The sequence below is a fragment of the Melanotaenia boesemani genome, chromosome 2 (assembly GCF_017639745.1).
Source record: "Melanotaenia boesemani isolate fMelBoe1 chromosome 2, fMelBoe1.pri, whole genome shotgun sequence".
NCBI lineage: Eukaryota > Metazoa > Chordata > Actinopteri > Atheriniformes > Melanotaeniidae > Melanotaenia > Melanotaenia boesemani.
Genome location: NC_055683.1, coordinates 21,980,002 through 22,102,431, shown reverse-complemented (window position 1 = coordinate 22,102,431; position 122,430 = coordinate 21,980,002). Strand labels below are relative to the sequence as shown.

Here is a 122,430-nt window from a genome sequence, read left to right as displayed (position 1 = left end):
AATGGATGTTTTCTCTTGCTCCAAAGAGAAAAAGAAAAATCTCCTTGAGTCCTGGTGAAAAATCTAAAGCTCCTCTTGAGGTTTGAAAGGATATTTCAAGGTGACATTTTTTTAATAATTTGTGCAACATTTAACGACACTTGAGATGATTTAGTTTTCATTTTCTCCCAACCCTGTGAATCTGTGATGTAAATAAAACTACATTAAATATTAAGGAGAAAAATGTATCCATTCTTTAGAACATACCGTTATCAGTATGCGTTACATTTATTTTAATTATCTTTTTTGTATCATTGAACATAAGAATAACTGTAGGAATAAGTTAAAAAAAAAAACTAATACACTACGGTAAACCTTAAGGGATTTGTGTCAAAAGAAGCAGAAGAAGATGTACTTGGTGAATCCTGGCCCTTTTCTTGTTTCTTTATCATTGCGTCCCCCCTGCAGAACACATGTGTGAATCAGTATTGTATCAATGTGCACAAACTTTGTTATTTACTTAATTTGGGGTGTGTTATTTTTAATGCTTGTCCCCTTAGTAATCCAAGGTGTGTATTCCTGTGATGTACTTAAATAAGATACATTACTAAAGAAAAACTCTGATCCAACTAAGCAACCAAAAATAGAAAAACAAGAAAGAGAATAAGCCTTCTGAATTCATGCTCCATGATTGATCTCAGTGTCTCAATGCCAATCATTTAATAAATTCATCTCCCTAAAAGCAGCTCTGCATCAGATCTTTTCTTTTTTGTCCCTATGTCCATTAGAAACTACCCTCACCTCATCTTCTTTCCCTCAACATCAATATCAAAGACAGACATCAAAAGTAGGCGTTCATTTTAATGCATTTTCTGCTTCGTTCGTGCTTGTGAGACTACATAAAACACAAGCATGCATAGTACGTCTTATAATGACCACATCGTACTCTACTGTGTCATCATACTTTGAAACTCATGCAAAACTGCCAAGGTTTCATATGATCAGTGGCCAGAAATGTAATCTTCAAAAATATGTCCATATGATGACTCAAAGTATGTCAAAGATTTTGCTAAAGTGTGTTAGAGATGTAAAGAAAACTGTCCCTATCAATTTATGTTATCAATTAACCGGATTAAAAACCATAACTAGAGTGTTTTGTGTTTGAGTAAAAGTAATCTGGAACTGTTTTAGAATAAAAACTTTATGATCTGCTAAAGGTCTTAAATTTTCATGAGGGAAAATTGGAGCATTCTAAAACTCTAACAAACCAATTTAACATGAAAAGAAAGGTTCACTAATTATCCGAGTCTGTCTTGAACCAGTTCTCAGTTTCCCATAGCTGCTGTAACCACTTCTCTACTGCTCATTCCTGCCATTAAAATATTCTTTTTTTTTTTTTTTTTTTGCAGTCAATTTTAGATAGAGGACAAAATCCCTTGTCCCCTCATTTTTGATAGTAGATAACTATTTTTTCCCCATGAAATCACATTTTTCATTGTTGCTGTTAGTCAGTTATTAGTGCACAATTAAGTTGAACCATAAGCCTACAAAACCACCTGGTTAACCAACAAGCATTGGAATCTGTTTATTGACCAAAGCTCATCCGTTTCCTCTAAAACAAGTGTGGATGTGCCTCCTTTTAGCTGGTTGGTATCAAGCTTTTCCACTTGTACATCACGGACTAAAGCAGCTCACAAACAAATTAGCTGGCAGGAAGTTTTCATGTTGAGCTTTGAGTTGAAACGTTTTACGGCTCCATACGTTTAATAAATTCTGCAAGATTTTCTTCCTTTACAAATGAGAAGACATCTCATCTGATTTTGTTACCAATTTCTTATTCTGTGTAATTGCTTTTGTTGTCATCTGGTTAAACTCAGAGGAAGAACCGTGGAGAGCACTGTGTGTATATAAATGCAGGTTTTTACTCTCAACTGCATTATCTGGGTGTTAGTTCAACTGAGAGACTTTTAATTTAGTTCAGTCAGACTAAAATATTCTGAGATATATTTGAAAAGACTGATTTTAGTGAGACTAACTCAATAATTACATTTTTCTCTGATGCCATCTAGTGTTTTCATACAAAGTTGTGAATGTGAATGTGAATTCATACTAACATAATCTTAGCTTAAAAAAAAAAGAAAAGAAAAATCCATCCTAAATAATGTATTTTAAGAAGAACAATATCTGTTTTTATTTTGTCCTTCATCAAGTAAGGGAATAATTTTATTCAGCATGACAGTTGTTCAGTGTTTATATCCTTAATGGGTTATATTCACAACCCATAGCTCAGCTTTCTTACCTCTTTTTGACAATTTTACCCTTAACTCTTAACCCGCTTTTGTGAATGCAGACGTAATTCCAATGTGGATACATCCTGTGCATGAAGTGTTGGCTAGAGTTTCCCTTCCTGAGCTCCTGTGGCTCTACAGCATATGTTCAGAAGCTAAAATTGGCTTTTTCTTTTCATCTGCCAGCAAAGTTTGCAGCTTAGCAATGTGACACGCTCCGCTTTACTTTGTCTCGCTGGTGCTTTCTTAAATGTTTTTGGCACCTTTCTTCATTGCTTTCTCCAGTTTGGTTCAACCTCATTCATCTTTCCAACTGTTCTCTGAGCGCTCCTGTTGGCAACGCTTTCTACCTGCCTCTGTCTGTCTCTCTCTTGTTCTGTAAACTAGCTGTCTGTACTTGATGCTGTTACTGTATATGAGCACAGACCAAAATGCAGCAAGGACAAATGACAACATTTGCAGCAAAAGAAGCCGTGTTGCGTTCTCGATCCAAGCTTCAATAAACGAAAGAAACAGTCAACGGATGCACAGAATTCCATTTGCAGCAAAGATAGCTTTGAGTCTCTTACACACACCTGCACACATCCACAGGAGACTATTAGACAGGGAAGCAGGTTCTCCAGAGGAGATGAAATACTTGCTCAGTGAGGGCCTACATGCTCAGCAGACCAACTAATTGCAGTGATATATGAGATGGTGAACTGGGGGGGGGGGGGGGGCTCTTAAGAATAAAATTGAGAGGAAGCTGGCTGGCTATGTACACTCATCTATAAGGAAAGTGCTCATCATTAGGAGCACTGAAGCACATGTTCAGCAAAACAGCTAATAAACCGAGCCACGAATTTATGTTAACACGGGAGATTAAAATGATTTTATGTCTGACTGTACTACACACTCCACAGGGTCACTTTAGAAACACCATATTTTTGGACTGTGGGAGGATACTGGAGTACCTAGAAAGCACCGCATGCAAAGGAAGAGCAGATAAACTCCACAAAGAAAGGCTCCAACAGAGATTTGAACCAGGAACCTTCCAGCCATCACATCCCACCTCCCCATATCCACGAAGATTAGAAATTCAGACAGGTTTAAGAGCGTAAATCTGTTGGGCTTCCATGAACATAGAATGATATTAGTATAGATAAACGGAAAGAAAAGTTTTCACAAACTCATTCATCTATCATTCATTCACATTGATTCATTACAGAAAAAAAGATATTACAGACATTTTTTCTTACTCTTGGTATGAAAGTGACTGAATGCATGATAAGTTAAAACTAATACTCTAATGTATTACTCTTCAAATAAAGTAAATACTCCGTTACTTGCTAAATGAATACACTTCGGCCAGCAGCTGTGTGCTTCTTCTTGTTTACAGTGGTAATGCAGCACAACATGGCTAGTGTCGCAGAGTCTGCTTGTTGCGCTTGTTTGCGTTTGTTTGCACAAAAACCCCTGGATGCAGAACAGAAACACGAACGCAACAACAGTCCTCTTTTCTGGAACTAGTGTCCAACCCCATAACCTTGGTTACCATGGGTCTCCGAAACTTTTTTTTTCAGAAACTAGCTCAACACTGATTGTAGCAGAATAGGACATGCTTTAGTTGAAAAAAATTGATTCCCATCCCTTGCTGAAGGACAAAAGCGCAGTTAAATATCCAGGTCAAGCTATAGCAGTAGCTCCACTGTGCATGTAAAGTATAGTGATTATATCTGTCTAGACTTCCACTGGAGGAGTTGCACACCATTCTTTCAAGAGTTATATCTTCATTCTTCACTTCTGTTATGATGATGATGGCAAAGTGAATGTCTACCACATTGTGCCCCACAGCCATTAAACTGGGTAAGATCTCGTGACTGTGTCTGCCTCAGTGATGAAGGCTCTGCATCAGTGGGTCATGTTTAAAAGGAGCTGAACCAAAAGATGAAGCTCTCGATATACTAGTCTACCCTCACCTAAGGCCATGAGGGGTGGGTAGTGACTGAAAGAAGAAGATTGTGGATACAAGCAATCAAAATGAGTTTCCTCTGAAGGGTGTCTGGGCTCTTTCTGAGAGATAAGGTCTCAGAGTAGAGCCACTGTCCCTTCCCATCAAGAGCAGCCAGATGAGGTGGCGCTGGCATCTAGTTAGAATACCGCCTGGACCCCTCCCTGGTGAGGTGTTCTGCGAAAAAAAAAAAAAAAAAAAAGACACACACACACACACACACATATATATATATATATATGTGTGTGTGTGTGTGTGTGTGTGTGTGTGTGTGTGTGTATGTATGTATTTATTGCACATTTCATATATTTGAATTCTTCTGATTCTGATTAAATTTTAAACACCACACTACAGTTTTAGATGTATTCAGGCAAACTCAGTCTTTGAAATTCATGAGTTCCTTCATAGTTTGCCCTTCACTACAACCTTGTGTCACGCATTATGCAAATTTTAGTGTGTCTGACTTCAAGCTCTGCCTCTTATTGTCACTCTTGATGGGCTCATGGCACAGCATGCATGAGAGTCTGCAGTCAATAGCCCTTAACAGTGATATTCATCTAAGAGGGGAAGCTTTTTAAGATGCAACAACTATTAAAGCCAAGTGATTTTAAAATAAATCCACTAAGTACCTGTTAAAGAGTGCGTTCATACATGGTGTTTGTTTTACTTTCAATCTCACTTGTCACCACTCATACATGTGTCCAATAAATGCTACAGTAAACACAATATCTACATTGTTAAAACTATGGTTTTCTTGTTTTTATGGTGCCTGACTCTAAAATCACTTTTATGCACAATAGTGTTGAAGTCCATGAAGAGAAAACCAAGGCTGCCATCATTAATGCTCCTACTTAGTAGGAAAAACATAAACTGGGTGAATAAAAAGCTGCAACTGTTTTTCCTCTGGGTGCTTCATGATTAGGAAGACAAAAGATGGATTTTATTCCCTTACACTATTTCAGAGTTAAGTTAACTGTATTAGGCTTCTCATTCAACAAAGTTTCTGTTCTTATAGAAAAACATGGAGAGCTAAATGTATTCATCTTCCTGATAGTTAATGTTTCATTAACAGCTGAAGTGGAATACTTAGCTGCCACAAGTGTCTGCACCCATTTGCCTGCTGCAGGTGCTGCTTCTGATCGCTGAGAGTTTGGCAATTTCTTGACTCTCAGTTAAACATCAAAAGCATCAAAAAAGGAGCATTACTGCATAAGTTTCTGACCTTAAAACTCTGCTTGTTTTGATGACTTGCTGACTTTCATTATTTAAACTCCTGAGGTTGTTGTTGTCCTGCACTGTCCCAGGGCTGAAAAACCATTTTTTTTCTAGCCCAGAGTATCAAATGACTGCTGTGTTTTCCTTTACAGTAGGGTGTCACACACCAGGAACTGGATATAAACACACTGGCCATTTTAAACATGCACCATAGTTGATTCAGCAAAGAAACCCTAAATGATATTATTGGAGGAAACAAGGAAAAGAAAGAGAGAAAGTAGAAAAGCAAGAGATAAGACAAGAGTTAGCATTGGACTTACTTTTACTGGCTTTAGAGAGCTCAGAGAAGAAAAGGGATGCAATATGGATGCCAAATTAGCTGTTGTTAGGGGGTGTCGAAGAGCCAAAATCCGCCATAGTTCAATAGTACTGCTTTAACAAAATGTCTGTTATCACTAGCCTCTGTTCACTTTGGACTCCAGAAATCAGAATGTGATTAATGTTATAATCAATTATTGCAGTTTTTAAATCATATTTTGTGCTTAGTTATCAGACATTTAAATGATTATCAATCAACTCTTTATCATCAGAATGGGACAGTTTTTTTTTTCTAGTTTTGTGTTTCTAAGTGTAAACCCTCCAATTTTTTAACCCCCCAAACACCCTGCTCTCAATCTGTTGTCCACTTAACACATTATCACAAACATGATGATTTTAGCTGCTGTGAACCTTGTCAGATTCATCTGTGTTACAGCAGGTGAAGTAGAGGTCAGCAACTTTCTAATGCTCTCAGTCAGTCAACAGTAAATATTAAAAGAGTATTTCCTTCAGAAAACTGAGGTTTTGCCATCTTTCAAGTTGGTTTCCATGTTAAGGGAAACGGCAGAGTTTTAAATTTAACCGAGATGTGGCAGCAGGGATTTCATATCTAGCTGCTGCAAACACAACTTCACCATTCTGAGTGACTGAACTGCTGGAACTCAGCACTGTCACTGTGTTATTTTTCACTATTATCCAACGGTGCAGCAGGCCAGGTGTTTAGAGCACCAGTCAATCATCCATCATGATGAAAGTGTAACGAGGCTGAAAGTAGCAGTATCAGCACTGCTCCCAATCCCACAGTTTCAGCTGTCACAGCTTCTATTTCTCAGCTAATGGCTTTAAGCTGTAGAGACAAAGCAGAAGAAACAGGGAAAGAGAGTGAGAGGGGGGAATCGCAGCCTGTTAAGGGACAAGCTTCAGCCATTAGCAATGACAGGCATGCTTCCTTGGAGAGTTATGTTGAGTGCAACAAGGGAGTGGATCTCAAACAGTAGTTAGTGTGTGAAGGAGAATATGGAAAAAAATAAAAATAAAAAAATAAAACAAACCTCAAGCACTGATACAAATTATGCAACAGTTAATAAGAGACGAAGAGCTGCTTATTTGAATTTAATGCTGACAGGAAAGCGTGCAGGTATAGTACCTGCTTAAATCATCTGAAGTCATGGAGATGTAGGAGGACATTCAAGAATAGATGACAATGGAAAAGAGAAAGCAGACTGAGAGGGAGCAAAAATAAAGAGACATTAAAAGGAAAAAAAAAACAAAAACAAAAACTAGTCAGTTTACATTTGAAAAAGTTTAAATATTGTCTGGAGATTGAAATCCATTATCTGTAATCTTATACAGTCAGCTTCTTTCACTGGCACTTTATTCATCCTTTTGTGTGCCACCTTCACAACCTGCCTTATCTGGCTCTTTCCCTTGAGCCTGAGATACAATCAATGGGCCTGGACAACTCCCTGAGCAGTTAGCCTTGACAGCTGACAGGAGCTGGTTTCTACACGGCCTTGATGTATGCGTGTGTCTCTGTTAGGAAGGACTCAGGTGTGGTCTGTGAGTAAAGGTTTGCTGACTGACAAAAGTAAATGAATTAAAAAGATAATGTGAAGAAAGTCTAAAAAAATATTAGGGAATAAAATGTTATTCATTTACCTTCATTTTTAAATGATTTAAAAGGAAGCAAATCTCTCAAGTTTTATTTTTCATGCTGTATGCTTAAGATGATGGTCATGTTATTTCTTAACATATCAAAGTTACTCTGCTGGCTTATGCGACTCATTAAGTGGCAGCTCAAAAGCTATTAACTTACTCACAAAAGGCATCCCCCTGGGCAAAGCAATAAATAAATAAATAAATAAATAAATAAATAAATAAAATAAGCAACACATCTGTGTTTTTCTTTTCCAGGTATTCTCTGAACAGACATCTTTGGCACACAAATCAGGTGGAGTTTATTTTCTTCCTTGAGAAAATCAAAGCCCTAAACCTTTATTTGGTCCCTCCTATTTAAACCAACTACCCTTGACTGATCCATTTAGAACATTTCTTTATTACATAATGCAAGACTGAGCTGTGAAACCCTAAGAACTCCCTCTGCAGCTCTAAGATTTCAATATTTCCATAGTATATAGAAAGGTCATGGCTGATGTATAACCAATAGGTTTCCAGGTGAGATTAAATTCTTGCAGTCTATGTACACTTGTGTGAGCCTGTGTTGCATGCATCAGATAGAAGTGTGACTATTCTGGATGAAAGCATCGAAAAAGTCACACTTTCACTCTCAATCACTTTGGGGAAAATTAGAAATGTAGCAATAATGTGATACCAATGTTAGCTAAAACTAATTTTTTTCTCAGAGATGTTCTGGTTTTCATAAACCAAACAGTTAATAATGATCAGATTTGCTGAATAATGCATGCTGAGCATGAGATTTAAAGGTTTTTCACATGAGAGAGTGCTGCACACTGACAGTGAGTACTGGCGCTGCTGGCAGCTGGGGCCCAAGAGATCCAGGGAATACTTGCAGCATCACCTGAAGAAATAGTTGGAAGCGCGTCAGTCTTTATAATTAGTTGAGAGGTAAAATCCAGTTGTTTTTGGGTTCAACTTATAAAACCAAGACTTTTCATGGAAAACTGTAGTGTCTGCAATAAACTGATTGAACCCCTTTAAGATTAACATCTCTGAGTTAGCCATGAAGTCTAATTTTATGCTATCACAACTTTAAACAGAACATACCAGGTCTGTCATCTTCTCCACAACACAAACTAAATACGTGACTTTTTTCTCCTCACCTAAGCAAACTTTTCCTTATAGCTGATGCTAGATTTCCTTTCATTGCTAATCAGCTGTAAAGCATCCCAGCATGGAATCAATATTAGGTCCTCAAATCTTCTATTGGAACCTGGTCTTTTTGAACCTTGAGGTGGAGCTCTGCAGATTCAAAGCAGAAAGACCAAGTCAAGCTCTAGAGTGGTTCAGGTCGTATCTGTCTGAAAGGAGCTTTGCTGTAAGCCTTGGAGAATCTGTTTCCTTTTCAGCCCCTCTTATATGTGGAGTTCCCCAAGATTCTACTCTTATCTATTTTCATGCTCCTCATTGACTTTGTATTTAGAAAGTATGCATTAATTTTCTTTTTGCTACTTTGAAAGGGTGATTCATGCTACATCCCAACTGGATTATTGTCGCTCCTTATAGGTTGGCTTTAGGCATCTCCTGTACTTCCTTCCCTTTATTGGCTCCCTGTAGGTTTTAGGATATATTTAGTAGTTTTTTTGTTGACAAGGCTCTTAATGGTCAGCTGCTCCTGCAGCTTTATGTGTCCTCCAGATCACTCAGATTTGTTGATCAGTGCTTAGTTTTCCCAAGGTTAAGTCTGATAAACAGAGGTGATCGGACCTTTTCAGTGGGGGCTCCTAAACTGTGGAACACGCTGCCTCTCCACATTAGACAGACTCCAACTCTTGCTGTTTTTAAATCTCATCTTAAAAAACATTTATATTCACTGGCTTTCAATTAAGTGTGAGAATTTTAACTTTTTGTTTTAATACACTTTTTTAAATTCTCTGTTGTTTTACTGGTTTTATTAATGTTACTATTAGTTTTACTTTTGATGTACAGCTCTTTAGTGAATGGCAGTTGTTTTATATGTGTTCTTTAAAATAAACGTAAACTCAAATCTCAAATATCTTGTAAAATATTAAAAAACCCTCCATATTAACATGTTGAGAATATCCAAAGGGGACTCTAAATACCCCTTTGATAACTAATATATCCAAAAATGCACTCATAGCCTTGAAGATGCATACACACCTCCCACTCACCACACACACTTCACCCTCCTGCAGTGACATTTGAAGTACAGGGGCCTGGAGGGAGAACTCATTTTGAGAGGTTAGATGAGGTGGGGGGCTGGCTGGTTGAGGGTGTGAGGTAAACAACACCTCTGAGTTCAGCGTGCATGCCTAATGCGCTCTCTCGCACTGACGGCTCCGCTGGGCAATACTCCCAATGACAAGCTGTCTTGAGAAGTTGCCTGCTCCTTCAGCATCTCACCACCTAAGCCCCTCACACTGTCTGTTAGCTTTACTCCATCCAGCTGTCCATGTCATTTCCGTTCACTTTGTGCTTGTGTACCCATCCTGGTTCCAGCTTTCTCTTCTTTTCTTTAAACTGTTCTAAGCCTCTTTTCCCTTGCTGTCATATCCAGTACTCTTTAATGTAAACAACAGGTAGAAAGATAAAGAGATGATGTATGTAATATTACACAGGATGTAATATTTTATAATTTTATAATCAAGTGCTGGAAGAAAACATTTTTTGAAATTCAGGCTGATCTTTAGTGGTTTCATAGCAGGCGTCAAAAACACTGGGGCATTCCCTTTACTTTTGTACATTTGTTTTTAAAATGCATACTAATTATATATCCATGGTCATTTGCAGCAATGCACACATGCAGATCAAACACACACATATGTACAAATGTGAATTATACACTCTGCAGGTGTATTCAGACTAAAGGCGAAGCAAATTTTAGTGGCGGCTTGACTATGTACAATATAGTTTGAAGAGGGGTCGCATGTTTGATCATAAAAGCGTGACCACAAAAGTTCGAAATGAGTCTTTACTAAAAACGTGTACTCGTGTAGCAGCCCTATTACCAGAATGAAGTGTTTCCATTTTACATTTCTTGAAAGTATTTAATCTGAATGCCTTCCAGCTAAGAGACTCCCATACGACTGATGCTGTGAGGAAGGACCACAGCCCCAAACGGTTGCATTTTACACCAAAACAAAATCATGCATTTTTGCTGCTTAATGGGAATTTAAGGGGAAAAACAAACTTTTTGTAGAAGGTGGAAGATAAATGGTGTTACAATGGAAATGAGTTGGCATCTAATAGAAAAATGGTCAACTTTGTCTGGTAGCTTAATCATCTGCTACCCCTCCAACCTCCAAATGCAGGCTCAATAACTAACTGATAAGGCACATTCTCATGCAGGATAATGCACATGCTTGAACTGTAAAAGTAGCAACATGAAAAATGCAGCAAAGTCCCTGTAGGGAAAACTTAATAACTTTTAAAGCATACTCATAACAACTGTAGACCACAGCTTAAACAGTCTGAGGCAAAACAATAACAAATACATTTAAAGAAAATTATATTTACTGCGAAAAGCACCCAGTGATTAAAAGTTCTTGAATACTAACAAAAAAAATTTAAAAAGTGGCAAGTCTCTCCTGTATTAGGTCTACACTTCACTGACTCACATCTAAGTTCTCTAGAAATGTAAAATGGCAGCTTTCTCCTCTGGAGGGTGGGTAGCCTTATTGAGCTATTGTACAATAAGTTAATATACAGTAGACCAATAGAAAAAATGGTATAAACAAGTTGAGTTGAGTCTCAATGAGAGCTGTAGCACTCACTTACTCTACAAAGGCACGCTTTGCTTACACACACAGTTGGTGCAGTGTTATTTTACAGCTCATGTCTAGTGCATTGACAAAAAAACGAAAACCAAAACTCTGCAGCAGTCAAATTTACATGAATGAAGCAAGGCAAAAAATTTGCTTCGCATTGTGTCTGAGCACAGCTTTACAGCTATTTTAAAAATATTACTAGTGGTTTTTACCCCCCGACCTGAGTTCAATAACTTCAGTTGTTCAAGTTGTCCAATTGGAGCCCATCTCTTTTCTGACTGGTCTCTGAGAGGGCAGAGGTGCAATCTGAATGGGTGTGAGCTCAGACAAGTCAAAGCAAAAAACCAGACAGTAATGAATACTATTGTATTCTGAGGAGATAAAAATCACATTGACATCATTTACTCAGGGCATACACATATAACATTTATTGCTGTGTTGTCAGGCTTTAATCTTTGATGCCATATTCACTGACACAAGGATTTGTCAGAATGATAGGAGGATATATCTTTGAAGCTAAAACAGCCCTTGGTTGCTGTGTTTTTCCCCTCTTCGACCTCACTTCTCAAGTATCCTCACTGACAAACATGACACTTCAGGGAAAGGCAATTTCTTCACCTGAACTCATTAACACACACACACACACACACACACACACACACACACACACACACACACACACACACACACACACACACACACACACACACACACACACACACCCACACACACACACACACACACACAACTTTCTGACTTATTGATATCCAACACCACATGATAAAACATAGTCATCAAAGTGATTTTGCATGATAAAAGGAGGTCAAACCCTCAGATTTTTCTCACATCACCTTATCTGTCTTTTTAAAAACTAAAAGTAAGGTAATGATCAAAATACTAAGGATACAACAGTCTATCACTAGAAATCAGGCTTAAAGATGAGTTATCTCCTTTTTGAATGAAGTAATTCATCCAGTGGCAGAAGCCAAAATAAGTTCCCATTAAAAGATACAATGTTTTGATCTTTGTTACAGTGGTTGCTTCTGATATCAAATGATAATGTGTGAAAAGGTTTGCTACAACATACTGTATGTGTGTGAAGAGATGGGGAAGAGAAGATGAGTGCATCAAGCCGTCATTTCAAGAATAAGCGTACTGTATTGCATTCCCCATACCATGCTTAAAGAACACAAATGTGCCCATAATCGATATGTTGTGATTTAACTCTCAAATTAAAGCTTTCATAGAGATGATTTATGCTGTTCATGTTTTTTTTTTTTTTTTTTTTTTTTTTTTGTTATAGCCAGGAGGCTACAAGCAAACAAAGTTTCCTGTGTGCAGGTCTGTTTGTCCTCTCTGTGAACTAGACAGTCCACATGTGGTGAGTGAATATGGCTGTTCCCACCACTGGTTGTCCTCGGATTCCAACATCTGGAAAAAAAAATAAAAAGTCCACAAGGAACAAGTATTCCCGTCGAGAAATGTGCTGCAGGGAACAATCACTTCAGCGCACAAAGTTGGTTTGAAATTTTTTGCTTTTTTGTTTTATACACTGTTCATACCTTAAAAAATGTTATAAAACTGGAAGCCAATGGCAGACAAAAAAGTCTTAGACAACAAGTCTTAGACACTGCATGGGTTAAATTAAATCAGAACAAACTAACGGTAACACTTGCACGTGCCTATTCTCTTTTCTACAAAAATAGTGGAATAGAAATCACATGGTTATCACCCAACAATGACATCTTGATACACCTCTGTATATAGATAAAAATCTTGGTTAAATGCAATCCCATCATGCAGTCAAGGTCTTTTGCAGCACTTACGGATTTGTCCTTTTATTGTAAATCCTTAAAGATGGTGAGAAAGAGCCGAGTCCAAAAGGAGTGTGCTTTAGTGTCACTAGCTGTGAGCCATATTTCGGTGCAGCATAACTTACCTCATTCCCACTTTTGCTGTGACTTCTGACAAGGTTTATTTATCACCATATAACCTACTTCTCTTTCACACTCATTTTTTCATGTTCATGAGTGGGAGATACTGAAGATAGAATGGAAAAAAAAAAAAAAAAAAAAAAATTTCACGAATCACTCCACGCACAGTTAGACCTCCACCATCTCAATTTCTTTTCATTTTCCGCTGCCATTGAAGACCAAGTTGACAGACACATATAGTCAATACCTATTTCCTGTTTCAGAAAACACTGAGGTATGGTGCAGTGATGAGAATGATTTAATTCATGCCTTGGGTACCTGAGGCAGTGCTCTCAAACACAAACTATGAGGACTCATTCCTGAACTCTCCTCCACCTCACATTTTACTCTGATCTCAGCAGAAGGTCCTTTGCCAGAGTGAGTAGGACCTGTTGTTTCCGTCTGCCAGAACAGATGGACATTAGATCCGCTTTCTGCTTTTCCAGCCAAAAAAACCTGCCTTTTCCTTTCCCAGTCTTCCTTCCGCCTTGATTTATTCCAAAATCACAGGTCCTCCACCCACTTTCTACCATGCCTCTGAGACATAAACAAATCAAAACAGTCTTTATTGGCATGGATAGCTATGTCAAGTTTGCGTACTTCTAACTTTGCATTTCGAACCTCACTGAACCCGAGTTGTCACAGAGAAAAGGAAATTACAGTAGAGCAAAATCAAGACTCTTGGTAGGATCTTTGAATTTACGCTCCTTTGTATCCGCACCTATTGATTCCCAGAAATGAACGAAACTCCTAGTTTTCCAGCGTTATCTGAAGTTTCCATAGCATCCTCCACAACTACAGCCCCTAAAAGGGTAGATATGCCTCTCTTCAGCCCTTGGACCTTATATCCGCGGGCCACTTCCTCACCATCAAACCATTACCTTTACCACTCCCCTTAGATAGCATAAACAGGACATGAGCTTGTCATAAATGTATATAAAGAGTTTGAATTGGGAAAATGAGGGTTTGGCTTTGGAGTATAGGGCATCATGTGTCATCAAACCTCTGTCTCACTGATGAAGCAGAGAGAGTGAGAGGGACAGCGAAGGGTTTAGTTCCAAGAAATTGAAAGACAAAAAAAGAATAAACAGTAGGTTTCATCTGTTTTCTCGACAAGGCCCTACTGTTGTTTGGCTTGAGCTCTTCCCTTTCAAACCCAGTTCCCCACCTTCTACTTCCCCTCCTCTCTCTCCTCTTCTTGGATCAACTATTACCCCTGTCCAGGGGTTTGCCAGAAAGCCCTGGGGGTCTATAAGCTCCAGGCCCATAATCTCCCTGCGGCCCTCCCTGCCCCGTGAAGACAGCAGCATCCCCCCTTTGTCCAGACTGCCTGTGCTGTTGCACTTCTTCACTGCTCCTCCTGGGTACATGAGGGAGCTGGGTGTCAGAAGAGATGTCAGTGACAAGCTGCTTAGTGCCTCTGATAAATGTTCACTGTTGCCCGCTTGGCTAGAGCCACAGCCTCCAATAGACGATCCAATGCCAATGCCCAGATCCTCATCTGAGGGGTCAATAGAGTCCTCACGGGTGTAGCCCGGACTAGTGCTGCCACGCCCGCTGCTCTGGCTCCGTTGGTGACCCCTAGTGGCCAAAAGGGTTAACGCGCATGAGGGATTGGGCCTCGGTCTCAGGGTTTGAACTGGAGAGGAAATAGTAATTTTGTCTTCGGTTAGCGGAAGAGGGCACATGGGTGCTAAGGGAGCTGTTGGCAACTCCAGGTTCTGTGGTGGAGAGACACTGAAGCTCAGTCCTTCTTCTAGGGTGGTCTGAAGGCTGCCTTCAGAGCTTCCTGTAGCAAGAGATGAGTCACTGTGGGATGGATACTTAAGACAAAAGAGAGATAGGGAAAGCACATCAGTCCAACTCATTTACATTCATGAAAAGTGTACCAGCTTCTAGTATACAGTATGTACTCCATGTATTAGCTTTTTTGAGCTTGTAATAAATTACATCTCAATAAAACATCTCGCTGATGTTAACTTCCATCTTTAATATAAAATATAAATATAAAATGTGTTCTTTCTTCCTTACCTGTGCACAGAGCATCTTTCTATGGGCTCCAGGGGAACGAAATGAGGCCCAGGAGGATGGGGAGGTCAGCCTAATACCCCTTGACAAACGTAGGCTTCTACTGTGGGGAGGCACCGGGATTGCTGCACCTGCAGAGTGAAAGAACTCTGCTGGTAGATGGAAAAGAGTAGAAATACCACTGGCTTCCCCTCCTTCTCCTTCTCTGTGTCTTTCCTTTTGCCCACAGTTGGAAACGCCATCTTCTGGAGAGAACACATGTTTCATGTATATCCTGTCATTGAATTATACATAGTCTATCTTCTGTTATTGACGGATTAGCTTTAATGGCAGTGTGTATTAATCTGTGTTTATTTGTGGCAACAATGATTTAGTAGCTATTAAAAACCAAGACAAGCATATGATTTACAGCTGGATGCTGTGAGTGAACTGCTGGTGAAGACTGTGCAGATGCTCAGAAATCTCTCTTGAGGGGAGTTTGTCCTTGATCTTGTCCTTTTTTTATTTCCTGTCCTTGTTTTTTCATGTTTGTCTTTGTTTTACTGCATCCACCAGTAAAACTGTCTCAGAGTTCCCACCTGTGGCAGCATTTATGCCTGTGTGCATTTATTACTTGTTTTATATAATTTCTTGAATGAAATGAAATGATGATGATGATGATGTTGATGATGATAAAATTAAATGGCCTTTCTCTGGGAAATATTGTGGTTTTAATACTTCTGTTAGTCATTTCTGTAAATTTTCTGGTCATGTTATATTATATGTTCTACTTTATAATCTACTTTGTAGACTCAAACATAACATACACATACAGAGTAGCAAGCAAGCCACTATCATAACTAAAACCCAACTTCAATCTGTATGCTAATGCAATTAAATGTATACACATTTGTACAGGGTTTTTAAAATGAGCCTTGTGTGGATTTACTAACCAGGACTGCAGTGGGGTGAGCACATATGTGGCTGGTGTGTTTGCAGTTTCATGTCCTCCATTGTGGTCTCCATCTCAGTGCCAGCACTGAGGGCTCTGCATGGCTGGCATGACCCCTGCACCTGGCTGTGCACTACGGTCTGAGTCTGGTGACCTCCTTCCTGACCTCCTCCACCACTGGTCTCCTCAGAACTGTGGATGTCACTGCTGCACCTTCCCTGCAAAAGAAAAGATCTCACCTTGAAGGGAAAGTATTTTATGTAATTTACAAAATAGATTAATACACTTGATGTTTGCATTTTCATAAATGTCTAAAGGGAAATATATTAGATATGGACACAGGTTTTAACTTAGATAACTGAGCTCTAGGACCTGTATTCAAGAGCTTAAATCATTAAAATGATTATTTTTATACCTTAGAATTAGTCTTAAACTTTCATATCTTTTCCAAGGGGGTGATAAAGGTTTATAACTCCCAATATAAATTGTAAGGCGACGGTTCCTGATGGAGACCAAGCCCAAAAGAATATGAGAACAAAACAATATAGCATCCATGGCTCTGGCCTCTGATTCACATCACCCTTTTGACTTTTAATTTTAGTGATGGTTTCTAGATATTACTGTCATGTTAATGTTACACATTTCATTATTAAATGTTTGGTTGTAAATTTGAGAGTGTGTAAGATAGCTGGAAAAGCGGAGAGTAAATTAAGTCAAGTGGGGGTATGTAGGAATGCTTATGGACATCTATTAGTAGAGTGTAAGTGTGTCATTCAGTCCAGGGAACAGAGGAGGAACCTGCACCTACTGTATCAGTGTGGCAGGTTTTGTACCAACTACATCAATGATTTGTGTATACAGTCACACAGCTGTGTTCTCATCCCCATATGTCATAGTACAATCCCAACTTAAAAAAGTTGTGACGATGTGTAAAATGGAAATAAAAATCAGAATGTAATGATAGAACATTAACAACATCTCAGATGGTGAAACTGACACATTTTATCAAATGCAAAATCCCCCAAACAACTGTGTACTGGAACAGGGTTGTGTTTACCATTTTGTAGCATCTCCTCTTCTTTTAACAACTGTCTGTAAAGTAAGAGTGTAGAGACTAGTTGTTGGAGTTTTAGGAGAGGATTGTTATTCCATTCTGGTCTGATGCAGGATTTTAGCTGTTAAAGAGTCCTGGGCATTCATTGTGCCAGATATTTCATTTCATGATGGTAAAATATTTTCTATTGGTGAAACTCAGCACCTGGACTCTTCTCCTGTGAAGCTATGCTGTTGTGATGATTGCAGTATGGGGTTTAGTATTGCCTTGCTGAAATACTGTATGTAATACTTTCCCTGAAAGAGACATATGTTGATCTAAAACTTAAATATAGATGTCAGTATTGATGGTACCTTCACAGACGTGTACAGTGCATGAATGAAGCACCATCAGAGATGCAGGCTTTTAAACAGTGTTATAATAACAAGCTGGATGGTCTCTTTGCTTTTTAAGCTGGGTACACACGTAAGGATGTTCTGAATCTGAAGAGATTTTTTATCTGTTAGAAGAAGATAAAAATCAGGCATTTAACATTTTTGATTGCACATAACAATTCTGTCCCACAGCCGATCTAGGATCTATTCCTCTCAGCCAGAAATCTTGCGTGATCAAAAATGATCTAACAAAAACCAAGAAGAAGAACCATAGACACAACCAGAAAACAACCCAGCATGGAGGAGGGCATATATAATGAAGTAATGATGGTAGTCTTGTGACTACTGTTAACAGAAAAATCCTGAACCAAAAAAAACATAACAGACTGGAGACAGCATGAGCACGGACTTCTTTCTACCCAGTCGGCTCGGTCTCATAGAGTCACAACTCGGAAGTCGTCGGCTTTCCCCACACACGTGAATTTTGGTTGTAAATACCAAACAAGTTTAACATTTGTGATTGTTGGCCACGACCTGTTTTGGAGCTGATTATCAGAACAAATTCACTTTTAATACACCTCAGACTACAGGATAATCTGACAGGATAATCTTATAAAGCTTAAGACCTGGTACACGCATAAGGATTTTTGGGCTGTTTTTGTTCTGGTTTTGCTTCTTCCTGACCAAGCATGGCAAACGCCTGATTTTCCTGACTCTTATAAGAGTTTTCTGTACAATTATCATTTGGTCTGAGGTATGTTACGAGTGGATTTGTGCCAATAACTGTCTCCAAAACCGGTCGTAGCCGACAATTGTAAATATTGAACATGTTCAATAAATATTGAACATGTTCAATATTTACGACCCAATTTCTGAGGAAAGCCAAAATGTAGCCAATAAGAGAGCGAGCTGGCTGGGGAACAAGAAAGTATATAAAGTCCGTGTTCACGCTACTTCCAGTCTGTTACTTTTTCAGTTCTGGCTTTTTCTGTTGACAATAGTCCCAAGACCACCATCATTCCCTCATCCTGTATATCCCTTTCCATTCTCTGTGTTGTGTTTTCCGGTTGTTGCTATGTTTCTTCTTCGTTTTTTGCCAGTTGCTGCTATGGTTCTTCTTCTGTGTTTTTGTTAGATCATGTTTGGTCATGTGAGATGTCTCTACTAGACTGTAGATCAGTTGTGGGACAGCATTGTTGTGTGTGTTGTTCTGTGATTTGATTATCAGAGCACACCACACACATTATGATCAAAACTGTTTAGTGCCTGATTTTTTATCTTCATGTGTGAGGTCTCGACCAGATAAAAAAATCTCATAAGATTAAAAAAAATCCTTATGTGTCTACCAGGCCTAAAATAATTGGGCACAGAGAAGTTTTCTATTTTGTCATTAGTCAAGAGAAGGCAGCTGTGTTTCTTGATATTTGGTACTGTGTTCACAGACATAGATGTCTTGAGGTGTTCCTGAGCTCATGGTGATTTCTAGTAAAGAATCATGATTAATGCCTAAAGGCCTGAAGATCACGAATGTCCAGTATTGACCTTTGCCCTTGTTTGTAGTGCACAGAGATTCCTCCTGTTTCTGTAACTCTTTCAATGATCTTATACACTGTAGAATTTTCAGTCTTTGTTGCAGATTAGTGAACCTTTGCCCATCTTAAAACCTGAAAGTCTCTGCCTCTCTGAACTCTACTGACCTTTGCCAATTAACCAAATTAGTTGTTAAAATCATGCAGTTGTTTTTTAATTCATGCCGACTATTTTTCCAGCCTTTTGTTGCCCTTATTTGAACTTTTTTGAGATGAGTTGCTACCATCAAATTCAAAATGAGCTATTATTTTCATTGAAATGGTAAAATGGGGAATGGTGTCCTAGTTGTTTGAAAGGTGGACTGTGAGAGGAAGGACTAAAGTTCAAGTCCCCATACTGGCAATGAATGTGAACCACAGTGGGCCCCTGAGCAAGGCTGTTAACCCCCAACTGCTCCCTGGGCACTAGAATCTGGCCTGGATGTGTTAAAGGATGTGTTAAATGTAGAGAAGAAATGAGAAAAAGAAAGAGAAATAATATATATATATATATATATATATATATATACTAGCTTTCTGTTTTCCAGTGGAGGACAGAGTCCGCTCAATGTGACTGTGTAAGGTTCTTCCAGCATGTTGTACTATTATGCAATGGCATATTACGCAATGCTAATTTTGGTGTTAATTTAATTCTTCACCAATATAGAAAGCAGCTATAACAGGTGCAGAAATTCTTGTTTACATCTGTGGCAAGATCCAAGCCAGGATATAGTGTCTGTACATGTTATTTTGGGCCAAATGACAGTAAGATGCCAGAGCAAGTAAAAAGTAGAAAAGCTAGAAGTTTGTTCAGTATTTTTAACATATCAGGAATAAACCTTAAGTATATATATGAAAACCATGCATTCACAAACACCCTGTGTAAACTGGATGATGTTTGTCTGGCATTGGATGAAATGTTTTATTTGAAAGTATGAGATGATTCTCCAGTCCAAGCACTTGAATAAAGCTTCATTCAAAGCTTTAATGGTGTTTCATTGTATCCTTCGCAGACTGAAAAACCATTCTACTTGACGAACAAAATCATTAACCTTATTTTTTTCCTCATATTTTGTCTCACTCCAATTCTCTCTCTTGCCCTAGCCTTTCTCTAATAAGCAAGGTCTTGCATCCATAATGTGTTATTGCAAGCTAGAGCTAAGGAGCATTACGCTGATACAGAGGAGAATATCTAAGAAGGATCGATGACAAGAGATGGAGATAGAAGGGCTCGAGAGAGGTGCAGAGCAGGTGTGAAATCACCCGAGGGGAAACACAGAGAAAGGTGAAGCATAATAGATAAAGTCTAAAGCGGAAGAGCCGGTTCAGGAAAGGGAGATGTGAGTGCCACCCAGGCTGGTAACTGGGGAAAAGATGCTGGAGAGATTTATTCATGAGATGGTCTGTGGTGGCTAGACTGTGGTTTCTTAAAAGAAAAAATGGTTAGCCTCGTAATTGGAGAGAAAACCATAAAGTTTGAAACGAGAGGTTCATATCTGTGAGTGGAAGAGAGCCTAGAGCACAACCATGAAAGTTATGTGGTAATTTGATACTTGTATGAGAGTAGAATAAACTCTTAATGTCAAGTATAAAAAGGACCTACTAGAAGTTAAGCAGGTGAATGCTCCTAACATTTAAACAGATCATTTTCATTAGAACTCTCTCTCAGAAAGTCATGCTAGTATTTAGCCAATTACTGAGCTAGCTATAACATGATTACATCAATAAAAGCTTATCTGTTTAAGCTGCACATTATTGCCTCTAAATTATATTTACTAATTTCTAAATCATAGTTGGTGAATGCAACTTGAGTATTCCTTGAATACATGATTGTTGAACCTACTATTGCAAAGACATTTAAAACGTATGCACAGTGTTTCAGAAAATGAATCTTCCTAAGAATAGAACATATGCCTGTGTATAAGTCTTGTACATTCATACTCTAGGTTTGTTAAGGCTTAAAAGTGATCTTTCATCTTTTATTGAGAGGGTGAGACCCTAATCTTCCCCTGTTCAACTTCTGCTCACACCCACCTTGCCCTCTTGTGCCAGCAGGTGATAGGCAGTGTGTTCGTCCAGGCTGAGGTCATCTGGCAGAGCAGGGGATGAGGACTTGTCGGAGAGTTGCTCTGACTTCAATGACGCCTGTTCAATCTCTGCCATTCTGATCTGCTGCAAAGAATCAACTTCAGTTATTAATGCCTTGAAAGCACATTGAGAGAAGGCACAGCAACTGCGTTAACCTCCTGGAATTACTTAATCTCTTTTAGAGCTCAACATAAGGATTTGTGATACAGAAGACCTCGGTAGCTTACATTTTGAGCATGTTAATTAAGGATTATATCTTAAACTCTTTTGACAGAGTCTTGCATAACTTCTTTGTTAACACAGCATCACATTATGCTCAATATATGCCACACAGACAAGATAAAATAAACCTCCACCAAGCTGCGATATGGTTCACCAGTTGTTGACAATTCAAAGTGGCCATAATGCTGTGGAGCTGTCTGTAAAGAGAGCAGGGTGAGAGATTTCAAGAAGTAGTATCAATGCTTTGTCATCATCATCTGAACAAATGTTTTCCAGTGGCATTAACAGAGAAGACAGGAGCAGATATCCAAGCGGTGTGTGAACGTTTTTGTCGGAATGTATGAACTGCAGTATTTGCATTTATATGCAAGAGAGAGAACAGATGTTTTTCGCTCTGTTCTCTGACGAGGATGATGTAGTGGTACCAGAACCGCATAATTCTACACCAATCCTCTGGGTGTATTTTAAAATGTACATACATTAAAATGCACTCAAACTACATACAGGATATTTTTGTGTCAACAGTATTTCTCTCAAATTTGTACCACAATTGGCTCCAACTAGTTTGAATTCTTTAGCACTGCAGATAGCTTGGCTCATGAGGCTGCTGATTTGGTCATTGACAGTTTTTTGTGCATAATAAAATAATAAAAGTAAGTTGGAGTGGAATTTCAGGGTTCTGTAAGCACTGTGATGTGTTCCAGCAATGTTTCTTTGAAGAGGCACAGCAATAAATAGCCAGAGAAAGGGGAATTAAAAAAGGGGACTTTAACAGGGCCGAGTGAAATTCAATGAATTGAGGCCGGTTAGCGATGTGTTAACAAGTGCCGATAGGTGAAAAAGACAAAGAGCTTCATAGAGAAAGATTCATTGCTGATATGAGGCAGTAAATCACCACTGCCATAGGCACCAAAAGGAGAGATAGAGCAAGAATGAAAGAGATGAAATGAAGCAAAGCAAAGAAGCAAGGCAGAAGCACAGCAAAGCAACTCATTAATTCAAGGAAACACTTTACAGTTTTTCTGTTTTGTGTCATATACTGGCTCATATGCCACTATGTGACAGCAGCATATTTGTGACTTGCTGTGTCTCAGAGGTGGGTTGTAAATAGCTTCAGCAGAGGTCTCTGCAGGTCACCAGCTGGTGCATTTATTGACAAGTAATGGAAACTATAGCCTCTCTCTTCCTGTATTCTTGGCTGTGTCTCCAGGGACAACACAAAGCACAATGGCTACAGGAATGCTTGCTACAACGTTGCCTCCAAGGTAACCACAGAAATATTGATAGCTTCACTAACAAGAAAGGAGACTTGGGCAAGAACCAACTGAAAGTGTTTGCTGCAGCATGAAAGCAGAGAGGAAATATGTTCTATTCAGCATCGACATAAGGGAACTGAAGAGAAAACATGCATGGCTAATATTTTAGGACCGGAGTGCGTGGGTCATGCTAGTCAGAACACAGTTTTGCAATATTATATATGCTATAATTCAGGTGTACCAGTAGTGAGGGATTATTTTCTGCAACACACACACACACAGAGTCACGCCTCATTTTAGTTTTTCTGCCCGCCACAATTTTCCAGATTTTGTCACATTTAAATTCAGTAAATGTTTTCCTCATCAGTCTACAAACAATTCTTCTTAACGGCAAAAACAGTTTTTAAATAGGAGTCTAAAACATCCAGCATATGTAGTGTTCAACCTGTCACTTAACTCTCGTATAAAGAATCTTTTCGCAGCAGGGACAGTCAAAGTCTTTTAGGACAATGAGCTACTAGTTTGGAAATTTCTCCAATTTTTCTAGGTTGTAACATTCAAGCCAGTCTGTATGGGGAATATCAGTGCACAGCCATCAAATCTCTCCAGGGATGTAGTTCCAAGTCATTCCAAGACTTTCACAAACCTACTCTTGAGCTTTCTTGGTTGCTTGCTTCGGGTCATCGACTTGTTCCAATGTAAACCTTCAACCTATTCAGGTAGGCAAAGGTAGACACTTGTCAAGAAGTAGAGGCCTCTCAAAGGCTCCTGAGAGAACTTAGACACACTACAGCTCAGCTGTGTGTGACACAGTAAAGTGTCTGGAGAGCTTGACAACTCTTCTCTGGGTTTGAGCCGTCTCATGTGCTGCTGTCTCCACATGTAATCCCAGACTGACTGATGTCGGGATCAGGGCTCTGATAGCCCACTGCTATCACATCATCTATTTATTGCTGTTTTTATTTATTCATTATTACATGTGGTCAATATTTTGAGCTTCCAATGTATGACCAATGTATTATATTCTATTTGAATCATTCTAGTAACTATTGATAAACCTTTCTTAAAATATTGTAAAATAAGTGAAGGGAACTCGTACTCTTGAGGCTAAGTTAATGGCAAAGGTCCTCACTGCTCCACTGAACCGTTTCCTGCACACTTGAATGTCACTCTCAAGCTGTGGCTCATCTCAAGAGCTTATTAGGCAGTTACTTGAATATCTCTGCTATTACACATACTGCACCCAAGTTTCCCACAGTGGCTGGCTTTCCTCTTAAAAAACATAAAATCTGCACAGGACTCAGCAGGGAAAGACCCATGTATCCAAAGAGCGCACACACACTAGCTCTGCCACCCACAAACACACCTCATATGCAATTTTTAAGATCAAAGAACATGGAAATTTACAGCAGAACACCACAGGATCAGATACAGTAAATCAGAGACAGACACAGAGAGAGGAGTGGAAGTACACACGAAGAGAGGAAGCATGTAAAAGAGGGAGGGAAGATTGATGGTTTGACAGCATCTGCAGACAGGCAGAAAGTGGAGCTGACAGGTGAGGAGGTGTAGATCCCAGTTACGGCTTCCTCTGAGCTGACCCACTGCACTTTGTCATTGTGATGGACAACACTTGAACAGGACAATATGTGTGTATTAAATGCAGGAGCTCCTGTTTACAAGGCACCTTAACGTATATGCACAAGTAAAGGAGATTGTTGGTGTGTGCGTGCACGCATGCATGCATACATCATCAATAGTGGTTGCATTTGTGTATGCATGCAGAGGGCCTCATTAATCCACATTCATGCACATATGGAAAGCTGCGTCTATCTTAAGCTGATGAGTTTAATTAAGGGCTGCTACTCTGAAACATAATAGTATATAGATGAGTTGGAAAAGTTATAAAGCACAAACTTTGCCAACATATTCCATTAAAACTGCTTTGTATAATGAATGAAGCCCCATGTATTTTCATGAACGTACATGAAAATGCATGTTCCTTTGTATATTTCTACATGCATACAGTCTTGTCTAAAACATGGTTAGAGCGTGTATCTGTGGTTCTTTGCACATGAATATGTACACTATGTCTGGTATGGGTGTTTGAGTATTCAGGATTGAAATTTAATGCTGAAATGAGATTTTCACTGCTACACTACCCAAAGTTGATGGCTTCTTTTTTCTCTTTTCATTAAACAAAATAACTGCAGAGCTGCACAAATCTGGCATGCCCTGATGATCTTCAAAAATAGGGGAAATGTGCATCCACAAATTAATTTTACATAAAAAATGCAGGTGAAAGGGCTAGAAATATATAGGTCCTTCATTATTGTAATGCAATGATGCATTTCTGAGGCTTCTTCTTCTTCTTCTTCTTTTTCTTTTTATTCACACCAACCAAGCAAGTTGACATTTTCTTTAATACTACTGACACTCTGGAGTTGTTTTAGATTTCAGTCTGGGTGCTATGTGCTGCTTTCTGACTATCAATCCAGAGAACCAGAGCAGCAGTGGATGCAGAGGACTGCAGATTCATTTATGTTGTTGGCCCATAAAGTCTCTGGATTTCTTGCTGGGTTCATTGTGCTAAAATAAAATTACTTCTACTTCCTCATCTGATTTTCAGGTGTTGAATTATATAAAAATGGGCTTCCAGGTTGAACCTGTTAACCTTAGAGACAAACCACCCAACAAACTGTAAACTGCTGTAAAGAGTTGTGTCTAACCATTGCTTACAACCGTTGTTTGCCTGGAGGATATTTACCCCGAAGAATGGCTTAAATATATGCCCTCCACAGGGGCTTGTGTGTGTACTGCAGACATTTCTGTATTCATGTGTGTTCAGGGTGGTACCTCTTGTGGGTGGCCCTTGCAGTCTTTGCAGACAGGTGGAGGAGAGGAGTAGTGGTGGAAGACAGAACCGGAGAGGTTGTCGATCATCAGCATCTCCCCCTCAAACGTATCCTTGATTAGGAGAGATACGCTGTCCAACCACTGGCTCTCCTGGAACACATACACGCACACACACGTACACACAGACGCACACACACACATACATACAAGCACACGGGACGCAGGCCGGCAGACCAGAATGCACGCAGGCGCAAACATGTGCACATGCCGACATGCGAGGACAAAGAACACGCAGGGAAATGCATACACCATCGTAAGGGTTACAAAGGTGCCTGTGTGCACACGCAGGTATGCTTTTGCACTCTTCTATATGCTCACATACAAATGCACATGGTCATTCATGTGCATTTTCACCCTAACAAAAGTAGATCTTACAACATTTATTATATTTCTACAACTCCTGCCCAAAAAACATGATGTCAAACATTGTGTAACAATCAACCAGAGCAAATTCTCCAGTCATACTTTGTTGGCCTTTGGGGCTCAACACATTTGGAAAAAAGAAAGTCCTCAATAATAAACCCTGAACCCTCATTAGCCCATAAATTTACTATCAAAGCCTGGAGCCTTGAGAGCAGAGCAATTACATTTGATGTATCACCTCAATTAGGCTGTTCAATACCTTGTTGAAACAATTTAAGATTTAAGCTTGTGCTTTCTGCTTTGGGTATTATTAGGTTTAAAGTAATTTAGACTGAATCACTGAGGGCTTGTTTCAGTGACTTCAATGATCCTTCCTTGATGGAATTTCATCTGCCAGATTGGTTTCTGGAAAACCAATCTAATAGAAAAAAGGAAACTACCTACAGAAAAATTAAAACTGCTTTACAAATATGTTTTCTGCATTCCTTGGCAGGACCCTATATTTCCTAATGAAATGGATGCATTGCGCCTGTAGCACCTTCCTGCCAGCCAAAATAACTGTATTACATCAGCAGATATTTCCCAAACAATACTCTGAAAGCAGGTCACTCCTCTTCAGTCCCCACGTAAACCTGTTTTCATAACACAATTCTACAACGCTGCTTGTAGGACTATACTTAGATCTGTTATGCAAAGACACATTTCTTATGACTCATCTGGCTATATTACATTTACTTATGACTTATGTTTTCAAAAACGAGGGAGTTATGAATTCAAGAGCCAAGTTACAGTACTCCCAGCAGTATAAATATGCATAAATCATGCTGGCTTATGAAACAGGGCTTCAGAGCCACAGTTTGGCATGAAGACAAGCTGACTCTGGCATAGCCAGCGCAACACATGCATGTATAAAGAATACACACTCTTTTTTTGTATCCCTCTCACAGACAGGCCCAAGATAGTCTGTTCTGTGTAGGTGGAAAGCTTAATATAAAAATAATGTTTGATTGACTGTGGTGGCCTATGTGCTGGCCCCATTAATAACTGTATTAGTGGACAACAATAGGGCTCGTCTATAGGGAATGGAAGTTGAGAGCGAGAGAGGAGAGAGCTGAAATTAATTACTGCCTCTATCTGACTGTCACTGGCTTGGCCATTATCTCTCCTCTCTTGGTTCTTTGCTCTATTCCTGTGAGTGTATGTGTGTGTGTGTGAACTTCCTACAGTCTCTTCTTTAGTAACTAATGCATCACAATGCAGTTAAAAAGGCTCAGTAGCTTTAACTAGGATAAATTGGTTGTACTTGGGATCTGTGTTTGACTAGTAAAATCTGCATACAGTGACAAGCAAAACTTGGAAAAGTAAAAAAAAAAGTGAAGATAAAACAAGTTCAAAATTGTCATTGTCCCATTTACTTTTAGAGGAAAGAGAAGGAAAGTAAAGAGAAACCATACAAACATTTTCTAACCCAACGAGGCCTAAGATAAAGGTCCTTTAGATATTTATTGTTGTTTGTGTGATTGTGCACTGACTGATTGATTTTACTGCTTGCTGTACAACAAATTAACCTCATGGGATAATAAAGATTCCTTGATCCTTGATCCTTACTTGATCAGACATTATTTAGCCCATTGTTCCCAGAGATTGTCTGGAGAGGGCAAATGATTCAAATTTCACAGCTTTAAAAACTTTGTTCCAATAATCACAAGCTGCCAGGCATTTTGAAAATAAATAATTGATGTCCACAAAGCAGGAAAAGCTCTTTACAAGAATGCTGGATGTCAAGTTGAGTTCTGGAAAGGCAAGAAAACTTTCCAGGACAAATGCTTACAGCATTATTAGAAACAAATAACCTCTATGTGACTGCAAAACATCCTAAAGTCAGACTGAGTGGTAATAAAATGTTGCAGCATATTGCAATGATGGGGAGTCCGACTCTTTTTCAAAGATTCAGCTCTTTTAGTTCATTCCTTTAGAAGAACCGTCTCTTTTGGCTCTTAAACGGCTCATCATTTTGCATCACTCTGAGCTTTGTTTTTTGCCCAGTTTACCAATTATGAATGAAGTGTGTGTTAGTAAGGACTTATTTAATTTTTTGTATGCATTATTTGCTAAAAAATATTCTAATATATTCTGTTCTAAAATATTCTAATGAAACCGTTAACACTTGAACACAGAAGCACTAGAAAACAAATCAAATAAATCAAGTCCAAAGGCTTAACATTAAGACATATTAGATTCTGCAATTTCATTAGAGAATCTATTGCACATTATGCACATTATAAAAATCCTGCTTCCTGTCTGGCTCTCTGTGACTATGTGTATTTCTTTTGAAAACCGGTCAATCATTTCATCATGTTTGCCCAATGTTTTGCATGCCACTGTATATTATCAGACCTCATCTGAGACATAGCTCTTTCTGAATTAATTGTACACACACATCACATTTATGGGTGACAACTCATCAGCTACTTGTTATATTTGAAACCCTAATTTTCATTTTGGAATGTTTTGTGCTCAGTAAAAACATTTTTCTTTTACTAGAGGAGCTCCTGAGGAGATTATGAAAATTTATGTTGTTTGATTGCACATAGACACTTAAACTAGCACTCACGTATATACACACACACAGCTAAGGACCTGTGCTCTGAATAAATTACATCGTTCTGCTTGATTCCCTCCCGCATTACGAGTGAGACAGAGAACTAAAGAGAGAACAATTGAGGTGGAAAAAAGTGGGGGAGGATGCAGCCTGTGTGTTTTCTCTGGTCTGCATTAAGTTCCTTCGTCAGCCAACACTGAACTAAAAATGGCTCCATGCTGCCAAGATTAGCTCCACAAAGGTGAGACTCCTCGTGGCAGCTGGTGAGTCATCTTTATGCGAGTATCCGTGTGGATATCTCAGACTATCATTAGCGATTTTATAATGAAAGTGTACGTCTCTGCTGACTGTCTCACACACACAGGTGTGAGTAGTGAAATAATAATTAACCTGTGCACATAAATCTGCAAACTAACAGTCTCATGTGAGTGCTGAGAGGTCAATAAAGCTTAAATGGAAAAAAATATATCTAATTGAATAAGCGATTTTGATTTTTCACCTCACCTTGCTGACAGCATGGGTCGCTATGATGACTGTTCAGGAAAATGTAAACTGAAAATTTATTGCCTTTCATCAGCATAATATTCATTTGGCTGTTTAGTTTAATTAGTAAAATATATTAAATTACTGCCATATACTTTAATTGACTTTTTAAATTAGTTGTTATTGTGCAGTTGTTATTATTTTAAACTGTTTTTTCTTATTCTCCCCACTCTTCATGAAAATGTTTAACCCTTCATGCCCTCCTTTCCTTCTCACAAAAAAGAATAAAAGTTCAAATTTAACAAAAAAAAAAAAAAAAAAAAAAAAAAAAAATGGATGACAGAGTGCAGCCAAGCACTGAGGCTTTTAGCACATTTTGCAAAAAGAAAAGCACCAAGTCTCTACTCTACTCTGATATCAGCACCATTCAAACACTAAAACAGTCATTACTGCCATATTATTAATCTTTTTTGTGTTCTTCCGGCTTGTGCATCAAATATGTCATTTTCTCTGGAAGATCTGATATTTTGCTGTGGTGTAAAGAGAAGCAATCTGACAGTCTGACGCAGCAGATATTTACAATCATGTGAAAAGGGAATAAACCCTCTTTCAATTCCAAGGTTTTATGTATCAAGAGATAATAAAAAAACAATCCTCTGGGTATTCTAGGTCTTACAATCAGGGAGATAAAACCTGAGTTGAACAATAATATAAGAAATATATTGTGTTATTATTTACTGAACAAAAACTAAGCTAAAGTGCAGAAGCAGCAGGTGAAAAACAAAGTAAATTCCCCCCAATTCCACCATTTGTAGAACCACTTTTAGTGGTATTAACTTTAAGTAATTGTTCTCTGAATGATGCTATGAATCACTTACATCATTATGGAGGAATTTTGGCCCATCCTCTTTATGACTTTCCTTTTAAGGTTTGGAGAAATTTTTTGTACATGACTCTCTTACGGTTAACATTTCAGTCAGGTTGAGGCCTGGACAACTGGCAACCCCCCCAAACCAGCCACGCTTGGCCATCCTTTTCTAACTGTACTGCCATTAGCTTTAACATGGTAAGTGAGGCCTGACAAGTCTAAGGCTAAGAATAAACTTGCTTTTAAACTTCACGCTTGCGCAGGCAACCAGCTCCATTGTGGGTGTAATTGTTTACATACTTGCTTCTATGCTATGCTTGTTACACTTGGTCCACTAGAAGGAACATTAAAGATGTCAGACCAGACAAAGTTATAAAATTTGTAGATGTTAACAAAATGGTAAACATAGAGGAGGTAAGTATTTGGTTAATTTTGAGATCATAGCAGAAAAAAAACAACAACAACAACAAAAAAAAAAAAACATTGATAGCAAGAGTATTGTAGATGGTATGTAAGGCTCTCAAACCAAGGACGCTAAGTGTTGTCTTCAAAACTTTCCATCATTTTTACCCCTGTCAATCCTCAGATCTTACATCTGGTCATATTGGTCCTAGTGGTGACTTGCACATTGTAGCTTTTGAATGTGTGGCATTAATTTTTGAGGATGTGCACAAATGCAAAATACACAAGGCAGCCACAATAATCCTGCAAACATAAAGTTAAAAGCTCCTGTGTTGCACTTTCTCAAATGCCTTGAATGTTTTGTACTTGTGATTATTTTTTCTCAACATGTAATGATGGACTCTAAATAGTTTGGAAACAGTCTACAGTAGTAACCTTTCACAGATTATTGGCTGCAACAATTGCTTCTATAAGTTCATTGCTGATGTCTTTCCTCCTTGGTTATGTGTTAACACACCTGAATTCCCCAGACCGGCAAACTTCTTTTTTCATATAGCTGCTCACATCTGTTGATTTTGATTAACGCCTGGCTGCCATTTTGTTTTTCAAATGCTGCTTCTGCGTTTACAGATTTTCCTGCACACCCAAAACCCAAAGCAGTAGCCAACGTTATTTAACTTATTACCAAATACAGAAACTTATATTATGACACTATTTAGCTGTAATCATGCTATGTATGGTTTCATACTGCATATTGTATGCTGTGCGTTGTTGTAAAATTGTATTTCTAGTCATCTTCTTAGAGTTGACATTACAGAAACGTGTTGATATATTAGACTCCATTTATTCATCTCAGGTAAGCTGTAGAAATACTACAGCAACACAGCAGATTCTAACAAGTTGCAACTGTTTTGAACCACACAGCCGAGCTCTGAAACACTGACATTGTTTACCTCTTTTGACCGACTAATTCTCAGATGATTTAGTTTTAAGAGAAACTACAAGTTGTTTAATTGCTTAAAAAGACTGATTGGTCTGACCTTCTGGCTTGAGATTATTCCTACTTACACACACAGACTCCCTCACCTGCACACCTCAAACAAAACTCTAAGTCTAAAAAACTAGCACTTGCAGAAATACGTACTTGTGATGGTGAGTACAAGGTCCGGTTGGAGTCGCTGGTGTTGTAGGGTCCTTGGTGTGCAGTGGTTACTGCATGTCGCATTCTCCTCACCCCCTCTCCCTTCTCTCCTCTTGCACTTCCTCTCTCTTTTCTCCCTGCCGTTCCTCCAGGCCCTGATCCAGCAGTGAGCATTCCTTTGTCCACCCCCCCACCCCCACAACTGGGGGCACCCATGCAACAGAGGGTGCCCTGGGCCAGCTCCAGCTCAATTTCTGCATCCATCTCCGCCTCCTCTTGGGCCTCCTTGTTGGAGTCGTCCAGGTGCTTCATCAGCACGGCCACCACCACATTGATGAGCACAAACTGGGCGGTGAGCACAAAGGAGACAAAGTACATGGGCGAGATAAACTGAAGGCTTGGATTGCAGGCATAGTCCACATCAGTTTTGTGGTCAGGTGGGCATTCCCGCAAAGTGTCCTGGGGTGGAGGGACAAATGTTGGAAGAAAAAAAAAAAAAAAAGGTTAGAAAGAGTTTCACAAGTAAGAACAAAACAGAAAATGCACCAGGAGTATTACTTTTTTTTCTTATTTTTTGGTTAGCTATAAGTAGAGGAAGTGGAAGAAAAACATAGTGGAACACAGAGACAAACAGTTTATGTATTTGTTTGTAAGTAAATTTATCATTCATTTAATTAATTTTCTTAATAAGATAAAAGGGTGTTTTTCTTTCTTTCTTTTTTTTTTCTTTGGGTTTGTTTTCCAGAAAAGGGCTCTACAGGTTTTCCACTCTGGTGAACATGTGCACTGTGGGCTTTCGTCATGCCAAAACTAAAGTGACAAGTATTTTCTGGAGGAAGTACGAATACCTTACCCAGACTGTGACCACACATAACAATTTTAGCCCTCTGAGCCAAAGCTGATCTTTTCTATCTAATCTGGCTTGACATTTAAACACTGTGTTCCATCACAAAACCTTTTCCATTTCAGTGTACATCCTCTTTCCATCGTATTTCTTTACATATCTGTCTTTTCCTCACCAAAATCACTCATTTTCTTACACATGCTTTCTCTGTCCTGCTGTTTTCCCATCATGTTTTTCACTTTTGCTTTCATTTCCATCTAAATAAGAGGAAGCAGAATAACTGGTTGTTTTAGCCCCTCTTCTCTTCATTCACTTTCCCACTTGTTACAGCTCACTTGTCCATCCTTTTCTCCAGAGTCCTTTCTTTCATTATTTTTACTGTCATAACAGCATCATCAATTCTGAGGGAGCTTTAGCTGCTTCTCGCTAAACCAAAGCTGGCCTACCTATCTTGCAGCCCAGGTGGTAAGTTTATGTCTAAAATGGCAGAGATTTACTGTGAGAGGGTAGCATGTGTGGCCTGCTGGTTTGCTGTATGATTGCTACTATCTGCACTGCAAGCATCCAGTGTGTGCAAGCTCACCCCAGAGTTATTGCTGCTCCTTTTGCAGCTTAGTTGCATGAAGGAGAGGGGATAGTGGTAGTGGATGTGAGTTCTGGGGTAATTGATGTTTTTGCACGTGAGCATTTAAGCGATCGCTTCCTTTCAGTTACAGATACCTGTGCTGAGCTAGCACAATTTCTTTTTATTACTTTGAATCACCAGAGAGGGAAAAGATGGTTGTGAGGCAGAGATTTTGTCCCTTGTCACTCTGATGCTGTCAGCTTGGACTTTTCTTTCATTAAGAGTTTTTGTTTGTCTTTCCGCTAGACAAATTCAGACATAATTCACTTGAACTAATATCTTGTAAAACTGATTAAAGCAGTGAGTACCCAGATGAATATAAGCTTGTACCTTCATGATGCCATTCCAGTTGTCGCCCGTGGAGACTTGAAACAAAGTAAGGAAGGCCATGCCAAAGTTCTCAAAAGTAGCGTGACGACTCATACCCTCACATGGGTAGTCTTCATTGCAAACTGAGTGTAAAAGTGATGTTGATTGATGGGGCAAATTAGGAAAGTGGTGGCAGGAGCCAACAAAAGAAGAAAGGGAATAGGAAGAGATAACGAAAGAGAAGCGACATGTGAGTTGTAACAGTCAACACATGGCACGATATTGTTCCCAACATTTACAGCAACCATGCATCATTTCTGTCACTAAGCAGCTTGGACGACTTACCAAACAAGCCAACCCAGTGTAGACACAGTCTGCTATCAAATCAATAGCAACACGATCAAACAATCTAATTGTTTTTGGAGCTTATATGAAGAGATAATCTTTAGGATAGCCCCAAGAAGGCCACAGTTGTATTAGCCACTAATCCTTTCTGCTGCCAAGGGCTGCAGCTGCAGCACACAAAGGAAATGTGACAGTTTGGGAGATTCTAATGGGAATGTGGATATTTTGGGACAGTGCTTATGTTTTAGAATACTGGATTGCGGAATGACTCGTAATGTCAGTCGGGTATAGTTGTAAAGACAGAACTTTGAAATGGAATAAAAGAAGTATAGACAATTATATTTTAATAGTTAATAGAAATCGGTAAGCTACTGTGTGTGTGTGTGTGTGTGTGTGTGTGTATGTATGGACTGAGTTTGCTATAATGAGAGGATAGAAACCTAAAGGCACAATTCTATGAAAACATCCCCTAATTGGAATAATCCTTTCACCGTTACCTTTATAAATGTAAATGTATAAATAAATGTATAAATGTATTAATCTGACCATGTTTCACATTTCTTTTTGAATTGTTTGTAATTAAAGTTAATAAAATACCTGGAGTTGTACTCCTGTTAATCACTATTGTTAATGTGACTTATATAATAAATAAAGTCTTATAATTAGCATTAGGTACTAAAAAGAGAAATATGTCAAAATCTAAATATCCAGTTTAGAGTTAAAATAAATAAATAATTAACTATATAGAAAAACAATGTGTTTTCAATGCATCAGTCACTGGTATTGTTATAAATATCATTTCTTATTCCCAGCATCAATAATCCTTGATAATATTTTCATTAAAAGCCACAGGTGTTTGCCAATTAACAAAGATCACAAATTAGTCATTAATTAAAAGTTTCCAGAGGTTTTGTGACTTTGTTGTAGCACTGCAACTAGATGTCATATGTACTCACCAAGTTCTCCAAAAAGCTCTACTCCTAAGGCGGCGTAGATGAAAAACAGCAGCATGAAGAGCAGGCCCAGGTTACCCACCTGCAACACACCCACCCACCCACACACACACACACACACAAATACAAATACACACATGCAGACAAGAAGATCTCCAATCATTCACTTACTTCACATTGTTCAACAGCATGTGTGGTAAAAAAAAAAGTCCTAAACAGTATTATAACTTTTATTCTTTGGCTCTGCAATCTAAAAAATGTGACAATTTAATTGGCAATAACATTAAAACCTTAAATGGCACAGCATTCACTCAAAGTGCAACAAGGAAAAGAAAACACAAAATAAACTATTTTAGCATTTCTAAATGGATTATGTTGTTGTTTTTGCTTAACAATGAGCCAAACAACATAGAATAAGAGCACAAATGTACCATCATGACCTTCACAGTTAAATGTTGCAGCACTGGAAGAAAGTGTGAATATTAACCATTGAACAAATTAGAAAGGCTGGATTTTACAACACTCAGTATGTTTTTTGTCACACAGCTCTCATGCCACTTCTGTTTGGTTCTTTAGACTGCAGAATAACTTCCTTTGAAGTTCCTCTGAGACTTTTGCAGCAGAGCCCCTCACGCTTTTCTGAATTTTTAAGTTTGGGGTTTTGGGACTTGGCTCAGTTCCTCCATAAAAAAAAGGGCTTCTGTTAACACAATCTAATGCGGATGACAATGTTGTACAGTAAACACCCCGGGCAAAATCTAATCCCATTACAGGTATATGAAACACTCTGCTATAAGCACTGCTCCACTGAGAATGAGGACATGCTCTGTCTGTAGCAGCCGGTTACTATAAGTAGAGATTTGTTTTAAAAAGACGTGTCAGGGCTGCTTTTTCTTTTCCAGTAAAATATACTTCAGATTTTATTGTTCTGGAAACCACATATCATCCTTATTTTTTAAGTTTTCCAGATTTCCATTTAGAATTTTTTATCATTGAGTGTCCAAAAGCAAGTTATTATGAGTGCAATTTTAGAAATCCGAATGTGGTGTTATCTCAGTGAGAGAAGGTGATTTTGGACAAAAACGGCACAGGTAACCTTTCAGTTCCATATATATATATATATATATATATATATATGCAAATTGATTAAGATATTTTTCAATCCAGCTCTATTTACATTAAGTTTATAGACAAAAATTGTGTTGAGATGCTTATCCATAGATGTGCCATCAAAACTTTGCACACAAAGTAATGACATGTGTGTTAGGTTGGTTATTTCTCCTCTTTAATACCAGTTGGTATTGTATTATACATCGTTGGAAAGCCTGATTAGTCCCCTTCACAATGAGGTGGAACTTGTTAGGATCATCCTTCTGTGGAATGAGCAACACAGCTAAACACACGGGTAATGCCACCTGAATGTTCCAAAATCCCCTGTGATATAATTATTTAAATCTGGGTTTTGGAGGTCTAAATTATTGTATTATTGTTGGCAATGAGAGGCTTGGTGTAAAGCTCTGAAAAAGCAAATCAAATAAAGTTATCTAATTTTTTGGGTTAAATATATTTATTGCTGTGTGTTTCCATCATATAGAATTTATACTAATTGGGGGAAATTGGGGGCTTGACATAAATAACTTTGATGTGATTTATTGGGTTTGTTGTTTATGTTCACTGGCTAATTTTTTAATACAACAGTTGCAAAATACAAAGCATTCAGTTCAGTTTATATATAGTCTACTAATTTATATCTACTTAGAGCACTAAGAGAAAGTTATTGGTTAAAGAAACTGGGACATGACACAGGTTAACAGGCCTGGTATTTTCAGGAGCAAAGAAGCAAAGAAGCTATAATTTGACCAGGAAGAGGCTCTTTTTCTGGACAGTAATTAACAACATAAAGGTTATAAGTTACTTTAACATGTTCCACAAAATGGTGATATTGTTTGCACATTCGTTCGATATCCGTGTGATACCTTGACATACGTACAGTTGGTGGCTCAACGTTTCATTTTTAGTTTGAAACGTAGTGTAATATCACCTGAGTTAAAGTCAGCCACCAGGTGTACTGCTTTCACACTGATTCCCTTAGTACCTCTTTAAGCACACAAACCCACACACACACACACACACACACACACACACACACACACACACACACACACACACACACACACCCACACACACACACACACAAGGAGACTTGTGGAACAGTTTAATTAGCCCTAGTTTTAATTACCTCCCTAGCTGCCCTTGGGATGGAGTAAAAGACTTGGTGTTAATGAAAGTGGGATCAATAGAAGAGAAAGACAAGGAATGTGCTCTCTCTCACCTTTGCCCGCCCCCTGTTCTCCTCACCACCTGTTTCCCTCTGTTTGCTTCATCCTAATTTTGATGGTCACACAATCAGATGTGTGTGTTTCTGTGTATGCAAGTCCATGACTGAGGCTCTACACGTGTTGTTGGGCCCCAGCTGTGTGCCCAGAGACGACACCCATCTGTTAGGGACTAGTTTGACTTCCTCTTTATTTTGTTTCCTTGCTTTGTTGCACAGATTTCCACAGACAGAGATGAGAAACTCCACCACTCTCCTCACTGTGCAGTAGATATTTATTCAGAACAGCAGAAGCTGACAGCAAGCTCAGCTGTGTCAACTCTGGACAAGCAAACTGGCAGCATGCCCCAGCTTCCTATTTATTGTACAGAAGTGAATATGGCATTTCTCTCTCTCTCTCTCTCTCTCTCTCTCTCTCTCTCTCTCTCTCTCTCTCTCTCTCTCTCTATATATATATATATATATATATATATATATATATAAATAGAGAAAATACACAATTCCAAAAAATACCAATTTATTGCTTTAAGTATTTACAGACAACAGTAAAACAAATAAATAATAATAATAAAAAAAACTAGTGTGCAGGGAAAGCTTTTTAAATGTAGATATTTGCATTCAAATGCAAACTGTGTATAAACAATGTTTAAAACCATTTTCTGGTTCATTATGTTTGGACATATCAAAGATTTTGACTGCATGATGCAGTCATGTGGAGAAAAGTTGAAATGGGACACTGACTGTTAGTAGATGGTGTACCTACCCAGCGTTATGCATGGTGGACTGAAGGGACATGTTGACAAGCTAGTACTGCTGTTGTTAAGGGACTGCATGTGCATGAACTTACTAGAGTAAAACTTTAAAGACATGCTATGTGTCTTTCCAAGCTTAAAACTCTATGTTCCTGACTTGTTTAATGGCACAGTAACATCTTTTATGAGCATTTCTGGAGCTGTCGATGCCCAGCAATGTCCCAAGGCTGAGAAACCACACTCAGAGAACCAGAACATTTATTAATAACTCAACAACTGTGGAAAAAATAAAAATAACCAGAGCATTTTATTTGGGGCCCCCTAAATCTGAAAATATGACATTTAATAAAACAGTTTGGATTTGCAGGGTAAAGCCTTCTTACTGTTGATTGTGTATTTGTTAAAACTCAGAAGTATGAAACTGAAACTCTCTTAACTCTAATTTTTGTTGTGAAATTACATTTAAGTCTCATTATTGCTTACTTGTTTCTTAGTGAAACTTTGATCATGTAAGCAGCAGTTCTTAATGTTAGCACAAATCACATATGAACTAAGTGATAGTTAGATCCAGAGATTAAAGACAGAGAAGTCTAGAGAATACATGTAGATGTGGTCTGACCTCAGGCTGTTCACTCTGTGCTCTTTCATAATGTAATAACCAGGCTCCAAGGCTTATTAAGCACTACAGAGCTCAAAAGAGGCAGACCCTGAGGAAGAGAAAGGAGGAGTGGAGTCTAGTGGGTTACTTCACGCCCCCAAAATGATCTGCTTGAGCAGCAGCATAAATTAGTAAAAGGAAAAGGAGTTGATGCACTGTGTTATTTGTTTTTTTTTTTTACCAAAGTGAACAATATTCCTGACATTTTCATCAGGACTTGAAATTGTGTCTGGTTATGAAAAAAGGGCTTAATAAATCTTTTTAAGTGGATGTTTATAAGGTTTTTATAACAGTATTTTATTTGTTTTCATTTGAGAGCAGATTTTTCCGTTTTTCATCTGAGCTATTGTGGAGACCTCTCGCAAAATATTTGCCCTTGTGATCAAATGCTTCCTTGTGGATTTGCTTTTTTTATTCATTACATCCCTTTTCAAAAAAATATTTTAGAGTTCACAACAAAACAGTTTCTTCCAATTAACCCCCCGATACACACATATTATTTTAGAGCAGAGAACAAGGCTTACTGATTAACACTTTTAAAACTGAGATTTATTTAAAACATTTTTTAAGTATCATTGTTTAGCTTAACTGGTTAATAACATGCTTTTGTTGCAGTGGGATGTCACACTATTTTCATTTACTTTTGCCTGACTCTAATTTGAATAAATATTGGGACAGTGAAGCAGCCCTGATTCTCTGCAGAGCTAATGAAACAGGAAAGAAAGGTCTTTTAATATAAATATTGTCAATATGAACGCATCGTGCTACAAAGCACATGCAAACTATGTCAAAGTATCAGTGGAGCTGAACTTTGAGGGCACTAGAATTGTAGGGGATGGCCTAGAAACTCAGATTCTGTATACAGTTCTCCACTAAATGAGTTACAGGCTAGTGTAAGAACGGTATGTGGCAACACTGTGGTCTCAGTGGGAGTCTGGGTACTCTCCATGCTGCTGAAAGCACAAAGACAAATGCTGTGCTTGTACCCGAGTGTGTGCATGTGCGCACATATTTGTGTTCCACTCTCCTAGTCTTTGACGTGAATGAGTCATCCATTAGAGTCGCCTAAAGGCCAAGAGAGAGAAAAAAAGAAGCAGGGCCCACACTCCCAGACTACAGACTGAGACTGGTTGACTTTCTCTTGGGGAATGTGGGACACATGCCTGTGAGTAAAAACAAACAAACAAACAAATAAACAAACAAAAACAAAAACCCTGTAAAAAACAGTGTGAGAGTTTTACCTGAGGCAGGGCTTGGACCACTGTATCCAGCAAGGCTCTCATTCCTGTTGCCATCTTCAGCAGCTTCAGCACTGTGTTCGCACATCAGAGAAGGAGATTAGTGGCAATTTAGTAGGAAATCCCTCAGGTCCAATTACTAAGAAAACTGGAACAATAAACTGTGGAAAGGTCAGTCTACAATTTTGCCTTTTGTAACACCCACACACACACACCTACATACACACACACAGCGACATGTCTGGCAATAGCTTCTATGGAGCTAACTAACAAGCAAAAGTCATTCACAGTTTAAATGCTAAAATTTACACACATCAATGTTAAACCGGTCTTCTGTTTACAGAAAGTGTAGAAGCACAAAGATGTTTGTGTTTGCGTATTTCTAAAATGTTTGGCATATGTACCTCGTGCTATCCTCAGTACCCTCATAATCCTGATGATAGTGGGGTTGATGGGCAGCGCAGCACTGATCTCAATCTCTTCCAGAATAATGCCCATTACTGACAGGAGCACGATGGCCAGGTCCAACTGGTTCCACCTTGTACAAGCCCACATAGAGATGTTCATGATGGACCCCAAAGAATTACACCACACATACACAACAAATGAAGACAGCTATAAGGGTGTTGTAGTGATACTGTAGGAATACATCTTTAAACAAGGGAAGTTAAGAGTAAGACATAAAATGTCATGCTCTTGTTACTGTAAATGTAAGCTGCTAACTTGCTGAGTGCTACTGGTCACCAGGGTGTGCAAATAGAAGTGTGTAACCAATTATTTGTGACCCATTTACATTTTATTTTACTGTAAGGTTTGCACATCTCTTCCAAGTCTCAACCCCAAAAGTGTGCAATAAAACCATTACTGCAGCTTTCAAAGTTGGGCTTGGGAACAGATAGGAAATAGGATGGTAAGACACTACAGCCAGTGAAAAAAAACAAAAAACAAAAACAAACAAAAAAAAAACATGTCTTCAAGACCTTTAGTGGTTTTTGTCTTTTCCAGGTCCTACCTTGTATAGGAAGACCGAGAGACGCATATTCCCTTATCAGCTGTCGGCAACAACTAACAGACTGATGATTCATTCGTATTATTTGGTGATTAGTCATTGTGAGCTAGAGACTGTGTGTTTTAGAAAAGAGTAAATCAGATGTATATCTGCTCTGAGCAAGGCATCCTGCATGATGAAACATCTCTTAAAGTGGTTTCCAAATTCTTATCTAAAATGCCATTAACAACAGTGCATCCCCTGCCACCTGTGACTCATTATTATCAAGCATTTTATCATGTTTGCCGCTATTGTTAGCCTGCCTGACAGTAGCCACACTTATTATCTGCCACATGTGCTCCTTCCTGGAATTAGACAGCCCACCTGTTCCTCAGAGCACAAGTGGGTGCAGCATCTTTGAGGTTGTAGCAATGTTATCACTTAAACTTATTAATAAAATATCAAGCACATCTGGTCAAAATGACAACAAAACATCTGCTCATCAAAAACTTGACTTAAACATGAATCTGACTTTTATATTTTCCTCCCTGTCAGTACAAGAATCTACAAAAACCACCAAACTAAGCCAGCCCTTGTTTGTGTGTTACCTTCTACTCCATTGACCCAGTTCTAAAACTGGCCTGCAAGTCACCCCAGCCTATTAATCACACTATGCACAATGACTGCTCATGGCTGTTGCTGACACTACATAAAAAGAGACAAAGTGCCAGCTGATAACTGTGAGATAAATTCCTGCTATATCCGCCCATCTTTTTCTCATTTCATCACTCATTTGTCCCTCCTTCCTCTTTTGTCTTTGATCGGTCCATCTTTCCCTGCTATATATTATCTGTCCTCTGTATTTCTCTTTGCTTCTCTCACCTTATTTCTCTTCCCAACCATTTTCCCACTAATCCTGCTCTGCTCTTTATCCTCAGAAACTAAAATAGGCCAATGGCATTAAACTGCCATCAGTATAATATAAGCTAACAAATCTATTTCTGGTTTAATCAGAAACCACATATCCCTGAAAAGTCTCATCATTGTGCACAAAGGTTTGAGCTACAACGAGTGAACTGTGAGTTACCAGGCTAGCAAAGGATGAATATGATGAGTTAGATGAAGAATTTGAAAGTGAAATAGCATGACATACACAAAATAGTAGACAATAAATAAAAACTAATGTGAGAATTTCTCCTAAAATCAAAGCTTTTTGTATTTTTTTTAATTCAAATTTCAATTTTTAGATTATAGATTGCAATAAATTTAGAGTTTCTTGGGATAACTTGATGCAACAAGGAAATGATAAACTGGCTTCGTGTTCATTAAGCCTTACTTTACAATTCTTCATACAAAAAATGCATGTTTTCAATAATGTCTGCTTAAACATTTAAAACATAATCCTTGATGCAGTCAAAGCTGTTCTATTCTTATTCCGTTTCTCATGATCAAAGCAAAATGTGGATTAATACAGAAACACTTTCAACTAAATAACTATTTATTGTGGCACTATTTATATTACGTTCAATAAAGAGATTAAAGCATTTGCCTAGAGCTCTGATAATGGCTTTAATGTTCAACGTCTTTGTAATCACACATGTGATAAGTGACTGAGCTTAACATGAAAAAAAAGATAAAATGACACCTTAAATTTTAATGACCTAAAACTCGCTTTTCATGAACTAATCCTAAGGGTGTTTCTGGTTAAACACTGAAGGGCCTAAAGTATTGCTGCCATACAATCATCCAGATACAGTGTTGTCTACCTTTGATGCAGATTTATGATCCCATAATGTTAAAGAGAAGTTCCGAAGCTAAAAGAAAAGCTTTGCAACAAATAAGGAGAATATATAGACTTTCATACAAATGATGCTGCAGAGGCAATTAGGATGAACATATACTATACCTGTCCTTGAAGAAGCGACGGAATCCAAACGCGATGAGTTTGAGTACAGACTCCAGCACAAAAGTGGAGGTGAAGAAATAGTTGCAGTACTTGAGTGCAAGATCCAGAGACTGAAAAGAGAAAGTAAAGAACGACACTGGTATGTGTGTGTGTGTGCATGTGTGTGCATGTGTGAGTGAGCAGCATCAGCAGGCGTTAGCAGTAAACTGGAAATGTTCCAACTGTTTATGGAGGCTAGTCAAAAGTGCACCAGGCCTAATAACAGCAATCTCTCACCAACAAACACATATTATAAGCTGGTTATTCAAATATTCCAGAGGCAAGTCTGTTTTAATTGTTTCAAGCCATGTTTAGCTTCCAGCTTCTGGAGAATTTAATGTTAGTTGTCTGGCTGTTTCCTCCTTTCATAAATAGATCTATGTCTTCTAACAAGTGGGAGGCTGCCAAATGTCAGCACCAACAGCTGACAAATACAGCCAAGACCTGTGATATTTATCTGATGCTCGGTCAGTTTGAGGAAAGCTTGCTCCGTTTTAAAGGTCAAACAGGCGTCTTATCTCAAGATAATCACTTTTCTCTCCCACACAAAAGTGCTTTTAGGCGTTTGAGCCTCTATTCGCCACACACGAATGGACTGATGCGTGTACTGATCAGCTAACGCTGCTCTGACAGCAGCCCACATCAAATTAGCACAATCACAGCTTCTTTGTGTGGTCGGCAGCATCTCGCAGCTACTCAGCCTGGACACAGTGTCATGGTGGTTGACCGGTCAGTAGTATCACTGGGGCCATTCTAAGAACCTGCTGCTTGGAATGGACAAGATGTGGTTGGATGCAAGAAGAGGGCTACAAAGATTTATCTCTACTAGAAAGCACATATCTTCACAAACAAACAACATTTTCTCCTTACGTGAGGTTGATTGTAGTGCTCTAAGGACATTGTGATGACGTTGATACAGATGATGAAGGTGATGATAAGATCCAGATAGTGGTTTGTGCAGAGTGTGTGAATCATTAGGCGTACGTTGCCATAGCTGGCGTAATATGGCAGCTTCTGGGCTTCTGTTAAAAAAATATATTAACAAAGCTTTAATTCATTTCAAACGCTTGTTTGCTGCAAGAAAGAAGAAAAATGTCTTCCTATAAAGACCTGCTTGAGCTTATAAGTTTAAAAATCATGACTAAATTTCCTCAAAAGCAATAATGACCTCTGTATGTGATCATTATCTTGTCTACAATTTCTTTTTATCCTTATATTTTCATCAGTGATTATTGTTCTGCTAGCAGATACGGAGACAAATGATGAGTCAGAATAACAATCAAGGTAAAGTAAGACATTCAAGTCCTTGTTTTTCAAGCAGCTCCCTGTTTTTACTTGCTATTTCTCAGACCCTTGAAAGTGTTTTCAAGTGAGATTGTGTTGACTGTGAACCTGTACTCTCCACCTAACCTAGTTCAGTTCGAAAGTTTGTACCAAGAAAAGCAGAAGTACGCACACACAATATTCAACAATGACAAAGATAAGACAACTTATGTTTTGGTAGTGTATCAGAGTAAAAAAAGTAATTCAACCATTTTGGAGATCATTAAAACAAATATGGACATTTGTAACCACAGTGTATTTCCCTCTCTTCACAGATGTCTCTCTTACTCCTCCTCTTTTTTTCCATGCGCCGCTGGCGCTTCTCCTCGCGCCTCTTGGCCTCCTCCACCTCCTGGTGCTGCCGGCACTTGTGGAAATTCTCCACCACCACTCCGACAAACATGTTGAGGACAAAAAAGCTGACGATGAGGAGGAAAGAGATGAAATAAAGCAGCATCCACGGGTTGTTGTTGGTTACCGGCTGGAGTCGGAAGGTACATGATTTTCATTTGATTAAATGCAATGTTATGTGATGGGAAGGAGAAAAAAACAGAAAGCAGAAAGAGGGTCACTTAGAAAAAATCTAAATTGTTTCCTTATATACAGTATAAAAAAGTATTTATTCTCAAATACCTGTTGGTCTACACCCACTGCGTCCAGACCGTGGTACATTATATTGACCCAGCCGTCCTTGGAGGCGAGTACAAACAGGGACATCAGAGCCTGGACAACAGATTGTGGGTAAGACGTACTATTATACACTTAAAAAGAACAGCTGATTGAGCTGGTAAACATTGTAACACACTGCATGTGCAAGGAACACATGCGACCCTCACCTGTCCCAGGTTGTCAAAGTTGTACTTATGGTGGACCCACTTATAGTTAACTTGCAGACAGTCCGACTTGTTGGTGATGTTTTTGACATCGGGGCCAAGACAGTAGAAAAATTTTCCTTTAAACAGCTGTCATCAGAAAAAGAAAAAAAAAAGACTTTGATGCCATTTGAGTCTTTATATAAGAGAGAATTAAGCCATTGTGAGTTACTCTAATGAGACAAAATAATGAGCTGGTCAGAGAAGCCAGCAGCTGAAAAATGATGTACAGTTACATAAGATGCAGGGAAGAAAAAAAAGACAATGAGAGTTTATTTAAGAGAGATGAAGCTAGACATGTTTGTGTGGCTGAAAGCTACTCAGAGGAGGTAAGGGAGACATAAATATAGACCTATGGGGTTAGAAACCATATTGAACACAAACATACTAGGTTAATAACAATAATTTCCATGCATATGACATAGAATTAGAGTCAAAGAAGTACAGTGGTCCCTACTTGTACTCCAAGGATGCCAAAGATGATGAAGAATGCACAACAGATGAGGACAATGTTGCCAATGGGTTTGAGGGAAGTGATGAGGGTCTCCACCACGAGCTTCAGTCCAGGAGCTCTGCTAATTACTCTGCAGAGGGGAGGCAAATAACAAGACCATAAAAATACAGAAAGTATACAGAATAAAATATGTGAAATAAAAAAAAGCAAAACAAAACAAAAAACAAAATTAAAACAAGAGTAGGGGTAGTCTTTTCCACAGTGCTTATTTTCTGTTTGTATTTTCTGTACCACATTTTAGATGCTTGGAGTGATGTGTATCCTAACTCCCTTATGGCGTCTTTAAAATTGCACATATTAGCTCAAAGATTGTATCGCACACATGTTGCATTCATGGGAGAAAACAGCCATTACAGAGAAGATAATTCATCAATTATGTTTAGATTTTCTGCTTGCTGTTGCAATTGTTAAATAAGTGGATAAATAAATGATTTTGGGATCTCTCTGACCACAGAGCATTGATTTGCTGTATTCGATTTAATTAAATTAATTTAATTTAGAACTCGTACTGTCTTGACTTAAGCTTGAAGACAATTTATCAGTCATATTGAGTGCTTTTTCATTTATATATTCTAGTCAACTTTAAATGAATCAATTAATGAGTTTGATTGAGGCCATTGAATATTTTACTTCTTAATCTCTTCTGCAGATTATAATTATGCTGAACGACTCTTTTCTTATCACTGACTTTATTCCAAGGCTTTCAACTTCCTGGATTAATCTCCTCTCTGATAATTGCTTGTGAAAAACAAGCTCACAGACGTCAACATAAGTTAAATTAGCATAAGGTGATATTCGTTGAACAGGAACTGTATATTAAAAAGCTTGAACTGCTGCAAGCATACGATGTTTTGTTTGTTGAGCCTGAATGTATACCTGAGGGGACGAAGTGTCCTGAGAAGCCGGAGTACCCTGAGCACACCCAGGATCTTAGCTCCTCCAGCCATGGACACGACTATATCAATCAATGACACAAAAACCAAGAATCCATCCAGAATGTTCCAGCTGCTCCGCAGATATGCCTGTTCCCCCATGTACAGACCCATGGAAACCACCTGAAGAGGAGAAAGAAAAGGTGAAGCAGTAGAAGGTAGACAATATAAAAAAACACAATCACAGACAGTTCCATGTTGTCTGTTTCTGACTGGGCCTAAAAAATCTGTTAAATAAATTAAGTATTAAATAAATTAAGTAAAGGCATGTGATGTTATTGCACGTGTGATCAACCTCGGGTCATGCTTAGTGGTAGATTTGACTCAGTGATGGCAGACTGTCTCATTAACTTGAAATCACCAGAAACTAATCTACAAGTGGGAAAAAGCTGTTGTGCACCTAAAAATCCAATAAGAAGTTGGTGTTTCCCTTTTACAAACTTACAAAAAGTAAAGCGAAGAGAAGCAAATGGATTGCTGTAAGTCATTAAGATGACAGAATTCTAGGCTCAGAATCTGCAGTTGACTCGTGTTCAGTCAGGTGTTAAATTTTTAGAAAAATCACTGGTGCACAACATTTTGACAAACCTAGGATATTTTGCATCCCTCATTAATAATCTGTAAGTGCAATTTTTGCATTTGATGGGAAAACGTGGGGAGTATTGCTCGTTTTGGTTTGCACTGTGAATAAGGATTATACATTTATTTAGATGACATGCATTTCTTTTCTGATTCAGCAAAGAAATTTAAGATGCAGTATCAGAGGAAGAGTGGGAAGAAAATTTACTTAAGAGAGGAACAAAACAGAGAGACAGTGACAGAACAAGAGATAAACATGAGCTAAGATCAGACTTTTACTGGCTGAAGAAAGCTCAGAGAATGGACAAGATGCAACATGGACGCTGAATTTGTTTCCCATGATTGGTGGCAACAGCCACATTTGAAGGTATAATTACTCATGGGAGGCACATCTGGATAGAACACTGGTTTAGGTAGCCTATAGGCTATACCATACTATATACCAGGGGTGGCCAACGTTGGTCCTCAAGAGCCACAATCCTGCAGGTTTTCCATGCATCCTTGCACCAACACACCTGACTAAAACCAATGAGTCATAGTGCAGATCCTTATAGGCTGTTGGATCCACTTAATTTGAGTCAGGTGTGTTGGTGCAGGGATGCATGGAAAACCTGCAGGATTGTGGCTCTTGAGGACCAACGTTGGCCACCCCTGTACAACTATAGCCTACCTCTTGCTATAGAGCAATAGCAAGAGAGATCATATATACAAGACAAACATTGAAATGTTACACACATATAACACTACACACATCTACTAAGAAAATATCTAACACATACATAAAATATATGCACACACATATTGAGAGAAAGCTTTAAGAGAAATAAGAGTAAAAGGACACCTGTGGTTGATGCTAACATACTCACACAATCATGCATTGCTAAACAGATTTCGGAGCTGGCATCGTCTTTCCTGCTGGTGCAGTAATGATACCCCAAAGCCAATTCCTTTATCCTTGGCTATTAAAAAAATATTGTGTGAAGCACTTTGACATACAATAAAATTTTATCCCTCTGTAAGTTAGAAAGTGAGGGATGGCTGATAGACAGGCGTTGTAACACACATGCACACAGATGGATATTGTGTCTTGCAAAGCAGCAGTGGGAGCATAATGCCTGCTTAGGCAAAAATCTGCTACTGACATTTGAATCTGTTTGCCAAGTGTTCGGCAAAGCTTAAAGAGACCGTGGGGGCTTGTGTGCAAACATCAAAATGGTCGAAGGATCAGTGCCTGGCAAACATCTAAGGTCTGAATGCCAAAATGTGAACTGCCCTCAGTGATAAAAAGTCAGCTGAATGCATAATAAGCGTGCAAGTTTGCAATTCTGATCATAGATCTACAGTATAATCTACATAATCTCTAGAAAGCAAATATCCATTAGAAGTACTGTATACAGTCTGCAGCATAGTGCCTGGAGATGCCCCATACTGCTGTGTTCTTTGTTTGTTTGGCTGCATCTTGTAAGCAACACTAAACCAGGTAATGGATACCTATGGAGAGATTAATGTTACACAAAAAATACAGACAACCTCGCATTATGGAGATACACAAACACACACAGAGACATGAAAGGATCCATGTACTGCTCGGCCAGGGGTCTGACAAGTCTGTGGCTCCTTGACGGCCTTGATTGGTTAATAATTGATTATAGGAGTGCATAATTGATGGCCCACTTGTACCAGAGCCTTTCCCAGAGAATACAGAGACAGGGGAGGAAGGCGGGAGTGAATGAAACCGAAAGGATGGAGAAGTAGATTGTGAGTCAGAAAAAAGGACTAATGAAAGCAGAGTGAACTTAAGGAAGTGGAAATGAAGAATTTAAAAGAGAGGAAAGGAAGAGTGTGGGGGCAGTGTTGGATTACATCTATAAGAGCAGACTATCTGCTAATTAATGACAGAGCTTCATTGCTCCATTCTCCAAAGGAACATGGGAACTGCTGGGAAAGAAGGGAAGTAAAGAGGATGGGAGGTGGGAGCACTGAGGCGACTGAGAGAAATAGTCAAACTGGGAGGAGACAGAGACAAAAAATGCATTTCTGTGTGGGGTCTGTGCTGGCAGTAATAGAAAGACAGGTTGTAAAACGTTACCTTGAGAGTCATCTCGCCCACAAAGATGGCAGTAAAGATGTAGTTGGAGATGGTGAGAAAGACCCTTTCCTGCACAGACAAAACAGAGGAGAAAAGAATATTGATTGTCAGAAACAGGAAATGAGCCAATAAGGGGTTTTAAAACCTCCTTAACTGCACTTTTTTTAGGTAATAAAGTTCAATTTATCATTAGGGAATTCAGCAATAGCACAAAGCATTCAAGAACAGGGCTGTGTCACATATGGATACATTTCCAACAGATTTACCAAGCTGCCTTGTAGTATCTTGGGCCTCTCCAGAGCCACTGTGATGCAGTTGGAGAAGATGAAGGCTAACACGACGTAGTCAAACAGCTTATGGGCTATGATGGATTGACAAATCTGTCTGAACCTGAGGAGAGGGGAGAAAATTAGTTAGAAGTTTAAATTGGAGCTACATTTATTATTAACCTAAAAAAGAAGCACATTATAATTTATAAATCACTTTCATCCAGTCAAAATGGCAGCCAGCACCATGATTGTGCTTGGAAGCACACTCACATCTTGCTGAGTAAATAGCCTCATTCAGACCCCGTTTACATAGCTCCTAATTCAAAACAAATTACATTAACGGCGCTCTCAAAAGCACAGGACTCCTGAGTACAGTGCTCTGCTGGGAGAATAGAAAAGAGGGATGCGAGAGAAACACAGAGAAAAGGGGGAGGAGGGAGGCAGGAGGGTGGCAGAAAGAGATGGGACATATAAATACTGAATATGCATTTGAAAACTTAGCATGTGACAGTGGGTGCTGCCAAAAAGCAATTAAATATCTTCACTGCAGTGTTTATTGGAATGGATGAAAAACAGGCTGAAGATGAAAATGAATAAACTACAAGAGAAATTAAATTTGCTCGTAATGGAACATGCATAGAGGTATTTAAATAGTTTTTATTAAAATACTGAAATGAGTCTAGTCGATCTTTTCCTTACAGATTATAACACATTATAACAAATTAATGCATAATGTAATGAATGGTCTCTGGTTTTAGAAATATACCATACTGCGACAGTCCCTTGTTTTCTAACAGATGACGAAGCTTGTTAAAAGGTTTTTATTATAAAGGTGGGGATCACTGCTTTACAAATTCCTTGATTGTGGAGGTTTGGCAAACTGCCTGTCCTACTGATGAGGACAGGATCAGAATCTGTCAGTTCAGCATTAGTGAAGTACATCCTGTGGTCAACTACTATTGATTATATATGCAGCAAAACTCAGAAAATGTCAACACACACCTCAAAAAAATGAATTAGACTGTATTATGTTGTATAGTTGTGTTAGAGGTACCTGTGGTGTGTTTTTAAAGTCAAGGCACAATGTGAATGCAGCAGTGCTTCTGTTACGATTATCCATTGGAGTGTGGGCTGAGAACGGAACCCACAATTTTTTCTGTGCAAATTAGGATAATTTTGATAAAAATTGGGTAGTACAGCTTGGCCTTGGCAGATGATGTGTTTTCTAATTGCTCTTCTTTGTCTGTGTGTTTGGAGGATTACTTCACAAAATTTATTTGATTTACATAAACTTTGTAGCCAAGATGGGGCATGCTCAATGTTAGAAATGTTTAATTTCAATGGTAATCTTCCAGGATTCTTTTCTTACTCAGTCTTTGTAAAAGTATGGACTACTCTTGTCAAATACTTAGTTTTCTGATACTTTCTTACATTTTGGATTTGTTGCTTTTATAGCTGAACTACAAATGACCACAAATCAGCACACATTTATAATAAACCCACTTGTAAGCATATCAGTGTATTACGTAAAGCACTGGGCAGCAAATATACTGCAACTCACTTGTTCTGTGGGGAGAAAAGGAAGACGGACCAATCCTCTCTTGTCTCACACCAGTCTGGTCTGTAAGCTTCCATCATCTTCTGGATACGGAAGCACAAACTCTGCAACAAATGTGCATATCAGAGCACATCAAGGCACAAACATCCAAGCAGAGACTTCACAGATAAAGTGCTTGTTTATGCTCTGTATCTAAATTATTTATATAAGTGAGACACTTCTATAGAAAGAGCTTGGAGTATCTTCCAACGTTACCATCTGTACAGCTCTTTCCCCATGCTGTCTAAATACTTTCTAATTAACCTTGTTTCGCTCATACACAGACTTGTTTGCAATGAAAACAATGGGACTCCCATGAGGCCCAGGTGGTAGAGAGTGCAGGCTTTATACAAATTACAAGAAAATCCTACACAAGAGAGCAAAATATTATTGCTTGCATAAAATCTTGTTCTTTAACATAAAACATAATGGTTTGGTTGTTGTGAATAACAAAACCAGATTGTGTTCACTTGCTTTTTTATTATTTAGATAATCTCTCATACTGTCTTAAGGATGATTATCTGCATATATGGAATGCAGATAACTGAAAGATGTTTGCACACATTAACTTTCAGTTACTATTTAACTTCCTTTCTTACAGACGCACAAAACAACCTACATAATCAATCTCATCATCAAGATCTTCCCGGTCCTTGCTGCGTGTGTTGACCTGGGGGAAGACATCAGCCATCAGTTGGCTCTCAGGGTTTGCCCTTCCAGGCTGCTCAGTCTGTCGTTTTGGAGGTGGCTGGAGAAGGTGCGAGAGCGGGGTCTTTCCATTACAGTCTTGGTGAACTGTTTCTAAGTCACCACCACTAATTACCAGCCCTCCAGAGAGGCTCTTCTTCCTGTGGTGAGCATGGAGTGTCATCGGAGGCAGTGGGTGGTGTGGTTGTGATGGAGCATGTGAGGTTCCAGCTGGAACCTGCAGCACATGAGGGAGCTCTAGGGAAAGAGCTCGCCGGTCCCTCCGTGGTGCAAAATAGCCTGGGAGCAGAGGATGGGGAAGCTGGAGGGAGTGAGGAGCAACAGGAGGAGAGAGAAGTGACTCTTCCTCATCTGGCTGGATATGGTGGTGGTGGCGGTGGTGGTGAGGGGAGGAAGAGGATGCACGGGGACCACGGATACGGAGGCTTCCTCCAACCACCCCTCCCAGACCCCCCAGGCCGTAGCCGTAGAAGGGCCTAGCAGAGGTAGGGGTGAAGGCAGGGCTAGCAGAGGGAGATGAGGAGCAGCAGGGCCGTCCTCCAAGGCTGCTCCAGCTGGAGCGACGAGCCCACAAGGGGTGAGGCTGGGGAGGTAGTGGACGGCCCCAGTTGTGGTAACCTCGACCTGGAAACTAAGAGAGGGAAAAAAAAACTCTGCTGATGAAAATCCACAGGTGATTTATTAATACTGTTGTTGAAAAACCCAATAATCTAACATCTGTAACAACTGACCCGTGATATTCCCCTCACACAATAACCTATGATTCAGCCAAGAGCTAACAAGAAGTGGTTACAGCTAGTGTTAACAACCCCATCCACTTACCACAGCCCTCTTCTCCAGGTCGGCCCTGCCGAGAGAAATGACACTATTCTTCCTAGAGCCAAGAGCAAAGGTCAACCTTTCTCCAGGAAACAGACCGGCAGGCAATAGGGACAGGTCCAGGTGTCCATTAGGAGTCAGAGTGCAGATCTTGGGGTCTACAGAGGAATGGGAATGAAGAGAGGAAAACAGAAAATGAACAACGGTGTAAAATGGAGGTAAGGAAGAGAGAATGAGAGAAGATGTATGATTGTAAAGAAGCTGTCAAAGAAAGAAAAGATTAAATAAGTCCCTTGCTTCCTTTTGTTTGTTCCCTCTGTTGTTACCACAAAGGCAGGCCTCTCTCCATCACTGCACACAATAAATGCCCAAAAACAATGTTACAGCTACCTCCAAGGGGCAGGAGAAGGTTTAATTTCCAATAACTGGCCGTATAGGAGCCAAGGAGAAACTCATTATAGTGAAAAAAGGGGATATCTACCACAGGCTGATCTATTCTCAAACGTATGTTTTGGTGAGTTGGATTTTGATAAGAAGTGGCATTACAAAAATGTTAGTTTTTCCATGAGCACTGATATTCAAAAAGTAGATTAGGACTTAGGAATTGTCATCAGATGACATCCAACATGGTTGCAATTTGCTGCTAAATGCTGCGCCATACTTGTTTTTGGTGAAGCTCTTAGTGAATTTCTGCCGGATATGTCAGGGGAGAGTACAGAACAGTATGTTCAACTTTTATTTCAGCTGAAAACGATGCTTATCAAGGCTTCTTATGAAAACTTATAATATAATGATGCCTCTTCAGCCAGTCAGATTTCATTATTACATAGCTGGCAGCAACAATAACAAAAATAACAATAATACTAAAGTCATTTCTTTTTATTCTAAATGAAAACAAATTTGTTTATGTTTAAGTTTATGTTTCTGGAGAAAATGATGATTTTATTCTATTCTATTCTATTCTACAGTCATTTAGCAGACGCTTTTATCCAAAGCGACTTACATTTGAGAGGAAGAACAACACAAGCATGAATTCAAACAAGATGGGACGTCATAATTAAGTGATAGTCAGACCGCTTTTGAGTCCAGTTGGACCCAGGTGCTGTCATGTAGTGCTAGTGCAGTGCATATAATTGTTTTTTTTTTTTTTTTTTTTTTTTTCTTTTTTAATACAGGATCACGATTTCATCACACAATATCAACTAGGTCATAAGTGCATGATTTCATCACATAATATCAACTTGGGCATAAGTGCATGATTTCATCACACAATATCATCTTGGGCATAAGTGCACACAGCTTCTTCAGTACTTGGTTGAGCCAAAAAGCTGGACAAATCTTTCTGACTCATTTAGTTAAGCTAAATGTGGAAATGCTCCTTAAACAACTGAGTCTTTAGCTTGGTCTTAAAAGTGGATACGGACTCTGCGGATCAGATGGAGTTTGGTAGATCGTTCCACCACCGGGGATCAACAGAGGAGAAGAGTCTAGCTACTGATTTTGCGCCACGTTGTGGTGGGAGCACTAGGCGTCTTTCGCTGGTAGAGCGTAAGTTTCGAGAGGGAGTGTAGCTCTGGATTAAGGAGTGAAGGTAGCCCGGAGCCGTTTGGGTTATTGTTTTGTAAGCCAGAAGCAGAGCTTTGAATTTGATGCGTGCTGCAACTGGAAGCCAGTGAAGAGCAATTAGCAGTGGAGTGACATGAGCTCTTTTGGGCTGGTTGAAGACCAGACGTGCTGCTGCGTTCTGAATCATCTGCAGAGGTTTAACTGAGCATGCAGGCAGGCCAGCCAGTAAGGAGTTGCAGTAGTCAATGCGTGAAATGACCAGAGCCTGGACCAGGAGCTGGGTCGTGTGTTCAGTCAGGTAGGGTCTGATCCTTCTGATGTTGTAGAGAGCAAATCGGCAAGACCGGGAAACCGAGGCAACATGATCCTTAAAGGTCAGCTGGTTGTCTACCATGACACCAAGATTCCTGGTAGAAGATGTAGGGACTAGTGTGATTGAGTCTAGCTGCACACTTATCTGTGGTGGTAAAGAAGGACTGGCTGGGAAGACAATAAGCTCAGTCTTGGACAGATTTAGCTGAAGGTGGCGGTCCTTCATCCATGCAGAGATATCAGCAAGGCATGCTGATATTCGCATTGAGACGGTTGTGTCATCAGGTGGGAAAGAAAGGAAAAGCTGAGTGTCATCTACATAGCAGTGGTAGGAGAAACCATGAGAGCTAATGACTGCACCGAGTGAGGAGGTGTATAGGGAAAAGAGAAGAGGGCCGAGCACCGAGCCCTGAGGCACCCCTGTTGTCAGCCCATGTGATCTGGACACGCCCCCTCGCCAAGATACTTTGAATGATCTCCCTGTGAGGTAGGATGTAAACCACGAGAGGACAGATCCTGAGATGCCAAGCTCTAAGAGTTTGGAGAACAGTATATGATGGTTGACAGTGTCAAAGGCAGCCGACAGGTCCAGCAGTATAAGGACTGAGGATTGACCAGTGGATCTGGCAAGCCGTAGGGAATCAGTAACTGACAGGAGAGCAGTTTCAGTAGAGTGACCTTGCCTATATCCAGATTGATATGGATCTAACAGGTTGTTGTCTTGGAGGAACTGTGAGACCTGACTGAAGACGGCACGCTCTAGTAATTTAGACATGAATGGAAGCAGTGAGACCGGCCGGTAGTTTTCAACCTGGGCTGGGTTGAGTGTGGGTTTCTTCAGCAGTGGGGTAACCCGAGCTTGCTTGAAGGCAGAAGGAAAGACACCAGATTTAAGAGAGGAGTTGATAATATGAGTTACTGCAGGTTTGACTGTAGGTAAAATGCTCTGCAGGATGTCAGAGGGAACAGGATCAAGAGGACAGGTCGTTGGTTTTGAGCTGACTAGAAGTTTAGAGACTTCGTCCTCATTTAGAGAGCGGAAGGAGCATAGTGAGGCACCAGTAGCTGGTTTGGTAAGGCTGAGTTGGTCAGGCTCAGTGAATTGGTTACTGATGGTGGCAACCTTTTCAGTGAAGTAGGAAGCAAACATTTCTGCAGTCAGCACAGTGGGAGGCTGAGCAGGTGGTGGAGATAGAAGAGAGTTAAACGCCATGAACAGTTGTCGTGAGTTGGGAGCATTGCGGATCTTGTTCTGATAAAAGGCTATCTTGGCCGCCTTTAGGCTGGATGTGAAAGTTACGAGTTTTTGCTGGTACTCAGACAAGTCAGTGTGCTCTTTTGATTTGCGCCACTTTCTTTCAGCCGCCCTGAGTCCGGCTCTGTGATCCCTTAGAGCCTCTGTGAGCCATGGACTGAGAGGGTTTTGTCTGGCTGGTTTTGACACCAGAGGACAGAGTTTGTCCAGAGAGGAGGCAAGAGAGGAGCAGAGTGTTTCTGTAGCCTCATTCACAGACAGTAAGGAGAAGTCTGAGTGGGAAGGGAGGGTAGAGTAAACCTCATCAGACAGCTGTGTAGGTCTGAGGGATCTCAAGTTTCTGCGGTAGGACACCATTTTTGGAGCCGCTTGATTGACATGAGGAAGGAAGACAGAGAATTTAACCAGGAAGTGGTCAGAGAGGTGCAGCGGGGTGACAGACAGGTCGGCTGTGGAGCAGTTTCTGGTCAGCACCAAGTCAAGAGTATTGCCAGCTTTGTGTGTTGGAGGAGTCTGTACCAGTTTGAGATTGAAAGAGTAGATAAGAGCCAGAAAGTCAGTTGCCTGTGGTTTGTCAATGTGAATGTTCATGTCTCCCATGACAATTAGTGGTGTGCCATCATCAGGAATGTCAGAGAGAATCATGTCCATTTCAGAGACAAACTCAGCTATACTGCCACCCGGAGGGCGGTAAATGACCAGAATGTATGCAGTCATGGGTGTAGAGACCTTTACTGAGTGATACTCAAGTGATGAGCAGTTAGCCATAGGACGGACAGAAGTTAAGTTCCACTTTTTAGAAATAAGAATGCCCGTTCCACCTCCTCGTCCAGCTGAGCGAGGTGTTTGGCTAAATTCTGCATTGACAGAAAGGGCAGCTGGTGTAGCTGTGTTTTCTGGACGGATCCAGGTTTCAGTCAGGGCTAGGACCTGAATGTCAGAGAGATTTATCAATGAACTGATAAATTCTGTTTTGTTAACTGCGGACTGACAGTTCCAGAGACCAAAGGTAACAGAGGGTGTGACTGATGTGCATGCCATTGGAAAGGACAGGTTTTGCGGATTGCAGTGTCTATGGGTGACACGTCTTGGTCTGTACCCATATCTGACAGGGATGGGTTTGAAGCACATTGTGCGTTAATATAGTTGTGAGGAGTGTTAAGCTTGTGCCTTTGCTCGGTGGACTCGCGCAGGTAGACTCGCAGGTCTTTACCCTTTGTGGTCTTAACCCGACGCGGGCTGACACAAAGGCTGACGCCTCGCTGACGCTTCAGGGCACCATGTGTGGAAAAGTACCTGGAGCTGACACAGCTGAGCACACTTTGCTTGATTGCACCCGGCTGAAACCGCCTCTATCTGCTTTGCCCTGAGCAGTACACAGTGGGTGTGACCCGCGTCACGGCCTCAACTGGTTGAAGAGAGAAGGTGCTAACGACAGAGCCCCACACCAGCAATGTAAACAATAACCCGAAACCAAGACAGAAACTCAAGCAGTAAACTCACCTAACTGACTGTACCAACCCTGACTGAAATCAGTGCTTGTTCATTCATTTTACATTAGCACATCTTTCTCAAAGTTCATGTTTTCAGAGAGAGGAAATAAATAATTTATCATTGTAAAGTAGTTTGTTTACACTACTTAAAGAACAATACCCCCGATTTTGTGGTGAAACTGATATACAATTTGAGATGTGAGATGTAAAAAACGACTTAAAGTGCTGCAAAGTTGTTTGGAACCATCCATACCTGAGAGGTGTAGGGAGTCTTTTTGCTTATCATTCTCATCAAAATTACAAGAAGACCTGTCGTCGTCTGAGTAAGAGCGGTTTGCATCACCCTGCAGAGGAGATGGTGAGAAAATGAAGGAATTATAGGAAAAGGAAACAAAAATGATAAAACAGAGATTGTGAAAAATAGTAAAAAGTTAAGACACGAGCAGATACAAGCTGTGATAAGTAGAAAATACTACTGTTTTCTCTGTTCGTATCACACATTTACTTAAGGGTTATAGATAAAGCTGTCTTACCTCAGCTTGAAAACCTTCAACCAGGATGGCAACGAGTAAATTAAAGAGCACATAGTTTCCAAACGTCATAAGTGCTACAAAGTAGAGAGCAGCACAGGGGGAGGTGGATGCCATGCCATTGTACAGCACCATATTCCAATCCTCCTGAGTCAGAATCTACATCAAATGTGCACACAGAGGGGAGCACATGTTGGCTGTTATGAGCAAATAAATTAAAGCTGCAAAAACAAAAAGTCTTTGGAAAGGACTTGTGCGTGTTTAATCTATTTGTACCTGAAACACAGTAACGATAGCCCAAAGCAGGGAGTCAAAATTCTTCCTGTCAGGTACCGTGTCTCCTGCCTCGGTCTTCAAACTGAACTTACAGCCAAAAATGTGCATCCCTAGAATACTAAAACACAAAAAGGGGTTTTCTCTCTCTTACTTCAAACTTTCCATTCATGTTTATAATCTGTACATTACACAGAATCCATAGGATTTTATATCAGATAATAGTAAGAAGTTCACAACACATACTAAAAAAAAGCACAATAATTATATAATGATTATAAAAGTGGGCTAACATAAAGTTTTAGACTTAAATATGTACTATAGTTGGAGTCATACTATAATCATACAGTGTGATCCACACAATCATGCAGAAACAAAAAATCAAACTCTAACAATTCAAACCATCAATATGTGTTTAAGACATAAATAGATACTATTATATTTAACAGCGTTTTTATAGTTTCTTACAAAATCTCTCTATGCGGATTCTCAGATTCATCCAGCTCTTGCTAATCCTACAATAGAAGTAACCAGACTTCTTTACTTGGATGTTGAAGATCACTTCTCATATTTTTCTGCTCTGAGTGACTGGTGGACAGCTTCAGGCTAATAAATTGCTGACAGCGACTCAAATTCTCACTTTGAGGGGTCACATATATGTCACTGACCCACTTCTGTGGGTGGTTTGAGTCATTGTCACCTGTGAGCTGTTTGCCTAACACAATTTAAGGTATGAATGGTTGAGAAACCACCTGGGGAGGAGAGTCAAAAAAGAATGGTAGGTGTTATTTTGGTCATACCTGAGACCACTTTCTCTGTTTAACATGTTTTTTTTTGCTTGTTTTCTCTTTTTTTGGCATTTAACATAGATTGCTTCAAACCTTCTGACTTCCCTGCGCAGAATACTGTTCTAAAAAGAGTGCCTCACATCCTTCCGTCCCTTTAAGAGGAAGCTGAATGACAAGTCTTGGTCTGAAGGACTGGCTCTTCTGTGTTTTGCCATCCCTTGTTTAGTTTTCCCTAGATCAGGTGTGTGCACTTCGCTGCTCTGGACTGAATATAAAATGTGTCTCTGTTTGTTTTTGGGTGATTTATTGTTCAGGTGAACTAGTTTCTGTCTGAGGGTGTTGCTGGGTTAAAGTGCATAAAGATGTTGTGTTTACACAAGGTACTTCTAAAGTTTGTCAGACACTGCTACAAACAGAATGGCAATATATATATATATTTTCTAGACTTCGCTGAGCTGATAAAGGGCCTGTTTGGGTATCCACAGGTTTGATGTGCTCTCTTGGTGTGTTTCTCTGCTTTTGTTGGGCAATTCTCATTCCTAATGCTGTAAAGGATAAGCAGAACTGTTTACAGTTCAGTTGTGTGAGTCAAAGATTAGATACTGATCTGTTTGTTTCCTGTCTACCTCTAGGTCTAAACTTCATTCTTCTCAGTTCTTACTGTGCCCAACACAGCCAAAAAAGCAGCATGTTGTTTTAATCATCTTCTCTTGTGATCTCTATGTTACTATCCACCAAACTGCTGTTCAGTGAAGGCCTCTAATTCAGGTTGGAAGTAGACCCAAGTGTCATTCACATTACTGAGTCAGTGTCTCTGTGTTTCTAAGAGTTTTGTTTACTTTACATTTCCTTCATGTGTATCCATGCTTTCTGTCTGAAAACAAAGTTATTGTATTTAAAAAAAGCTGGTGGAGCACAGATCACAGGGTTGAAGTTGCTCCTTGAATTAATGGCAGAATTATTATTTTAGATAACATTAAACCGTGTAGCCTGTACTAACTAACTGACTTTCTCTTTGCCGCTTTCTACATTAAAATCCTTACCTGAAAATGAAGATGAAGAGCATGAGGAGCATGCAGAAGGTGGCCACATTGTCCATAGTCTTCATCAGCACCACAAGCTGCCGCCTCAGTGCAGGCATGAACCTCACCAGCTTAATGACCCTCAACAGCCTGAACGTCCTCAGCACTGATAGACCACCGTCTGCCTGACCGATGATCTCACACACACTGGGGTGTGTGTTGCAAAGTGAATACAGAGATTGTGTGGAAAATGTGGTGTGATTATTCATAATGGTGGGAACAGGAAGGGTAAACATGTATATTGTGGTGATTAAAGGAATGTAAATCAAGAGAAAGGAGAAACATAAAGAAGTTGATATTTCACAATAATCAGAAACTGCATGTTAAAGAGAAAGAAAAAAATGTGAAAAAGTTGTGATAACTGACGGTTCATTTCACAGATTACAGACCTGATGATGACGATGATGCCATCAAAGATGTTATATGGGTTCCTCAAGTACTCAAAGAAGCCAAAAGCAGTGAGCTTTAGGATCATCTCCAGCGTGAACATACTGGTGAAAACAATGTTGCAGATCTCCAGGACGTTGGTCAGCTCCTCAGGCTTGGTCGAGGCCGTGCGGGTGGGAGAGCAAAAACATAAAAGAGCTATAGTCAAAGAACAACTCTGATATGGAGTCAGTTGGCATAATGAGAGTGTGCTTAGAGTAAACCAGGATCTAAGTAGCAACTATTTCTAGTAGAAAACAAAGTGTTTCTTTAAATTAGGAATGCTAGAGATGAAGCAGCCTGCTGCAAGAAAAGAAACAAAAACAGACTTATATGCATAACATTTCTCTGTTTCTCCATCTTACCTGACAGATGGCCGCTCAAACTGTCAATCATTGGAAAAGACAATTCACCTCTACCATGCAAATACAATAAACACAGACACCGCATCTTAGAGAGATAACTGTCAAAGAGAATGAAAACCAGCCAAAACAAAATGTTTTCTATGTGACACTGTAAAAAGAAAACTCAAATCAGGAAAATAAAGAGGAAATAGAGAGTGTACATTATGTGTGCTGGATATGGTGTTAAACACAAGCTCAAAGCAAAACATGTATCCAGAGTTGGAATAATATATATGTACATACATACACAAGAACATCATGTTTAAAGTTTGTACAACAGTGCTTTGTGTATGACTGAAAATGTGGTGGTGCACAATATGGATCAGATGCTTTTGCAGATACTCCCTGTGAATTTCAGTTTTAAAGCCAGCGAAGTAATAGCCAGCTAGCCCTGCCAAACTTAGCAAAGCATGACTGGGGGGGGGGGCACACTCACACATTCTCAGCCCTTTCCTCCTATAATCTACTTTTTCTCCAAGTCTATCTCCATTCCTCTAGTTCTCATCCATTTTTTTTCTCTCACTGAGCCTCATTATCAGGCAGACCCATCTCTTTCCAATCAATATCCTCCTGTCGATCAGAGGAAGGACAGCGGGAGAGGAAGAAGGTGGATGAAGGAGAGCGGAAAGGTGTGAAGGCAGTGGATGATGTGGATGATGACATTATGGGTTTTTAGAAGCAAAGAGGAAGAGGACAAAAAAAAACCTCTTGAATGTGAGGAAATGTGGTAAAGGGATTGTAGTGGAGGAAAACATTAATAGAATAATCTGAACCCCATTAGTTGAATTTTGTGTAAAAAATGTTTTAATCTGAAAAACATCAATTGAGAACTGGTAGTAGGAGGATAGACACAAGGATGATTAGATGTTTCTATACTTAAAAATCCAAAGTCATGAAAAGAGCACTCCCTGATTCATTGTAAGCGCAAACACAGGATATGAGATTTATTGCTATTGACAGAGCCATCACGGCCCTTGACACCACAGTTTAACTCAGACAAAATGCTGTCACTACCCCCTCCTCTAGCTTTCACCCTCCTCTGTGCTGTCCTTCCTCTTGCCCCATTACCCTTCATCCCCCTAAACATGTTCTCTTCATACTCATATGCCATGTTTTCCCCTGCTAATTCCCACCTGTACTGTCCTTCTCCTGAATATTTCATGTTCAATCCAACAACAGACGTGTCTTCAGCTTGTTGTTCTTTGGACATGTACTCTCTGTCAGCCTGATTATTCCTTTATATAGATGGGAAAAATAAAGGAAGGCTCATAAAAAATGGATTTACATCAGAATTTCATAGTATTTTGTTGTAAGTTACATTTAAAACTGAGCTCCTTACAGCCCATGTAGTAGGTCTGGGCAACACGGCCTAAAATATCTGGATATATCGTAGATGATATTACTTTCCATATAAATGATCAAAGTGAACATTCAGTAAAAGATACCTGTTGTATACAGCTGTGGCGGGAGCCAAATAGAAATAAACTTTCATGATAAATCGTTTTTAAACCATAAATTCGATTAAAAGATAAAATCATTTTATTACCCAGTCAGCAGATTGGTAACAGTAGCTATAATTTATTAGCATAACACAGATTTTTCTGACAAATAACTCTCCAAATGCTTTCATTAACTGACATCATGAAAGCAGTGTGTTGCTAGATTTATGAGACTCTAATGCAGATGAGCACATCCATCTAAAGCGGTGCTCTACAATGTGTTGCTCTAAGAAGCAGAAAAAAGCTTGCTGGGAATCATAATTCAGAAGATACTTTCCTTTTACAACCAAGTCGTTTTTGTGCATTAAGTTCAGTTAAATTATAGTGAGTTTAACCTGTAAATTGCTGCAAACTCTTCTTAGCTTTGTACATTACTTTTTTAATTCATGTGGATTTATCAAAACATTTATAATAAATGGTATTCTGTCAAATCATATAAAACCTAGAAGCCATCTGTTACATACTGCATTTGGCTTTTATCTGATACTGTAATTCAGTAAAGATTATAGCGAAACAATGGAGTTTTTATTGCGCAAGTTTCACCTAGAAATACTTGAACAAAGTTCTTATTTCACAATGAGGTGTGGCTTAACTCCCATAAAGCAAAATCGCATAATTCCATCAATGACTTTACGTCAGCCTGCAGAAACTGCAGAAGGAAAAAGGCCCAGAAGACATGCAAATGACGTATAAGTGAGTGTGTGTGCATGCAAATGCCAGTGTGTTTCTCCATACATGCCCACTTTGAATTGCACACAACCACTCGCACACAGAACCACACAGGGAATTGAGTTGAAAACTGCTGTGTAACTGCCGTCTGCCTCGCATCCCGCCACCCTGCTCCCCCCTGCTCCCCTCTGCTTCCTCCCCCAACCTCAACAACCCCTCGTTTATTTTTAGAGTCTTCAGAGATGAGAGAAAGCAACTACTCTGTACGCTGTCAGAGTGCATGGGTAGATGAGAGGGGGAGAAGCGGAGAGGTGGAGGGTGAAACAGAGGGAGGTAAAAAAGAGTCAGAGAGTAGATGAGACACTTGGGGTGAGGCGGGATGGGAGGAAGGAAGGCATCAAGGAACAAAGGAAGAAGTGGGGGGGAGCGCAGAAAAAAGGTGCACAGGGGGATTTAAGGAGAAAATGAGGGGAGACAGGCAGAAATAAAATTAGAAAGGAAGGAAGCTGGAAAGAGAGAGAAAAGAATAGCACAATGTAAGAGAGGGAAATAAAAATCTGTCTTATGTAACAGATTGTGTGTCTCTGCCTGCACGTGTTTCTGTTGGGGCGTGTGCACAAGTTTAAGAGATGTTTTGTTTATGCTCGCACATGAGCAAAAAAAAAGAAAAAAAAAAAAGAAAAAAGTGTGTGTTTGTACGTGCATGTGCATTCTTGGCAGGCATCTCTCGCTCTCGTTTTCAGACACCTGCCCCGTCTGCCTCTAGGAGCCTGGCCAATGTTAAAAGCCAGCTTGGTTTTGTCTGCCGCTAGGCTAAATGTTTATACCTCTGTCAGGAAACTGTACGGCACTGATGCTCCACTCCCACACTCATCTGTCTGAATGTCATCTGCCATTATAATATTTCTTTTTGTTGATTTGTTGGAGGAAAAGGGGAGTGTGAAATGATTACGCCAACACACTGTTGACACCACAGTACTGTATGCCAGTATAAATAATTGAAGGCAATGTTCCAAAACAATCACTATTTCTGCTGGCTCCCAGCTTTTTGAATAAAGGCACAAATAAATAATGATGATGTCTTGAATAAAATACAGACCCCAAGAACTCCAAACAAAAAAGGTTAAAAAACTGAACATTGACGCTGGATTTCATGAGTATTTACATCAGGAAAACAACATGGCTCTTAAGTTTCCCTTTAAAAAGAAATGAGGGCTGTTTTCACTGTTTCATTTTAATCAACTGGAGTTAGCTTTTATGTCTAAATTCCAGCTTGCAGTAAAGCTCGTCATGAAAAGGAAAATAGTTTAAATAGTTTTTGTGAAACTCAGCTACATTTTCTAAGTAAAAAGAAAAAAAAAAGAACTAATTGCTCAATATCCAGATTTGTTTTTCACCTTTTCAAAATCCTTTATAGGGTGTTGAAGTAAATATGCCAGAACTATTGCAAAAACTTTCATATACAAAAAAAAGTTGTCTTGTACACTCTTTTTTGTATTTAATATTTCATACAGTGCATGTGCTGAAGTGGTGCCTAATTGGTACAGTGGAGAACGTCATGATTTCACATGATCCAACACAGGGATCACCTATCACCAGGTTGAGGTATTTATTAAGAGACCCAGCTTAAGATAAAAAGCAAATATATTGCCTGCCGAATCATAAAAGAAAGTCACAATTTAGATTTATGTAGATTCAACTAAGTAAATATGTAAGAGCCTGCCACTGGTGGATTGGTATTATTGGTAATTATTTTGTTTTATCTAAATACAAGTAAATAGCTTTTTAATACTTGAACACATCATGTGTATGGCTGCAGAAAACATCTGACTATTTCAGAGGGTTAATTATTGTTTTGCCTCAATCAAATAAAACAACTGAGAAGTTTGCTAATAGTCCATTTGGGTAAAGAATATCAAATACATGCTAAACACAAAAACCTGGAAGAACAGCAGTGAAGTAACATCTTTGAGAAAGAAATTTGGTTGGAATAAAATCATAAAAGGCATAAAAACAAGTCTCTTGAGCAAAAACAAGTTTAATGTCAAATGTGCCAGATTAAACCTGTTGAATGGTGTTGAACCCATTGTGTCTACTCTACAAGCCTTAGGGTGTAGCATTATGATTTGGAGTTGTTTCTGTTAGTCAGATCTTGGTTTAGTAATGTTATGTGCCTAAAAATGAGGTCAACTGAATGCTTGAATATGCTGAATAATAATAATAAGAAGAATTCATTTCTTCCCAAGTGGCACAAGCATGTTCCAAGGAGATGATGCCAGAATTCACTGGGCGCAAGTGGTCCAGGCAGCATGAAACATCATTGTCACACATGGATCACAGACTTAAACCTTTACCTCTTTACGCATCTTTGGGATGTAGTCAAAAAAGGCTTCATGCAACAGACTAACTCCCCCGTTATCTAGACTAATGCAACTCTGGGTGATAAGAAATCATTGTGTCATTGCTTCAATCTATCAAAACTAAACAAATGCAGCATTCTATGTTGTAAAACTGTCAAACACAGTCTAACATACACTCATTTAAACTGTATCTTTGGTACATTGTGCTACACTTGTCTTCCATTATCCCCAAGGAAACTACCAGCTGTGTGCATTTCATCACTGACATACAAAAATAGCTTCACAATATTAAAAAGAGCTTAAATGCTGTGTGTCTGTATCGATATGGTAATTTGCCCAGTGTTGATTGCCTTACATTGCATCCCAGAATCATAAACAAAATTGAACTGACAAGTGCTACACTGATGTGGAGCAACCAGGTGTGACAAAAGTAAGGCTGATTACTCAAATGTGAGCAAAACGTGAGCTCAAACAAATATGTAGACTAAAGGTCTCGCATCAGTTTTGCTTGTTAAAGTGGAGCATTAGCACTCTTACACTGTTGACAGCATTGACCATCTTACCTGGTTATGATGCTCAATGCCCATACTGATCGTGTTAATGAGGATAGCGATCATGATGCCCCTGCTGAAGTACTTGCTCTCCACAATGCCCCAAAGCTTCCTCCTCATGCCATTCCAAAGCTCCTTACAACATCCAAAGCAAGTCCTCTTTGGCTTTGTCTCTTCAGCTCCCTTCTCTTCTAAGGGGCTCTCCTCTTTGTCTGTTTCCTTGACTGCATCATCCTCATTGTCTTCATCATTAGCCAAATCTCCCACAGCCCTTGCACCTTCTTTCAGTGATAATGCACATATAGGGCAGTCCTCAGGATTCTGTGGGACAGACATACTGATGGAGTTGGATGGTGCCTGGGAGTCATGATCCTGCTTGCTGTGGTGTGGACATTTAGGTGCTACAGGGTAAAAAATTACAACAAAATATGTGGTCATTAGTTGTTATATTTTCTTAGGAGATATTCTGAAAACATTTTCTGAGGGACTCTTACTCACATCTTGGGTGTCTCAAATGATGCCGATCTCCGTTCACATGCCCTCCACCTCGCCTGTTTCCCCTGCCTCCACCAGCTGGAGGGGGCTTGCCCCTCAGTGTGTAGTAGAAAGCTGCCGATCTCCTCTTAGCCTTGCGAAGGACGTGGCAGACCAGCTGGAAGATCTCCTCATAGCAGTCTCCTGGCTCAGTCATACTGGCCAGGGTGGAGGAGGACAGGCACTGTGCCCTTTGTTCCTGCATCAGCTGGTGTTCCCGCTGTTTTGTCTCTGAGAACTGGGTGGCAATGACCACCAGGCACAGGTTGATCATGAAGAATGAACCAATCTAGAATAGAAGACAAGAGCTTAGAACCTGTATGAAAGTGGAGCATCATGGGAGAGTTAATAATAATGGAAGATAAATCTAGACAGTATGAGAACCTATATATATAAAAAAAAAAACATTTTTGTGTGCCAAACAACATGATTTTATAAATTTAAACAAGAAGCTGAAAAAGAAATCACAAGTAAACGGCCTTATTTGAATAATCAGCCTGTGGCTAAAGCAGATGCCGCTCATTTAAGAAACATGAAATATGTAGAGAACTACAACGTTCCAATGGTAAATACACACTTGTTTGCACATTGAGCTCGCACACTCACTCATTTCAGTAATGTGTGCTAATCCCCCTGTAGAAATGTTGCACACACGATAAAGGTTTCAGAGGGCTGGCCTCCCACCAAACCAAGGCTGACTGGAGCAGACAGACAGAGCCAACACATGCCCAAAGCAATGGTTCAGCCCACAGATTCCTTCTGTCTCTCTCTTTTTTTTTTTATATTTTTTTTATTCACTGGTAAGAGTCAAAAGTTAACAAAAATACTGGACAGCAGAGTATCCAAATCAATGGTACTGTGTCATAATTAATGAGAACTATCTTTCAAGTGTCCCAGGGATTGCTGATCGGTTTTATTATTCACTTCAATTCAGATCACTTCATTTGTCCCCAAGGGACATTTTAAAAGAAGGGGTATAGAAGTAAGTTATTGGAAAATTTTATTAATTGATTAAATTCAAACACAAATCAATAGACACAAGATCAACACATACACAATGCAACATACAGAATTAAAAGGTTATAAACACATTTATAGTGATTGGATTATATAGTGCATTTTTAAGATTTAGGGGGTTGTTCAACTTTAAGGAGCTAGACAGCCTTGGGGCAGTGTTTTTTTTTCTCTATCTCCTGCAACCTGGACAACAAAGCCTGCATCCTGAGAGGAGCCAGTACAACAGAATATAATGCAATTTATTGTTTGAATAAGTTTGAATATTATTCAAAATACTGCAGCTTCTCCAGAACTCTGCTGCTCGTATCCTGACTCGCACTTCTTCCTTTAAACATATTTCCCCTGTACTTCAACAACTCCACTGGCTCCCAATAAAATACAGAATCAACTATAAGTTACTGGTCTTCACTTTCAAAGGTATTCACAATCTGGCCCCTCCTTATCTGTCTGATCTCCTCCATATTGCCACTCCCTCCCGTGCTCTCAGGTCATCCTCCTCCATTCACCTTACTGTTCCCCCGGCCCGTCTCTCTACCATGGGGAGCAGAGCCCACCTCTGGAACTCACTTCCATCCGAGATTCGGAACATCAACTCTCTTCCATCATTCACATCTGCACTCAAAACCCACCTGTTTAAACTGGCATACTCCCTATAAATCATGTAAACTGACTGTTTTGTGTCATTTTTATATCAATGTCCTTTATCTGCTTTTAACTCTTATGTAATTTATTTTTATTTACTTTTTATTTATTTTTCCTTTTGTGTATGGTGACCTTGGGTGTTTATTGTTATTATTGTTATTATTCATTTTCAGGCTGATAGAAAATCTTAAGCTTCATGATGCTTGCTAGTCTTATATAATGTGACAATTAAATACCATATTAAACAGGCTACGCACATGACTTCTTTGGATTGCTTGCTACTTAGACAATACACCACAATTCTCACTTTTTGAATACCCTTTCAAATAACATTTGAAAGAGGGTTCAGTAATAACATTAAAGGGTACTGCATTGGTCAAATGGTCCTAACAACAAAACGCTAAACCATGCAGAACAGTAGTGATAATCATATAAAAACTCTAATATATAGACAGATAATTGCAGATAAGAACAAAAGTGGAGAGTTTGATGTGTATAAGTGTATAAGTGGACCTTTTGGCTTTAGCCTTCAAAGATTTGAACAGAAGACTCCTTTGCAGGACTGTCTCAGATGTTTTCTTAAATTTACTTTTTTCTGCAATGTTACTCAAATTAATACAGTAATTAGCATAGCTGTCCAACAAAAAAAAAGGTCTGTAAAATAAATGTGTGTGTAGAGTATTGTTTTCCCATCAGACAACAAAAACAAAAATAAACAAATAAAAAAGCTAACCTTTTTTTCTTTCTCATCTCAGGGAACATTTCTTCAGTTGTTTGTATCTTTTTTTTTTTTTTTTTTTTTTTTTTTTTTACTCAATTTCACAAAAGAAAAATAGGTTTCTCATCAAGAATTGAAGGAAAAGTTGCCAAGAGGAGATTGGCAGCATTGTGAACAGTACACGTTAGCTGACCCTTTAAGTGGCAGTAATGGGAATCACTACAGGACTGCTGAAAAAGCTTTTATTGGAGTACTCTGGGCAAGTTACAGAACAATGATTAGATCAATACTAGCTAATGCTGAACAACTCAAAACCAGCCTGCTGGATGGAGAGAGCATGCCTTTGGCAGAGTCTCAGTACATTTCTAACAAAACTGAACTAGTTTCTGCCATTTTGTCACATTATAGATATACACATGCTGAAAACACACATGGATATATGCACCCCAACAAGACCACAACATTTAGAAAAGGAAGATGGACAATAAACAACATAAAAGATGGACAGATATAAAATTCAAACCAGTGGCCTTCTATCTTTAGTCTTTCATCCATAGTGATCAAAGATTTGTGGGAAAGGAAAGGAGAGAGTAGTCACACCATAAGAAATTAAATGAGGCAACCCAAAGATATTTATAGAGGGGGGGGGGGGGCAGAGAGTGGAAACATAGACGGGAGGCAGAAAGAAGGAGGAGAGATGCCCATCTGTGGCCTGTGGGTCAAAGCAGGTCTGCAGGTGTGGGAGGCTTTGATTTCCCTCCTGGCTTGCATCTGTGTGCGTGTCTATTCTGTGATTCTGATCAGTCGACAGCTTCACGCATAATCAGGGAGGGCAGTCCAATATCATGCATTCAGATGATCACTGCATTATGCATGCATGCAAACACATACAGACACATATTCAAGCATGTGTGACCACACATTCACAAATTGAGATGGCGAGCCCAGCTTACAGTTGATTGCACGTGCAGGCTTCAATACTACAGCTGTCACATGTATTTATGTGTATGATGTAGATATTCTTTACTTTCCAGAAACACACAGAGACACACTGAACTTCCTGATAACTGCCCTCTTTGTAGCACTTAGCTCTTAGACACTTACTTCCATTTAATCATGCTCTTCAATGTGACACCAGCCAAAGCACTTAGGGTGCACACTCGCCAGTGTATCAAATATAAAGCAGACCAAAATGAGACTCTACGTTTGATGCTGTGGAGGTTCTTCTAACTCGGAACACACAGGCTTAGTTTACAGCCTTTAAAGTACACATTACTGCAACTTAGTAATGTCATCAGACAGAAAGAAAGAGTTTGACAAGTAAAATAAATGAAGTGAAAGGACTATGAAGGGAATTAATGAGAGCAGGTAAGGTGAGCCTACAACACCTAAGATAGTCATGGAGGCAAGTAACTCCTAAATGCTTCTTGGGCATCTTTTAGGAGTTCTGATTGGGAGCTGTTTAACACCTTGCAGTTAAGGTACAGAGTCATTGAACTCTGTGTCTCATCCTGAGCTTGAAAGCATTAAATGTGACTTCAGATCAGTTTGAGGATGTGATCATCTGCTGGACCTATGATCGAAGGTGGTACAGCCTACATGAGACTGTTGTTAGTGGAGGGACATAAATCAGGCACGAGTTATTATGCTATAATTTGACATCATGTCTGCAAAGGTACTCCCAGTGGCAATCTGACCTGCCAAGCTCAGGTCAGATCTGCCAAAGAGCAAATTAAACTTAAAGCAGTAGTGCTGATACAAATAATCACTTCACTAATATAAAGCAGTCAGCCTTTGAACCTCAGTCAAGGCTGACTAAATAAATAATCCTGGCTCTAAATCCAAATTGACTTGACTAATCACGTCTAAGTTTGTATAAGATTAGAAATAAAAATGAAGCAAACAAAAATGGCCTTAAAAGGTGGGACTTCGCCTTGATTTTGTTATTTTGCAGTGGTTGTGCTTGAGGAGCTAAAAGTGACATGCTGGGGATGCTATCAGTATCAGTATGCATTCATTTATGCATTAATACACTTTAAATTAGGGAGTTTCATGAAAAATGTACCCCCTGAACAGTTGCCAGGAAAAAATAAATATATAGATTATTATCTCCGTAGACTGAAAAAGGAATGTAAACTTTTAAAATTAGGCCTTGTAAATCAATCTGACTGACTTACATTAGCATAAGTATGGCCATACTTCACTCTTGATTCAATTACCTTCATTTGTCATTCATTTCCAACCTTTTATCCTCCTCCTCAGTTTCTCTCTACTCTTGTATTTTTTCAAACAGATTTTTTAGCTTTACACAGAAATATCAAATTTTTTTTTTTTTTTAGTGTTCATATTCTGGTAGGAAAGTGCAACATCTGGGACTTTTGTTGTAGTTCTTTTGCTCCACGAAGGGACTGAATTTTGTCTACAGTGAGCCGATAGCATGGGAACGCAGAATAAAACAATCTTCACAGTGATGCCATCTGGCAATGTACTAAAAGCTGTTGCACAGATGGTGAAAACAACCTTTTCTTTCTTTGGACAAATGTTTTCAAGTCCATCCCCTCTTCTTTTTTTTTTTAAGCAAGCTTACGTAACGTACACCTCCATCCTTTCCTCCTTCAGACATTGATTGCAGACAGTCTTTTATGGTACAATTGATTTTCACAAATCCATCAGCACTTTAACTCACCACTTGAGAAATAACCTCATGTAATTTATGGACAGAAAGAGACCACTGAAATCCACTTGAACTGGAAATGTTATAAGGGATTTTACTTAGAGTACTTATGATTAATAAATGCTACTTACAATGATGAGTAAGATGAAGTAGATGAAGTTGTAGAAGGAGTGGGCATCCATCACATAATACATGATCTCAACCCAGCCCTCTAGAGTGATTACCTATGGAGAAAAATTAACTCTCATGAAGGGATTTCTTGGTAAAATGTAAGTATTTTCTTAGAAAATGGATTTATTTTATCTCACCAGCCTTCATATGGAACGCACCTGAAAAATGACTATCCAGGCATAGACAATGTTGTCAAAGTTGATGGCTCCTTTGTGAGGGTTATTGTTTCCAGTGTGGCACCGAGTGTAATACTGGTTCCAGTTGATGCAAAGACCCATTGCTTCACCAGCGCCGCTACCATTGGACAGGGGCTCAGGGCTCAGGCCCAGAGCCTGTCTGTGCATAGCATCCTCTTTGTCAAGACAGCAAATACGTCCTCCTTCGCGCCTTGCCGGCACATCAGAGCAAGACATGATGCCATTATCAGAAGCCAGAGAGCAGATGAAGGGGCGCTCATCATCTTCCTCTGGCTGGTAGTATGGAGTCGGCAGCGCCATACCTGAAGAGCTGAGGAAAAGACGAGTAAAGAAAACATGAGCTTGCAATAGAATCTGTATACATGAAACTGTAAGTAATTTTTTATTTTATTTTTTACTACTTCACAAGTTCCTTTGAGGGTTTTAAGAAAATTTCAGGGAAAGAGCAAAAGTCAAGAAAAAGCAAGACGTAGAAATGGATATAAGATATGCATTCACTGAAGCATATCCCCGAAAGTACTATAAATAATAAAGAAGTGCAAATGATCCTGAAAGTACAGTGAGTGTCTCGCTCTCTTTCCATCTCTCTCATAAATGTAAATATATCCCGTCTATATAAAATAAAGTTGGACAGTTCTGGATATAATCACAAGCTGTGATGATTCTTGATCACAGCCTCTCCTTTTTTATGTACACAGACTTGAAATAAAATGTAGCTCGTTTAAGAAATACAGAAATAATACATTTTGTAGTGTAACTATCAGTAAGCATACTCAACTTCATGATTTTCTGAGAAATTGGACTATACTCTGCAGCACTGCATTCTCCTCTATACCTTTACATGTTCCTTTCTTCAAACAACTTAGTCTAATATAAAAGGGAAAAAGCAGCTGATCACCTCTTTGGGTCAGATCAGTATAGAGCTGCAGCACACAGCCTGCCAGTGAACCTGCTGAAACGGCCTTGAGCTGGAACAGTGAACCAAAGGTGTGTTGACAGGTGTGGTGAGGGGGTGGGATTTTGTGTTGTTTGGAACATTACAAAATGAGCATCCCAGGGGGAAAAAAAAAAATCAAGCGGCACATGAGACTTCACATTCAATTACATATTTTCCTTTATAAATGGATTCCAGGTATCTTCAAATCCATTTATAACTTTCCTAAATTTAAATAAAATATAGTTTACTCCACACACAGACATGCAAATTCACTCAAAAGTCACAATTATTATAACTATCTGAGGCCAAGCTTATCACATAATATCATGTTTAGGTTATCCTCTCATGTTTGCCAAATCCTTTTATTGCCTTGTCTGTCTGTCCTATTTTTCATATATCATTGAGTCTTGTTTTTGTTCTGTTGTTTGTTCCACATCTTATGTACTTTTTCTGGAAACCCCCTTTTTTGTATTCATACACTATATAGAACTGAAAATAATTTGTCAAGATAGTAAAGCAATTACACTAATCTACTGATATCAAATGAAAATTAAGTTGTCCACCGAAGAGGGTGGAAAAAAAAAACCCCAAACAAACAAAGAAAATATATGTTCCTTTATTTGTCCGCTGATTCTAGAAAAGTAAGTGTTAAATGGCCTCTGGACCTTTAGTTTTAACGGAGACTTTGTTTTAGGAGAGTTTATGAGCTTTTCTGCTGGAGTTTCTTCAGCTTAAGTAGAACTCAAGTTTGTTTTGCACTGCTTATTTGCAGTTGAGTTTTCCATCTCAAGGGATCACTGAGATCTAAAGCATCCGTGTTCTATTCTGTTATGCTACGGACACCAAAAGCACTCAAAGGACTTTGCTGGGAGACTGTAAATGGCTGAGTCTGCTTTTCTTTCACAACTCCCTGTTTATGCTGTCGACAGCTCTTAGATAGAACATCCCTAAGACCAAAAAGAAACCTGGAATAATCCCCTATAATAATCTTATAATAATCTTTTTTTTTTTTTCATCTATTAATTTCTTACCCATGCATGCATGACACAGGCACTTAAAGGTAAAACAATTTTCTCTATTATAATTAATTTGTTTTGATTCATCAGTTTGAGTTTTATAAAAATGTACCTCAGCAATCCCAAAAAAATTCATCTTTCTTCCTGTGTTGAAGGTTAATCTGTGTTTCCTACATTACAGCTGCTTTGTTTTGACAACAATGTAAGCCTGATGTGAAATACATAAGCTTAATAAACAGGGGATTCAAATCTCTGTAACTTTAAAATCACCAGTGCTGAATCTAATGCTCTAACAGGTAGCGTACCCATTACAGTACAACAGTATGAGACGTGATAATGACATAATGATTTAATGATAATTTGTGAGGTATTTTTTCAAACCTCTTCACAAATTAATTTTCAATTGATGGAATAAGTGCTATGCCAAAAATAAATAAATAAATAAATAAATAAATAAATAAAACAACGAGGATAGAAAAAAGTTATGTAGCTAATACAGTGGCATGGGAAACAGCTCCTGTATGCTTTTCTATAAATATTGCAGTTTTGCATGAATTAGTGAGGATGAGCATTTTCAGAGATTTTCATAGAAAACATTTTAAACCATATAGTGCAGAGCTTCTGTGCTTATTTATTGTGATGATATTGCAGTAAATATTTGTTTATCTTCAAATTCTGCCACTCCAGAAACACATTGAAAGTAGCATCACCCTGCAGGCAAGGGAAGGAAGCCTCACATTTGTTTTTATAAGCATTGCTAGCTAATATTATACATAGTCTGGCTTTAAAGAGTGACATTTTTTGCAACTGTTTTTGAAAAAGTCTACCAAGTCTTTATAACAGGATTTTTAATGCACTTTTATTTTATTGATACTAACAAAAAGAAAAACAATGTCATTGTCTGAGCTCCAAATTCAGAAATACTGACTTCATACTTGATAGGGTAGCTCTACACATGTTCCAAGAGCCTGTAAGCAAATAATTGGTGTGGTCTTTATAAAGCAGAAAAAAAGTGAGTTCTGCCATTTGAAGCAGAGACGACTCTGAGCTGCTGCCCTGACTCCATCATTAAACACATAGACCTTCTTTGCTTGGGGATTGTGATAGGCAGAGATAATCACATTACATCATTTCCTCAGTAGCAATGTGTTCAGAGATGTGGGATTTTAATGAGTGAGAAGAAGTCATGCAAAGGGGGAAGTCTGAAATGAAATTTCCACGTTTTCTATGTTCTGATGTCTTTCATTTCATGCCCACTTGGTTCCTCTTTTGCTTAATGAAAAGAAAAAGATGGCTACCCCCAGTTCAGTCACTTTTTGCATGTAGAATCTCATGCTTTTGGTTGCTAACATGTTTGGTGACTATAGATGAAGCGTTGGATCATAGATCAAATTACCAATAAACAAAAAAGGAAAGCACTTAAAGCACTGCTGACTTCTTAGTAATTTTTATAAAGATTTGAAGTGCAAAATAAATAATGCACATGACATCAGGTAGGCATTCATTGTTACCATAAAAAGAAAAGAAATATGGTAGAGTTCAAAGAAAAGAAATGACACATTCTACTGCAAAAATTTGGAGAAAACGAGAAAGGTCTTAGGAAGTAGAAAATCCACCCATCAGATAGGCCGTATATGTGTATTCTGATATAAGTGTGGTGCAAATAAAGGCCGAATGTGGACGCTCATACAAAAAGGTACGAGCCTGTGCTAGACAAAAATAGACTCTCTCCATCAGCAGACCCATTACCGAACACACAGATTCAGGGTCGCTCAACCTACAATATTTACTCATTTCAGTGATTCTGTCAGCTCTCCTTTCCCTGTCTCTCATTATGTATGATCCCCTCATTTTCATATTATTTCTTTTTTATTTTTTATTTTTACCCATTATAACAGAAGCTTACTAATAAAATGTGATCAAATCATTTCACTTCTTACACTCATAAACCCACACATCAGGCATCCTGGATGGATTGAATACAGCCTTGCCTTACAGTACCTCTTTCACTCTCTTTTCTTGTCTTTTTAAAATTCTTCCCATTCTATAATTGCTGTCCTTCCTCTTTTCTTCATTTTTCCCCTCTCCTTTTTACTCATTTCCATTCTCTTATATCCTTTAACAGACCCCTGCAAAAGGCTGACTCCTCCATCCGTCTTTCCCTTAATTCTGTTGATCCAACCGTGTCTTCATCAGTCAATAACAGGATAGATGCTGCTGACATATAAATCAGCAGAATACCTCATTTTGTACAACACAAAACAAACATAAAATCTAAAGCCAGGATCAATTACAGTTGGTCATATTGTGCTGTACTGCATCCCACTAGGGTAGCTTACACACAATGCATTGATTTGGTGACAACAGAGTTTAATAAAGTATACAGGGCACACACTCAGCAGTTACTACAACACAATAGGCGACGCAGGAGAGCTGGCAAATTGAATTTAAATTGATATTTTACTAGCAGTATGAGAATGACATAAGGGTTAAGTTCTCGATGGAAAGCAAGAAAAAAACAAAACAAAAAGAGAGCGCAGCGGAGCATGAATAAGGGTTGTTGCCCTCCTGCTGGTGACTTGGCATCGCACAGCATGGCACAGCAAAACCTGGCACCACACTGAGAACACACCTGCTAATGGAGAGTGATTCAGAGGGAAGGAAAAAGGCAGGAAATAAGCAAAAAAAAAAAAAAAAAAAAGTGGCAGTTTTCATGAAGCGAGAATGAGGGTCAAACTGGTCCAAATAAATATGTCAAAATGGTCCTAAACTAGAAAGATGGAGACCAGAGGTTTGGCTCCAAGTAAGTTTACACAACTTCCAGACATGCATGCCTGGTTTAGATTTGCATATCTTTTGGGAGGACATTGGCTTCTGCTTTGTGGTCTGGGGAGTATGTTAAAGGCTGTTTGTACAGCTTCACATAAAAGCTGTTTGGTCGTCTCCTTTCAAGTAGCAAAAAAAACCCCCAAAAAATAGATGTGGAAATATTCCAATATACATAAAAAAAAACCAACGAAAAACAAAAAGCAGATTGGTGCTGATTGCTAGAATAAGGCTAAATTATCCTTGAAAGGAGACTAAAAAGGGAGAGCATTGAATGGTTAAATGAAAGCTGCATTTGACAGCAACACTTAGCCCACTCCATTATAACCTCTCATACATACACCCTTTACTTAGCATAATAGTCCTCAAGCTCTAACTCACACCTTTTTAATTAAAGCACTCAAACCCCCTGAAAATACATTGTGATGATTGAAAATAATCCACAAGAAATAATACTAAATATTACTAAATATTAAGTAACCAGCAACTTAATAAAAGCACACATTTGCTTCTGCATGAATCAGCCCAATTGTAGGAGTTAAGTGTGTATCATGAGTATGCTGGAATAAACCAGCCCATGAAACTGGGCTCAAATGTTACAGTTATGTGAACTTTTTTTTGCTTTTGGCACATCTATGAAAAAGTGAAGACTAACGTAGAAAGCTTTCTATCAGACAATGACTTCCGTGTAAGTTTAAATGTACGCTTACTGATGTACTTTAAAAGAAGGACAAAGCAGACAGGAGGAGAAGCCTGTTGGACTTGTGTCTCCTTTCATTTGGTTATTAGATCTGCTATTAGTATAAGCTGCATCAGCAAAAAAAGAAACAATGCGCAAAGGTACAGAGGAGTATACATATTCCGACACATCTCGGATGAGTCTTTCAAGCAAGCTGATGCAAGCATAAAAAGGAAACGGAGAATGTAATAAAACACTGTTGAATGCTGCTGAATGTCACTCGTGCACACAGACACAGTAGCAGATGCTGTCATGTAGTTCATAAATATGGAGGCCTGCAGCTGGAAAGTAATCACAATCTAAGCTGTAAAACAGGAACAAGTACTGTTACTGTTGTTTTGTAGCTTACATAAGAGAAGGAAAGGAGAATATGTAGAACCCGCAGTGGAAAGATTTATGATAAAAGTGTTTAAACAGGGTTTCCTTTCCAGTGATGACAACACTGTATAACTTCCTATCAAAACTGAACAACTCAATACAAAAAGAACCGAAACTAGGGTCAAGGCAGGATCGTAGCTCATAGAGATGTGACTTTCATGAACGAATCTATTCTTTTGAGCGGCTCTTTTAAATGAACGATGGGAACCGATTCACAGCTGTGAGCCGTTCATTTGTGAGCCATTCTTTTTATATACAAATTTTTGACACTGCCTTCATCAAATCAAATCTAACTTTATTTATAAAGCGCTTTTCATGCCATGGACAACACAAAGTTCTTTACATGATTCAAAACATAAGAACAAACACACTCAATGAAATCTTTCACACAGTCACACGCACACACGTATACACACACACGCCAAGCCCAACCCCCCCCCCCCCCAGCTAAAAATGACTGACTGAATAAATAAATGAATAAATAAGTTATTAAGAAGTAGTACAGTTGAGTAAAATGAAAACAAAATAAATAACATTTGTGACATCATAGAAGTCTGATGTCCAACACGCTCTATTCATGTGAAGCATCTATGGGCAGAGAGTATTGTTTGGAAACAAATACTGTGAGTTCTATCCAAAACATTTACTAGAATTTGCACTGACTGTTCAGGTTTATCCTTTTTATCTATATTTTTCCTATAATTTCTTAATATTGTATAGTAGATTTTATATAGGTACACATTTTGATTGTTTGTCATTCTTATATATTGTGAAATTCTGTAAGATATTGTGAGAACGAGCCGGTCTTTTTAATGGCTCTTTGAAAGGAACGGCTCCTCAAGATCCGGCTCCCTTCAAAGAGCCAAAAATCCCAACTCTAGTGGCTCAACATGCAGATTCACGTGTACACCTTTTTACTCACAGGGTGAAGTTCTCCTCGGGGTAGCAACGGTTTCTCAGTAGCCCCGCCCACAACTGCACGCCGATGATGCCGAAGATGAAGAAGACGAAGAAACACAGCAGCAACACATTACCCAACATGGGCAAAGTGTCCAGCAGCAGGTTCACCAGGATGCGCATACCTGTGGGTTTCAGCAAATCAACCAGTAAGGAGCTCACATCATCGATTAAAATAAATGCTTCATTTTTGGCACATAGACCACTCCTCTTCTTTCTTTCTTTCTTTCTTTCTTTCTTTCTTTCTTTCTTTCTTTCTTTCTTTCTTTCTTTCTTTCTTTCTTTTCTTAACTCAATGAAACATTCAGTGCAAATAAAAAAAAGAATTGAATGATCTATTAATCTTTAAAGAAAATGGAACAGGGACAGCAAAAGGCTGGAAAAGTAACCACGGATGCCATATTCCACAGACTAAAGAGGAGAGGGAGCATCCAGCTTGTTATCAGTGGACAAATTAAAAGCTGATGGTTTCTGATGGTATGGAGCTGCATTAGTGTCTGTAAAGCAGTCAGCTTACACATCTGTAAATGTACCATCAATGCTAAAAAGTACTTAGAGGTTTTAGAGCAACATAAGCTTCCATCCAGAAAACGTCTTTTTTAGGGAAGGCATTGCATATTTCAGCAGAACAATGATAAACCATATACTGCATCCAGACCTTTCACTAATAGAAAACATCTGAATCATGAAACAGAAAAAAAACAGGTAATAAAAGCCCAGGACTGTTTAGCAGTTAAAATCCTTCATCAGAGAAGAATGCCACCACATTTGTCCCCCAAAACTCGTGAGCTAATATTTCCATGAAATGCTAAAATATCTCACTTTCAATGTCTGATCTGTGTTTATGTTCTGTTGGGAATTAAATATGGGCTAATGAGTATCACAAGTCAGTGTAATCTGTTTTTATTTACATTTTGCACAGTATACAAACTATTTTGAAATTTGGAGTTGATAGAATTTTACTTTTGACAGCAATCTAACTGGAAAAACACATTAAACAAGGGAGAAAAGAAAGAAAAAACAAAAAACAAAAAAAATAGCAAAACTGCAAAACTGCAGCACACCTGAACAACGAGAATGAAAATGGGGAGATGAGCAAATCTCTGGGAACAGCTGGAAATGAGTAATTTCCTCAAAAATCATCAGCTTTAAGGCTAAAATATCAGCAACACACATGTAATCAGGATACGTGATGTTGCAGTCATGATTAGAAGAAACCTAATTGCAGAATCACAAGCATGTCCCCTGTCAAATAATGATGACCTCATCCCTGGTTGATGGGTCTGTCTCGCTGTGATGACATATTGAGACTGTGATTAGTGGAACATAATGACAACTGATTGGATTAATAAGGGAGTAAGGCAAGACCCTCTGATAAGATCACAGCAATCCAGTAACGACACCTGGGAGGTGTGTCTCTTGCAATGAGTGTGGCTATAAAAGTGTATCTCTCATTATCTAATGTGTGTGTGTGTTTGTGTAAATTACGACAAACAACTCTGCAGTTGGTTAATACATCACAATAGCATACCTAAACCCCTACCAGTGAATGACAGGAAAGATGCTCAGAAAAAGAGAGAGAAGAAGAAGCAGGGGATGATGATGATGACTGTATTTACAATTGTGTAGATACCTGTGGCTCAATCACTACACGAACAAGAGAACATGTAATAAAAAAAAAAGCTTGGCAGTTAAAAGAAATGTTCAAGCTAATCAGAGCTTCCTCTTTCCATAGGTCTGAACTTTACATCATAAATGGTCTAATTTCATTTCAGTTTAAAATTTTGTTACCTGCTGCTGGTGAAAAGTGAAACGATATAAAATCCCAAATATCACAACTATAAGGGAGTTATGATTCAAATAATTACAAATACTTTTACACAAATTTGGTGAGTTTCTTTTGTAAACAAGGCTTTAAATAAACTTTTTTAACTCATTAAAATATTTGTCAGGCAACAAAAAATTGTATCATTGTTGTATCCACCAGGGGGCAGAAGACAATTATCAGATTGTGCACAGCAGTTTTTACCATAAAGTGATGCAAAAGGTCTCAAAAACTGTAAATATCAAATATGATACACACACAAAATTATAGGGTTAAAAAGGAAAATTTAGTCCCCCGATGGCTCATATGCAAGATTTCTAGAAAAACAATAAGAAAAACAGCATCAAAGTGTAAAGGTTTAGGAATTTTATATTAACCAAATCTTCCCATAGTATGAGAAGAGGCACAGATTAAACTAACTGTCAATAAGTTGAGTGTAAAGCTGTCTTTTCTTTGGTTGATATGTCTCGTCAACTTTAAATGGAAGGCAACGGCGCTGCTACTCTTTATGTCTCTGGTGGTGGCCGAAGGCAAGTTTAAATGTATTTGTTCCCTCGGGTCCTTGTCATTAGGCCTCTGCTCCATTAGGCCTAATTGGCTGAAAAAAGGAAGGGATGGATGGAGGGAAACGAAGGGTGAGAGAATGAGAATGAAACAGTGCCTGAGGGTGTGCCAAAAACTACAGTGTATGAAAGAGAAAAAAAAGCAGAAAGAAAGAGATGCATTCCACTGAATCAGAAATGTTGAAAGTAGGGAAAGCAGCAAAAACAGAAGAAAAAAAAGCAGCGATATCACTTTTCTACAGTATCATACACTACATTGTGTTTTTTCCCCCCCCGTTGGAGATAAAAGTAGAGAGCATATTTCTGCCTCACCTTTCTTGGTCTTTCTACCTGCCTTTATCTGTGTCCCCAACTGGTGACGGTATCTTTTGCCAGCTACCGCTGCTCCCAAATACAGATGGATGCCTCCCCTGCGCTCCACAATGGTAACACATTTATAGTCTCCTGCCTGTGCTATTCATTGAAGTCCAAATATTCTTCTTCTCTTCTCTTCTCTTCTCTTCTCTTCTCTTCTCTTCTCTTCTCTTCTCTTTTCTTCTCTTCTCTTCTCTTCTCTTCTCTTCTTTTTTCTCTGTCTAGCACTCCTTCTACATCACAGCAATTTAATCAGAAAAGAAGTCTAACACAACAACACACACACACACACCACATACAACTATTATCTGCCATTTTGTTGGAGGGTTACAAATTGAGGTGTGTGACGGGTCAGGATGTGCTCACGCTGCCTTTGTACCTGTGGGCAAAGTAGCAATCCAGCTAAACAAAGAACAAATAGCTTTATCCCCTTGCTTCCTCACCTCTAATGGGGTCACAAATAGGGGACAGAATCAGGCTGCCACACATTCATGTGCACTTAACAGATAAACACATAAACAACTGCTGTATGTGCACACCACAGACAGCTACAGTATAAATTAGTATAAACAAAGAAGATTGCACCAATGCACATGCACCTGCAGTGCATAGTACACAATATTTATGCAAATATATATATATATATATATATATATACATATATATATATATATATATATATATAAATTTATGCATGTGTGTGCTGTACATCAGTTATGCAAATTCTAAAAATCCTTTTATCTTGAGATTCATGCTGTGATGCCTAATCATCTCCAGAAGAGCAGATTTGTTTACAATCTGCTAACTTGTCTCAGGGACACCATACACTTCCTGCTGCATATCTTCTAATCAGACCACACCTCTAAGTACTGCTGCACATGTCTGAAATGTTTGAATGACTAAGTATCACTTTCTATGCTGAACCTCAACAGTAGTTTGACCGGTGTAATATGTGGGGACATTAAACAGGCAATGAATTGTGCAATAATTCTATGATGTTGAGGATTATTCTGTAGTGCAAACTGCTCTCTTTTCTGGACAATATGGATGTAAAAATCTAGCCAAAAAGCAAATAAATAAAAATGCCATTGTTAACATCCCTGAATATATATATATATATATATATATATATATATATATATATATATATATATATATACACATATTTTATTTTTTTATTTTTAATTTTTTTTTGCAACATAAGCATTTGCTTGTCTAGATGCTCCATCCACTCAATTATATAATACTGCACACGTAAGTGCATCAAAATACTTGTTTTCCAGGAACTTCTGTGGGTTACTTTTATGTCCCTACTAATGTCAAAATCAAATCTATGTTGTGAACAGGTTGAAGTTCCAGGGAAATTTTGCACAACTTTTGGAAACACTACCCACACATTTAACTATGTTGCTCATTCCACAAAAGGACAATCCTTGCAAGTCTTGTTGTAAAGATGACTAACAGGACTTTCCAGTGATGTATACTACAACACCAACTGGTGTTATTAAAGGGGAGAAATAACTACAATTTGCTAACGTTAGAAAACTGAGTTATTTGACAAGTTGGTTTGTGGAGACAATGGACCTTTAGGTTTGAATAGCAAGAAAACAAATTTTGTGCATGTAAAATGAAACATCTACATTTACTGAAATTAGATGTGGATTTAAAAAAAAGTGTCTTAAACACACCAGCATATGTAAAACTTATGTTGCAGAAAATAGTTTTTTAATCTAAATGTTTGCTTGGCTGCCGAATCTTTTCTCTCTTTTGCTATTTTAAATGGTGACATGTCTATGTTTTCGCACCATCTAAAACTAGAAAAAATGAAAACTTACTACATTTTCAAAGTTAAAAAAACTTTCATATCAATAAACAATTGACTGTTCAACTTAATTACCAAAAAAACAGCCTAAATCAATATGCTTTAATGCTGTCAGAAACCGATGACACCAGCTTGCTTGGCTAGGCTAATTGCCGATTACAGTGACGGGAGCTGCCAGTTAGGGCAAGAAAAAAAAAAAAAAAAAAAAAAGAAAATTCAATAAGTATTGAAATTTTACCCAAGAGCTCAGTTGTAGATGAGAGGAACAGGGTTAAAGTCACACACCGATCAGTGAAGCAACATTAATGGGTGGTTTGGAAATATGATAAAGCTGTGACTTAAGGCTTGAGCTGAATGTGTGATTAAGCATAAGATGAAAGTTTAATGATGCCCAATGGGGGCAGGTGGTGTTGGGATGAACAAAAAAGACAGAAATTTAATACATCTGCATCTGCATGAATTTTCACGCAATTCATTTGCACTTCATGTGAAGGGACAGACAAACATAACCTCACAGAGGTATGACAACTTAATATGGGACACACGACTATTAACCTTAACTTACATGTTAACACACACTGAAAATTTTAAGTTAATCTCACTTGGCACTCTGTTGATGGCTTTCAGCGGCCGAAGGACTCGCACTGTTCGGATGGCGGACAGGTTTATGTTCTGCAGGTCCAGCGAGTACTCTACCATCCTAGGAAAAAAACAAACAAAAAAACAAATGAAGAAAGTCACATCAGTCAACTCTTTTTATAATTAAAATATAACGACGCTGGCATGAATCCCTGTAAATGAATAAATCATTGCTAGCTATTTTGAAAGCAGAGACAGTCCTAATTGTATCAGGAACGTACTATACAGGGAGGTTCAAGACTTAAGATAAAGGGGGATAAAGTGACAAAGCATCAAAGCGGTGAATCACATGAAAGAGATGTAAGGAGGAGAAAAAGCAGAAAACACGGATTCGTTCTATTCTAAGTGTTGCCTGCAGGATGTTGTGTCTCAGTCAGGGCCTGGCATCTGTTAGCAAGTCATTTCCACAGCATGGCTAAGCTGTTTGTGCCCCCAAACCCAAACCACTTTCATAGGAGAGCAGTCACATTTTGCCATGTGTGTATTCGTCTGTGAAAGCAGTGTGTATGTTTGAATGTGCCGCACATTGCTTGAGTACATGACTGCAGTCACCAACACAGATCTAGTGAGTGAAGAGTTTTACAGTATATGTGTTGCAAATGAGAGAATAAATTATTCTTTGCGCATGGATATATGAGTGTAAATGATATGCGTTGTGTAACAGGTTTAAGTGTATTTGTGTTAAGCGTGTGTGCAAACTTAATGTGCCCAGGGCATCAACAGTGTCAGGGCAGCATGATACCAGCAACAGCAGCACTGTCACAATGCTGGCCTTGAAAAAAACAGGCCAAGCTCACTGTCCCTCACATAAACAGACTTATGAACCATGCCATTTAAAATAATGTGATGCTTTATTGATCCCACAGGGGAGCTTCTTCCATTTGCCCTTCATGAGCAGCACAGTCATCAATAGAGTAGCACCCCAGCTCACATTTAAGAAGGATTACTTGGCGTAGCAAGGGTTTGCACTGCTCTACAACCCACAAGCAGATGCTCCAACCACTTGCGATTTATTCATAAAGTGGAGAAATAAACCTCGAAGTGAAATACCTCCTCCTCCCTTACTTGCATCAATAGTCTTATTTCTTTTGTTCTTAAAGCTTATGTGAACCATGCCTGAAAGAATCCATTTTTGTAGGGATGTAAAGGAGCGCCACAGACCAATTTTCTTTCCCTTCTTCAATCGAAAGTGCAGAAATGTCACACAGAAGCTTGATGAAAATGTCAAAGTATAGGGAAGTGCACAACAGTTGTTTTGGGGGCAGACTTTTCCAGCTGGGCACAAGTAGTCTTATTACAACCTGCCTCAAATACCATATCCGTGCCAGTTCAAATGATTCAATGTGGGCTCCTAGGAGACTAAACTGAGAGCTAAAAGGTCAAAAGGAAGCTTTGAGGCAATTAAAACTTCACTTCTAGCTGAGCTCAAAAGCACAACAGTTGATTTTTCATTTAGCTTGATGAGGTTACAGCGTGAGTGATACATAAAATCACAAATGTGCCTACCTTTGTTGGTCTTTGCGAATGCATGTGTGCACAAATGTGTGTGTGTATGTATGCTTGTTTAATAGAAACGTCTCTTCCTGTCTACATCAATCATGCCGATGCTTTTGGGAAGGTAATTAGTGGACTGCTGTAAGCATCCTTTTCATGATTGTTTTCTGCATAGCCTTTTTTTTTGGTGACACCTTCATCTCATTCATGCTTTTATGTGACAAGTGTGTGCATTTGTATTTGTGTGTGTTTATGGGGAAAGGAGATTTTAAGTTTCAGCGGAGACTGATGGCAGACCAGATGGGATGACTTTAGAGACTCCTTTAACATGAGGGACACTGAAAATTATTTGGTCTTCAGTGTAAGCTCTGTAGTGATTTAACTGTCAAATTAGCAATGTGCTATCGCAACATGCTTCCATTCCTGGGAATCAAATAAATAAAAGTGCAGAATGTGATGCTTTGAAGTCAGATAGGCTATCATCAAACTTAAGTTTAAGTTATCAATGCAAACTGGTAGCTTGATCAGTCTAAACTCCAATTATACACAGCAATAAACTAGCTACATGTTTTGAGTAGAAGCATCTGAATAACCCATCTGAGAACTTTACATATGAGTCAGCTGCCACAGAAGGCTACAGTTCAACTGGTTAAAACAACTACAGTCATTTCTGTTGAGTAACTTAGTGATGGAAGCTCATAGTAGTGCTCCAAGGTCTTCAAAAGCTGCTAAAACCCAGGAATATGACCAAACAAGGCAGCATAGACTTGATGAGTCACATACCTTCTCTCGGAGTTAGAAAACAGCTCCTTGTTCATGTATGGCTGGTTAGTCAGGCTTACCGACTTCAGTGTGAGTGCAGAGATTAGGCCAGGTTGAAAAGTGGTTAATACTGCTCCTCACATTAGTTCAGTTAGCAAAGAATTTCATCTTGTGAGGCAGATGTTACTCACCATGTGGGTCTTCACTATTCTATGCTTTCTAATGTCAGATTATTATTATTCTTTTTTTTTTTTTAAATACATGTGTTTTAATTATTCCTTCCTTTTCTGCCTTCTTCCTCCACATCTTTTGTCAAAGCATCAAACCACATAATGATGCACATTAGGTCACAGATCATTTCTTTGCAAATATCTTTGAACAGAAACAAAAGCGTCATGCAAGTTTGGTCAAGAAAACACAGATCTGTCTTCTATCATTTCTTTTAGCTGGTCCATTTGTTTCTTACATATCCTAGGTAAACATCAGAATAAGTGTAGAGGGCAAGGTTGACCCTTTAAGACAATGATCATGCTTCATTGCTGCACCAAGGGTTTTTGTGTCAAACTCAAGAAGACGTGCAGCTTTGTTTCTGTTTTTACTACAGAAACCAGACAGGGTGAGAAAAACAAGACTCGGCTGAGTGGGTTAGGCTAATACAAGGTACACAGAGGACAAAATACAACAGATGTCAGAAGCACCTTTAGATGATAAACTGCATGGGTTCTGCTGTGCAGGAATAATGTAAAAAATGAAAGAGAGTAGGAGGAATATGAAAGAGTGAGGTGATGCCTGTGGGTAACAAATACAGAGCCATAACACGATATCAGCTGCGATTTGACCTGGCAAACCGGCCGAGCCCTCTGCGATTAGCCTAGACACTAATCTAATGCACTGTATGCTGCCAAAAGGAAAACAAAGACAGACATGCACAAGCATATCAAACAGACTCAAAAGGGAAAAGTTAAATGTAATCTGTGAGGGCAAAGCTACGCCACACACACACACTAACCAAGAGAAACGCTAGCAACCACTGGGGATAAACTGATTCGACTCAAATGAAGATGAATGTCCCTGCTCCTTCTCTGGTAAGTCTGCAGCTCTGCTGTTGTTTTTCTGCTATTATACCAGCCACTCTTCCTATCCATCTTCCTCCCTCCTTCACACACAAACACACACCTCAGAGGAAATACCCATTACTTCCATTTGTGAAACACTCCTCCTTAGCCCAACCTTAACCCACATTCAGCCTAACCTTGCTCTTAAGATGCTAGATATTAAAACCCAAAAGTAATTTTATCTGATGAGGACATTTTTTGGGGGGTCTCAAAGGGTAGGCAGGTCTCCTGAATGGCCCCAGATAAAGCAATTTATGTCCCTGCAACATGAGTAATATGCATGCTCACACTGACTTCTTTTATCATCCATGTCTGAGCATTGGTTCACTTTGGTTGTAGAAGATGTCTGAGCAGATGTGTTTGGGATGTTTTTTTTGTGTTTGTGTGCCCATGCAGCAGTTTCCAATGGTAACAGTGATGAACATGCAAGAGCAAGTTCTATTTATGCAGCAACTGGGCATCCTTCATCGAGCCACAACAATTGCACTCTTAGTAAAGTCAAACTTGTATACAGTATTAGTCATTCAATATCTGCCACAGTAGTGATCAAACATTCTTTCACAGAATAATTTCTTGAGAAAAAGATTAGCTGATTTACAAAAATCTGTTTCAAAAATAACCAAAAGTAAAAAATAAAAATGAAACAAAGGTGGAGGCGCCCCACATTGTCAGTAGCAACCAACACTCTAATTAGGCAACACAAGTCCTTTGCTTATTTTCATAGCAAAGTGGGGTGTATTAGTACTTTTGCCAGTTTTTTATTTAAATCTTTTTGCAAAATGTTATCATAAATTTTTATTTAACCCGGAAGTAAAAGTTAAGGTCAAGTCAGCAGCAATGGACACAATAAACCATGTAAACTGAGTTAAAAATAGTAATAATATAATAACAAGGCACTATAAGCTTTCTGATGTTAAGACAACAAAGGCTTTAAATTCCAAAACCAAACAGTAATCACTACAGTCTTGCAGGCCAAATGAGGACAGAGCTGTCAGTCATAGCATTAACAACCAGATGCATTTGCTTCTAACATAAATCTGTCCAGTGAAACCAGCAGCTTAAGCTTCAGGAGATCTTTGAACTTATTTTCAGAGGAATAAGTTGAATATGTTTATACCAAAGTTTTTATCTGTCTAATGTTTGTTTTTTTTTTTAATTTGGGAACATTACTTAATCACCATCATTAATCACCATTTCACCATCAAGATAAAATAAAGAACGTACACAACTCAATAACAGGCCCTTTCAGCACACACAAAACTGAATAATGCGTATTTCAAACACTAGCGAAGTAATGCAGTCATGTACTGTATTCGACTTCTCCTCAAGTGTCAGCTGGGGTGGACTCAAGCCTCCTGGAGCCCTAAATGGAATGAGGGGGGTAAGGAAAATTGACAGAGGAAGAATTATACAAGACTGACATGACATATTAACAATGACAAAATCCAGGAAGGTACTGAGTTTCATTAATTCACTATGACACTAACATAAAACAGTTGCTTACCCAGCCATGACGATGAAAAAGTCCAGCCTGTTCCAGGTGTCTCCTAGGTAACACCGACGGCCAAAGATCCCAAGAGCCACCATCTTTACTACCATTTCCAGTGCAAAGAAGATGTAGATGAATGCATCAAAGGCCTACGAGAAGAGAGATGAAGCAAAGTGAGCTAAAGAAAAAAAAATTGTTTTGATCGAAATCTTACTCAAAACACATTGCAGACATCTGGTCCCTCCATGAAATGATTTGGTTTGACCCTGTATCAATTTAAACTTCTTAAAACTATCTACTACCTTATAGTTTCTGACTTTTAAAGGCAATTTTAACAATTTAGTTGCAGCTGATTCACACTTCAGCAGCCTCACCCCAAAGCTCACAGGAGCTGTCAGGTTAGTTATTTTCCAGCCAACTGAACTTGGAGTCATCACACATAATTATCTAATAACACACTAACAAACCGATGTGAGATGTTCAAGACTGACGTGGTTTGATGTGTTTGTGCTCTCTTGTAGTGTTTATGAAAGCTCTTGTGGCTATTGATGAAGCCAGGTTTTGTAGTCAATGTGATCTGAGTGGCTTAGAAGAGATATATTTATGCGTGAAAAGAATGATTTGTGCCAAAATATTGCCACAAAAATCAATTTAAACCAGTCCACGCTGCAATGCTTGAATCACAAGAGAAGAAAGAGGTAAATGGGGAGAGAAAAGAGGAGATCTGGGGAAAAGCTCACAGATAAATTGAGACAGATGAGAACATATCTCTGCCCTATCCTGTGTGCATTACTAGGCTCAGATCAGTGACTGAAGGGCCTATTGTATTTATGGAACAAAACTTTCCCAGCGTTTTGCCCTAGGCTGAATGACTGTCTTTGCAGCCTTGTTACATATTCCTGCATCATGTAATTCAAGCTGCTGCCACTTGACACAGTGACTCCCAAGGCCTAAACATTTAAATGAAGTCATGGATGCTTGCTATAAATTCCCTGGTCATTTTTCTGCTCTTTAGTTTGTCAACCATCCCCACAGAAAAAGAACCCAATCACTGCTACAGCGCTCTGCAAATAAGGCCATGTTTAATCCTTAAGTTGAAGCAGGAATGATTATCTTTAAAATTCTTCAATAAAAAAATATATTGATGTGATAAAGTCACTGAAATAGACAGAAACTGACAGATAAATAGGGATACAGTCTTGAAAGATAACCTCATCCTTACCTGAGACAAAAAGTAAAGCTAAAAAGAAGCAAAAGAAAAGGCTTCAAAGTATTATTTAAAATACAAAGTTGCATTAGGCACCTTCTAATAATACGTTTTTCATCTCTATTTCTTCATAACCAAATTGCACGTCAAGGATAAAAGTTATAAATCAGTTATAAAACCCTTTTATTTAATATTTATTTAAAACATTTTACCTAACATGTTTTAAAATATATATAATTCTGCCTGCAAGATCTGTCCCTCAATAAATATCTATTCAGTCTGACACAAAACATAAAACAGTGAGTGATGTGAAAAACAGAAATTGACACATTATGGCTAGATGAAGGTATGTTCATTAACATTTTATGCTTTTGTTTCTAAAATTTTTCTATTGATTGTATCACTGTAACCAATGAAACTTTGTCCGCCATAGTAGAATACAAATCATCATAAATGTTTTTATTTTTGACATTCCTACCTTTCCTTTTATAGTCCATAAATCTTATCTTATATCTTGTTTTACCACTCCATCATATTGTATTACTTCTTCATCAAAAACAAATGTAATTTTATCAAAACCAAATCAAATCAAATCAAACTTTATTTATGAAGCACCTTTCATGCCACAGGCAACACAAAGTGCTTTACATGAATAAAAACATTTATGCATATAAAACAAAACAAAGTAGGAATACATAACAATAGAAACACTCACCAAAATATTTCACACTGCACGCACACACACGCACACACACACACACACACACACACACACACACACACACACACACACACACACACACACACACCAAGTAGCCTTCCCTCCCCATTCTATACAAACATGATTCTTTTATTTCTGTCTCGAACTGAATGTTATTAAAATACTAAAAGTGATAAGCATCCGGCCTGATGCTGCTGTGAGGAAACAATATCAGTGTCATGGGGATCCATCCACACCAGGAGCCAGTCCACCCATGTCAAACAGCGGCAACCACCCCCATCAGAACAGACCGGGGCCCACACCACAGCCAAAAGGCCGCAGTGCAGGGCCCCAGCCACCCCGATAGGTGCAATCACCACGACAGCAGCCCCCAGACCAAGCAGGCAAAGCCCCCCGGCGTGGAGGATCCCCACGAGGAAAACACTGGAGTTAAAATTAAAATTAAACAACCTTAAGAAACAATAAGAACAGCTTAAGAATGAATAAATAAATAAGTAAATGAATGAATATAAGTAAATAAATAAATAGTACAGTTGAATAAAATGAAAATAAAATAACATGAAAATAAAGTAATCTAAAATAAATTAAGCTAAAAAAGTAGGTCTTAAGCCTCTTTTTAAAAACATCAACGTTCTCTGCAGCCCTGGGGCCCTCTGGCAGACTGTTCCACAAACAAGGGCAGTAACAATGGAAAGATGCCTCGCCATACAGTATGTCTTGGTCCTCACCCTTGGAACAACTAAAAGGCCAGTACCAGAGGACCTCAGGGTCCGCGAGGGTTCATAATTTAAAAGCAAGTTGGATAAATAAGAGGGCCCAAGACCATTAAGACATTTATAAACTACTAAAAGAACCTTAAAGTCAATCCTGAAGCGCACGGGGAGCCAATGCAGCGATTTTATCAAACGTATCTGAGAGGTATACTGTCTGCATGTAAATGTGAGAAATACTTAAATTCATAAAGGAGTGCTCAATTTTGAGTCTAAATGAAGGGGCATGACAGCACCATGATGCCTCTGAAGCTTACGCAAGTGTTCCACCATTGCTCACACAGAGAAAACCACATGCATCACCTCATTTGCAGCCAGCACACAGATTTGGCAGCGTTCAATGGGAAAGATGAGAAAACCAGTCTCACATGATGTTTAAATGATGTTTTGATAAATAATGCAGTAGACGCGCTTCACGTGTAATGTGGCATTGGCTGCAGCAGTCAAACCCTTGTCGTTCTCTGCTCTGAGTGAAGGGGGAATGAATTCATCATAGTTAGTTGTCACTGCTGCCAGTTTCCTCTTCTGTCAGCTTATCAGGTTTCATCATCAACGTGATTTGTAAAGAGGTTCGGGGTGTCTTGCGATGGACCTTTTCATCATTTGATATATGAGCTGATGTGGAAGCTACTTTATATGCCGTCTTTGTGCCACTCATTTGGAAGGAGGTGAGGACGTAGTAAGTGGGTCATCAAGATGGTAATGGTGGACCATTTAAGAATAAAATTATGTTACGCGTGCCTTACTTTCCTTGTGACTGACAAAATTACCCAAAGACACCCTGAGGACAAATCTTCACTTAATACTCACAAGCAAATAGGGCAGGAGGGAGAATAACAGAGCTGATTGTTCTCTGCGAGTGATTTCTGGACATTTTCAGTGTTGTCAAAGGTCAAACCAGTGCTGTCTTGAAGATAGGATGAAACTTCTCCCTTACGTTTGCAAATGCAAACAGGAGTGCAATCAGGTTTTCTGCAGAAGACTTCTGCTTTTTTACAACAGGTATCATTTCCATCCTCAGTTGCAGCTTGGTGCTGTAAGTTTGTTATCTGTAGTTCATAAAGAGACACATTTTCTCCCATTTGAGCTGCTTAATCTTGTTCCACTAATTCAGATTCAGATGGGGTCATTGGACGAGTGTGGTCAGCAAGATTAGTTGGTCACAAAATGTCATGTTTTAGGTGTAAGTAACTATGAAACTTGAGGTGTTTGGCCTCGTAGAGCTCATTTAGTCCGTGCAGAGGTATAAAAAAAAAAAAAACAGTGTCAAAACATTGCAAATATCACATAAGAACATAATGAGTCTACCTTTAACGACTAACTTTTAAGTGATATTAATATTTTAATATTATTTATTTATTTAAACAAATAAATGATGGCCTATACACAGTTACATTGCAGTCTCACTCTAGAATCTAAAAAAACATATCAAATATTTTTTCCATCATATCATTTGCCTTTAAAAATCTGAACCTGCTTACATTTTGAATTGTGCTTCTCTTTCACAAAACTTCCTGTTGTCTACTTTTATCTTTGTAGAAACACTTAACTTTAGATTGAAGGACATGGATTGCTGCATTAATAAGTGAATCATCACAACAGACCTGAGCTCACAAATTTCTAAAGCAACCAAGTGCTTTTGTCTTTCAATTTCACTATTACCTAGGTTTGGTTAGATTTACGTATTGAGATGGTATTAATGTATGGTGATGAAACAAAATACACACATAAAAACCCATTTCTCTGACACGTCATTTATATTTTGGAATGAAATCGATATTCAAGATATTACAACTAAATATATATATTTTACAACTTCTAATTATAAAAGTTAAAAATGCTTGTTAAAACTCATGAATATGGTGTTTATGTCAGTGTGTCACTCACAGGACACCAGTCAAGTTGTCATTTTTTCTGTCTAATCATATACAGTTTTTTGTGGGTTTTTAGCTACAATCAGGGGAGGTGAGAAGTCTCAGAGCGAGGGGCAGCAGACAGAAGAGACAGCTTCATCTGCCAGGCTGTCAAATTGCTGAAATATCTCCCAGGTTTTCCTCTTTTTACCCACTCTGTCGCCTGCACTCACAAACTTTGTACTTCCTGGCCCTTAAACCACAAACTCTGGTCCATCTTGACATTACTGTGACCAGCCACTTTCATTACTGATACTTCACACTTTATATCTATTTAGATGAGACACTGCACACATATATTCTTTCACTACTTAAATTCTTATAGTTTGTACTGTATATTTTATGTTCTATGATGTTAAAACTGTTTATTGTACATGCACACTGTTTTTTTTTTCCTTTTTATATGTTTTATACATTTTCTTAAAAGATTTATTCACTGCAAAAACAGAGAAATTAAATTTCAATTCTCTGTGTCCTGTACATGTGGCAGAACTGACAAATTCAGTTGTCTTGAAATTTGGATCTTCTCGGGATCTTGATCTTACTGGTAGCTTTTGATAAAGACCTCAGTTCTTTATGGAACCAGCATGATTTAACTTTTATGCCTTAATAAAGTAGCGTGACAGTATTTTTACTTTTTGTTAAATAACATGGAAAACATGAACACATATTGCTACAAATGTAATAGCATAACAGTACACGTTGTTTATGAGAAAAATATACTGGAAATTTATCTTTTTTTTCATTATAACTTCATGATTTAATTTCTTATACAGATTTTTTACACTGTTTCTATGTAGAGCACCCAAATTTCATTATGCCATGCTACTTTGATTCCTATTCTAATTAAGAAGCTTTAGTCAGGTCTAGCTCCATCCTCGGTCACTTGTATGATTTTGTATTTATTAAAAATCGTGTTGGTCTGGGCCAACTCATTTATACTTCTAATTTCTACAAGTGAACCCTACGTGAAAGGATTGTTCTGAAAGAAATTAGCACATTTTCTTTTATGTTTTCCGAAGCTGGCATTTTCTCCAGGTTCATCTGCTCGGTCGGGCTTGTTGAGCATCCATTTAGCGATGTGACATTCCCACTTGCACATTTGGACACCGGGGTGTGATTTTAATTAGCAGGTGAAGAATCAATCCAACTGGATAAATAACAAATCCAAAACAATTCTAACTGGTCAGAGACGCAGAGAGCTGCATGCTATGGATGAGGCTGGTCAACAGTTTGCCAAATGTTTTAGCACTGGCCTCACATTCACACTTGGCAAGAACTCATTTATACAGGAAACTATTAACCAACTAATTATCAGTCAGTGCTGACAGACTACCTACCTACTATTACCTACCAGACAACGGAAGATACACTGTATGAGTAATCAGTTTTAATGTACCAAATAATTTTATTCTTTAATTAATTTATGTTTAAAGGAGGAGGCCTTCTTGATGGGGGCAGTGTCTCATTGCCCCATATTAACAAGCTGCCACTGATATGCAGTGTAGATAACAGATGGATGGATCCTCATTAGAAAAAAATGCTTAATCTGAAAGTGACAAAGTGATTCCTTTCATCAAAATGACAATTAAGCAACTTTTGCTGAAGTAGCCAGCTTTTAGCTTTTGACCTTGAATGTTTAAATTCCAAAATCTGGAAGAGTGGAAAAGTTTAATTTTCACTGAGACTAAGTGCAAATATTCCTCAATTGTTTATACAACCCAGTCACATCATTACTGAGGAAACTGTTTTGACAATAATTATGGAGATCGATCAGTGGCTTCCACCTATTTCCAGGTATTGACCAAAGCCCACCCCTCAAAAAGGCTTTCAGCTGCAGACGTTTTCAGCTTAGACTTACTACTATACCTATCTAGCTCTTTCAAACAAAAATACTCATCCCACAGTAATGTATGTATATTTGTGGTCATAATATTGCCCTTTGCCTCCAGGAATTAGATGCTTTTTAACAGAAGGCCACGTTAACTATTTAAGCCCTGTCAGCAAAATCTCTCCCGTTACCAGTAGCAACAACCAGAAAAGGACTCCTAGGGAAAAATATGCTTGTTAAATAAACAAAAGATGGAGGAAGAGTAAGAGTATATTTGTCGGATGGAGGAATGGGAGCAGGAGGATTAAAGATGGCATAAGAAAAGGTGCAGGCAAGTGTTGTGTTCTGCAGTATAAAAATGCCTCAAATGCTGTGCACAACAATAAGAAAACCTGATGGGATAAATAAGCCCTTCCACAATTTAGCCTACAGGCCTGTATTTGATGTCATAATCCACTCTAATGTGCTGTAGGCAATGAAATGTCGCAGTACAACAGCATATAAAACAAACCAGCAGCAGAATCCTCCCAGGCAGGTCAGAATAGAGAGATTTTCAGTGTCGATGGACATTAAAACCAAAAGCATGCAAGGCAGAATTAGGTTACCTTTTGTCACACAAAAATGTAGACTTCAATAAATAGCAGTGACAGTCCATGAGGTACACGTAGAGTCTGCAGCCAGCTGGCAATTCACCCAGATACTAACACAATCACCCCAAATGCTCACATCAGCCCAATCTGGACTGCAACAACAGTGGGAGAATATCAACTATTTGAGATATGCTAATCTAAATCTGTTGTCTATCATAATCAAATGTTTTATAGGAGTTAAAGTCAACCTGAGAGGCACCATTTCCCATGATGTGAATTGGTATAATCAAAGAGCCAGCCAGCTGCAGCTGTTATTATCTGGAAACAAATGCCATATAGTGTTTTTTTTTTCTTAATTCTTAAGGAAAAAACTGCAGTTTCACGTGATGGTGAGTCATTGTAGCACTTGTGAGCATCCAAAACTGCAGCTTTAACTTCTGTTCCTCTCTCTACAGGTGACAAAAATCACAATGCAGCTCTTCAAGACTTTATTAATACAAACCCAGTCCCAATTCTCTCCTCAGAGAGCAGAGGAAAATAAAATACATTCCAGGAGGGAAAAATTCAATCTGAAGCGTGCGTGCATCACAGCTTGAAGAATGCTGACAAGAAGAGGAGTGGGTTTCTTTATAATTGCTTGTTTTGTTCTGTCTCTTCCTCAGTTTGATGACATGTTGTTCTCACACACGCAGAGGTCTTCCTTACCTGCAGTATTTGGCAGCGGTCTGAGGTGCAGTCGATGTTCTCACAGGGCTGGTACATGCCCAGCGTCACACAGTTGAGGAGGATCACCATGATGCTAATCCTCTCGAACCACGTACTGACAGAGCTGAGGTTAAGGAGCACTGCAGCTGAGGAGAAATTCAAAGCCATACACACTCACACACACACTGAATGTTTCACATAGGATTGGAGTGGTAAAATGAAGAGTGGGGTGGATTGTAAGCTACAACAGAAATTTTGGTTCTTATGGGTCAGACTCAAAGAAACAACTATGAATGTATGATTGTCTCGTGGGATTCTGCTACAGAAAAATCTGTGTAATTCTGTTAACATGCAACTTATTGCACCATTCCCATGCCAAACTGCTTTAAAGGTGCTTCACAATTTTCAGTATGAACATTACTGAATCATTCATGGCAATACGTAGTATGCAGAACATCATTAGTGCTAGGAGACATGCAGCTGGCACTCTGCCTCACAGCAACACATCAATAACAATGGTACTTTTTCCAGCCAACCTCTTTTTTTTCTTTGAATCGATTGTATGAGTCATAAAATCAGACTGTGTAACATTACATTAGTTTAGACACGGCACAGTTTTTCTTATTCATTTCAAATGAATTACACAACAGTAAAAATAAAAAGAGCAGAAATACAATTAAAGCGCAAGTTCTGGAAACAAAGAACAGATACAACATTTCCATGCATAATAACATAGTGCCAATGATCTTTGAGAAGCAACTGTTGTTGTCCATCAATCCGAGAAGAGTTTTAAGGTCACTTGCAAACACTTTGGAGTCTATTTTTCTACAATGAGAAATGGGATTTTTTTTTCTAAATAGGAAGCTTTCAAGATAATTTACAATTTGTAATTTGTCATGCGTTTTTTTTCTGTCAGAGGGTTTGTTTACCTTATTTTAAGAGGCGGTGAGAACCGGATTATTGCTTCTTTTTTCCTAAAATAAGTGCTGATGAGTAAAACCTAAGATCTGAAGTGCATTTTCTTTTTTTCTCATACAGCCTGGTAGCATTTTAGTCTTCCTCTTGATCTTTTGTTCTCTCTTCTCATCTCACAAAACCACCATGTCAATCCTGCAGGGTGCTTCACCACCCTGTTTGCCCCTCTATCGAAGCTCTGCTAGCACATCCTGCACATACAGCACAGACGTTCCTCAAGAGTCAGCACAAAACACAAAAAAACACAAACAACTAAAACTGAATAGGCTCTGCACATTTATATGCATATGTAAGCATGAGGTATATGTGTGTCATAATCATTATTATGTAGTTGGAAATACTTTAACAGCTTTCACATCCTTTAGATTTTGAGTTATCAGCTTATGTTTCTTCTGTTCCATGCACAATCCAGCTAACCCTCCTTTTATGTACGCGTTCTCTTCATACAGAGCTTAATCGTGTTTTGTTTTCATGGACTTTGCACTTGTGTCCATATGTGGCATGCATGTCACTATGAGCAGCCTTCTTCTTTATAGATGATTCCCAAAAACAATAAAAAAATGTATTATTTTTACCAAAGTATGGCGTGCAGGGAAAGCATTTTATGTTTGGTTGATCTGATTTTACACACAGAATATCATGTTAGCAATCAGTTGTGTGATATCTGTGTAGGTAATATTTTAATGAGCCTGATTTGCACAGAAATATCCATCCTATGTAATTGTACTGGTTTGAGGACAAAATAGAACACCTAAAGAGGAAAAGAAGAAAGTGATATGAAGAGATTTTATGCAGCTTGAAGATATTCAAAAGAAATCCAAGTATCACCACAAATACACTGTATATAATACTTTTTTCATCCTGGGGTTTTGTAGTTGAAAACATTTGTTTTTTCTTTCAGGATTTCTGTTTTGTCTGGATAAAAACACACTCCAAGGCACACACATTAAAGCCATACTTTTCATTAATCTGTACGTCTCTCTATCCTGCCTGCTCCTCTCCGCCATTTCGGCTATCGCTTTAGCACATCTCTCTGGGGTAAAAGGGAAATGGGTAGAAATAATATAACAATATGTCTGTCTGCTTTCTCGTCCATGTTTCCTCATCTAACAACCAATACCTTTCTTTAAATAGGGTTCTGTAATTCCCTTTGGGTTTCAGTGTTTTTTTTTTCTTTTCTTTCTCAATATCACTTCTATTTTCCCAGCTCACAGCATTTCTCCCTTTACCTTCTGTTTTTTTTAAGTGCTTTTTTTTCTTTTTCCTTTCCCAAAAAGTGATAACCAATTTTGCCTCCACAGCACAATCAAATGCAAACACTTTAGGACACATTATACATCAACAGGCAATGAAAAATCAATCAGTTTAGAAATGCTTGTGCTTGGCACCCCCACAGTGCAACTACAGTACCTACCCTGAGGTTATATGTTAGCAAAGCAAGAGCAAAGAACAGAGGCATGGCATGAACTTGCAGAGAAGGACTAAGACAGATGGAGAAAAAAAGGGGAAGAAAAAGAAGTGATGTGGAAATTCAAAAAGCATGGCAGGATTGTTTGAGTCTTACAGTGGCATTAAAGAAATCTGTGAGAAAAAGCAGGCTGCACAGCAACCGGGGTGAAACCCATTTTACACAAACATTCCTTTCTTTCCTGCAAAAACACCTCCTTTCACACCCTGATGTGCTCCTTACCTCCGACTTATTAAAAGTTAGCAACATAAACAGTATTTGCTCCGGCATGTGAAGTGACTCAGTTGTGGTTTGAGTTCAGTGTCTTTGTCATACTGACCCCAAACCTTTCCCTTGACTGAGAGCGAAGCAGCAGGCGGCTGATTCACACCCAGCTGACTCCAGAGTGCTAGCTGATGCATGGTCATGTCACTCCCTAATCATGTTGGGTGGGTGCTAACTGAGTCTGACATCAAGGATGCTTTGAGGAAGAAGAAAGGGAAGACATGTTGTTATTGAAGTTCAGCATTTAATTTGATTGTTCTTTTAAAGCTATTTCACTCAAAATGTTATCCACCCAGAGAGCATCCATGCATGACGGAAGATGTTCCATTTCTGTGTGCGTTTCTCTCTTTAGCATCACATCTTTTTTTTTTCCCTCTCCACTCGCTGACTAATCTTCTTAGGATGTGGACAGGGCCTTCTCTCTGTCTTTAGTCCCTTCTCATCTTTTCCTTCCTCTTCTTCTCCATGTCTCTACCTATTTCAGTGCCTGTCTCTCTGCGTCAGTACACATTTTGTCAGACACTTGCTCTCCTCTTTCAACCTACTTTTTTTTCTGTATTGGGCTTTCTGACTTTATCAAGCTCACCGCCTTCCTTTTTTGACAAAATATTTCACTTAATATCTCACTTAATGTCTGAACTCTTCTTTCTGCTTTTCAGACACACTCAACAATAATGCATTTATTATTCACACCTTAACATTTTAAGCTGAAAAACGAAAGTAATTTTATTCATAAAAATGTCAAATTGACAGCCTCTGGTGCAAAAATCCATTTAGTACCCAAATGCATTTCTTATTTATTTTGTCCATGTGAAATCGGGTTACAGTTAAGATTAATTTAATCTGTGCAATATTTAACCTTTTAAAACATCATGCGACTGCTTCTTAAAATTCTTCAAAGACTAAAACCTCTGGGCAATTTAAAACATTTAAATCTGTTTTGACTGAAGGGTTTTAAATCGAGATGCACCGATCTGTTTTGTTATTGCTTTGATCCAATCCAGATATCTGAAATTTGGATGTTGGCCAATACCAATGTTTTCCAATACCAAATCTATTTATGTGAACATTGTTATGATTACGGTCATAATTGCTGTTATTATTGTGTAAGGTTTTATTAGGTCGTAGTAAACCACACATCCTTTCTTAATAAGAGAGTAACTGGTAAACCAAATCAATCCAGTTTAAATGTTTTCCAGGTTTACGTGCATTAGTGAAAGCATAGCTAACGCTTCGCTGTGAAATAAGCCAGTCATGATCAACAAGCCGATCCGATCCGTGAATCACATCGATATCAGCCTGATACTGATATTGGATCAGCTCAGCTATAGTATTAAACTAGAGTTTACCTGAAATTATAAAATGTTCTTCCAGAAACATGAAGGACATGTTATGGCAGGAAAAAAAGGTCAAACTAAAATTTCTTGCTTGCATGCCTCTGAAAAGTTGCAGTAAACCACCACGTCTGTCCAAACACTCATAAATTAAACAGCAAAGATTGTACATTTAATAAAATATCTGAGTCTAGAGTCTAGAGTCTACTACTGTTTACCCCTTGAGGCAAATTTTCCTTTCCAATACATAGATTTTAAAAAATCTCTGAATCAGAAATGATACCTCCTCTTGTTTTGCTGTATGTCTACCAGAGTCAAATTCCTTTTCTTAGTTTACATTTTGCAAATACAGCCAATTCTCATTTAACATAATGTAACCATGACAGAAGAAAGTGTGTCAAAAGCTTGACACCAGCCAGAGGATCTATACAACTGCAGCAGCTTCAAGGTGGATGCTTCAGATTAGTGTCACCAGTTCAGTATCCAACCAAGTGTGAAATATGATCACAATCTCGCCTTCTGTTTCCAAACTTGGCTAGAAAAGTGTTTCTGCAGGAAATAATTATATCACAGCCCTGGTCAGTTTTAAGAATATGTGCAGGAATCCATAAGAACCAACAAACAGCAACATCCATGATTTCACCACTTCTTCATTTTAAATTTAGCATGATCCAAAGATTTATGACATCTAAAACTATCGCTGAACTTCTTTTATAATAGCTAAACATCAGCACATGAGCAACAGGTCACATGACACAATTCTCATTTAGAATTATTTAGGATTCATTAGTAAGGGACATATGTTAAGTCTTATTGCATTGGTTTGTGAAATAAAAGGTTCACAAAGAAATCAATTTATTGCTTTTAAAATTGCATGTAAATTGTCATCAATATTTAAATGCACAATCTCTGTGTTGTTAAATAGACCGGGCATAAATTAAAAACATATATATAGATATATATATATCTCTATATATCTATATATATATATATATATATATATATATTTTTTTTTTTTTTTTAACAAATAACATAAATTTGGGAGATCCACAAAGTCTGGCTTCATACTATTAATTAATTAGATTTTCATGGTTTATGATTATTCTCCCTCATTTATGAAGCACTAAATAGCCCAGGCATATACACACATGTATGTTTATGTGTTTGTGTGAGTACATAGAGGTGTGGATATGTACGTAATTAACAGACTGACTACATTAAATGTTGATGAACTGAATCAAAAGCTGTGCATGTGTTTTCGCTTGTCAGAACCAGAAAAATGACATCTACTTTAGATTTATAATTTACATGGAAGCTTTCAGACACACCCCTGCTTTACTGTCTGCATCTGCTCACATGTACTGTATGTGAGTGCTTGCACATGTTTATGTTCCTGTGAACACCCTCGGGATCAGCTTCATTCAAATTGAATCAAAATGACATCCAGCTTCTCACTGTGGCACTGAGGCCTGTCCCTGCCTCTCCTCCTAATGAGGACACAGCATGATAGGTCACACGCTGTTAAAAATATTCACACATACTTGCATGTAGTTGCAGTAAAACAGGACTTGCATCCACCCTTCTTTCACACAGCATACATGAAAGCAGACTTGCAGTCAAACACATCTTCTAAATGACGTTTTTGTGACAACCACTGTCCCGTCAACTTGGGGGCATTTTCAAATTGTTGAGCTGCTGTGTGTGACATGGTGAAGAGGGTCCCAGCTGCTGGAGGAGGAATCCATCTGTAGGGTTGAGTGACACTTCTGTCAACCAGTGTTTAAACTGATACAGAGTGTGTTGATCCATTTTCCTTGACAGTTATATTTCTGTGTTGACTTCAACACTGCTATATTACACCCTTGGTTCTGTTCATGTCAACTTTTGTTCTCTATATCCGCAACTAAGGCAAATTGCCAGGGAACATCCAGTTCATATTTTTTTTATCTCACATAATTTCAAAATATTTTGTAGTCAAATTTCCCAAGTTAGTTTTCTGGCTGCTTGACTTTGTTTCTACCTGACAGTTTGATTCACAGAGCTACTCTACCTTCTTCTTTAGTTTCTGCTAAGTCTCATTTGTATGTCTTATGTTTTCTGCTGAGTCCTTGCTCTGGCTCATTTTTCTCTTTGTAAACAAAGAATTTAACCTTTTCATCAAGAGTAAGAACTAAAAATGAAGAAAACTAGTGGTCCAACAAAAAAAGTCCATGCTCTGCATGACACTCTCCGTGCAAACCGCTGTGCATATACTTAACCTTTAATAATGACAGAAGGTTATGTACCTAATGTTCTCAACAAAGCCCGTCCCTCTGCATTACAGTGGGATAAAAGCTCCCTTGCCTCCTTTAAGCTACTGTAGCATACAGTAGGTTCTGTAAGTGCTGCTGTGCTTGTCTCAGCAAATGAAACTTTTACATTCATCCCTAAGCACAAGTTTGCCTTTGTGTATACACTTAGCACACACTTTCTGCTCCTCCTGTTCAAAACACCATTAGAAACTGGAGGGATTACTTTTTGCATTTTTCACCAGCACTAAAATCCATCTTTGCTCAATAACAAAGTTGGCAGTCTTGAAGATAAGACTTTCGTCTTACTGGAGGGGCTTTTTGAAAAGTGTTTGTCATGCAGTGAATAGAATTGAGTTTGAAATGCCCAAAAAACTTCATATTTTCCCTCCAATGCCATGGCAAAAATAGAAGCTCATAACTTAATAACTCGATTATCTTCAACAAAGGTTGAAAGTAATATACTTAATGCATGCAAACAAACAGTGCTACAAATGCCAAATGTGAAATGAGGATAATTATATGGCTAGGCATGTTTGCAGTGTCATTTTCCAGGGTCACTAAGAGACACAAAATGAAATAAAAAGCACACAGGACCCTCAATGAACCATGCACAGGCTGAAACACCTTCAACTAAATTGCATTTCACCAGGTAAAGAATGCAAGAACTGATGGGGGTGTTAAAGTACAATAGTATGGCAACTAAAAATCAAGTGGTGGCTGAATGAATTCACATACACAGCATCTGCTGAAATTAGCCCAGCTAGATTTTACAGGTTATTCAAGTTTAATTGAAGTATCCTTTAATTTTTACTGAAAGGTGAGATGAATGCCCAAGGCATGAGTTTCACCAAATTGTCAACATACACACAAAAAAATATTATTACAGCTTTGTGGGAGGTCAAAAGATATTTGCAAGATCAAATGCAAATGAGTGACAAGTTGAATGATGATTAAAAGCCAAAGCTATGATGAGCAATAAGACATTTCAGCTCAAGCTTGTTTTTAATTCACTTCCACCCTTATCATTTTGAGCTTGCTTCTTATTAAATTACCTATGCTTCTAAAACAAGATAAAAAGGTAAAGTTAATGTATTCAGTTTACTTTCAGATTTTCTATAATTTAATTTTGTGAGCTTCACCCCACATACAAGGACACATGCGATTAGCATTTCATGTATATTCTAAAATGATGGATACAGTATAAGCTTTCCAAGCAGCTCTTTTACCATTTTGCATGACTGCGGCTCAGGACAAATATACACATAATGCTATGTCAGCATAACATTTGCAATCTGACTGTGTGGACATTTGGATTTTGGTTATTTTACATAAGAAGTGTAGTATAAACATGGTAGCTTACAGTAAAACAGTTCTTATCTGTGTTTCCACTGCATAGGGATGTCTTATGAGGACCTTGAAAAAACAGTGAAATAGGGGAAAACAGAAGAATGTCATTAACTGGGGTATTTATAAATGAACAAACCTATAAGTCCTGGTTTAAATGACCAGATGTGATGATTGTGATAAAAAAATAGTATAAGAAATTAGGATCAATTCTTAAGACAAGTAATCATCCTCTTAAAACTTTTTGGTTAGAGCAAAATCAACTACGAAACAGTAACTCAAGAAGGTGGACTGTCAGAATCCAAAAAACACTACTTGGATAAGTCAAAAAATGAGTTGTTTATAACTTACAGATTTACTAGTAATGTTATGCTTAGCACTATTAAATACTCACATATGCAGAATTTGACTTACATGAAGACACAGAAAAAAGACACAGAGAACACACAGGCAGACTAGCGGTGCAACCACTCAGCCTGACATGTTAGGCAGAGACCTGGACCACCTCTAAAGACAAGCTTGTAACCAAGGCAACAGGAGCAGCCACCCATACAGCACAAGACGCATGTAACTCTTTCCATACATGTGTGTATGTCTGTCTGAAATTTTATCCCACCATTTTCTTTTAAGCAAAAACAAAACATAAACAAAGTGTACTAAACCAGCTAAATCTCAAGTTACTGGAATTACCTTTGCACATCTTTTGCACTTAAAACACTGCAAAAAGTAAGCAATGTAACTACTGGTTAAACTACTGGTTGGCCGTTCTGTGTGAAATTGGCATGTTCCCCCTCTGTGTGTGTGTGTGTGTGTGTGTGTGTGGTGGTGGTAGTAGGGGGGGGTTGTGACCTATCCAGGGAAAAATAAAATAAAATTTAAAATAAAAATACACAATAATTGGAATAAAAAGCTATAAGATGTGTTAAAAATCAAAACAAGTTCATTAATAATGAAAGAATACAAAAGTTATAAATAAGAAATTACTAAAAAAAAAAAAAGTAAAGCACAACTAGATTTAAAATGAGACCAGGAGAGAAACAAAGGTAAGTAAAATTCCAGTTATGAATACTAAAAATATATTCAATTGAAAGCTTCGCTTAAAATTGTAAGTTTTCAGCTTTTTCGTATTTTATTTTTTATACCAACACTGCACAACACGGAATTGTGCAATGACGATAACTGCACTGCAAAATCAACACAAAGACGATGCTTCTCTATAGTTTTATAGTTTTAGCCTCTGCCTTGGGAATAAATAAGAGGCCAGTCACCCAACAGCCTTTGAAAACTAATAAAAGTATTTTAATACTAGTAAAAGTATTGACTTTAACTGTCTCTTTCCCTAATTACTTTGTGTAACTGTGAATTGATGAAGATCTAAATTCTGATATTACTGTGAAACCCTTTCCAGTCTCTTAAAAATCAATCGTTTCTTGATTTTTAAGATCCCTGCAAGATTTGTACCATTTAAACAGATGCTGATATGTGTGGCAAACTTCAAATGTTTCCAATATATAAAATCAACACATAAACTCAATCTTCTCTGATGATTAAATTCAGTGTTTGCAAACTCCAGACTCTAATTAGCTTTGGCTGATCTCAGTTGTAATGTGACTGACCGAGGGACGCTGTGAATACACTGTTTAAAAAAAAAAAAAGATTGTGCTTATAACTGTACCTTAAATATGGATCCATCCAAATGTGAAGATAGATTTAATTGCATGCATGTCTAGATATGTGTAGTTTTTTGCATTTACGGATAAAGATGATATTTTCCACTCATATTTCACGATTTGATAGCTCGTGTGTATGTGTCTCTGTGGCCCTTTGTTCATATCAGCTCAGCACAGCAGGTGCCTTGCTCCAGCACATTGCTGCTACCAGTGAAGCTGAATATATTGCAGATACCATGGGAAATAAAAGCCAATGCTTCTTGTGCTTGTGTGTGTGAAAAGAGGAGAGAGACAGAGGAAGAGCAGGACTCAGTCAGATGGAGGGGAGCTTAGTGAAAGACCAACATACACTAAGAGTATACATGTGAGTCAAGGGTGAAAAATGATTTGAAGAAATGAGTACAGGAATTTGAAAGAGGTTTATGCAAGGAAAGAAAGAAACAGAAATAAGATAGGTTTTTTGGGGGGAGGGGAAGCCATAATTTTGAGTCTGGCCCATGATCAGTGCTGGAAACAGAACGGAGAGCAGAAGAAAGAGAGATGTGATGATAAGACTATGCTGCTGACATCCACTGGGACCACTCAGACTCTGATTTGACAAGTGACCATCCTCAGCTTCCCTCCAGCTGACTGATACATTCTAACGCTAACCTCAGATGAGCCTTGCCTTTTACTAAAAGCAGAGAAAGTCAGTAATAATTCATGAGTTCTCATCAAGAAATATAATTGAGAATCTGAGAGTGTATCTCCAAATTCAAGAGCATTTTGAACCCCTTTAGTTTTTCATTGCAACTTGACTGGCTTCATGTGGTGATGCCATATGCCCTGTGATTTCTCCACCATCTCCCCACCTCCTCACAGCTGCTATGACAGAAAGTGAATGTCAGAAGTGCAGGACTGGACATTGTCTGCTTATCTCTGTGACTAGATAACATGAGGACCTGATCATTGTTTACACTCAAATAGAAAAATGTACAGAGTAACCTTGACAAGGATAAATCAGCAAAACAGAATCAGCAACTAAAAATATGATTCAAACTTTGCACATATCTCTTTTCATTGTTTCTGATCTCAAGTAGTTTGGTTTTGAATGTGAAATTTGCAGAGTCATTCCTCTAATTTGTTCTACTCTTCTCTCCCGTTTATCCTTCTGCCTGAAAATCTGTTGCAGCAAAACTTCTGAAAATATTTCTCAATTCATACCCAAAGTCTTTTTGGCAAATGTGACACACTGTCCCACACAGCAAGTAAGTGAAGGCTAAACACACACATTCTCTCAAACACCTTTAACAATCATTTGACAAAAACGATTAAAGCAGGCGTAGACTAATATAAAGCAATGCGACTGTATCATGCATCATATTCTATTGATGTCTATATAAAATGGCTTTGAACTTAATGTTTGTTGCCTCTAATCTGCTCCCCCTTTATGAGTTTTGGAGCTATAAAGGGGGGGGGGGGACAACAAAGGACGTATCCCAATTGCTGCCTTTAGTATCCAGTGAAAACAGATCTGAAATAATCTGAATCTGAATCTAAGATGGGTACAAGGTCAGTGTGCCAGTGTGGGCACTGTCTACCAGATAATGTCTGGTAGACGGTGCCTACACTGACACACTATCACAAATCAAACTGTATAATCAAAATACTTGTGACCTTTTTTTTTTTTTTTTAGAAAAAAGACAATCCAGAAAACAAAAATATTGCAACCAGTCAAATGATAAAGGATTATATAACTATTATTAAGTTTTTAAGAAAAGAACACTTACAATTACATCTTTTAGACGAAGCACAATCTTGAGAGTAAAATTTAGTGATTTTAATGTACAAAGTCTTTCTGACAAGCTCAAAGTAAACATAGCTTCTTAAGGCCTACATAACCATTGTGGAAGTCTGAATAAGTTCTTATTTTCTGCTCTGAGTTGTGTAAAATGTGCTTATTTCACAGGGAAATCATGGATTCTTTCAGAACCTGCCTCCAGCAAATGATCATTATAACTCAAGCAGTCACAGGCAAACAAGGACCAGAATGCTGTAATTTCACAAGTCAAAGTAGCATATTTAAACAGCTTAACACTGCTAGAGGAAACATCCTGTTAAATTTGACACATTCCATAAAAGAAAATGTCAAATTCTAATATTCAGACAATTCTGGTGCAAGGTCAACACCTCAGGCTTTTTGTCTTCAGAGGTGGTTGGTTCGTGTCAAAGTAACCTGCATCCCAAGAGCCAAGATTCCTCATCAGAACTGTGCATTGTAAGAAGATGATCAACAGTATTCACTCCGCCCTCCAGTGTTTTCAGTGTTGTGGCGGATCGGTACAAAGAACACAGTCATGACTCTCTGAACTGACAGAGATCAGAGAGGGGAGATGGGGATGAAGAGGATCTGGCTGAGAGAAGAACTGTAAGCCTTCATCTTTCTCATCTCTTCATCCATATTTCAACAGGGGTCTAATGGGCTGACATGATCTTTGTTACAAGCATAAGGGAAAAAAAGGATTTCGGGCTCAATAGAAGGAAACAAGACAGACTGGATCAGACATGGTAGTGATTAAAGGAAGTGAGTTTTTGCTATGTTTTTAATTTATCTAGTCCAGGAATCTAATTGGTGAAAGTTGTATGAGCCAGTATCGATCAGCTGTGTCCCGGTATACTTACACAGGAGTTTTAACAAGCTGGTCATTCGATACAAGCTAAAGGGAGTTTGTTAAGTTTCATGCAGCGTGCGCAGCAGTGTGCATGTTGTTGTTGGCCAACAGAAGTTCTCACGCTGCAGCCCAATGTCCCTCAGCATGTGGCTCACATGAAAACAGTTTCAAACCCACATCAGGTTTTTAGAGACTGGTTTTACATGCAGTTTGTGATAGAATATCATGATGATAAGCCAGTAAATTTAAAGTCAGAGATGATGATCTCAATACCAGAGAAGCTTAATGGCACTAATATTTTAGGGTTCGGTAAGTAGGCAAGGCAAGGCAAATTTATTTGTATAGCACATTTCATGTACAAGACAATTCAAATTGCTTTACATAAAACATTTCAGCAGGGTGCAGAAAGCAATACAAGTGTATTAAAAAATAATAAAAAAAACAGATTAAAAGAAATGCAATTAATGAAATAAAAACAGAAGGACAATGCTAAAATAAAATAGATAGACCAAATTAGATGCAGCTTCTCCATGTCTGGTTCTGACTCTGGAAACTGATAAGAAACTGGAACCAGATGACCTGAGGGTTCTGGCAAGTTCATACTGGGTCAAGAGGTCACTGATGTTTTTTGGTCCTAAACCATTCAGAGCTTTATATACCAGCAGCAGAACTTTAAAGTCTATTCTCTGACGAACAGGCAGCCAGTGTAAAGACCTCAGAGCTGGACTGATTTGGTCCACTTTCTTGGTCTTAGTGAGGACTCGAGCAGCAGAGTTCTGAATAAGCTGCAGATGTCTAATTGATTTTTTAGGTAGACCTGTGAAAACACTGTTACAATAATCAAGCCAACTAAAGATGAAGGCATGGATTAGTTTTTTCCAGGTCTTGCTGAGACATCAGATCTTTTACCCTTGATACATTCTTAAGGTGATAGTAGGCTGACGTTGTAATTCCCTTAATGTGTTTCTCAAAATTAAGGTCTGAGTCCATCAGTACACCCAGATTTCTGGCCTGGTTGGTGGTTTTTAGGTGTAAAGACTGAAGCTCTGTGGTGACCTTTATTTGTTTCTCTTTGGCTCCAAATACAATCACCTCAGTTTTGTTTTTGTTTAACTGAAGAAAGTTTAGACACATCCAGTCATTAAGCTCCTCAATGCATTTACCAAGAGCCTGTACGGGGCCTCGGTCTCCTGGTGACATTGTAATATATATCTGTGTGTCATCTGTGTAGCTATGGTAACTAATTTTGTTTTTCTTTATAACCTGTGCCAGTGGGAGCATGTAGATGTTAAAAAGAAGAGGCCCCAGGATGGAACCTTGGGGAACTCCACATGTACTTCTTTTCTGCTCAGATGTAAAATTAACCATTGACAAAGTATTTTCTATTCTCTAAATAGGATTTAAACCAGTGTAGCGCAGTGCCAGAGAGGCCAACCCAGTTCTCCAGTCATTTAAGCAATATATTGTAGTCGACTGTATCAAATGCAGCACTGAGGTCCAGTAAGACTGACATTTTTCCATCATCTGTATTGAAACATATGTCATTAATGACTTTGGTCAGAGCATCTCAGTGCTGTGGTGCTGTCTAAAACCTGACTGGAAGACATTGTAGCAGTTGTTTTATGTGAAAAGCCGTTTAGTTGATGAAAAACAGCTTTTTTGATTATCTTACTTAGAAAAGGAAGATTTGAGATCAGCCTGTAGTTGCTTATTTGTGTCTTGTCTAGATTGTCTCTTTTTAGCAGAGGTTTGATTATAGCTGTTTTTAGAAGTTCTGGGAAGATGCCCAAAATTAGAGACAAGTTCACAATCTGTAACAGATCTAGCTCTAGAGTCTTTGAGACCTTTTTGAAGAAACCTGTGGGCAGGATGTCCAAGCAGCAAGAGGAGTTTAGCTGAAATAAGATGTCACCCAGATCTTTGCTGTTAATGGGATTGAACTTTGTCATGGTGCTTAAACTGGTTTTCAATGGACACAGTATGTCTGTTGAACCTGCTGTTGATAAACCAACTACTTGTCTGTTATTTTGGATTTTTTTCCATGAAAAATTTGACAAACTCATTGCAGGCCTTGGTGGAATCAAGTTTAGGTGCCACTGACACAGGAGGGTTTGTTAACCTGTTAACAATAGCGAGGCCTGCCCGGATGTGCTGCCGTGGTGTGGGTTGGTGAATGCCCTGGTGTCTGGTTCACGCCCTGGGACCCAGGGTATGGCCCGGGGGCAGGGAGGGTGTAGGGGTTTGAAGGAGGGCTGAGTGGGATTCGGGGGATTATAGGGGGAGGTGCTGGGGTGTGAGACAGGGATGCTTGTATGTTGTGTGTGTGTGTCTATACTTTGGATGATGTTTGTGTGGATGTGGGGGTATGTTTGTGTGCGTGCGTATGCATGTGTTAGGATGAGTGGTGGTGTGTCTCGGGAGTGAGAGTGGGATTGTTGGATGCTGTGTGAGTGTTTATATTGTGTGGGTGGGGCTGAGAGGGCATATATGAGTTAGGCTGAGTGGGAGTGTGCAAGAAAATAGGTGTGTGCATGTGTTTCTGTGTGTGGTTGGGGCAGGGTTAAGGGGTTGGGGCTGGGCGGGCCTGGGGGTGGTGGGATGGTGGGTATATTCTAGGGTTGGTGACGGCTCACTGGCTGTGGTCCCTGAATGGCCCGGTTGTGGGGGGCAGCCTCTCCTGGCCTGTCTTGCCCTGGGGGTCCTCATGGGGAGTTTGGGGGGGGGGGGGGGGGGGGGGGGGGGGGGGGGGGGGGGGGGGGGTTGGGCTAATGCCACTTCCCTCTGGATGTACATCCCCGGACCCCTCTTACTTCTTGCTCTCTCTGTCTCACACACACACAAACACACACGTAGGGAGTTGGGAGGCGTGGAGCCATGCGGGATGGAACGGAGGAGACCATTCAGTGGTCTCCTTGGATGCACCCCGTGGCGGCTCGCCTCTCAGTTTTAATTGCACCGAAACACCAAACCACAAGAAACACAACACACAAACAACACTTGGGGGGCATGGCATGCGGTGCATGTCGGGCGGGGCCACTTAGGTTCCCGGCTCATTGCTGTCACTGCCCCTCAATTTTAATTGCACACAACACACACTACATAAACAGTCAGGAGCGGGGAGGGAGAGGGTATTGGGGACCTCTTATACCCCTGTTCCCCCTGTTTGTGGCTGGGGGCAGGCGGGGGTTGCCCCAGGCCGGGTCCTGGGGTGGCTGCACTGGTGGGCTGCTGGCTCTATGGGTGTTGGGTCAAGGGAGGCATGCTTGGGGCTCGCTGTCCTCTGGTCTGCCTGGGGTGTCCCCCACGGGGCATGGTGGGTGGGTTGTGTGTGGCGTGACTGTGTGGTGGTGAGTGCTTGTGGGTGCGGTGCGGGGGAGGGTGTGAGTGTGGGGTTATATGGGGTGCAGATTGGAGTAGGTGGGGAGTGGGGGGAGGGGGCCGATGGCACCCTGGTTCCCGGGGTGTGCGGCTGGAACATCGGGGTGTGTGCTGGCCTACGCTGGGTGGCTGTCTGGGGGGGCCTGGTCCTCCTAGGCATGTTGCGGGCCCTCTGCCTTTGGGGGGTGGGGCGGCCGCCTCTGGGCTCCTGGGGCCCTGGGCCCTTCGCTTGGGCTGCCCTGGGTGGCCGGTCCCTGGTGGGGTTGGCGGCTGCTGATCTTGGCCCACTGGAACCTGTGCCCCGGGACCGTGGGGGGCTCTTGCTGGGGCTCTCCTCTGCCGCCCTTCGGGGAGAGAGGTTGTCTTCGTGGTGGGGTGGCTTGGGTTGATGCTTCGGGCCTGCTGCTGAGGGCCCGGGCCTCTGGCCCTGGTCTGCCTCTGGCCTCCGTGGAGGCGTGGTCGCATTTGCATGATCTCACTCACCACTCTTCATCACTGATCACTCCTTGTTTCTCATGCTCTGCATGCTGACACAGTCACTGAGTTGTCCAGTGGGTTTTACTACTAAGCGATAATTATTTATTTATTTATTTATTTTTTTTTCCTGTGAGTTAGTATCTGGTCGCTGTTATGTCTTTTTGATTTGATTATTATTTAAAAACTCTTAATGACTAGCAGCCCTGTTTTTTCTGTGTGTGTTCTGCTTTTGTAAAAGTTGTAGGAAATTTTCTGGTGTGTTCATATACCGGTGTAACAGTTTGTTGTCTGGTGATGGTGTGGATTGAAGGGTCGCTTCCTTCTGTCTGTGATCTTTTTGTCTCCTTTCTTCTTTCCCTTTTGCTCTTTTTGCTATTTTCCATCTTTTTCTGTCCCCTCCAGCCAGGTCCAGCAAGATTACATGGATTCCGTGATTCAAAGTAAATAAATAAATAAATTAATCACATTATCAAGAGAAGCCTTACCCATAGGCCTCCCCTTGGCAGAGCAAATTTGTTCAGCACGATATAGCAACCAGATTATCATTTTGCTTGCTATGATGCTGCTTTATGATAGTTTTTGCAAATAATGTCTAGGACTTTCTTGCATTCCTTAGTTGTAAATTGTAAGAGTGAAGTTTCTCTTTATACATGTCATAATGAACCTGTAGATTTGTTTTTCTCTTTTTCCATGCTCCACCAGTGTGGAATTTCTCCATGGAGACTTTTTCTTTCCAGAGACAACCTTCACCTTAACAGGAGCAATAGCATCCATAATATTTTTCATTTTAGCATTAAAACTAGCAACAAGTTCATTGGCTGAACCACCTCATGGGGCAGGTGTTAAAGAGAAGACCTGGTTAAACATTACACTCATGTTTTCAGTTATACACCATTTTGTGATCACCTCCATTGAGACATTTGTGTGAACAGGAACTGCACACTCAAAGAAAACACAGTAATAATCAGACAGGCCCACATCACACACAGTAACCTTGGAAACATCCAAACCCTTAGAAATCACGAAGTTTGAAGTGTGTGCTTTGATGTGTGTGGGCTCTGTCATATGCTGAGTCAGCCCAATGTTTTCCAGACTGTTATCCAGATCTTTAGTCGCTTTGTCCTAAAGGTTGTCTACATGGATGTTAAAATCGCCAACAATAATTACACAGTCAAAATCTAATCTAATCTGCAGCCAGCAGTTCACTAAACTCTTCATAAAATTCTGGGTGTCAGCGCCCTAAATTTAGATATATTATTTTATATTAAGCTTTCAACTGAAGAGCCACGTATTCAAAAGAAGGAACTTCCAAGAGATAACTGCTTACACTGAAATGATTCATTAAATAAAATGGCAACCCTACCTCCTCTTATGTTCAGTCTGACCTCACTGATAAAACTAAAGTTGGGAGGAGTTGATTCTATGAGTTATTTTGGTTTCACCAGGTTTCAGTTAAAAACATAAAATCAAGATTGTGCTCAGTTATAAAATCATTAATTAAAAGTATTTTTCTTACTAATGACCTAACATTTAATAAAGCTAACTTAATGGCTTTAGAATTGTTTACCCTATGTTTGGGGGCACACTGTGGCTCACAGGGTATGTTAGCTCTACTTGGAAACATTTTAGAAAGCAGCTCTCTGTGTTCTGACCGAGCTACTTTTCTCTTTCTGCTACCAAACAGTACAGATATTTTTAAACCTTCTAATAAAGAGGGGTCCAGCTGGTCCTGGAAAAAATCATGACTGCCGTTATTTATGCAGCCTGGAGCCTCCACACATCATACAGCCAAAACATGAAGCTGGCATGGTGGTACAGGAGGGGCTGGGTGCCCTCCCTTTAGCCGCTCTGATGGGGGGTTTATGGGGGACAAAAACATACTAGGGCAAGGGGTCAGTTTGGTCGCAATAGTGACCAGCTCCTTCATCTGGGAAGTGAAGTCCAGGAGGGGTGGGGAGGATGGGGAGAGGGAGGGTGACTTGGATGGAGTATGATGAGATGAAGGGGGTGGGTCCTCGTTGAGAGCTTTGGGGCTTTCTTCGGGAGGGGGCTGAGGTGGTTTTTCTTAAGGTTTCTTCTAGGCTCTGTCTTATCACGTTGTTTTGGTCTCTCTTGTCTGTTGTCCTTGTCCGCGGGAACAGAATGTCTGTCCAGAAAATAAAACAGGTTGGAGGGGAACAGCTTCACTCCTGACCTGTTTAAGCAGAATCCATCAATCTTAAAAAAGTGCCTGCGGTCCCAGAAGTAGTTGAAGTTGTCTGTGAAATGAACTGGATGTGTGGTACATACAGCCGACAGCCATGCATTCAGACTAAACAGCCTACTGAGTCTCTCCACTCCTCCTCTGATGGGAGGGAGAGGGCCATATCCGGGCATCCAGACAGCTGATCGTATCCAGCAGTTCAGTAAAATCCTGCTTGAGCACCACAGATTGTTGTTTCATAACATCATCCGACCCCACATGCAGGATGAGGTTTTCCGTAGTTCGGTGTGCCGCCACAATTTGTGTAATTTTGCCTCTTACATCTGATACCATATCCTTGGGAAGGCACAGTACTTTTGTATGTTTACCACACACATTTCTCACGTCTTTCACACCGAAGTCACCAACAGTCAGAGTCTGAGGCCCAGCTGTTTGCTTTTCTTGTCGCCTTTTACTTTCGGATTTGTTTTTTGGTCTAACCTTGGTGTGTAGGGAGATTTCATTCCAATCATCAGATGTAGATCCAGAATCATGCAGCAGTGGAGCAAACCTGTTCTGTAGTTGCATGTCCAGTTGTTGTGGAGAGGTTTTGTTAGTTTTCCTTCTGACAACTGGCCACAGCTCTGTCTTGCTTTTTTTTTTTTTTTTTTTTTTTTTTTTTTTTCTTTTTCTTTTTCTGTCTTGCTAATGAGAGGGGTTGAGGATGTGCTTGGTCTGGATGGTAGAGCAGGCCAGCCGGTTGAGTCGCTAATCTCAGCAAACTGGGCTCTGCCTGATACTCGTCCTCTCATTTCCTTATGAGATGATTTACTCTTTGGCTTTGCACCAAGAGCATTCCAGGGAGGACTATCAGTGAAAGAGTTATTATGGGTGCCAATGCTGAAGGCATTGGCAACATATTACTATCGCTCTGCGTATATTCCGCTTATAATTCTTCCGTTTCCGCTCCAAACTTTGGCGGCTTCGCATTGGCAACATATTACTATCGCTCTGCGTATATTCCGCTTATAATTCTTCCGTTTCCGCTCCAAACTTTGGCGGCTATCTCCTCCTACAGCTTTCACTCTACCCCCACAAAAGTTACATCAATCTGTGCGTCTCGATCGGGACATGTGTGGTATGACTTTTCTTGTACAAAAGTCTGGCGGTTCTCGAGTAAATCGCAATAAACCGCGATTTTCGGTCCCATTGGAATGAATGGGATTTGGGTCAGATCAGCCCAAAAACATAGGTCACTTTGGAAGCCTACAGCTCAGCCATACATTCGCCTACAAACACCATTCAAAGTTTAAACGGGTCACGAAAGATAAATCTATAACTGCTCTGAAGGGCATTTTCATATCTCTAACAGGTTCATCACAATCACTGTTTAAGTTTTAGCAAAAAGTGCCAAAATCCTCTCCCTCTGCTCCACTCTCCTACACTCAAGCTTTTGCTTCAAAAAGACATGCTTAAACAAAGTTCTCTCACGGCCAGAGTTTTTGCTCTACAGACACAATTCTTACATCAAAACGTAGGTTTTTTTGTTGGCTTCAATTTATCAGGCGCTCATTTTGGGCTAGGATGTACAGATTTGGAGCTACAGAGCTTGGAAAGACACAAAGTTTTCTCTCCCCATGCAAAATCCCCATTGACTCTGCTGAGATGCAACCATTTTTAAAACTGCTGCCATTTAAGTTCTGTTTGCAGTACAGTGACAAGACTTATAGCCTCGTGTTCCTCAAAGCCTCCTGCACATAACGGTGAAAGAATTATTTTGATATGTATTACGGTTTGCTTTCAGCAGCAAGAAGTTCGGAGGGTTGCAGACAGTGACTTCCCTGTGCTCTACAGCAGCCTGTCTCTGTGTGTGAGTGTGTGTAACCTGAGCCCCTACATGTGTGGCTGTCTGCTGCCTGTCGGGGGGGAAGGGTGGGGGCTTCGTTGCCATGGAAACACTCTCAGCTGCTGTCATTCTGCAGATTGCCACTGTTTAGCCCTTTCATACCTGTCAATCTGCAGATTTTGCAATCATGCTGACAATAAACTTTTTTTTTCTCTGTCACTTCTTATACTGGACACATCTAGATGTCCCCCCCCCCCCCCCCGCAAAAACAGGGAGTGACTCTAACTCTGGACTGGGTGGAGTAAAGAACTTGAAAATTGGCAGTTTTATTAAAAGTCCCTATGTAAACATTTCTGCACATGAACAATGACTACAGCGCCACCTAGTGGCCGCCTGATGTCTGCACATTTTCCGATCATGCTGACGTTTGGCAGCTTTCATCTGACACCCATTCCGAGCACGCTCGTGCACGCGCGGCGACTGCGACGCCACCTACTGGCCGTACGGGTTATTTAACGGCGTCGCGTTCACGGGCGGGTTTGCCTCCGTCTCGCGCCGTATCCCCGAGGCGGCTGGTTCCCTCGCGGCGGCAGCACGGCCGGCACGCCAGGGGGGCGGCGGGGCGACCGGCGCATTGGCACCCATCAAAATTTCTTTGAAATTTTCTAGTTACTGTTGTCCTTTTTATTTCCAGCTAAGTTTGTGCTAATTAGCTGTGTGTTAGCACAATCTTGTCCGCTGTTTTTTTTTTATTAAAGGCAAGGTTGTTTCATTTCCACACAATCCATTCACTTCCACATTCACCTCGAGCTGTTGAATCTTTGCTTCCAGCATATTGATCCTCTGTAGAAGTTTGTGATAGTCATCTGTAGAGAAAGGAGGCATCTTGAAGCTAGTTATCTTTAGCTCCTGAGTAACTGTAGTAATTAAAGTAGTAATTAAAGTGTTTCTTATACTTTTTATCTACGATGTATATTTATTATATAATGATAGGAAGTTGAATTACTGTAGCAACCTTAAATTTATTCATGTCAGTTTTTTTTTTTTTTTTTTATGGAAGGACATTTTTCTTTTCTATTTTTTAAAAACTCTCAAGATCTAGTGTGAGAGTAAAGTTAGAGTAAAGTTACTTGACTTACGTCCTACAGCAAAATAACATTCTAATAAATTATTACAATAACCTGCTACGAATGAGCTTATGCCTCCAATAAGACTTCATGATGTTTGCCTATCATGTTTATCTTTTGGATAATGGAACACAGGGAGAGAGGAACAGAGAGAGGAAAGGAAGTGAGCAGGGGAAAGAGCAAAAGAGATCGGATGAGATGATGGAAAGATAACTATAATGTGGGTTCTAATTTACCCACGGCATTGCAGGTCGTAGTTCATTAGATTCTGTTTCAGCATGGAGGAGGTGGATACAGGACTAGAAAGAGGAAGAGGAGTGGGGAGATGGATAAACTCTCAGGACACGGCAAAGGAGAATATGTGACAGCATAAAAATAGACTACATCTCAGAGATCAAAGGAGCAGCTGCCATAAAGAACATTTTTCTCCCTCATGCACAGCATAACTTCTCAGTCCAAATGTTTGCAGTGCTCAGTCTTTGTTGACTTTTTTTTTTTTCTTTCATAAAGATGAACATTTAATTGACAGGTCTACCATTTGGTTGAGCAAATATTTCAGTCACTATAAAGATTTATATTCAAAGTTGGTGGTCTATGCCACTTGGGTTGAGTGTGAAATGAAATGTTCATCATCCAATTACTGTTTCAGTTTGGACCATTTCACAATTATTACTATACTATTAGCAGTTATTTTAACCTTAAAAAAAAAAACATTGATTGTCCAAAGGAAAAGGGTAAAAAAAGGAATAAAAAAAAATGTTTTTCTTGCTTTTTTTCTTTTTGAGAACTTTAAATCATTAATAGTCTATATTTTAGTTGTTCCAATTTCAGCAGCAGCTGTAGGGCAGTAGCAGAAAAACTAAGCGAGGAATTGCACATTTAAAACATTTTTTCTTATTAAAAAAGTGATTTGGATAATAGAGAGCCTATTCCCCAATAGAACTGTATGACTAGCAACGCCCCTGGTTAGGCTCCCTGAACATATACCTCTAATTGCAGGCATGGTGACTGGATCCCTCAGCCTTGCAGGTGTTTAATGAAAAGAGAGCAAACAAGCTGAGAGAAGAGCATGCTAGATAAACGAGATGAGCGTAATTGAGTTTGATTGAGACAGGCACTATGAAGAGTCATTCTGTGATCCAGCAATTTATGATGTTAATTTTTCTGCATGAAGGTGGATGGTCTTCTGCTTTCTCTGTTGGTGTTTTAATGCTTTTCAATATTAGTGTTAAAATAACTGCTACATAAATTGTGAGTGACTTTAGATTTCCATGTTCATAAGGTAATATAACCTGACCAGTTTCACTTTGTCAGGCAATAAAATGAGTTGAATAAATGGAGTCTACAGGCCTCAATCAGTTTATGCAAATTGTACACAGTTTTAACCTGCATAACAAAGAGGTCTCCCTCTGCTAATGCCGCATGGACATATTTGATATTTGCTGAAATTTAATGGCTGCAAAATGTACTTTTTTTGCAAAATTAATTAAAGCGGATTTTAAAATGCTGAAAGAAGAAAAACAACCTTATTTGCTGATAAGGCTGGTAAATTGTGCATAAACTGAAAAGGACCATATTAACAAAGTTTGCTATACAAAACCAAACTGAATGGAGTTGAAATCAAACCCAAAATAGATATAAAATATAATTATCGCTTTAAAACTGTGGATGTACTGATGATGATGTGTCACCAGAACCAATTCAGCCATATTCACCAGGATTTATTCATTAATCCTGGATGTCTCTCATGAAAGTATGACGAACTGCCATGTGTGATCCTTTTAAACCTGAGGAAATTAAAGTTTCCTTTAGGTCTCTTAAATTGTTAGGGATGAGATTATTCTAGATGGGGATGAGGTGGGTCATTCATTCCTATATTCTAACGTCCAGAAATGTTAAACATAAAACTGATAAAGTTCAGTCAAACAGTTCCTGTGGATGTTTATAAAAGGGAAAATGATTAAACTTTAGCATCAGACTGTGATCCCACCACTCTTTGCACATCAGTCAATTTCATATTGGAAAGACAAGACAGGTGGATGCTGGATTAGTGGAGGGTCTGAAAAAAGTGGGCGAAAGGCATGTAGCAGTAGTGGCATTAAAATCATGGCACATATCAAGTTGCAATGCAGTGGCAGTAAGTTAAGCAGGAACCTGACGTGTTTGTTTAAAATGTGGCATGTAGTGTGAAGCAGAAAACATGGGAATTGCTTCACACTGGGGACACGGGAAACTAGTTTTTTTTCTTCAGCTTTTGCAGGTGTTAAAAAAATATTTATGCCACAATCTGTAATAGCCACAATAAGTTTTTCATGACAGACTTTACATTATTCTTGGTATTATTCAGACGTTATGTTTTTAATTGGTTGATCGAACTGAAACAGAATTTCCAGCTAATATAGCAGACATTTAAAATTGTAGCAGAGCATCAGCTGACCCCTCTCACTAAAATAAATAAATAAAGTAAACAATCAATCATTCAATCACAGGTTTAAGTAAAAATAAATTTAAAAAAAAACCTTGATATCAGTATTCATCTCTGCCTTATATTGTTCTGTCTCTTTATATTGCTTTATCTCAAGCAACGACAAAGTGATCCACAGTCAAAGCACATCAACAACCTGTCCTCAAACTCTCTTCTGTCTTGAGTGCTTCTCTAGCTAGGAAAAGTCATGTCAATTGTAATTCATGTTTGTGCTCATTGCCATGGTTTTTTCTTTAAAGACTGTAATCTTTTATCTGAACACCAAGTTTCTTCTTTATCAGGAGAATCATTTACATTTGAGGCTTTAATGCTGGATGTTGAAGCTGTTAGGAGTAGGAGAGTAGGAATGTCATCACATACACAATATTTAAAACTTGATATGCTGAGTTGTGAAATGTACCTAGTACTAAAACAGGCTTAGTTCACACTGGTTTAACTCAACTGGCAAAAGACTTGAATGCAACAGTCTTTTCTTTATGCAAAATTTACAGCACTGGAAACTCCATGAGGGGATGGTGATGATGGGACCACTTTATTTGTCTTTGTCTTTCTGACACATGTCTCTCTGACAGTAAATATTCGTGATGTTAAAAACACACACGGTCAAGACTGCAATGTAAGTCTTAAAGAAAATAATTAAATACACAAAAAGTTAGTGATTTGTTTTTCTTCTAGTAATTTTTGAGATAAGATTTCAAAATGATTTCACGGCATCCTATGAAGATGTTCCATGCAAGAAGGATTTGATATTCATGTTAATAAATTTCTGTTCAAACAATAACGTCAAGCTTTGTTTAAAATTTTCACACGGAAGAAAACTGATCGAATTAAGGATGTCAAAAATAACACGTTAATGGCAGTAACTAATTTATGTAATTAATTCCATTTATATTTTTATTGCATTTAATGCATATGCAGCATGACATGCCCCATACATCCATCATTTCTCTGTTACACCGGCAGGACATGGAGTTGTCTAGGACGATGGGACCAGATGAGCTGGCCGGATCTATGGATGGATTTGAGTATAAAATGAACATCAATGGAACAACCCATGGGATGACTGTTTTTTTTTTTTTTTTTATCACCCGCTATTTTAAAACATTTTTTAAGGAACTTTTCCTGCAGTTTTGCACAAATGTTGCTGCTTGAGTCGTTCTCTGAGCCTCTCTGTTTGCGCGGCATGGCTGCCTCCTCCCTTCCTGTTATTCTATGATTCATGACACCGACTGTTAGCGATCAGCTGATCAGCTTTTCTGTCACTAATACCATCTCCTCGTTTCTTTTGTTTATCATTCAGCTGAAAAGGAGGAAACTAGCAGGGTTCATGCATCAAACCAGCACATATTTACACCAAAGTATTTTTTTTTTTTTGGATGTGCTAGCAAAAGTAAGCAAAATTGCAGTCTCATCTTTATCAGATCTACATTGATACGGCCTCAGTTACATAATGTTTTGCATTTATTTTATATATCTTTTCAGTATTAATGAGGTCTGCTAGTAACACAGCAAAAAAATCTACCAGTCATAAGTGAGTGATGCACACATGAACATAGATGAGGTTTGGATATCTTTTGAGAGTAAACCGGCAAAGGGAAGCAAAGACATGTCTTCTCTAAATCATTGATGCTGTGCAGATGTTGGAGACAGGTCTGATTATTTAAGAGCCATGGATATGAGAACAGGTTCTGAGATACAAACCAGAGCATGACCCTTCTCTAACAAAGTAGCTGACACGTGGTAGAAAGGTTTCATACTTCAGCTATGCAGGAAAAAGTTTTGATGGGGGCTCAGGAAAAGGGGGGGCACAATATTTTTTTTTAAATATTGAACTGATTATTACAATTAAAGTGATCATCTAATATAAAAAAAAGTAAAGAAAAAGTTGTAAAACAAACAGCCAATGATCTGTTTTATTAACAGCTGTTTACTTTGGGTGAAGCTGCTGTAGGACTTTTATCACTGCTGCACACACACTCACGCTTCAATGATGAAAAGAAGAAATTCTTCTGTCCAGATCATCCGTTTCTTAATCAGTATCGACTGTTTAACTTCTGTCATCACACCTGCTGGTTTTATTGCAGATATTATTATCTAGAATTATGATCTACAACATTATAGAGATCAAGCAGAACAATATAAGAACATTACATGCTGCATTTACTGAACCTTCTTCTGACTTCTGACGTTTACCCAAGTGAAGGTCAGTAAACATTAAACATTTGTAAGCATTGGCTTGCTCTTCCTCTACATACAATACAGTAAAAACAGACATATTTCTGGCATAGTTGTGACTGGTGATTAATCATGATTAATTCATTTATAAGCTGTGATTAATCTGATTAAAATTTTTAATTATTTGCCAGCCCTAGAAAGAATCTCTTTCTATTTGTAAACATTGAAGCAGAATACAGTGTAATCTTTACTCCTATTTATCAAACAAACTATTTATAGACACTACTTTTAATAACCAAAGAAATACAATCTGTCTTCATTACAGTTACACACCACACCTTTGGATATCAGCATTTTCCTCATCAATTATAAAGAGATATTTTAAGCAAATGTAAACAATCCCACACATTTCTCTCTATATATGATTGTTGTATGGTTAGATATTTGACTGATATTTTAAATGTTAATCAATCTTATTGGATCATTAAATCAATGTGTCAATAAAGTGTTGTTACACCTCTACTCAGATAAGGGATCTAGGTGATACGAGGAAAAGCAGCATCATTGTTTCTTCAGCACAGCCAGTACAAACATACAGGAATACAACTAACTTAAATTGAATCTTTGAGACATGAAAGTAGCTGTCACTATTTGTTTCTGCTGTGATTTCTTTATTATTGTTGTTAAAAGTACCTGAACAAAGAAGTTCACAAATTCAAATTTAACAACTGGTTTGAGAAAATAATAGGTTGGCACTGATTTTCAGCAGA

General features: G+C 39.0%; 1 protein-coding gene and 1 long non-coding RNA gene across 5 annotated transcripts; one reads left to right on the top strand and one right to left on the bottom strand.

Moving 5' to 3' along the window:
• Positions 1–11,905: 11,905 nt before the first annotated feature.
• Positions 11,906–78,360, bottom strand: LOC121653582 (voltage-dependent T-type calcium channel subunit alpha-1I-like). 4 transcript variants are annotated; one of them, XM_042007147.1, is made up of 32 exons: positions 78,159–78,360; positions 71,302–71,650; positions 71,104–71,196; positions 65,886–66,210; positions 65,400–65,788; positions 59,868–60,019; positions 59,440–59,625; positions 57,612–57,729; positions 57,339–57,494; positions 57,059–57,149; positions 52,183–52,337; positions 51,272–51,991; positions 50,617–50,717; positions 49,053–49,176; positions 48,787–48,855; positions 46,063–46,241; positions 45,130–45,256; positions 44,637–44,762; positions 44,434–44,523; positions 44,089–44,281; positions 43,348–43,499; positions 42,439–42,548; positions 39,949–40,082; positions 39,548–39,618; positions 34,565–34,643; positions 33,285–33,406; positions 31,489–31,944; positions 25,567–25,716; positions 21,179–21,316; positions 16,150–16,366; positions 15,221–15,462; positions 11,906–15,012 (listed from the first exon to the last, which is right to left on the bottom strand). In XM_042007147.1, exons 1-32 carry the CDS (start codon positions 78,314–78,316, stop codon positions 14,287–14,289), a joined length of 6,498 nt encoding a protein of 2,165 aa, XP_041863081.1. In that variant the 5' UTR covers positions 78,317–78,360; the 3' UTR covers positions 11,906–14,286. The 4 variants fall into 4 exon arrangements, with proteins under 4 accessions (XP_041863081.1, XP_041863089.1, XP_041863097.1 ...); XM_042007155.1 differs by having other exon boundaries at positions 15,221–15,459; XM_042007163.1 differs by having other exon boundaries at positions 15,221–15,348.
• Positions 17,413–32,258, top strand: LOC121653602. The gene is made up of 3 exons (XR_006012823.1): positions 17,413–17,482; positions 26,840–26,844; positions 32,246–32,258. It is a non-coding gene; the product is annotated as an uncharacterized LOC121653602 (long non-coding RNA).
• Positions 78,361–122,430: the final 44,070 nt, after the last annotated feature.

Excerpts from the sequence above, each read along its gene's own strand:
- LOC121653582 (XM_042007147.1), bottom strand. The coding sequence starts at position 78,316 with ATGCGCATCCTGGTGAACCTGCTGCTGGACACTTTGCCCATGTTGGGT. Across the intron at positions 59,626-59,867 it reads GGCATCATCGTCATCATCAG|TGTGTGTGAGATCATCGGTC; the intron begins GTCTGTAATCTG and ends CACACACCCCAG. Across the intron at positions 42,549-43,347 it reads AGCACTACAATCAACCTCAC|TCTCTGGATCTTGCACTCAA; the intron begins GTAAGGAGAAAA and ends TTCTCTTTTCAG.